The 139,401-nt window shown below is 30.0% G+C and overlaps 2 protein-coding genes, 1 long non-coding RNA gene and 2 other non-coding genes across 5 annotated transcripts; 1 reads left to right on the top strand and 4 right to left on the bottom strand.

The window, feature by feature from the left end:
• Positions 1–36,189: 36,189 nt before the first annotated feature.
• LOC129959311 (uncharacterized protein K02A2.6-like) lies at positions 36,190–40,243 on the top strand. The gene is made up of 3 exons (XM_056072128.1): positions 36,190–36,561; positions 36,646–37,348; positions 37,472–40,243. Exons 1-3 carry the CDS (start codon positions 36,248–36,250, stop codon positions 40,241–40,243), a joined length of 3,789 nt encoding a protein of 1,262 aa, XP_055928103.1. The 5' UTR covers positions 36,190–36,247.
• Positions 40,244–53,100: 12,857 nt separating this feature from the next.
• Positions 53,101–125,218, bottom strand: LOC129958351 (uncharacterized). Its single transcript, XR_008783213.1, has 3 exons — positions 124,958–125,218; positions 75,578–75,870; positions 53,101–53,183 (listed from the first exon to the last, which is right to left on the bottom strand). It is a non-coding gene; the product is annotated as an uncharacterized LOC129958351 (long non-coding RNA).
• LOC129958350 (cholinesterase-like) lies at positions 90,245–95,489 on the bottom strand. Its single transcript, XM_056070778.1, has 2 exons — positions 93,428–95,489; positions 90,245–91,897 (listed from the first exon to the last, which is right to left on the bottom strand). The coding sequence occupies exons 1-2, from the start codon at positions 94,891–94,893 to the stop codon at positions 91,543–91,545; spliced, it is 1,821 nt and encodes a 606-aa protein (XP_055926753.1). The 5' UTR covers positions 94,894–95,489; the 3' UTR covers positions 90,245–91,542.
• Positions 125,219–133,521: 8,303 nt separating the features above from the next.
• Positions 133,522–133,595, bottom strand: Trnan-guu (transfer RNA asparagine (anticodon GUU)). The gene has a single exon. It is a non-coding gene; the product is annotated as a tRNA-Asn (tRNA).
• A 3,431-nt stretch (positions 133,596–137,026) lies between these two features.
• Trnan-guu (transfer RNA asparagine (anticodon GUU)) lies at positions 137,027–137,100 on the bottom strand. The gene has a single exon. It is a non-coding gene; the product is annotated as a tRNA-Asn (tRNA).
• Between the last annotated feature and the right edge of the window lie 2,301 nt (positions 137,101–139,401).

The raw sequence follows: 139,401 nt of genomic DNA, 5'->3' as shown, positions 1-139,401 counted from the left end.
AATCAGCTCCTATTAACAACTCTTTAGGTATCGAGCTTTTCCTAACATCAGTGAATTGGATACCTTTATTCTGTAACTCCTTGACCCATGGACCCTTTTGTATGGTAGGAACCACAAATAATATCCTGATCCAAAACTTGTATCTTACAAGAATATTTTTTTTTTTTTTTTCAAATTGCTCACTGACAGCTCATAACAATTATGTTTCTTCTTGGAACTAGCACCGCCAAATACTACATGCGTTAAATTTTGGCTTCGTTCTGTGGTTATTTTCATTTGATTTACCGTAGACTTCAAAATAAATGATCTTTGCGATCCTGTATCGAATAATGCTCTTACTACTTTGCTTCTTCCACCCGTCTCAATTAATACTGCAAGTGTCTACAAAAGATTTTCCGGTTCACTTTTATTTGATAACACTATATTTCCATCAGTGATGGGACATTCTGCGGCGTTAGGTTTGGCGTCATTGAACTTTTCAGGGCACATAATTGTCCAGTGTCTTCGCTGACAAAGCATACATTGAACATTAGCTCTGCATTTTCTAGAAACGTGTCCCACCTTTAAGCAGGCAAAGAAAGCCTTATTCTTCTTTAAAATATCTTGTTTTTCTTCCATTTTTTGTGCTTTGAAGCAGTCTTGAGAATTATGGACTTTTCCACAAAATAGACAAGATTTCAAAGATTTTGCTTCATAAACCAAATCCTTAGCCGTGGGAACAGGAGTTTCGAATTCTCGATATTTTTTACTCTACCTCCGAGTTTCTGTGGAATGAAGCCTGATTTTGCCATCAAAATCCTCTCTTCCCCTTCAACTTCCGTTCGGAGAAATAATAGCAATTGCGACAATTTATCGCCATAAGAATTTGTATCATCTACTTTATTTACCTCTGGATTTCGTAGCCATACTCTCAATAAATTTTCAGGAATGGAAGATTCCACTAGCGGGAAAAGCGTATTTTTTGGTAGTTGCACCAATAGATTCTAGTGACCTTAAATATTACTTTAATTTAGCGTGGAGTTGCATTATGTTCAATTTTGAATTCATATTAACAGCATTTTTTATTAACAATGAAAGTAGTTCTCTTACAGAGTATTCAACAAGAAATTCTTCACGGCCAAATCTAGCCTTCAGGCTGTCAACAACTTTAGCATAATATTTTGCAGTTGGTGGATAACTATCAACTATTTCCCGCTCTCTACTACCTATTATTGTACTCTGTATGAGATATTGAAATTTTACTTCATCGCCGATGGTAACGTCCTCGTGAATTCTGCCAAATTGGCTCCAAAAGCTAAGCCAATCTTTAACTTCACCACCAAACTTAATTCATTCTATTTCGGGAAGTTTTAATGTAGCTTTCTCTACATTAACTGATTCCGGCGCTTCGGATATAGAAGACAGTTTTTCTAAACATGTTTTTACACGAATCCATGCAGCATCTAATTTTTCACGATATTCTTCTATTTTTTCATACTCTTCTTCATATTCTTCTGATTTAGCAGCTACTAATGCTTTACATACGATGTCCTTCAATTCTGCCAAATTAGTAGCAACTCTTTCTAAATAACTAAGTTTTATTTCAATATCATCACGATTTAGATTCTCTTCATTCAACGCCGTTATTACTGTATTATAACGTTTCGTAAAATTCGTCCTGACTGGACTACGTCTTTTCATCAGATCTTCCATAATCGAAACCGAAAGCAACGGAAAACGAAAGTTTAATTTACTGACCTTTTTCTTCAAACATGTCCGGGTCACCAAAATCTTGCATGCTTTCTAGAAAACTACACGTTTTCTTAAGCTTCAAACTATAGCTTGCAGAGCATCTTAAATTCTCAAAACTAAAATAATACTCCAAGCATATTAGAATCCATCGGCTTGTTTATTCTTTCAACTTAACAGCATATCTTCCAAACATTGCCAGATTCCAGAAGGTTTACAATTGATCATCAGCTATTATACAAAAAGTAAACGAAATAATATTAACAAAATATGTTTATCAAAGAAAAAATCGTTTGCTTTTACTTTTTAATAATATTTTAACAAAATAAAAACAGTAGCAGTTATAAAATGTCTGAAAAGGAATCGTTTGCTAAATGTCTATTAACAGATTTAGATTATGATATTTACCGAACAATCGGGGATAAATTAGTGGAGCTTTTGGATGGATTGGAAGTTATACAGCAGTGGAGGAGCCCGTTTTAGGGATTTATACAGTTGAAAAAACAAAAAAAAGATTCTTTTATTTATTTTCTCAAATTTTCATTTCCTTTATCATGTTTTCTCCATAGTAATCATGAGCGTCAACTTTATGATTGGCGGTTGAAGGCCTCGGCCGGTGGCTAGTGTATAGCAGTAATCTTCATCACTCTGCTGTACGTAAATAGATCTTCAAAAATCTCAAACACTTATCCAGAGTATTTTGGCTTGCAAAAGAAATGATAAAACAATAATGCTTTAGTAGTAGTAACGGTCGGGTCGGACACTGTCGTCTTGCGCTTACAGAACCTTCGAAGTATTTAGTAGTCATCTGAATAAAATACTGTAAAGAAACTAGCCGTGCCATCTGGGTTGTCACAAACGAGCCTTAAAATTAAATTAAAGTTTAGAGGAGGATAAGAAAATAAATTTTAAGTAGCATTTAAATAACATTTTTGAAATGACAATGAAAGGAATAACGGCAATAAATGATAACAAAATAAATAGTAATAAAATTTTATTAGTTATTGAAAGACGATAAAATACTAAAATATCATTCTTTTACTTTTAATTTTCAAGAACTTGCATGTTTGCATCTCCCCCCCCTCCTTTATATGTATATAAATTCTCTACTACCTTTTCCAATAATTAGAACTACAGTTAATTGGGTACAGTTGACTCCTTTTAATCCGCAAAAAATTCTTGATGCGTTTTAGAACAGAAACCAAACTCTTTCCTCTCGTATTTCAATTACTAACGTAAGAAATTATGCCCAGACATGAAAATCTTACTCGCTAACCTTCTACAATTTACTAACATATAACAATGGGATCTTTTTTCGTATATACAATGAAATGTCCTGAAATAATATCCTTTTTGTAAATGAATTATTTTCTGTATGAGATTATAAATAATAATTTTCTGAATTAAAAAAATACTTATAAATGTATACATAAATGCTTAAATAAGTGAAAATATCTGCGCTGCAATGTAATATGTATGTATGCATAAATATATATACGTACATACATAGATAGATAGATAGATCTGATAATTTAGTTTTGAAATTAGAATGATTTTTACTGAAAATAATCGGAAAAATCGTAATCGTTTTGTATAATTATCTGGCAACACCAATGTATTTATGTTTCTTTCCTTGACGAATCGGTAAATCGGTAATTGTCAGACCAAAATTTTGTTCTCATTTTAGAAAACAAATCTATTTTGTTATTGAGAAAAATGTACGGCCCAGCCATTCGTCAATTTCTTTTAATTCATTTGTTATCATATAGTGTGTGATTCTTGTAATATGATCCATCTTTAAGTATTAATCTCAATCGGGCTTCCCATTAGGGCCTGTGAGAGATATTTGATTTGATATATGAGCCATTTATTTTGAAAGTGGGACAAGTCCATTTTTTGAAAAAAATGGAGATAATAGATAAAACTTGTTATGATCGTTTTATGAGTAAAAAATTTATAGTAAAAAAATATTTAAATTCTAGTATTTTGGAGGTGGAAGTTTTAGCTCTTAACAGTATTGAAAATCTGTTTATTTTGAAAGTGATGCAAGTCCATCTTAGATTGAAATTCATTTGACCGAATATATTACGGCAAAATTTAGCTCCGGTTGCTCTATGGTGAAGGAAATGTGGTCGTTTGACATCATGTCTGAAATCTAGGGTGTTTCTATTTATCTATTTTTGATATTGAAAATCGGTGGTTGTACAGTATTTTATAAATAATAAAAAGTATATCTTAATTTTGTGTGTTGATAATAATGTTTACTTCCATCACCGATTATTCAGTCCAGTGACAACGAAATAAATATCATTGATCACAAATTTTTATTGTCAGGACATCCATTTCTAACGAATGATCGTGATTTTGGAGTGGAACTATCCAGTAACTATTCAATCCAGAAACCAGTTCTTTGTATATTCACCAGGATTACTATAAAATAATACAAAATTGTCAATAATAAATTTTTAGTACATGAAATTAAACATGGAAATTTATTTTCAACCCAACCTCTGGGAAAAGCGGTTTTAAAAAGAAAGAAAAATACCGATGGAGAAACCGTGAATTGATTAACTATATCCTGGATTAGATTTACAAGGGATGCACCATACAAAATGTTCAACAAAACTGCGATAGAACGAGATTTTGAAGTTATCAATTTGTCAACACAACTAGGAAAGTAAATAATTCCGAGTAATATCAAAAATATAAAATTATCTTTTATGTAAGAAGAAAAGGAGATTTATTACATCTGAAAAATACAAGGATATGATGGATTTATTACCATATATACCTCAAGTTCATCATGAATTTTTTAAAATGTTAAATCGTGAATAAAATTCAAATTGATTATACGTACGTATAAACTGAAATATATAATTTCAGTGAAATTCTTAATAAAACTGAATTGTTTGTTGTTATGTTATATTTTCTACTAGAATATTCTTGGTTTTGTTTCCCTTTTTATCAAATGAAAAAATATTTATAAAAAATTGAATAGTATTTTGTTTTTATTCTTAAAAAAAGACTGATGAATTATTATTTCGCAAATATTATTTCGCAATTAAATGAATGATTGCAATAATTCTTTAATTTTGAAAGTGAGGCAAGTTCATTTAGTTATAATGGAATTCTTAATTTTTTAGTCAGCACTGTAAACACTATCGGATTATAAACCTACATTATCTGGTACCACAAAATACAAAAAATATGTCTATCAATACTTATCAATATTTTTAAATTTATTGAAACGCAAATCTTTAAATATCTCGCAATAACAAAAAATGGACTTGCCCCATTTTCAAAATAAACGACTCATATAATATAGTAAGTAGAGGCCTGTTTTCGAGCATATATATATATATATATATATATATATATATAAAGGAGACCGGGGCAGGTTGACACCAATTTTGTTTACGAATTTTTCTAATTTTTTTGGTAATGATTAAATAGCTGACATGTGTACCAAAACATTCTTACGTCCTTTGGCTAGTATAAAACGGAATTAATAACAGTTTGGTTTAAAAATAAACGAGCAATATCGAGTTGAATGAGCTAACTCCATTGGTGTCAACGTGTCCCGGGGCCGAGGTACGTTGGCACCATACGCGGGGCAGATTGGCATTATATAATTGTATTTTTCCTTATCATGCTGTAGGTATTTATCTAAAAATAAAATAAATAAATTACATTTTAACTAGGAACTTTTATTGAATTAAAGTTTAAATAATTAAATTTAAATAAAAATTGCACATTTTTTTTTTTTTTTTTTTTTTTTTTTTTTGGATTTAAGAACATTTAACCAAGGTACAACTAACTCAGATGGACTTGACATTGCAAAAATGTTTTTGTCTTTTTGTCGCTCCAATGTTTTCTTTAGTTTTCTTTTTCTGCATTTAATCTGACCACCATCCCCTTTTTTGGTCTTTCTTTCTTCATTTTTATTGTGTAGGACATTAGTCTTAATTTTCATAATTGGTTTTAACGTTTTTTTTTTTTTTATCTTAACGGTTTGTTTTTCTGCCTGAACTGTGTCCTTCACCGGGGTATCTGTCAAAATAGCAGTTTGCCTCTTCCTTCGCCCTTTTCTTGTTCCTTGTCTTGTGTCAGCCTTTGGTAATGGCTACCACAACGGTGAAACAGTATGTGGGATGAAAACTTTGGGATCTGTGGATAATAAAACCTTCAGTGGTTGAGTGCCATTTCTTTCATGCTCTGCTTCGGAAATTTCATCAGGATCAGTAGGCATCAGATTAGAACAAATGCAATCTAAAGAAGAAGAATCACTCAGATATATTAGATGTGGCTTAAGGTCGGGCTGTAACATAACTGGGAAGAAATTCTGAATCGGGAAATTTGTCTGGATTCAGTGGACTTATTCCAGCAGCTGCAAAGCCGGCTGTTATATTGTCCTCGGTGGTAGCCAGTGGGAGAGCAGTCGCTATGATACCTGGAATATTGTAAATTTTCATTGTTTTTTCAGGATTGTTTCTATGCCGTGAATCACATGCACTGTTCACGTATTTCTTTAGCGGGCCATACACACTGCGATCCAGAGGTTGCAGTTTATGGCTTCAAAGAGGTCCGAAAAGCACCACAACTCCGTTAACTTTCAAATAATTGAGTGCTGAAATCGAAATATGAGAGTCATGATTATCCAGTAGCAGTAGTGTAGGTCTTTCTTTTGTCGACTTCGTGTACAGGACGAAATGTTCAGCAAACCGCATAAAATGTTCTTCCTTCATCCATCCTGATGGATTGCAACATCCATTGCTGCCTGTAGGTGCCCCATTGAGGAAGTGATCTCTGAAATTCACACGTGGAAAAATGAAGAGAGGATGAATCTTGTTTAATATAGCAGATGCAGCAACAGCCAACGTGACAAGAGTTCCTATTTCTGCAGATGTCATTTTGCCAACCTGTTTAAATCCCCTCTGAACTACCACCCAGTCGGGATTTCAACAGTTGAGATCCCTGTCTCATTCATATTCTATATATCCACAGGTTCGAAAATGTACTTGTCGTAACACTGAGTCAAAAGTTTTAAAAATGCGGCAACGTTTGTTTTATTAAAGGAGGTTGCCGGCTGAGACTCGTTGATAAAGCAGAGTCCCTTTTTAAAAATAAGCTGAACCAGTCCTCGCCTGCTTGTTGATTTTCTAACCATGAAATAGGCACTTTCCGTTTTAATGAATTAGCAAACTGGTACGCAAATTTCCGTACTTCTTTAGGACTAAAACCAAAGTAAAAATCTGGCACTTGTTTTACATATTCTGTGAGATCTGCTTCCTCCTGAAAGCTGAAAATTTTTCTCCCCGTTTCTGAAGCTTTTTGGCAGTAGCGTTTTAGGGATCGCAAAAGTATCCCATACTTTTCAGCAGCCTTTGAATAAGACAATTCTTTATGCAATATCGCTTTTACTACTTCCACAATAACGACCCGCGGGGTCAAAGCTCGGTTTTCTGTTTCTAACCATGGCTCTGAGAAAAAAATATTAGACAAATAAATCATCGGCATCATTAAAAGCGCAAGGCCAACGTGCCCCGCCTGGCTTGGTGCCAACATGCCCCGTCACGCCATTTTGATTTTGATTCCATTTTTGATTCAGAAATATTAAATTAATTAAAAGATGCTTTCTCACAAATACGTTCATGAATATCAAAATACTAAATGTAACATGAGAGAATCTTCATTGCTAATATTGAATATTTTAGAAGAAAATCCAGTGAGTAGTAATACTTACTTTTCAAAGAAAAAAAAAAACAATTTGACCTCTAGTATTTGTAGATTCAAAGTAAACTGACTGAAAACTTCTGAGCGTATGAAGTCATACTTCCTGTTTACTTTGGTCTTTTTTCTATTGCCATCTAGTGTTTTCTAAATGCGCTATTAGCAAAGTGCCATCTTGCCCCGGGTGCCAACTAGAATCGGTCTCCCTTATATATATAATGTAAGTATAATAATTTTTAAAGCAGATGGCAGGTTCGACGATAGAGAAGACACTTAGCATTTCTAAATTCTAAGTTATCTTAATCCATCCCGGGAAGGCATAACTGATTTACAAGAGGAGATGCCGACAAGGCACGTCCTTTCACATCAACAGATTAGGCAAGAAGAGAGGTAAAAGAGGGGCAGCTCAACATTTTATTCCTGGTCTTATATAACATGAGGTTTCTGACACGTGTCGATTATGAGTGGAATTTCTCACACGTGGAGACATTGATAAGGGAAACAGAGGGATCCATTAGAAGAATCTGTTTACATCAACGTTTCTCTATGCCTTCACTCGGCACGTGGAAACCGCTGACGCAATAATTTTTACAAAACTTCAGTTGAATTAATTAGAATTGAATATATATATATATATATATATATATATATATATATACTTCCTTCCCCCCCAAAAAGCACAAAACTTTGAACAATATACAGGATGAACAAGAAATAACAGGAAGTGTTCGGAGCCCTGTAGCGTGTTATGTACTGGACGAAATATAACAAAATTTGGCTGCCATGCACATTAAAGTACGCAGTTTCAATTTATCAAGAAAAAAAATTTGGTACCAAAACACGCCAATAGTGGAAATCCTGGCGCTGCGACCGAAAACTTTATTATGTAATTTGCTTTTACAGGTACTTTGTGACATGAACATCGAAGAAAAAAGGAAGGGTTGCGGGAATTTAACTCATTCTGCAAGAATTTGGCCGTCGATTGCGTTGTCACTAGGTAAACGCGTCTTATTAGTCAAGCTGTTTTATCAGCGAGATGAAAATGGCAGTGCTGCTCTTCGTGAATACCGGCTGTCAAAACAGTTACGTAGTGGACCGATGACCATAGTTAACTTTCGAAGAATGGTTGAAAAATTTGGAACAACAGAAATTCTTGGCGGGCACCAGGCCGAAGACTTAAAGCTATCAAGCAGGGACAAGTTGAAGTTTACAATTGCAGTTATGGATGAGGCGAGAGCTTATAAGTAGCAGTGCACGTTCAATATCACGACAAACAGATATCCCGTTCTCGGCGGTGCAGAAGATATTGCGTAAGATCCTGAAATTTTATCCATATAAGATAACACCCATTAACTGATGACACTGATCTGAATCTTGTCAATTTCTGGTTGTGGGCCGGTTCTGGTTCACTTGAAAGGCGTTGTGTATCAAGGACATGTTCCTGGCATTCCTACTTTAAAAGATCAAATAACGTTACATGTCAGACGAATAAATGCCGATGTGGTGACAGCCACCGTCGGAAAACCTCGTGTACCGCATGCAATTATTGGAACATCAAATTGGTGATCACCTTGAGCTAAATTTGTAAGTTGCTATAATAAACTTTTTTTCATTGGTAATTGGTGTGTTACTATTTACTGTTTCCATTGGCAGTTACGTATTCTTATTCCACACATTATGCGCTTGCAGCGCCAGCATTTCTCCTATCGGCGTTTTTTGGTACTTTGTTGTTGTTGTTGTTGATAAATCGAAACCGCATACTTTAATATGTATGGTGGCCAAACTTTGTTATATTTTCTCCAGTACATAACACGCTACAGGGTTCCGAACATATATTATTTCTTGATCATCCTGTATAATACGATACTTTACAAAATCAATATAATTTATACCATAAAAATATACCAAATAATTTTCTTGTAGTATTTCTTTCTCAATTTTTAAAGAATTTCTTTTCTTTTTCTTTTTTTTTTTGTCTCTTCTATTTGAAAAAGATGAAGTTTACCGATAACCATAATATTGGGGGTATACACACATACATCTTTGCCTCTATGTTTATGATTCACGTGCCATATCTTTCCTACTCTCAATCAAACTTGCCACTGAGCTATAATGAAAAGACTAATCAAATACTAAGAAAATATTTGAGTTCATGTAGGTCACGCAGTTCTTATTTGAAATTCGATTGACCATCATCCTATTCCCTTCCTCTTTTCTACTTTTGAAATCATAATCTGCATGATCCAACTCCCTAAAAGCTAACCAAACATCATTTAAAATATTTACAGACCTCCGCATGGTAATATTTCTATCCAAGAATTAAGCAATAGTTTAAATTCAAATAGCAAATAAATAGCAATTAACGACTTAATGCGAAACTCAGCGAATGGAATTCAGGCAAACAAATCCGAAAGGAACGATCATCTGCGATTTCTTTTACAAAGATCTAAACTTATTGCTTATGTTCCTATCAACATTCTTTCCCAATAATGTTCACAGTCCCACACTTGACTTTAAAATCCTGAAGATTTTTTTTTTTTTTTTTTTTTTTTTTTTTTTTTTTTGGAATGGCCGATTCAATTAACAATTTTTTGAAACTTGCAAAATAGATAGCCAGCTTAATATGGCGTGTAATACATATTTGCACGTTCTGAAACGATATATTTTTCCCATTAATACATAAGTAAATTAATAAATCCTTATGAAATGAATGATGTAGAGTTTTTCAAATTGTAATTGTTTTTCATACTGTGGCAATAGAAATAAATTCCTTTTTATTAAATGCTTGTAGATAATTTTGTATTCCTAATAAATGAACTCGGAAAAAAAATTATTTAAGGTTAAATTTTCTTAAATTATATTATAAAGAAAATTGTGACTTGTGCATGGTTAAAATATATAAATAATGGGGTCTCAACAAATTGATGTATTGCAAGCAAATTGAAAAATTGCAAGCAAAAATTGCAAGTACTTATGACGCATCGCCATTTTTGTGAAAAAATTGCAAGCAGCTATTTAAAATAAATATCAATTAAAGCAAAATATAATGCTTAGACAAATAATGATATAGCAAGAGATTTAAAAAAAAGATACATAGACAGTAATTTATTTAATGCATCATAAAAAATGTAAATAACAACAGCAAAAAAAAATTTACAGATGCCTTTAAAAATTGAAATTCATTGAAATGATAAAAAAGATCTATAAAAAAATCAAAGCTAATTTATTCACAAGAAATAATAGCTACTTTGATAACTATGAAAAAAAAAAGCTGCTTTTGCATTGGGTAGGGAAACCCCTCGCTTTCATGCGAAGAATTCTAAATTACATTAGAAGCATTCTAGTTCTGTTGTGAAGAGAAGCGAAACGTAATCACCGGTAGGTGGTGCTGCTGTAACGTCAGCATACGAGCTGACAAATGAAAACAGAACTTGTGAACTCGGTGTGTGTACGAACATTTTATGTATTCTTTGTGTTTGAGTCTTCCATTGTCAATGAATGTTCTTGCTGGAAGTCTTTTTATTCTTATTTGGCCGAAGTAACCAGCATCGAGTAGATGCGAGTCCCATTAGAATTCTGAACTTGATTCTGTTTATTAGTTTCTGGAACAAGTTCTATTAGAGTACATTTAGTTACTTATCTTCAATAATTTTCAGCATTCTGACTGAAAAAAAAATACTGTATTAGAGTTTAAATGTAAAAATGAAAAATTATTCGCAAGTGACGAAAAGAATTGAATATATTTTACTACAAAGAAAAAGAATTAAATGCTTCAATCAGGAATTTGATCAACGATTGCAGCGCCCCTTCCACAGCTACAAATTACAAACTGAAATCATTGCCTTTCCCTGTCTCTCTCTGTGTGACAATTTTGTAATCTTAAAACTTCGTTTTATTTCATCCCGGGACCCAAAATTTTTGTAGCCAGAAGCGTCGAGGTACGTCAATCTACAGCACGACACAAGAGCGAACCAAGTATTTATTCGCATGATTATATACTGGGATATTCTGATAGGGATTTCTTTACACGTGTCGATGTAGGTAAAGGAATTGTAGGGGTCTTTTAAAAGTATCTGCTTAGATCGACAAATTTTTATCCTTTCACTCGGAGCTTGAGAAACTTTGATTTAAGCAGTTTTACAGAGCTTCTGAAGCATTAATTAAACAACAACAAAAAAGCTAGAAGTGGATCTTAAAAAGTTTCCTGCTCGAAAAATTAACTAAACGATACATTATTGTGACTTAGAAAGAGAATGTGAGAAATAATGTTGAGTACGAATAAAGAAAGTCACTATATTTGCTTAAATACTTTTATTTTGTCTTCACTTTTGTTTTTCAAAATTGATATAAAACCTTGCACATTAGCTCTTAAAGCATATATTGATAGTTTATTTTTTAATCGATTCTCTTGATTTTTCAGTTTTGTATATTTAGAGACAAATCTTCCAGATATACGTTATATTAATACATAAATATTAATCACTTCATACTCAATAAAAATTTTAATAAAATGTTGATTAATTTTTCAAAACACGTAGCATGTTAAAAGTAAGCAAATGGGTTAATTTTTCTTTTGTTAATACAAAATTTAAACTTGGAAGACAAATTTCTTATGAATTTCTCTTATTAGTACTGGAATGCCAATAGTTAATCACAGATGACTGATCATCAGGAAACACATCTTCCAAAGGTTTATGATTCCACTGTAGTTTATCGAGTTTGCGAACTTCCTACAGTTCAACACGTAAACTGTAGAGCTTCGAATGCATAGATAGCATTGAAGAATGAAAATTAAAATTGTGTTTTTTTTTCTTCTCAGAAAACATATATTTTTTTACAAATTCGATAAATTTAACTAGATCTATGATATTTTCATCGTTTCTCCCCTTAATATGAAGAAATGATAAAATTAAATGAAGCATTAATTAATTAAATTTAAAAATAGGTTTGAGATTTTTTATGTTTATGATTTGAAATCATGCTAAAAATTTAATTTAAAAATAATTAGATTATCGTCAATATTTCTCCATTAATCCCAACATCAAAGCTAATTGAAAATATATATAAAAGCAAAATATTAGTTAGTTTTGTAGTGCAGTGTAAATTACATAGTAGCGTTTATTTTGTTGTTGTTCTTTTACTTTATGGAACTATTAATGCAAAGGAACAAGTCAATATTTTATGGTTTGTAAAGTAACATCAGAACCTGTAAGACATCCAACAGGCACAGGCGTTATATGAGCTCCAAATATCTATTGAGGACCAGGACATAGCTCCTTATGAACAAGTACTGAAACAGAGAAACACAAGTTTAATTTCGATTATCACTGGTGGAAACACATTAAAATTTATCTTCCACATAAAATGTAGTTCTGTCCTCCTTGGAAAACGGAAATTATAGCAAATTGTTCACTCAGAAGAAGTACATTGCATGCCCCTGTTGCCGCAACAACGATGAAAACAATAATTGAATAAATACTGTATTTTTGATTTTATTTGTATTACATTTAAGAAAGGTTGATTAGTTGCTGTGTTAATTAAACAATCAAAACCCTATAATTTTGAAATAAAATTTTAAAATTCAAATTATCTGTTTTCTTAAAGTAGAAATAAAAATTAGGGCATTGTCAAAATGTTAAAAAACTAATTGAAGTGCCGCAAGGATATGCTTCAAAAAATTTAAGAAAGATAAAGTATTTTCCAGATTGTTAAATTGCATGCATACGTTTTCTAGCAACTTTCTTTCATGTCATAATTTTTTTTCAATTCAACAGAAAATCATTTTAATTGACTGAGTTAATTTTATTTTGTATCTTTCATTATATTTTTATACTTCAGCAATAAACGAATTAATGCTAAATTTATATATTCAAGATACGAAAAATAATTGAAAGAATGTAAATTCTATAGACCAAAATCATTTATAAAAACAATTTTTCTAAATTTTTTTACCTTTGCAGAAAATTAATGTTCTATATTTGATCTTATGGTAAAAAGTTAAAATAAACGTACTCAAAACAATGGCGCATAATTTTATTGAACAAGAATATTTATTTACAAAGAATTATTATTACATAGGTTTTAATGTCTTGACAAATTTATCTATGATAAATTAAAACATATATCATGTAAAACTGATTCTATAATTATATTTTCTTCTAGATGATTAGATTCTTTCAAGCTTGATGACTAAAATCTGGACATATCAGACAAATTAAAAATATGACGGTACTTTGTAATAAAAAAAAGCGTGAAATTTAAGGAATGCATCTTGTAAAAACACATTAAGAATATCAATCCGAAATACTTAACGAGCTTAAGGCAAATTATTTAGTAAAATTGTAAATTCATTAAAAAAATTACTATGTAATAAAAGAATCAATGAATTAAAAAATGGAACAGAATCATACGAGATAAATATAGCAGCACACTGAGTACAAAGATTAAAGTATAGACACATTTTTACAAAGTTATTTAAATTGGAATTTGGGAAGTTATTATTATTATTATTTCTTAGGTTAATTTGCAAAATATGAAAATTACATTATTTTATATACAAATATGAAATGAAAATTTTTCTGCGCAAAAAAAAAAAAAAAAAAAAAAAATACTGATGAAGCTTCTAAATAGCATTTTAAAAGAAATCAATAACATCTTTTATTGACAATCAATCGCATGAAAAGATTATAAAATGAATTAGAATATAAAACGAATGGAATATGTAATTACAAATTACAACGAAAATATGAAATCAGGGATGTATTTTATAAAGCCATGGAATTTAATGTACGCACAACGAATTTTCAGTATGGCATCTTTTACATTAGAGACATGCGATTTAGTTCCAATGTCCAAAAATAGTGGTGCTGTTGTCTTTATCTATATTTCAGAATCTGAACTTTTTCACAAACTCTGAATTATATTAACTTTTCCTACATAAACTAACTTTTAGTTAAAACTGCCAACTATTAAGTAGCCTTTTCAAAAAAGAGTTGGTTTGGAAGTTATATTTAGGAATTTCTCACGAAAATTTATCGGATTTACACCAGTAATGCTTTTTTTTTTTTTTTTAATAAGCACACGATCTTAACGGATCACAATCTCCAACGCCTGCACTTTAATTAATTAAAATCTTGTTGCTATTGATTTAACCTTATGATTTTGAATATTAACAATTAATTACTTCCTAGAGATGTGCTAGAAAGGAATATGTTTTTTAACATTTATCATGATATACACACAAACATTCCTTCATCGCTTGATATGCATCTACATTCATACTCACTTTCGTACAACAGAAAAAAAAGTTATTCGTTTACTTGTGTGTAACATTTGGTGTGTTCGGTTCAGCTGGTCAATTTCAGATGGCTGTCATCTTGATCTATCTTGCTACGGCTCATTTCAGCCTCATCCCTTTCGGTTTTCCTCACAAGTTCTGAAAAGATCTGGTCTGCAATTAGGAGGGCGGACGAGTTCCATTGTGAAAGGGTAGCTCATGATGGACCGAAGCATTGCCTTGTAGAGCAGAATCGTGTTTCTCAGAGAGAGTTTTGCTTTTCTGCCTATGGGTGGGTAGAATTTTGCTTTCATGGTCAAAAATTTGTTTCTAATGTGCGTGATGCTTTCTTTATAAGTTAGGGTTTTTTTTTTTTTTTTGTCGAGTATTACTTCTAAGTACTTTGTATTATTGTTACTTTTAATTGGTTTTAATTTAATTTTGGGCAGGGGTTGCGAAACTATTTTTCTTCTGGTGAATTACAGTGCTTGGACATTTGCCTGCCTTAACTTTTGTTTTCCACATTCATGATTAACCACCGTCCCAATTGGTCCAGGTATCCATTTAGTTGCTCCATTACCATTCTGTATTCACCGGTGCTCGTGACGGCAGGGTCTCCGGATGACAGATACCTAAATATGACAGATATCTATCTATATGACCTAAATATCAGACCTAAATATGAAAGTCATATTTAGGTTTGGCAGTTCCTGGGGCTGGGAAAGTCATTAGCGTAAATGTTGAACAGAAGCGGTCCAACCTTGGATCCTTGCGCTACTCCGGTATCTATTACGCCTTCCGAGGAGAGATTATTCCTCCCTCGTAGTGAAAATTTAAATATAGAATATACTTCATTTTAAGCCCTCAAGAATTTGCCCAAATAGCCTCAAGAATAAGCCCAAAAGAAATCGGGTGACCACACAAATTATTCGATTTAAATCACCAGGAAGGAGAAACAAACAATACCTAGACCATTTTCAATAAGTCCAGGCTTTACATGTATTGTTTTCAAATAGCAGTCGAACAAATCTAGGTATATTTTTAAGTAGATTCGAATAGCTTTGTGTAAAAATCAAACTGGCGGAAAATTTTGACAGTTTAATCAACATACCTTAATAATTTACAGTGATTATTGATCATTCTGAGAAACAATACTACTTTAAAAATCTTGACACTGATCCGGTATGTTCATAAAAAATCCAGGATTTCAATAAGATAGACTTTCTAGAAAATTTAGAATAAATTTTTCTGTTTGTATTAAGATGAAGGACATTGTGGTTATAGAAATGTCTCAAATCAGATTCCAGGAAATCACTAGTTTTTTTTAAATCTTATGTTCTTATATTGTAAAAAGCATTAGAATTTATTATATGATGTATGTAATGCCTATATTATTAGTTATTTTATTACATAAAATTATATATGTAGTATTAGATGAAATAATAAGAGAGATCAAATCGCAACCAACTAAATTTGAAAGTATAAAAAGAGGACATTCAGGGTGGTGATAGAACCAGGAATCAGAGATATCAGTGAAAAGTCGGGGAATTTTATCGATCTGGAAAGAATCAGAAATTTAAAATCAGAGAAATTAAACTAGACAATGATAAATTTTAAAAAATACGCACATCCAGAAAACTTGATCTCGAGAACATTTCTCTGCAATCATGTGTTCGATCGGTTCATTCGCACTATTACTTCGCTACATCTTAGGCAACATAAGCGATTTGGGAGCTAAATATTAAGAACAGAAACGAACGAAAGAAAAGAGATTAAACAAAAGCTTCAAATGTAATGGGGGAAGCAAGTTATCAGATTAAAGAATTAAAAGAAAAAAATTCTCAGGACTGCTAAAAATGTATTGAAATAATTACCACCACCAAACTTTTGCAAAAGAAGCTTCAAAACGTTTTAGTTCAGTTTCGCAGGACTGGTTGTTTATAAAGAGTTTTTTATTATTATTTAAGAGATGATTATTTGTATATTTTTGCTTTTTAAGGTAATAAACAAACAATTGTAATTTTACTTTATTTATTAACTATAAATAAGTATGTTCGATCTTGCATTATTTGCAATAGTAAATTGAATTAAAGGAGACTTTTATAAATGTATAAATAATTTTCAGAATTTTTTACGTTTGAGAAATGTAATATACCGTTTTAAAAGATTCTTTAGGATGTTAGTTCCATTTTCTTTTAAAAATTAAATTTAAGTAGAAATATATTACTTTTTATAAGAAAAAGCTGGGAGAGGTATTTTCAATAATGCATGTGCACATTATTTCCTGAAATATCATGTTCCTGAAAGACCCGCCTTTGAAGTCATGGATTAGTGTCATGAATCTGAGACCATACAACATGTCTGCAACGTTATGGTCTAATTGTTATATTTGAATCCTTTAAATTGTAAATTATGTTCATTTTTTTTTTTGCACAATATGCGGTTATCGTTTATAATGGCTTATTTAATTGGCTAGAGTTGTCACGTCGAAACTTTCTGGCCTATTCTCTAATAAATGTACTTATGCATCAGCAATATGCTAATAGTGAACATTAGTTATGAAAGAGCTTGTTATCGTATAAGCTTAGGCAATTAATCGATGTGATGCGGTGAATACACAAGTACCACAATGCGGAATTTGTATTTTAGACACATTTTTCAGCATAACTGAAATCAACTTGACTTAGAACTACAACTGTTGTCAAAAGATCACTTTAATATTTGTCGTCTTGTTTAATATTTTGATATTCTAATACGCTAATTTTGAATCGTTTATCTCATAAACAGAAGAGATCAAATTTTCTGAATTTCAATCTATTATCCTCTAAACCCTTGCAGACAGCCAAGATCTCAGGGGGAAATGAAGGGAGTTTTGAATACAATTCAGAATATATAAAAAGTGCCCTCTCGCTGTTTAGGGATCTTTAACTATTTAAAAAAGTAAGAAGATATAAAGAAGCTTTTTCTTTTCAGGCTGATTCCTTTTTTAATCATTTTTACAGAAATTTATCACAATAAAGATACCTTGAAGTAGAAGACATTCGAAATTTCTGTGTTTCAGTGAAATTCGAAATATCGAAATTTTTAAAGCTATTGAAATATTTGAACATATTATTGTCTTAGATTTTAACATTTTGAATGCTTAGTTTTTAATCATCAGTCTACTAATAAAATTTATTGATTTCATCATTCTAATTAATATATTTAATCGTCCACCACTGACTGTAACGCTCGGCGTCATAAAAATATCCTCAAATTCTTTTTTGTCCTCTTCATTATCGGATGCTAAATCCAAACATCTATTTTGTCATCAGAAACAGTTCATGATGTTTAAGATGACTGATTTATTGGTGAATAAATGGAATTGAGCATGAATAACGAGCCAAAATAAATGAACTGTGGTCTGCAATTTTTGTTTCATATTTTTTCATATTCCCTTCCTGTACCAAATTGAAGATTATTTCTAGTATTTTCTTATCAGCATATTTTTTTAATAAAATTTTGTGTTCGGTATAGCATTATTTCTCTTAGTAGATTACTATTTATTTGGATCCGAGTTTAGTGATTAGTTTGAATTTGAGTATTCAGGAACATTATGGTTAGAGAAAACCTATGTTTTCTATGTATAAAATTCTTTCTAATTTTATTGTAGAAATATATTTAAAGTGCATTACAAAAAACTTATTTCTTCTGCATTCTGACAATATACATTATATTTTCCTCTTATAACTTTCCTTAGTAAGTCTGTGCTATTCGGATCTGAGATAGCGTAAACAGAATAACAGTCTGTCTAGACAGCACATCATATATTTAGTTAAACACATAAACTAAAATGATTTTTATTAACACTTGATTACTTGTTTTATAAAAAATAAAGCTTGTGCAACTGCTTCTATTGTATTATAGCTATTATTTTCCCTGCAAGGAAAAGAATGATGCTTCCATGTTGAAATCTGCAAGATGCTTGATCTCAATTTATTCCCTTTATACATTTGATGATGAAAAAGATAAACAAAACAAACAAACAAAATCGTAGATTTTATGTATATCTTAATATGGAAAATATTGTATTAGTCTAGACGAATTTAAAAATCAGAGAAAAAAACAAGGCCAGCTAAGATAATGTTATAAGTTTAAATAATTTTTTTAAAAACGAAGCTTCTATGTTATATGTATCATAATCATCTTCCTCTTAGGTTCCGCAGTTTCCCTTACACTTTCATATACAAACGAATAGACAAATGCAACGGTGCCAAATTTTCTTTTATTGATTTCTTAATGTACCTGAATTTGTAGCCTCTAGACGGCATCCTGCTTTTTCCAAACCTATCTTGAATTGAAATTAAAATGCTGTATTGCCATCTACAAAGGATATATTAATTATCTTTTAAATACTAAAAAAAAAAAGTCTAAAAACATGAATCACTTGTACCCCCTTTTTTTTCATGAACGTTATCATGATTTTAACATACATATTTAGCAATGGCCAGAACTGATTTTAACACGTCAATCGATACACAGTTTTGATTGCCGAGTTAAAATTAGTTCCATCCTTTCTGCAACTGGAAGAAAGACAATTATGCTTCCCATCTCTTTGTTCTCAATCTCTTTCACCACCCACTAGTATCTTTACCTCTAATTAGTTTTCATGTTAAAGATTCATTACCTATCTTTAAAGGAATACACAAAATAAAATCTACCCAACCCTGATGTGCATTGATGGAGAAAAAAAATTCACAAGGCAGTTTTGGAAACAACAGAGCAATAATCACTCAATAATTTTTAAAATACTGTGCTCTTTATGAATTGTAGGAAATTTTAATTATTTGGAATTGTTTATCACTTCTTAAAAAATTTTGCCGAGTGCATAGCGTCATGAAAAGTACTTAAATTTGCGAACCAATTTTAAGCACCTAAAAGTACATAATTTTCTAGAGAAATGCAAAGGACTACTTTTTATTTGTTTCCCCACGCAATGTATAAGATAAATCGTAATCATGTTCGTAAACATTTATTTATTGGATGTATCAAGAAAGAAAATTAACAAATGGGAAGGATTCAGAGAAGGAATTCAGGGTGAAATAGATCCAAAGCTATTAAGTATCCAATGGTATTTCCAACACGTATGAAAATAACACATAACAATTTTCCCCCCTTCTCCCTCTTTCTTCAACAATGTGCATTGTTGTTTGCTGAAATACTGGGAAGATTATTCCGAAGATACTTACTATGCCATACTTGAAACATACTCTTAAATTTATGAAAATATATACAATGCCATTTATGAAAATACTATATCATACTTTGGAATTCAAAGAAGCTGAAGAATTTGTTTTAGTTATATGTGATTTAATTTATGTTTATTCTTTTTATGTGTTGTTAAAGAAAAATATGCAGATTAGTTCGAGGATATGAATAAAGAAGGATGAATCTGGTGTTCCAGAGGGATATATCAAACCTGTGAAAAGCTGCTCTAAGCCTCTATAGAGGGTTACACATTCGATCATTGTTCTCGGGAATATGACGTTTAGAAAATATGAATAAAGAAGGATGAATCTGGTGTTCCAGAGGGATATATCAAACATGTGAAAAGCTGCTCTAAGCCTCTATAGAGGGTTACACATTCGATCATTGTTCTGAGGAATATGACGTTTAGAAAATATGAATAAAGAAGGATGAATCTGGTGTTCCAGAGGGATATATCAAACATGTGAAAAGCTGCTCTAAGCCTCTATAGAGGGTTACACATTCGATCATTGTTCTCGGGAATATGACGTTTAGAAAATATGAATAAAGAAGGATGAATCTGGTGTTCCAGAGGGATATATCAAACATGTGAAAAGCTGCTCTAAGCCTCTATAGAGGGTTACACATTCGATCATTGTTCTCGGGAATATGACGTTTAGAAAATATGAATAAAGAAGGATGAATCTGGTGTTCCAGAGGGATATATCAAACATGTGAAAAGCTGCTCTAAGCCTCTATAGAGGGTTACACATTCGATCATTGTTCTCAGGAATATGACGTTTAGAAAATATGAATAAAGAAGGATGAATCTGGTGTTCCAGAGGGATATATCAAACATGTGAAAAGCTGCTCTAAGCCTCTATAGAGGGTTACACATTCGATCATTGTTCTGAGGAATATGACGTTTAGAAAATATGAATAAAGAAGGATGAATCTGGTGTTCCAGAGGGATATATCAAACATGTGAAAAGCTGCTCTAAGCCTCTATAGAGGGTTACACATTCGATCATTGTTCTCGGGAATATGACGTTTAGAAAATATGAATAAAGAAGGATGAATCTGGTGTTCCAGAGGGATATATCAAACATGTGAAAAGCTGCTCTAAGCCTCTATAGAGGGTTACACATTCGATCATTGTTCTCGGGAATATGACGTTTAGAAAATATGAATAAAGAAGGATGAATCTGGTGTTCCAGAGGGATATATCAAACATGTGAAAAGCTGCTCTAAGCCTCTATAGAGGGTTACACATTCGATCATTGTTCTCAGGAATATGACGTTTAGAAAATATGAATAAAGAAGGATGAATCTGGTGTTCCAGAGGGATATATCAAACATGTGAAAAGCTGCTCTAAGCCTCTATAGAGGGTTACACATTCGATCATTGTTCTGAGGAATATGACGTTTAGAAAATATGAATAAAGAAGGATGAATCTGGTGTTCCAGAGGGATATATCAAACATGTGAAAAGCTGCTCTAAGCCTCTATAGAGGGTTACACATTCGATCATTGTTCTCAGGAATATGACGTTTAGAAAATATGAATAAAGAAGGATGAATCTGGTGTTCCAGAGGGATATATCAAACATGTGAAAAGCTGCTCTAAGCCTCTATAGAGGGTTACACATTCGATCATTGTTCTGAGGAATAGGACGTTTAGAAAATATGAATAAAGAAGGATGAATCTGGTGTTCCAGAGGGATATATCAAACATGTGAAAAGCTGCTCTAAGCCTCTATAGAGGGTTACACATTCGATCATTGTTCTCAGGAATATGACGTTTAGAAAATATGAATAAAGAAGGATGAATCTGGTGTTCCAGAGGGATATATCAAACATGTGAAAAGCTGCTCTAAGCCTCTATAGAGGGTTACACATTCGATCATTGTTCTGAGGAATATGACGTTTAGAAAATATGAATAAAGAAGGATGAATCTGGTGTTCCAGAGGGATATATCAAACATGTGAAAAGCTGCTCTAAGCCTCTATAGAGGGTTACACATTCGATCATTGTTCTCAGGAATATGACGTTTAGAAAATATGAATAAAGAAGGATGAATCTGGTGTTCCAGAGGGATATATCAAACATGTGAAAAGCTGCTCTAAGCCTCTATAGAGGGTTACACATTCGATCATTGTTCTCAGGAATATGACGTTTAGAAAATATGAATAAAGAAGGATGAATCTGGTGTTCCAGAGGGATATATCAAACATGTGAAAAGCTGCTCTAAGCCTCTATAGAGGATTACACATTCGATCATTGTTCTGAGGAATATGACGTTTAGAAAATATGAATAAAGAAGGATGAATCTGGTGTTCCAGAGGGATATATCAAACATGTGAAAAGCTGCTCTAAGCCTCTATAGAGGGTTACACATTCGATCATTGTTCTCAGGAATATGACGTTTAGAAAATATGAATAAAGAAGGATGAATCTGGTGTTCCAGAGGGATATATCAAACATGTGAAAAGCTGCTCTAAGCCTCTATAGAGGGTTACACATTCGATCACTGTTCTCAGGAATATGACGTTTAGAAAATATGAATAAAGAAGGATGAATTTGGTGTTCCAGAGGGATATATCAAACATGCGAAAAGCTGCTCTAAGCCTCTATAGAGGGTTACACATTCGATCATTGTTCTCAGGAATATGACGTTTTGGAACAATCTCTTAAACAACCTATTAAAAGTATTTTATTGTACTATACTCAATTGTAATTCATTGCAATGCGTAATTACTTTAGTCGGCTGTGTAAAGTCCAGTACGATGAAATTTTAACCTGTAGCCACATGTTTTCATTGATCACTGTTTCTTTGATGGAATTTTTAATTCCGATATTGGACTCACCATATTTAATTGGACAAAAACCACTTATTAACACTTTTGATTTATTAAAAGATGAGATGTTTTACATGATATTGGATTTTATTTACTTATACTTTTTTAGATTCTACCATTTCTAGTTTTTTTCAGTGTAGATGATTTTTAAATTGACTTCCTAATTTTAATGTATACATATATGAAAATCCTGCTGGAACTGTAGTTAAACTTTTTGAAGATATAAAAAAGATAAGATATTCAAACTCTTATTTTTTAGGGTTCAGATTTTATTATTTTTAATTATCTTTGCTTTCTCTCTCTCTCTCTCTCTCTCTTTTTTGTAACTCTTACATGCTTTTTTTTTCAGTTTCCCATCGAATCTCTTCACATCTAGAGATTTCTACTGATTGACAGAGCAACACGCAGCACAAACCATTGAAATTAGGAACATGAAATTTGACAGAAATTTTTTTCTTGGATATTCGAGTTCCACTAAGAACGGATTTTCAAAATTTTAATTAAAAGAATAATTAAAAAATAAAAATCGAATTTTAATGTTTGAACCATAACATCAAAGCATATTATTGCACAAATTTTTTTGTGCCATTTTATAGCTTTTAAATTGTGACTTTTCAATTATATGAATTTAGTTTGAATAAATATATTTTAGTTTTAGCAGTTCTGTAAAGGAAATTGCTTTTGGATATAATAATTTTTTTTGAAATGAACAATCATTTTTTTTTGGAATAAAATTCAAAACAATGAATCTTCATTTGATGAGTTTTATTAAATTTTCAAGCAATGCATTATATTATCTTGCACTGGCTTTAAAAATGTTTTAAAAAATGTTTCAACCAGCATGATTGATTTTCTGTTTGCGTCTAACTACAGAGCTGGCTTTTTTTCAATTTCATGAATTTATTTGCATTATTTATGAAAACTCGGACTTGTTAAAACATTTTCATTTTTTCGTAAATTATATAATCACGTTTTTTCCGTAATTTGTAATAAGTAAAAACTTTTACTTATACGTTGAAAAGTAGTTTTTTATTAAATTTTCGGAATGTCAAACCTTAAAAAAAAACTTTACTAAATTTTAGAAGTAAGAAGAGTTAATACAGTTTCTCTTTATTATTATTATTGTTTGACCATTTCTGAATGCTGCTACTCTTTTCTTTTAAAAAAAGTCACTAAAAACTCATTTAGAACATGGCATTGTTTGAACAATGAACATTAATTTCGTGGCAGTTTTGCGAGTGTTTTGATGGTAGCCATTCTAAAATGCTTTAGTACTTAGCTTAGTAAGACTCCGAATAAAATTACTAAATATAGTGAGTTAGTGCAGGAGGAAATTTACTATTTCCATCCCAGCCATGTTTCATCTAATTTGTTGTTGTTGTATATATAGAAATTAAATACAAACATTTTGGCCTGCTATTCTTCTATATCACTATTGACATTTTCTGGAATGATGTATCCATTGAAACGAACAGTATTTGATTGTATTTCCATCTCGGGAAACTGAAAAATACTTCTCTCAGGATAAAAATATCATTTCTTTCATTTTAACATTTACCTTAAGGGTTTGTAGGTGTAGGAAACTTATTCTTTTATTTCTGTTCATGAGGCATGAGTGTTATACAATGCCGTGTTTCATGTGTTAAATAAACGACTAATCGGATTTCAGGCGGCTTCCGATTGCACACGGTTTTATGAATCACAGTAGTCGTTTATTTAACACATCAAACACAGTAATGTATAACACTCATGCCTCATGAACAACAACAACAACAAAAAGAATAAGTTTCCTACACCTCCAAACTCTTAAGGTAAATGTTAAAATGAAAGACATGGTATTTTTATATTTATTCAAAGGAATTTTAGAAGAGACAGAGTAGTATGAGACAGGTATTTTGTAGTTTCTTAAGATGGAAACACGGTTGTATGACTTTTCCATACGGGAAACATCCGTACTGTCAATAAAACTGTCAATCAATGATCTTGTTTACAAGCCGGTTGTGTTACTGATAATAATCAGTTCTATAAGAGGTTGCAAAATTTTAAACGTTATCTAAAAGTCTCAGATTTGGCGAAATTTAACATGATGGTTAATGCAGTTTTGAATACTTAATGACATGTTCTTTAATACAATTTCATGCGTTTTAATACAATCTGAATACTTTCACTTGTCTTTTATAAAAGATAAATTGCTTTTCAATAAATGTATTCAAAAATGAATGATAAAAATCAAGGACGAATGATATTTTTTTTCATGTAAATACTGTAATTACTTCGAAACAATAATCATTTCTTCTTTATTTTAGATAGTAAATGCATTACTTAACATAAATATAACGATCTTCATAAAACGAAAGGGTTTTGATTTCATCAAATTTTGCTTTATTTCTTGTTGATTCGTTTAATTCAATAAGTTCGAACTCTGAAATATATGTTATTTAAATTTAGGCACTTGAAAAATTTGTTTCTTAAGTTTGAGGTGCGATTAAATGAGGTAACTGGTATGGGAATGATTTCTAAGGAGAGAAGTGTTGCAAAAGCAATTCTTGAAATGCCATAAGTAATAAAAAATATCCAAGCATGGATGTTATATTTCCATGAGTTATATCTGTTATTATATTATTATATCAGTTTCTAAAAATGAGTTTACAGAGTAGAAGCTCTATTACACATTTAAACCTTTCTGGTTATCATCGTAGATTTTTTTCAATGTTATTACATATTTTAAAATTTGTACTCTGAAAAGGATAAATTATTTGCTCGTTGTATGACATTTCATTTTGTATATGAAATACTGAAAGTACAGAGTGTATAAAAAGACAGAGCCTAATGACACAGAAATATATTAATATTTCGATTGTATATGAAATGATTTTAAATTGTATATCGGTGTATTTTATTTATTACTATGATAAGACCTTTAAAAGTTCGTTTCTAACAGCCGCAGATATATTAGAAACAAACACATTTGAAAAAAAAAAAGATTCTGAACTAATTCTGTTTTCATAGAAACTTCATCGATTTTGACGATCTATTTTACAAGATAGGCCATTGTACGTAGAGTTACTAAATTTAGCACAAATATATTTGGAAAGAAGAAATGTGCAATTCAGTGCAACCCAAAAATATTAACTCACAAAAATAATGCTATATTTAACGTAAATTAAGAAAAAAAAAAACATTAATTTTATTGATTCATCAGTCTTTAAATTGCGTATCTTTATGATGTTAAAAAATATATATATAAATCTTAGATATTATATAAGTTTCATAGTCAAGATCTTTCATTTATATTCATGTATGAAAAGATGACATTTTCATATCTAAATGTAAACATGAATACTGGATTTTTTAAAATTAGATTTGGTGTATTTTTATGACTATATAAGGCTTGTTAAGTGATTTATTTTATATGTATAAGAATTATTTATTTGATTACCAAAAATTCTAAAGCTTTGAATATATTTTAATTCAAATAATAAGAAATTTATCAGCAGTTAAATTCTGTTATAAATCAATGTATTCTTAACTAGCTGAAATGGCCCAGTTACCTCAATGCAATTAGAATCGTCTATGTCTGTAATTGTTAAATCCAGGTGGATTTTTTTAGAATGAAATTTCACTATTTTAGATTTCTTTTTACAGTTTATTGATTTTCATTTCAGAACTATATTTGGTATGCTTTGATTCTGAATGAATGTTTCAGAGAATTAATATGATTTCCAAACGTATGTTTCAAACTTGCCACCTTTTGCGACCATTTGCTTCACTGTGATTAATGGTTGATGAAAATTTTGATATCTATCTCTCTATATATATCTCTCTATTTAACTTATATTAACCTTGCGCTGTTTTTTTCCTTTGTGCTTTGCACTTGCGCAGCTTTTTGCACTTTATACACATAATATTTATTTTTACAATTATACCGCAGGAAAAAATAGCAATCCTTTAAAATGGAAGCACTTAAAAAATGTTTTCCAACATTGTTTGATTTTGAAGTTAACCCTTATTTGTAAATACCAAAAAAATTACTTCAAACATACCTAATATTGAAACCTAGTCGACATAGAAAAATAAACCTAATTTTCATATCCTAATCACAACGATAGAAAAAAAGCCAATATGACATATCAGTAACAACATTGCGAAAGGTTGCGAATTTCTTTTTAACATTGAAATATACTGTTGCAAAATATGTTCAAAATATTCCAAAAAATTATTAAATATAGAAAGAAAAATTATAGGGTGAAAAATTTGGTATCAATAAAAAGATAATTTAAAAAAATTATGATGACCAAAAATTATTTTTTTAGCTTAAAATTTGAGAAAGTTATCACGAATAAATGCCAAAATTTCTCTTATTTTTTTATTAATTAAAAATCTGATGTATATTTGATATGAAAAATAATGCTACTGTCATACCTTACAAATAAGAGATGGTGAACATTGATTAACATTATATTTGCTTTCAGTCTGTTAAGTACTCCTAAAATCAATTTAAAATTCTCCAACTACAATTTATGTTATAGCCTGTGTAATAAGATCAATAATGTTCAATATAAAATATCGTTCAGCAGGGTTATCTTTCGCAGCTGTTTTCGGATTGTAGCCTCTGAATTCTAAGGTTTTCTTTCTTTCTTTCTTTTTTTAAAAGAAAAATTGAGTACTACCTACCTAATTAAGTTTCAAAAACTTTCTTGTATGATTATAAAACATTTTAATAAATCTAATAACGAAGATAAGCTTTTGAATGATAACTGCTTTAGCATAAATCCAAGTACCTTTGAAAATTTTTCGAATTCTTAAAATTTGTAGACCAATATACCAATAATTACCAATATTTTAGTAATATTCACGGAAAGAAAATATATATGATATCCGATCAGTAATAAGATTTTAATCAGTAATATGGCGCAATCGAAAAATGTAGGGAAAATAAATGCTGGTAGATGGCACTACAGTTCATATTCACAGATTTTTCGGCTATTTTATGCAAAATAGCCCCCCCCCCCAAGAAACGCTTTCGTGGAGTTAAACTATTTTAAAGAAAAGTGCCGATGATTTTGAGAAGTTACTTTATAAAAAATTATTATTTCATTCACAATACATTTTTATCACTTTTTTCGCTTTAAAAAAATCTTATTTCTTAAGGGTATTACCGAATTTTTGTTAGAAAAGTTAAGAGGAAAAACAAATAACAAACATTAATTAAATAATAAAACAAATAAAACAAGATAATAAAATGAACTGAAATGCTAGTAACTTTTATTATTTAATGTATTTTTAAGTGGCGATTTTTTTATGTTAATTAAAACATGCTGTCTTGTGTTTGGGTTTAGACAGATTTGTTCATTATTATAAAGTAGTGATGGTGATATTTTATAATATTAATTTCATTTAAAAGTTTGTCAGCTGCAAGAAAACAAGGCGCCAATGAGGCGTTCGGCCGAAGATACAGTACCAATAGATGACGCTGTCCAGATATTAACATTAAACTTGATTTGTAAGTTCGATGAGATAGTGATGTGGGGATTTTCGATTGACCAAATTTACAAACGAGAAGGCTTCTTTTTCTCGACAACCTTCTTCCTAATCGTCACATCTCTAGGTTATCTCTAGGTTTCTACTTATTAAATACCTTTTTGTGCTAATAAGGCTGCAGAATATTATTAAAAGATATAACAATCTAGATCAACAAAGAGAACATGATCTAACAGCTGTACGGTATCTTAAACCAGCAATTTCATTTTCAATTTTTTCAGACACTCTCTCGCTCGGTATAAGCTGCCTGATTCTCACTATGTTTGTCGTTGCTCGAACAATTTTATACTCTAATAAAACTGCGGAATTATTTGAAAAAACTATAAAAACTTAATAAAAAGAAATTAAAAATAATTAAAATATATAAATTGATAATAATTAAGTAAGAAGAAAAATGCTTCATCACTATGATATCATCCACTACGATATGGAAGCTTCATTTTAAACCTTGTCCTTATATGCGCAAGACACACATTGTTTTTTTTTTCTTGTAGTCATAAATGTTCATTAATTATGAAACACCCTAACATGCTTTTAGCCGATTCATTATTCTTCACACGTATATTTTCCCTGATGAATGAAATTTTGTTTTCATCTGTTGATGATCTAGGAAAAATCGAGAAAGAATAGTCAGAATGAACTGAACTAGTATACTTGACTTCTTGAGCTTTGCGAACCCAGTTGCATAAAAATGTGAAGGTTAACTCAGTTCAGTGGGACACTTTACTTTTGCAAGGAGAGTAACTCAAAATAAAGGTCGACAGAATATCCTCTTTCGTGGAATTAATTCATTTAGAATCATGGGGAATGGCAAGAATTACTTCGGAGCGTTCCTTCTGATATTGCAACAGTGAAAAAGAAGCTGTCTCTCATCAAATATTTACCATGAAAGAAATATGAATAACAAATTCTAGTGAAAATTCGGTTACAAAATCAGCGCGATTACTTCATCATTATTTTTATGGATGACTACGGTGAAAGCGTCTTCCAATTTGTTTTGGGAGCAAATGCACCATTTTAAAGAAAAAGTATTGTTAAAGTATTGTTACGATGATATTCGAGCAACGGAGTGCATTCATTTTGAAGTATACTAATGCACTTTTTCTATTGAATATTATTTCATAAAAAAAGTATTAAAAAATAAACGATGTATTTAACACATAAGAATTTTTTCACTGATCATTTGTACCATAATTTTGCAATAATTCATTATCCAATGATTAGTTTACGACACTTTAAAATTAATAACTAAGTAATGGAGTTACAAACACATGGAACAAAAGATAATTTATTTTAACATATTTAATTCAGCAATTGAAAGACTTTTTATGAAATAATTTTTAATATGAAAGATTTCAACATATTTCAGCATGAATATGACCGTAACATCAATTTTTGACTGGGCAGTATCACTCTTTAAAGCTGCCACGCACAGTGTAAAAATTTCTTGAATATTTATCAATGTAACTTATGTATATCTTTTAAAAATGCTATCTTATGCATTTTTTTTAAAAAATCCAGTGACTAATCTATGAAATTCTTGTATTATATAAATGTATTTATGAGATGCAATGTGTAAGAATGAATGTATAAGAAACAGTCGAAATTTACATGTCCTCGTAATTGGTATTTCAAATTTAAAATCAAATGTTGCACATGGAGTGTTGTGAAATTCTGCTTCTTGTATTCATTCTAGAATATGAACATGATTTTTTTCGCCTGTAAGAGTCTTCAGTAACCTAATCAGAGTAAATGGAGGTCAGCGCAAGGCATCTTCTTAACGTCTCGTCACATATTTCTTTAACTAACAGGAGTATTCTCCCTTCGACTTTCTCGTGTACTTACATAATATATCTTCCAACTGGTATTTCAAATTAAAATCAAATGGTGTATTTGAGTGTTGTGAAATGTCGCTTTAGTACGTTTGTTTTAAAATTGGAATACGAACATCATTTTTCCCCATGTAATAGTCATCAGTAACTTGGTAAAGGTAAATGGTGCAAAGTATTTTTTCCCGTCTTATCGTATTTTTTTTAGCCGAGAGGAGTGTTCTCCCTTCGTTTTTTTCATGAAATTATACAATATAGTTCTTCTTTGTTTCATTTCTGCTTATAAGAAGCAGCATTCCTGGAATGTATCGGGTGTAGAGAAGGGCCAAAGCCTGCAAATGTGTTATGAGAGAAAGTACCCCCTCTTCCCCGACTTCGTACATAGTGAAACAATATGAAGCCTTTAGTGCTATGCCAGTTTAATGAAGAAAACCAGTTATATATCTTGGAGGCCTTGCTTTTTAGCGACTGGGTCAAAAATTTGATACAAAAATCCAATTTTGGTCACAAGATCACATATAAAATTATATTTATTTAAATTATTGTGTATTTGCGACACTATATTCATATACACATGATTATATAAACTGAATGACGGTCAATTCTTGGGATTGGATGTAAAATTATATATATATGTTACAGTGAAAACCTGAATTAACGAGGTAAAAGGCATTCTAACTGACAGCGCTAGGGAAAACTCGTTTTATTCGTGTTTTGACTGATTTGTTAGACAATATAATTTGCATCTATCTAAAATTATTTTATTAAACTATACTTTCTAAACAGTGTTTAAAGAAAGAAACTATTATTGATGAAAAAAATACTTTACTTGAATATTGTTTAATACAGTATTGTTATTACAAATTAGAATTGCAAAGGGCGCCATTTTTGCTACAGAAATACCTTTTTGAAGAACAATTTTTTTTACAAGAACAGAGGGCGAAACTTTATCTGGTTCCTACAGCTCTTTTTCTTGCTGCTGTTCTCAGCGAAGTTTTCTGTTTAAATACTCGTTCTTGAGTCAAGTAAATTTGCGGCGATAAATCGAATTCAGATATGAAAATCAGTGAATATATTACATTTTTGTATCAAACTTGTACTCTGATTAGCTGTAGTCTACTGTATAAATAAAGTTAATATAAATAATAACCATATATCTCTTGAACAAATACTGAACTAATTAAGTTTAAATATAATTTCTTACCTCGAATGCAGTTTGCTCAGAACTCCATCTTTCGTGTCAATTTTGCACAGGCATTCTTTATTTATTTCGAGCACTACACCGATGAGATTTCGTAAATCCGCTTTTGCTCTATCAACATCTGGAATGGGAACAACAACATTACCTCCAATATCAAACTCAGGATGTGTTGCATCGGGGATCTTTTTCATTCGTTTGGCTTGCTGTATTAAATTTTCTTTGGCCTTTTCTCTAATTAGAAAAATGTTGGTCGACTTACTACCAAGCATATGCTCCCTTGATTGTGCTTGTTCAGTTTCTTGCTCTTATGCATTCATGTCCTCGAAAATCTTTTAAAGTTCATCTTCGTCTTCGCTATTTTTTGTAATATCCGATGGTAAGATTGATGTTCTAATTCCAAACTCTTGGTTCAATCCCAAACATAGATATGTATGATGATTGTTTAATTCCTGAATGTAAAGCTCTGGTTTTCATGAATTGGACAAAATGAAGACCATTGGACCACTTTGTAGTTTGATTATACTTCATCCATGAAGCCAAAATATTTCCTAAGTCTTGGTTGGCCCTCTCAACCGACCCCTGCGACTGACTGTGATGAGGTTTCCCATGATCAATCTTAAATTCTGGCCAATACATACATAACTGCTCTATAACAGAATTTACAAACTCTCTACCATTATCAGATTGCAGTATACAAGAAACCCGAAATATCAAAAAGGTATCAAGTACTTGCAAAGCAACCTCTTCCGTTCCCTTGCTCTGAAGTGGCCGTAGTAACACAAATTTTGTTAAATGTTCCTGGTAAACCATAATAAAACTAAATTTATTATCTGCCTGAGATAGCATATAATCAAATCCACATATCAGCGACTATTTATTTCTAAGTGAATAATAGGTTTAGATACCAAAGCTTTCCTTTATTATTTTTTTAATTTTTTTCTGTTGACATATTTTACACATCGATAAAAAAAATTATATCATCTCAGTAATTATGTTACCAAGTTTTCTTGAAGTTTCAATTTTCATTTTGTCTCGACCCCCGTGCCCTATAACCACATGTGCAATTTCGATAACATCAAAAATATCTTCAACTGGTAAATAATATTTTATAAGCCCATTCGAAGAAACCATCTTTTTTACACCATTGATTTCAAGAATATCAAACTTTCTAACCTACGGCACTGAACATAAGTCTTGCTCACGGTAGATTTTCTTTCTTCAACCTCAGATAGGAGAGTGTTGTATTTATGAAGTGTTATAACTTTAAAAATTACTCTAGTTACTTATTTTTTTAATTTTTATTTATTTATTTATTTTTTGTAAAAACTGTAATTGTTCAAGAAATTTATTTTTCAAATTTTTGGAGCAAAAAAAAAAAAAAAAAAAAAAAAAAAAAAAACATTTTCTTCGCTCATCGTAAGTAAATCAACAGCACAAACACGTTCCAGTATGAATAAAACTAGATGACTGACTGCACTTGCTTTGAAAATTTTGCAAGCAAGAAATCTAGATTTACATGGTTTTAATTGGAAAACATCGGAAATAACTAGAGAAAACGAGTCCTCTCTAGTTAAAATGCGTTTTACCTAGTTAATTCGCGTTTTGACTGATTTCGGGTTTTCACTGTAACATATATATTCCACAGTTTTGATCATAAAACTATGAGCCAAATTGCATCTATTTAGTTTCTTTGTTTTTTAATCATAGTGTTTACATATGCACAGACAGACAGACTGATTTTCCAAAGCAAGATTTCAACCAAAATTTGTCGAAAATCTACAAATTCGATGTTTGGACAAGTACCAAATTTCACCTGTCTAGTTCAATGTGTTTGTGCACGTATTTTGACTAAATCCTAGCACGATCTTTTCTTCTTTTGTTACCTGGAATCCGACGCATTTTATTTCTAGGATCTACGGCAGAAAGTGTCTAGCAGGTAGCATGGTATCGATGTTTAATTCTGGAGAGAACCGGAGAGTATCTTCATCTTTTTCTTGTCTGTCTTATTTAATTAGTCTTCCGACATGCTGGTACTTCTGCAAACGTATTTTTCAGATGCGAAAATTCACTGCGAAACATCAATATTTCACTGTAGGCAGTTTGGAAATGCATCTTCGTTCTTTTCCAATCTTTTAATGCGCTTTTATTTGAAGTGGTTTTTTTTTATTTCCTTTTTTATGTTATTTCTTTTCAATAACGGATATTTTCTTAAAGGCTCTCGTATAGTTCCAAAACGGAACGTTAATCTAACAAACCTAACAAGTGTCATATTTTGACTAAATCCTAGCACGATCTTTTCTTCTTTTGTTACCTGGAATCCGACGCATTTTATTTCTAGGATCTACGGCAGAAAGTGTCTAGCAGGTAGCATGATATCGATGTTTAATTCTGGAGAGAACCGGAGAGTATCTTCATCTTTTTCTTGTCTGTCTTATTTAATTAGTCTTCCGACATGCTGGTACTTCTGCAAACGTATTTTTCAGATGCGAAAATTCACTGCGAAACATCAATATTTCACTGTAGGCAGTTTGGAAATGCATCTTCGTTCTTTTCCAATCTTTTAATGCTTTTTTATTTGAAGTGGTTTTTTTATTTCCTTTTTTATGTTATTTTTTTTTCAATAACGGATATTTCCTTAAAGGCTCTCGTATAGTTCCAAAACGGAACGTTAATCTAACAAACCTAACAAGTGTCATACAATCAAGTAGCAAAGACACTGAGTTGGTTTATTTTCCAAAGCAAAGTAATATTAAGTAACCTGCGACCCGAATACATAACAAGAAAAAGTTCAGTGTCAAATGCATATAAAGCAAAGCCCTTGGACGCCTTTCACTCTGACCACGATGTCAGCAAAAGGCTAATGTAAATTGCGTGTTGTTTACCTACTGAAACTCAGGTCATGTAGCGCATACATTACTTAACATTTCCTTGAACTGTTATTTATTAATTCTCGAAGTGAATCGCATGTTAACCATTTGATCACACTAGTTTTCTAATGTGTTATGTCAATTCTGGAAAGAAAAAAAGAGTTTATCCAAAAAATATCTAAGAATTATTGTTTTCGGAGTGAATTACAATTTTTTTTATTGATATCAAAATTAGTATGAGAAGGATGATGAGGTATTTACAGCAGAGAATAGAACTTTTCCTCGAGATTTTCAGATTTGATTACACATGAAAATCAATATCACGCATTTACATTTGAAAATGTTGCAAACAATTCAAAAGTTCTTTATTACACGTTTTTAAATGTATCAAGAGTATCATTGATTTCATAAAAAAACTTTACTTAACCATTACTTAACATTTTTACTTAAACATTAAATGGGAAAGGAGATAATTTTTTTTTATTTAATATGGAATTATTATAAAATAATTTTGAAGTTAATTTTACTTCCTATTTCTTTAAATCACGATTTATTTAATATATTAAGCAAATGTATGAGTTTGAAACTATATGAGAACGACGTAGGACACATTTCGTGTTTCTGAACCTTGGTCAGTATATATATATAGTAACCATATCTAAAATTAAAAATATTTTGGAAACGAAACCAAATGATTTCGGAATCGCAACTAAAGACTATTTCTTATTTAAACTAAAACCAAAAATAGAACAGAAAAAGCACCATAGTATTTAGAGAGAGCAAATGCAGCTACTACTAAAACACAGATGAATAGAGACAATAGTAATAAAAACCAAGTTAATAAGAAAAAATCAAAATTAAACCAAATAAAAAAAAAGAGAGAATCCGGCCTGAAGACTTTCTCAAGGGTCACCCTCAGGCAGGGATTCAAAAAAAAAAAGGGATTTTTTTCTGTGAAGGAATGCAGACTACAGTCCAATATCGATTCCTCATGACCCGAAAATCCCCTGAAATTAGGCCTAAGAGATATACCATTTTAACAGAAAAGAAAAACACAAAACAATAAATTAGAAGAATATGTCCACTAATAAGCAAAAATACAATAACAAAAAATAACAAACTTTTTTCTACAATATAATGGATGTATGTTTGGAGGACGCCTGCACAAGCGTATGATTGTGATTGTCTCCTTCCAAATATTAAGCATGGAGGTGGAACTGTCATGATATGGGCAGCCATGTCGTGGTTTTCTGCTGGACCAATCGTAACCCGGAAAAGAAGGATCACTGGAGAGAAGTATAGAGAAATGTTAGCTGACCAGGTCCATCCTATGATGCAAACTTTGTTTCATGCAGCGAGATTTGTTCATTCATGGTTTGATGAATACGAGGATGAAGTTAAACATCTGCCTTATCCCGCACAGTCACCCGACTTCATTATAATTTAACCACTTTTATTTATTTTAGAGCGTTAAATACGAAATCGATATCTTCCACCGGCATCTCTCCCAGAACTTTCAAAATATTTCTAGAAAGAATGGTACTGTGGTGAATAGCATATAAGCCAGTTAACAACTACGCTACACGAGCATATGCTTTTGTATCCTGGTTATGTTACTGCGCCGCGAACCACAAGGTCCCAGGTTCTATCACCGCGCATCACATATCAATCCACCAAAGTACAATATTCCTTTGAACACTATTCAACACTTATATGAATCGATTCCTAGGCGAATCTGTTATGTATCTGGCAACGGCCAGATTAGAGAAAGGAACTGTTATGTATCTGGCAACAACCAGATTAGAAAACCTTCCAGGCTATGTGACGTGCGCGTGTTGTTTGTACCTTTTTGAGTTCCGTAGTTCTTAGTTTTGTACTTGCTCGGTGTAGTTGTTGTTATGCTCGTTCGTGCCTGTGCATCTTAATACTAATAAATGTTCTTTGCGTGTATGTAAAACGAATCGTATCGTCTCTCGGTCTACCTGGCATACATGACAAAAGAGTTGGCGACGAGGATGGGATCTTCGAACATTAGTTTTGAATCTTATGATGCGTCTGTGGAAGACTGGTCCAGTTATGTGGAACGTTTAGAATCTTACTTCGTTGTTAATGGGATCGAAGATAAAATTAAAGTCCCTGCTATTTTAAGCCTTATGGGAGCAACAACGTATAAATTGTTAAAGAATCTGGCCACTCCCAACATTCCTTCTGAATTGACTTATCAAGATATCGTAAAATTACTTTCGGAACATTTGAATCCTAAACCACTGGAGATGACAGAACGGTTTCGTTTCTACAAGAGGAAGCAATTTGAAGGTGAGTCCATTGCAAATTATTGTGCCGAATGACAAAAACTGTCGATACACTGTAACTTTGGAAACAATTTAAGTACGATGCTTCGTGATAAATTGGTGATGGGTCTCAAAAACGAAAATATACAGAAAAAGCTGTTAGCAGAGGATAAGTTAACATACGAAAAAGCTAAGAGCATTGCATTCGCAATGGAATCTGCTCAGAGAGATGTGTGTGAAATTCAGAATCAAATGGTATCGATAAAAAAATTACATAGTTCGCAAGATAAAACTATCAAAAAAGATTTTTCTAAATTTAAGAAATCCGAACCTACAAAGAAGTTTGATAAATCTCGGAAATGTTACAGATGTGATAGTACTCAACATTTAGCTCACGAATGTAAGCACAAGAACACTCAGTATAGGAATTGCTTAAAGAACGGGCATTTGGCAAAAGTCTGCCGCTCAAAACGTAACGAAACAGTTAAACAAATAGAATCTTGTTCTGAAACTGTACCAGTTAATAGCGTTAAATCACCACGACATGCAAGGGATAAGATTTTATTAGAAATTTTTGTTGAAGGGAATAAGTGTTTATTTGAATTAGATACTGGAGCTGCTATTAGTTGTATGAATGTGAATGAATTTAAGAAACTTTGTCCGGATGTAGCCATTAAGCCTACCAAATTATTGCTTAGGAATTTCGATAATTCTATGATAACAGCAGCTGGCCAAGCAGTGGTGCAAATTCAATACAAAGATCAAATTAATACAGAAACTATTTATTTGGTACATGCAAAAGTAAATGCAGTTTTTGGTCGTGAATGGTTGAGAAATTTCCAATTAGACTGGAGCTCAATTAAAGCAGTTCGGGTTGAAAATTGTAATTCTCGAACCAATAAATTAAATATCTTGCTTCAAAAGTATGAGAAAATTTTTTCTCCGGGTATCGGGAAACTGGAAAAGTTTTGTTGCCGTCTTCAAATGAAACCTAATTACAAACCGGTATTTTTTAAACCTCGACCAGTACCATTTGCTTTAAAAGAAAGAATAGAAACTGAACTTAAGAGGTTAGTTGCAGAAGACATCATTGAGCCGGTGACATATAGTGAGTGGGCTACACCAATTGTTCCTGTTATCAAACAGAATGGGAACCTACGAATTTGTGGTGATTATAAGGTGACTATCAACCCGGGACTAAAAATTGAGCAATATCCTATACCCCGTATCAAGGACATTTTTGCTGAACTGTTAGGAGGGGAGTTCTTTACTAAAATCGACTTATCTGAGGCATACCTTCAAATGTTAGTTGATGAGCGGGACCGACATCTATTGACGATCAATACTCACAAGGGTTTGTTCCGTTACCAGAGAATGAATTATGGTATAGCCTTAGCTCCGGCAGTGTGGCAGAGAGCCATTGAACAAGTTTTATCACGCATCGCGGGGGTACACGTATTTTTAGACGATATTACCGTAACGGGGAGAAATGATCAAGAGCATTTTGAAAGGTTAGAATTAGTACTACAGAGACTAGAAGAATATGGTCTCAGAGTAAATAAGCGGAAAAGTGAATTTTTTAAGAAATCTGTGAATTATTGTGGTCATACAATTGATAAATTTGGCCTCCACAAAACACAAGAAAAAATCGATGCAATTACGAAGGTACCAGTTCCAAAAACTGTATCTGATTTGAAGAGTTTTTTGGGTTTAATCAACTACTACGCAAAATTTATTCCCAACTTATCTACTCGTGTCGCTCCTTTCAATAATTTACTGCAGAAAGGTACTAAATTTTTGTGGACTGCAGAATGTGAAAAAGCTTTCAAGGCATTGAAACAAGAAATTGCTTCAGACCGAATTTTATGCCATTATGATCCTAAGTTACCTCTTGTATTACAAACTGATGCATCACCAGTTGGAATAGGAGCAGTTTTAAGTCACATTATGCCAGATGGTTCGGAAAAACCAGCCATGTTTGCATCAAGGTCATTGACTAAAACGGAACGTAATTATTCGCAGATAGGCAAGGAAGCATTGAGTATCGTATGGGGAGTAAAGAGATTTTATCAATATTTATTTGGTCGACATTTTGATCTCGTAACCGATCATAAACCCCTAGTATCAATTTTCGCACCTAATCGTAGTTTACCATGTCTATCTGCAACACGAATGGTTCATTATGCACTTTTTCTCCAAGCATTCAGTTATACAATCAAGTATCGAAACACAAAGAATTATGGCAATGCCGATGCACTTTCACGGTTACCACTAACAGTTGACAAGGACTGTGAGTACTTGACTGAAGCAGACGTGAAAAATATTTCGCAAGTTGAATTAATGCCTGTTACAGCAACCGACATAGCTAGAGCTACTAAAACTGATAGGAAATTGTTCGAACTGTATGAAAGTTTAAAATCTGGAACTGAATTACCTGTGCCTTGGAAAGGTAGAGAATCTGAATTTTCATTGCAAAATGGTTGCATAATGTATGGTCATAGAGTATGCATTCCTGAAAAGTACCAGAATCAAGTTTTGGAAGAACTTCATGTTGGACATCCTGGAATTGTCAAAATGAAGGCCTTAGCTAGAAGCTACTGCTATTGGCAAGGTATGGATGCCAGTATAGCCAATTTTGTTCAGAACTGTTCAGCTTGTATCGCAACGAGGAACGAACCAGCAAGGATAAATCGACATCCGTGGGAATGGCCAAATGGACCTTGGCAAAGGATACACGTTGACTACGCTGGTCCTTTTATGGGGAAAGTGTTTTTTGTAGTCTCTGATGCATATTCGAAGTGGATAGAAGTCATTCCGATGAAAAATATTACAGCTAGTTTTACAATTCATCATCTTCGTATTCTTTTTGCTCATTATGGAATTCCCTTAACTTTGGTTAGTGATAACGGCGCAAGTTTTACTAGTTACGAATTTCGACATTTTTTGAAACTGAATAATATTAAACATACAACTTCAGCACCTTACCATTCTGCTACGAACGGACAGGCAGAAAGAATAGTGCAGTTGTTTAAAGCTTCGTTGAAATCGAGTAGAGGTGATTCTGGAGATCTAAATGTGAAATTACAAAGATTTTTATTACAGTATAGAATAACTCCACATTCCCTCACGGGAGAAACTCCGAGTGCCTTGTTTTTGAAGAGATGTATTCGCACTAGGCTTGATCTTTTTAAACCAAATTTGAGAGACAAAGTTGTTCAGAAACAGAGTTCGAGACTTGACACAGAATCTATCTTGCGTGAGTTTCAGGAAGGGGAGAAAGTAGCCGTAAGAAATTATTCCGGACCTAACAAATGGAAAATTGGAACAATTATAAACCGAGATGGAACTTTGAGTTATAGCATACAAGTTGGAAATGAAATTTGGAAGAGACACGTAGATCAAATAAGGAAATGTGGGAAGTCGATTGAATTATCCCAAGCTGCTACTGAAATTCCAATTTACGATAAAGAATTGAATTATCCAGATGAGCCAGTATCCGATGATGTTGCTGAATCGGAACCGCCTGCACCTGTACCTGAAGTTGTCCCTGAACCTAAGGATGTACCTGTATCTGCCACTCCAAGTGATGATATGCCACCTAGCCCTGTACCAGACGCTTCCGGAAAGCCGAAAACTGATGTGCCACTCCGACGCTCAAACCGAATCAGGAGACCTCCAAAGAGACTGGTCCTGTGACTCTATATTTTGTCGGGGAGGAACTGTTATGTATCTGGCAACGGCCAGATTAGAGAAAGGAACTGTTATGCATCTGGCAACAGCCAGATTAGAAAACCTTCCAGGCTATGTGACGTGCGCGTGTTGTTTGTACCTTTTTGAGTTCCGTAGTTCTTAGTTTTGTACTTGCTCGGTGTAGTTGTTGTTATGCTCGTTCGTGCCTGTGCATCTTAATACTAATAAATGTTCTTTGCGTGTATGTAAAACGAATCGTATCGTCTCTCGGTCTACCTGGCATACATGACAGAATCCAAGCTGTATTACATGCCAAAGACGATCCTACACCATGCTAATAAAGGATTCTTTATAAATCTAAGGTGTTTCCATTATTTTGATAACTACCTGTATATAATATGTTTGGATTCAGAGAAGTCTAAAACATGGTGATTCATCAAAATCTCGTGTTCGATTTTTTTGACGATTCGACAGTGTCATGAATTGCTAGTTCTCCGATTTTTTCACGGCATAATGCTTTCTTAATCAATTATGAACAATTTATTTGATCTCGATTGTTTACATTCCGAGTAGTAGAATGAGTAATAACTGACGGTAATATAACACACAAGCCGTGCGCGCCATCTACTGGACAAAAATATTTTTTTAACTTCTCACCAGCGATTAAAATACATTCGCTTTGTATATTTCTTATTGGAGAATTTAATTAATGACTGTTTTATTTTATTTTGATTTTTTAAATATTTTATTCAACAAGATTTGCTAACTTGGTTTTGAAGTAAATTGATTAAACAATATTTATTGAAACATATATGTCTATCCTGGGTCCTTGTGGTTATCTATCAGAATTTCGGCTTCGAAGTCGGAGATCGTAGTTTCAACACCCATTACCATTCTAGGTCCATCGAATATCTTGGATTTAAATTTAAATTTGTTGTAAGACAAATGTCTTCCCATTGGGCTGATGCGGAAGATTGCTGAGGAATTGTTGACTCAAGAATCATTCTCATCATCTGTCTATAATTCGAAATCTGGTTACAAAATCTTTGCTATTTCACTGAAACTAAAAATCACTGCTGTAACCTATTGTAGATGATATGATGTTTCTGGAAATAAACTGCAAACGAGGAAATGCTTTATAAACTGATAAACTACACAGGCGTCCAAAAATTAAGACACCAACGAGTGTCTACAAAAAATTACTTACCATTAGGATTTTTTTCCCACGTTTTCAGAGAAAAAATTGAATTCAGGTGAAGGGCAAGTCTTTTTAAATCTGTAATGTAATCCCCCCCGGGGGCACTTCGAAATGAGGATGGGAGGCTTCCGGCATGGTGGTTGGATCTCGCACCCTGGAGAGTACACGAAAAGCTGGGGGGTCTGGCTCCTCCCATCGATGACGGGACGTACTTCCTTAGGGAAGTGTTGTACCGTGGCCGGTGATGGCCTTTAGGACTCAACCACAGTTCCCGCTAGTGTTGCTGTTGCGGCGGTCCGTTCATTCAGAATTTATTATCCGTGTGCCTTCGGGCGATTTGGAGAATCAATGAGATTTGGAGAATTTTATCCGTAATATATGAATACCTTCATCTTTTCATGGTGGAAATCAAATGTTTGGATGTGAATAGCCGTGGTAGACCATTTGCGATGAAACATTTGTAACAACGCTTAAAAATTCCTGGAGGAGAATTAATAGATACACTTTTCCTGGATATGTATATGGCAAAATATTATCATCCATTCGAATGAATTCATAACCTAATGTCTTTAACTTAGGATTTCAATTATAGATAATGGATATTGGCCCAATACATTTTATCATTCAGCTCTTATCATTGCAAGCATTTTAGCCAGATTTTCCAGCTCACATTATTAGTCCAATTTCTCCAAAACTGTATCTTTTGACAACTTTGTATGTCAATATTTCACATCCATTTTCTCCATATAAGAACAATTCAATTTAATTATTTTTTGGAGTGAATTTAAATAAATCTGCAAAGACTACATACTGTATGTTTTGTTTTGTCAAATCTTTGATATTTAGCTCAATTAAATGGGACTCTTTTTCTGAATTTTGTTTAAAAAGGGATAAGCATACAATTTATGATGGTGACGGCATATTCAAACCATAGTAGTAGAAGTTTTTTTCTTTTTCTACATAATAATGGTCCACAATGTATTGAGGCGCAGTAAAATTTTTATTTTTCTCTCTCTCTCTCTCTCTCTCTCACACACACACACACAAAGAGCAAGAAAGTGACTTTTGGAAGGTATACAATAACACTTGAAAATCTTACGTGGAAAAACTATTTTGATTCCCAAGTCGTGAAATAAAATTGTGAAAGAATAAATTCTGTCTTCCGATAACAGTTTATAATAAGCGTATTTATACTAGATTATCATCTTAACAAATTAGTTAGAAATTTCTGTTTGAATAGCTGTTAAAATTTAAAATTGCTTGGATAGTGTTTTCGAAAAATTACAAATTGTAAAACAGATTTTCTTAAGGATTATTATTTTGAAATGTTATCCTTTATATAAACTCCTTCTGCTAATTTTTTGGAGGATTTTATAAAAGTATAATTTTTCCGTAATAAGTCTATGGTGCATAATAATTTTGAAAGTCTTGTGTATGAATCATAGAACTAGCAAGTTTTGAAAAATAAGAAATATTGAATTCTGAATAAGGAATAATTATATTTTATTTTTGCTTTGATCTGAAAATAAAGCAACTAAAGATCGAGATTTTTACTAGCCATGAAAGTGAAAAAAAGTTATATTTCTCAGATGAAAGTTAATTTAAAAAGGATTAGATTTTCCACTGATTAAACGGAGCATTTCACAGATCAATGTATGAAATGAATAGGATTATCAAGAAAGTGAAGAGGCATTCTTTTCTATTGAACAGTTTAACTCCTGGTTAAGAAAAATTTTCAACTGTTAAATTATTCTTGTATTAAAATAGCCTGAAGCAACTTTTCTTGTTAGAATACTTTAAATATGTTGGATTTATTTTATGCTTAGAGGTCATTCTATTCGAAGGAACTTTTTGTTGAAAAGTATTTTAACCAATCGAATCAGAAAAGTCCATGAAAATGATATAATCCACAACAGTTTCAAAATAAGACACGACAAAGAATTTGACTATATCATCCCTGAATTACTAAATTGTTAGTTAAATCTTTCTGATGATGTATAAGAAGTTCAGTCACTAAAAAAAGAAAGCAATTCAAACTACAGCTACATTGTATCGTCCAAATTAAATACTTACTACACAAAAACAGAATTTTTCCAGGTGCCATGCTTTTTCCAAATACTAGCATGCTTAAATGGAAGAGTATAAGCCGGATACTCTCTCATCGAGGCATTTTTCACGTCATATTTATGAAAAGAACAATACTTTATTCCTTTCATCTGTATCTAAAATCCTGTAGCACCTATGTTTCACCGACACCTTTGCTGTTAAAAAGTACGAGCAATAGACACATTTTGTGAGAAAGTAAACATTCACCATGGAATTAATGTCGTGTATTTTCATTTGAAAGGCTGCCTCTAAAAACCCCAAAAAGTGCTATTTTAGAGAGTCAAGTTCGCGCTGCTGTTTTTACTGGCTAATTTTAAATGCTATTATTAATTCTGTAATTTGTTGAATAGCTAGATGGCTTTAGACTAATTTTCGGCTAAAGTTGGCAATTTAAAAAAAAATCTATTTCGTTGTATGGAAATTCCACTTTGGAGGGTATTCAACAGCAACAGATAGTGTTTGGTCTTCTTCCAAACATCGATATCCCTCTAGGCTACTAAATCAGTTAAGAAACGATGCTGTAATGTCTTCATCCTGACCTATCAAATAAGAGAGTAGGATAACAAACAATTCTTTGATTTACAGCCTTATATGCACACAAGAACAACTTTTTCTCATCTAGGTTAATATTATTTTCAAGATTCACACAAAAGTTGAAAGTTAATCATGAAGTAGTTCCTCGATTAATTCGGAAAATAAATACAAAAAAAAAAAACACTTACAGGTTGTTAGCTCAAACGACTACTCCAGGGGTAGCTCCAGAAATCCACCAATCTTTATCGGTTGGATCTTAACACAGAAGCTCGAACCGCAGGGAGTTTCTCAAAAAATCAGGAACACTTTAAACACTCACGTCTCTCCGACTCCTCCTTAAAACGGTTTTCACTGCTCTTTTCTCCCTCTTCAAAAAATACCTCATTTTATTTCCGTTAAATCTCCGCCCCTCATTTTCTCATTGGTGCACTTGAGCTCTTTATCACCCAACAGCTGCTCAGAAATGCTTCCTCAATGGTCTCCAGTCCATCATGGGAATGTCCGTTAACGATTCATCTTTATAGCTGACCTTTCCCAAACACATAATTAACATGCCTCTCTTTGAAATTAATTATGAGGGCTCTCTTTGAAATCAAGAAACGCACATCTGAGGTTCATTATCCGGATACAACTAATGATCAGATACAATGATTCTACTGGCGAAGAGGTCTTCTATCTGGCAGTCCAGAGATACTTAAAAATTTCGGGGGTCACAGGTGACGTTACATCTGGCCGGAAGGCCATTTATCAGGAGAGGGAACGTTACAATGCTAACTCTTTCAGATATGATAGTTTATTTCCTGAACTACTTATATCAAAGTATTTAATACATAGTGATTCAATTGTTTAACAAAAAAAGTGCATTTTTAAGCTTTAATTAAATGTTTTAATTCCTTTTAAAGCGCTTAGGCTTTTTAATTTTTAAACTTTTGATTCATGTTGCAATCAAACTATTCCTTGAATTATTTTAGTGGCCTATGCACATTGATTATTGTAATTTATAACAGAAAAATAACAATTTGTTCAAAAACAAATCAATCAATAAGAAAAATATACATGCTATTTAACTAAATGTGCTGAAAAAAATCGATTACAATATTTCCAATAGTGTCTTCACTACCAGAAATGTATCATTTACAAGTAATATAAAATGCGTGTGAATTAAGAAGAAAATAAGCCTTACTGTGATGTAAAGATGAGAAATCTAAAATAGCCACTTTAATCACAATGATTTCGAAGCATATTTACTGGAAGCATTGCATTGCAGGGTCATTGGAAGATTAGAGTTAAATCAAAATCGGACAAAATTGCTCCCATAATTAAACGTGAGTCTTTCTATAATTATTAAGATTTAGTGCAAACTACAATTCGTCATTCATAAGGTTCATCCAAGGACGGCCAAAAAGCATGCCAAGAGTCCATGAACAATATTTGCCGCTTTACAGTTGTGTATGAAGAACTGAAGAACTGTTACCTCATTATCCCAATTCGATCTAAATATTATTGTTCTGCAAACACTGGGTTTTTATGAAAACTGAGAAGTCAATCATCTGATTCCAATTCCAACGAGAATTCTTATCGAGAAGTGTTACTGTGCTCAATCCTCTCCCAGAGGAGACATTTGCATTGCTTATGGGAGCTCCGCTAGATTGTCAATTTTCTTTCAACTGATTTCATATACCGCGTTATCGATAATATAACAAACAGTTGTATATTGTGTATTATTCTTTAATATTTTGATATATATACATATAAAGAGATAGATCGATAGAGATTTCAGTTATGTGCCGATAATTTTTAAAACAAACGAAATGTGTAGGTATATATTTTTATTTTGATCTACATGTTATTATGTATTGCATATTATCTGAGTTTCATATGAATTAATATTTCGCCTTTTGAAAAAAAATTTTTTTTTTTGATTTTTTCCTAATTTGTGGAAATTGAATACAGACTGTATTACATTTACCTTTAGTTTTCATTATTATTCGAATCTTATTCAAAATTATCAATTCATTGATAATTGCTTCAGCAAAGAAAAAAGTCTGAATGAATAAAAACAATTACAGACTTATACGAAGTTACCGAAATTAAATTTCCTTGTCATAAAGAACTTGTAGGGCATAATATAAGTCACAATAACGCGTCATATCGAAAAAAATTTTATTTGAATTTTTTTTCGTGATTTTTTCGCATGATCAGAAATGTCTTATGTCCAAATCTCTTGTCATTATGTCTCCACGCTCTCATGATCCTGAATTCATTAATAATAAGTCCTCCGCTTCCAAATAGAGGAATGATTTTTACATTAAAAACATATTATGAAGAAATGGAAATATGTCACGAGATGCGATATATCGAAATCTAGTTTTTGATAGTAATAGGAAGTTGCACAAACTTTCATACTGAGATTGGGGAAGGATATTATTTCAGTGTTAGTACTTAATATTTAATACCAATATTCACTATATTTCAATTTTCTTCTAAAATTTTAAATCTTATTGCTTACATGCCTTAGATCTGGGACCTAAAATATTTCTGGAACCCACATGCTTTTCGAATTATTAAAATTGTAAGTAATTTAAATAACAAAACTGTTAATGCATTTAATGACATACTATTCAATATGATTGTTTACCGTCGCACAAAGGGTAGTGTTAGACATACATGAGAGACACTCTGTTCCATGTGTTAAAGATCGAATGACTTCAAATAGGTTTTTGTTTCAAGATCCAATTTTATAGATCTGTCGTATATCTGAGTCTAGTGAACCGTAAATCTATAGCAATGAATCAAATGTCTCTTCGTTTGTCTGGCATTGAAATTGGATGAATGGAATGCAGGCACAAATATTGTTATCCTCATCTGACTATTGTTCAAGATCACGTGACCAATTCCGAAATGCTCTTGGTACTTTCTTTACAGGGCGTTAAACTAACAAAATCAAACTAATCATTGCTTGTGCTTGAACACTTGAAAAATTGTTCTTGTACTTTAATCATGAAGCGTTGATCAAACTAAATCAAATCAATCATTGTTTGTGCTTGAACACTTGATACTGACATCTTGAATTTTTAGCGTTTTTTTTCAAAATTTAAAACTATTGATAAAATAAAATCTGGTCAATTTAAGAAACGTAGTCGAGAAGCTAAATGCTGTAATTGCCTTATACAAATATTTTCAACTTTTTTTGTATGATTTGTTATGACAAATTTTTAAAAATTACATGGAGTTTGTTCATTGGAAGCCAGAAAAAATGTTTGCTTTTCTAATGCTTGAGCATGTCAAGCATCTTGAATTTTTAGCGTTTTTTTTTCAAAATTTAAAACTATTGATAAAATAAAATCTGGTCAATTTAAGAAACGTAGTCGAGAAGCTAAATGCTATAATTGCCTTATACAAATATTTTCAACTTTTTTTGTATGATTTGTTATGACAAATTTTTAAAAATTACATGGAGTTTGTTCATTGGAAGCCAGAAAAAATGTTTGCTTTTCTAATGCTTGAGCATGTCAAGCATCTTGAATTTTTAGCGTTTTTTTCAAAATTTAAAACTATTGATAAAATAAAATCTGGTCAATTTAAGAAACGTAGTCGAGAAGCTAAATGCTATAATTGCCTTATGCAAATATTTTCAACTTTTTTTGTATGATTTGTTATGACAAATTTTTAAAAATTACATGGAGTTTGTTCATGGGAAGCCAGAAAAAATGTTTGCTTTTCTAATGCTTGAGCATGTCAATTAAAATTTTGCTTCAAATTATTTAAATCTGAAAATTGCACCCCTTTATTTATTTATTTTTTATTTTATTAATCTGGAATTCTATAGGAAAGGCTACAAAGGTAATGCTTACTTTTCCTTTGTTAGAAAATGATAGCTATTTTGTAGAAATTTGGTATTATATGCTGCGGAATAAACATTTTAGACACGTTAGGGTCAAACAAAAAATACTTCATTTTTCAAAGTTTTTAATCCTGAAACTTTCCTCTAAATTATTTTTGTAGCTACCCTTCAGGAAATAAATTATCAGTGTTTCATATATTAGTTCCCACACGCAATAATTATTTATCGTTGATAAATAATTTAAAGCCTTCCCTCTAATTTTATGGGTTACTGTGTTGTTACAAAATAAAACAATAAATATTAAAATGTAGCTGTTGAGCAAATATTAACATGATGTCGGCTCTATTCTAAAATTCTGAAGAATTTCTGTTATTTTTGAACAACAGAGGTGGTTGAATGCTATAGACAAGGATAGGGATTATTTCTAAAAAAAATTTGCCTTCTTTTTGTATCCTTTTTCCTAAACAATAAATTTCTGACCAGAACTTAAATCTCCACCTTATATACAGGGGAATTAAAATGTCTAAAGTATTTTTTTTTTTTTAAAAATCAGCAATTTGATAGAAGCGACTTAAAAGAAAGTGAACTTTTTTTGTTTTTAGTTAGCTTTATTTATTTATTGTTAACATAATTTGTAGTTTAAAACATCAGAAATTTCTGAAGTAATGCATTACATAGGATGAGATACCGAATGAAATAACAATTTGTAAGTATTCAGAAGGTGTCACGCAGTTCAGGAACACAACTGTCACAAGGAATGACACTTTTTCAGAACTAAGCACCATTTCTGGTGGCATAACAGAGCGTGTGAAACATAAATGTTTCTTATTGTTGTAAAAAACTGAGACTCCTCATTTAACTGTTAAACTTATGAATTTAGGATGATTCACAAAGAGTTTACTAACCATATTTCTACCCATTGTCTTATCGTACATTTGTCGATGCACACGTTCATGTTTGGTTGCATGTTCTATCTTATCATATGTAACGAATAGCTTCAATAGCTTCAGAACCATTTGGTTGTTTATAGTATTAATTTGGGTTTCATTTCAATCCATTATATGCAAGCAACATCAACTGTCTTTCATTCGTTTACAAACTATTGATTTTTAAAGTTGCCTCGGTTTTGTATATCACTCTGCATATAAAGATTAGAAAGACCACGAGACTAGTATTCTTTAAGTGTGAGAGGTTTCATGATTCCGACATAGTTAACTGATATTCTTTCCTTTCTGAATTACCTTTGATTTTCCTTTTTTCTATCTGATCTTTTTACTTTAGGCCTAATTCCATCGATGATCCTCCGTCTGTGAAGCGAGTTAAATGGGTCGCTATGGGTCACACTTCCGACTTTTTTGCCTTGAAATTTGGTAGGTGATGTTCCCATTTCATCTTCCATTCACATCATTTAATTATGGTTCCAAAATATGAGATCCATCAGAAGATAATCTTCACGTAGCTCCAAAATAGAATGCTAACTTGACTAAACTACATACATCATACCTGTTCTTCCCATTTTATTCTAAAACAATCATTGGCTGAAAATGGAAATTTTGAATTTGATTTTGAATTCTTAATTAAAAAAAGTCTTCACTTAAAAATATTAATTCTGTAAAATTAATACAGAGACTCTATTTCAGTGACTTTCTTTTTGATGACAATCTCTTCAATTAAGCTCAAAACTGTTCAAACTGAAGTCTCTTTCAACGATTCATATTACCGTTCAGACCTAAGAAACATTCCTTAGAACCACTAAGAAGAAATTCTTTAGGTACCATTTCTTACTGAATGTGCAAAAATATTCCCATTGAAGAAATTGCCGCGATTCAGTATCTTCTTCAGGTTACAAGTGAATAGAAGATTACCAAGCAGTGAAGTAGTCTACTTTAATCCAAAAAATCCCTTATGTCTATTTTAAGCACATTCCAGTTATCAAAACATATAAAGATAGTATATATTTCTTATTCAGTATTTGGAATCTTTTGATGTCTCTCTAGTGCTAATGTTTTCGATGTTTCAAATACAATATCACGGATTACTTTTTCAATTTAGAGTGTAGAGAGATTACATTTGATCACATTTCAGAATTACAAGATTGTAACCATCTTGTAGCTTTAAAACGAGACGTTAATTCAGTAATGAGCCACGTTGATGTCAATATGTTCTGTATGACATGGCAGGAGGCCGCAGAGTCTGCTGGAATCATTCAATGTTCCAAAAAATATTTCAGGATTGCGTTGTGTTAAACTTTTATCTGTAAATTATTGCGTACAAATGTGGCGATTGTATAAGTTAAATTGTTACACTATTGTAACCCTTAGGGAAAATTCATTAGGGGAACATTTATTTAGAGTTTGAAGTAAGTTGAATCAATAATGCTAATGCATTTTGAATGTTTTTATGTGTAGAAATAATTCACAGTTCCAATTATGCCATGCTTTTATAACAGATTTGAAGATAACAAGAGATAATACGTATTTTAATGAAGGTATGTATATTTTCATTCGAGCCCTGGTGAATTTTGAACTCGCGAACTTGAAATATTTATTTGAAGATGTGAGTGCTTAATGCTAATGAATATGTATGTTGTGTAAAAATTTAATAAGTAGTTTTTTTTTGCAGTTTAATAAATAAAAATAATGATTTAATGACAGCAGTTTTAAAAAGATAATCATATTAGACTATTTCTATACATTATTATTACCCCTCTGACAGCGTAATTTTTTTTAAATATCTGTTTAGATGCGACGTTTGCAAATAAGTTCAAATATTTTTCAAACAAAGCGAACTGTTACTGTATGCTACCCGATAATAGTATAATATAATAAAAATATGCAGTTATAAAGGACAAACACACTAAATCGCGAAAAACGCAACAGAAAATAGACCGATTACCAACCTATGGAAATCGCGGGATAAGCAGTTGGAGGGTTAATTGAAATATTTAATTCAGCAGCTTTATTATAAATTTAGATTTTAAGTATAAGGCCTTATTGCATAGAAACATTATATGTTTTGTATTCGCATATGTGGTCCAATAACCCCCTATAGAAATTGCGCTTCTGTTCCAGTCAGTTGATTCGCAACAGATTAACGTTTGCGTGACAAGCACTCGTGACAGAAATAAACAAAAAACATCGATGATAAATAACATCCTCCGAAATGAAATGTGTGCTATCCCACGGTTTGACTCTATTATAACTCAAAAGTCGAATTAGTGAGGCAGCAAGCGAAACAGCAATTTTCTCAGTGCTCGAAGGGAATAACAAACAGGCAACAAGACTTTAATCTGTCATTTCAGGCAATTAAAACCACTCTTTTAACAGCACCGCCTACCTTTGCTGAATTTCATAGGCTATCAATGTAAAACTTCATGAAGCGTAGAGTGCATTAAACTTGAGGTTTGGCAACCCTGGAGTCACTAAAACGTCTATGAGAAGAAACATTTAACCGTTATTCCTTCTATTATAGTTCTGGTTCTCACTGGTAGACTCAAGGACAAACTTGGTTTGGAACTTGTTCACGTGTGGCAGTTCAGAAGGGAGTTCAAGGTATTCGGTCACTCTTTCTCATTGAAATTGATTATTCAGTTCGTGCATCGCGAATGTAATAAACAACACTGCTGCCCCCCATTTTCGCTTTTAGATGCAATCGCTTTTTATGTTACGCCTCAAAGCATTTGTCACTTTTCTTGTTTTCTTTTTTCTTTTGGTTGGCAGCCGAGCGAAATCGAGGCACGCCTTCCAAACAGGATTTAGATAAAGGGATTTCCACAAAATTAAAAAGTGATATAATATAGGTACTTCACTGGAGAAACTTCTTTATTTGTTTTACAATTTATAAATTCTGAAAAGGGAAACACAATGTCATCTACAAATTATTAAAAATCCAAATCTAGTAAGTGTGTAAAAAAAAAAAAAAAAAAAAAAACATCTGTTACTTTTCTTATAATGTAACAGATCTATATAATATATTGCCCAATATGAATGTTTGGTAATAATCTAAAAGAGCTAAGGATGTTGCAAGTTCATTTTATCCTTTATAATAGTTTCATTTTTCTTGAAACGTACCAGGCTCCTTATATATACCTATATATAGTTTAAATACGGTTTTATTTTGATTAATTCTTTACTTTTCACGTGCTTTCTGTAAGAAATCAAACCAATCTTAGAAAAAAAAAACCCTAAAACTAATTACATAAAAATGCGAATCTACCTTGCTTTACCAACCATACGATTGCCATTTTGTGTCAAAAATGCCCTCAATTATATAAATTTAAGAAAAGATATATTTGCAGTGTGAAAGTTATCATTGAAAAAATTTCACACGCTTGAGGCTAAAGTAGATAATTTTCGCAAAATCTGGAGATTATAAAAAGGACTCTCTATTCAGCATGTTTGGTGAAAAATAACACAAAATCCTGAAGGATTTGCGCTTAGACAGGAGAATAGAGAAGGCTTGCAAATTAAAGAGGACGTGAGCAATTACTTTGACTGCATATGGGTTAGTTAGTTTAGTTACATTAACGTGCCCTATTATAGCAACACTAGAGCTATTTTGAGACGGTCCTCGCAATTTTGAACCACGGTCATATGACGAGGACGACACCTGAGCTGAGACCCCCCTCCTTTCCCCACCATACCAGCAGGAAGACGCTTGGCCCTGGTGAATTTAACGTGCAACAGACCTCCTTACACGATGGTTTTTTGATGGAATCGGGTCTCGAACCTGAAATCTAGGGTTCAAGTAGCCGAGACCTTACCACCAGACCACCGTGGCCCGCCTGCGTATAGGATTTACATTTGAAAAAAAAAAAAAATACAGTTTGAATGAAAAAAATTAAAGCAGTCAATGACTAATTTACGGTTGGGGAAATAATTTATCTCATGAATATGACTGTATAATAATAGTCTATGAAAACACACCAATTTAGATTTTGTTATATTTTCTGTACGAGGATGATGCAATCATTTAAAAAATGGCGCGATAGTAAAAAACTACAATATAGGCCTGTGTTCCTATAGCAAATCGATTAAAATAATTATTTTTTTCAAAAATAACATTTACTCAATATAAAACTTTCATGTCATATACATAAAAAATGAAAATCGTGTATCTTCATTTGCCATTACTATAACTCATAGGTAGTATTTTGTTTAATGCTAGTGAATAAATCCTGCCCTTTATTGCAGTTCTTTCCAAGTGCTCAGTACAAATCTTTCATTTTATCCGAAAAAGTTTGTTGCCCCAGAATTGAAAACGGGCTGAAAAATAAAAAAGACATTACTAAATTACGATACGCTCTCAACAGTTTTGAAAATAATGGAATATTTCAAAAGATTTTGTACTTTTGAAATAGAGACAAATAGGAAGCATTATTCATACACATTTTACATATTATATTCACTCACATACAATCCAGATTAGGCCCATCAAAAATGCGCACAAGTATCCTAAGAATTTTTAGACATAAAAAGAAAGTAAAATTTGCATTAAACAATATACAGTAGTTCCCATAAAAATACAACATTGGTTCACTCAGGCCTTTTTTCTATAAATACTAAACTTGCTCTGTTTAAAATTTTGCCTATTTATCTCCATTTCTGAAGTACAAAATCTTTTGAAATATTCACATACTGATGTACAACGGCAAATCTAAAAAATTTTAGATTTTAAATTATTTAATTTGAGTAATATTATTTAATTTCAAAATGTTACATGCTACTTATTCTTAATGATGTAAAACACATAAGGAAACACTGCGCTTTTGCATAAAAATATAGTTGCTGAAGACGGTAAATTTGGAAACATTTATATCTAGGGAAGTCATAGTACTGATCGAATTTCCCCAAGTTACGCTCTTGATTCAGATGATATATTTATTACACAAGGTTAACATAACTAAATGACCGGATATCAAACATTTATATTTTCAAAATTATTACACATAATATGATCAGTGATCATGGAAATAAAGAAAAGCATTCATTTTTTTTTCAGTTACAAATGTTCGATATGTGAACTTTGTGTAACACGACAAACATCGAATATGTAGTCAAATTCTTTCCATACATTTTAAATTTTTACAGCCGCCGTCATGGCATAGGGGTAGCGCTTTTTCCCCTTCATCTGGGCGTCCTGAGTTCGAGTCCCCGTTCGGGCGTGGTTGTTCTTCATTTGTTCTCTCTGTGAGATGTGTGTGTGTGCAAGTGAATGTGATGCGTGAGTAGCTAAGTCGTACTCTTGGCCCTAGTTGGCGCTACTAAAAAACACGAGACGCTCCCCATCGGCTTAAATCGCTGTCTTCGTAACAGCGGGCTTGTCCATGGCAAGTGCCATAAAAAGCAATAACATATTTTTACAAACTCAACGGGATGGGACCCTTTTTTGTTCAAAGAAAAAATTCCTGCTATCCTCATATATTTGTGAAAATAACCATATTTCCAATATATTCAGATTATTGTCATTTGTTGAACGATATTAAAAACAAAATTTTGGACGTTTTTCTTTAATTTTATGAATCACTTATTATGTGTGATAGTTTTGGAAATATAAATTTTAAATCCTGTTTTTTATTTAAGCTAGCCTGTAATTATTCGCTACGTACATGGTGATTTATTGTAGTCATCCATATTGCCATGTCTGACTTCCATTATTCCAATCATCCTCTTTAAAAGTTATTGGAAATGCAACATGCAAGCTGAGCAATTCTCTTAATATTAATAATTTTACTAATGTGCTTTTATGGAGGTTGACAAAAATATATAAATCCATAAAATCTAAAAAAGATTTAGTGAAGGCAGCTTTCTATCTTCGTTGTTTCTTGTTTTATGTTTTTTAAATATTTTTAGGGTATTTTATGCTAAGCTTTTTTTTAAGAGTGTTGTTTTTGTTCCGTTTATATAACATATTTTATCATTTACAAGGCCAAAATATTAAAATCCAAGGCTTGAAATATTTTTCAAAAATTTTCGTTTGATATAAATATTTCCTTCGTTTAGGTTTAGTAGTTTTTATACTTGGAATATTTTAAATGGCATTTTTAATTTTAGTTAACTACTGTACCTATATTTTATATTAAGAGACAAAGTGAGTCAATTAAAAGTAACTCTGCTTGCAGTTTTGTTATTTTTATTCTCAATTTTATCTACTTTAAAAATAAAATGAAGAATTTTAATAAAAATTACCTATTGTAATCAATCGACAGCCTGAGGCAGGTACTTAAATGGGACCATTTTCACGCTGATACTGTTCAATGATTGTGACTGTTTCAAACAGCAATGTAAAATTTATGGCTCAAATTCCAATCAATGAGTAATCTTCACCAAAAGTCTTCAAAAGTTGCCCAGGAACCACCATATTTGCAGAGCATCATTTTATGACATTAAAGGTGAGACTCCGCAAAAAGATAAAAAGTTCTCGAACTTTTTTCAGGACAAAAATTTCTAACCTCAGTATATACAGACACACAGAGCCGGCCCTTTCCTATGAAGGGGCCCGGGTGCAAGAAGCCATTTGGGGCCCTAATTTTTTGTGAAGTAAAAAAAAACACGAACACATGTTATTAATGCATGTTTATTTAATGCGTGATTTTGTTTTTGCTAATACATCAGTTGCTTCAGAAAAATTATATTTTTTTGCAATTTCTTTTTCAATGATTAATATAGCAAGTGCATTTAAGCGTTCTGAACACATGCTTGACCGAAGATAATTCTTTATTAATTTTAATTTGCTGAAAGAGCGCTCAGCACTTGCTATAATAACTGGCAACGTAAGGAAAAGTTTTAACAGAGTTAATACATTTAGAAATAACTCATTATAATTATTATTCAGTATGTATTGCAAAATGTCTTGTGCGTTATTTACATCGCTTTCATTAAAAAATCAAATCCTATCTCAAACAAATTTTCTGGATTAGGTTTTCATCTACATCTTTGTTATAAAACTTTTCAAAGTTTTTGGAGTATTTCTCTAATTCTTGTTTTTCTAAAGTTTTTATATCAGTGATTAATTTGAAAGCAGAAATAATAATTGGTATACTTTTAAATCTATCTTCTATTTGAACAATAACAGTATCACCTACTATGTTAAAAAAATAACACCTAAATTCCTCTACCGATTTTTTTAAAATTTCGTCTTCTGCTAATTCGGAATATAATCTTTTCCTTTTTCGAATTCGTTTTACAGGAAAATGTTCTGAAATGTTCAAATTACGTGCTAGCACTTTTGCTTCGTCTAAAAATGTGTAAAATTTTGTTCCTAAATTTTGGATTTCAGTTTTAATTTTATTGACAAAATTGAAAGCCGAGTCAAGAACAATTGCTTTTGCTTGAAATAGTTTATTGTTAGTGTTAATTTTGGACGATATTGCAAACCATACTATTGAACATCAAATAAATGGCATTTTTTGTATTGCATCTAATAAGCTTTTAGCTTCGGATACCGCTGTATTATCGTTACTTACATCAATAAATTCTTCTAGGGCATTACAAGTTTGTTCAAACTGTGTATACACTACTTTAACCGAATCTATTTTGGCTTCCCAACGAATGCCACTTAATGGTTTAAGAGTAATGTTTAAATGCTTTTGAAGAATTCGTAGATGCAGAAAATAAGCAATATAGGCGTTACAATATCCCAATTTTTTTTTTATTTTTTTTTATTTTATTTTTTTTTACAATGCATATTGCTGGAAGCGGTATCACAAATTAATAAATTAAAGGAGTGTGATAGGCAAGGCACATAAATTGCATGCGGGTTTAGAGAAAGTATTCTAGACTGTACACCTTTATATTTCCCTTTCATGTTGCTACCATTGTCGTATGCTTGCCCTCTACAATTCATAATATTTAAATCAAGCTCTCTTTCCAATAGAGTTTTTACTAGTCCTTCACCAGTCAGATCAGTTACTTCAATAAACTCTATAAATGACAAATTTATAGTTAACCTTTTCTCTTCAAAATTTACATACCTAATAATGATTGAAGTTTGTTCCTTATGGGAAATATCAGGAGTACAATCCATTTGGATACTATAGTACATGACTGCTTTTATATAGTGTTTAATTTTGTTAAGGACTTCATTTCCTAATGCAGAAATAATTTGTCCTTGTGACCTATGTGTTAAATGATACACAAGTCAATTTTTAAAATTTATTATTTTGTTTATATGATCCATTAGCACAGAATCATATTTACTTAATAATTCGATTGAACTTTAAAAAATCCCATTATTAGACGTACATATTATTTCGTGAGTTCCTTGAAGTGGAAGATTATTAAGGCTAAAAATAGAATCACATCTACAATTCTTTGAAATAGTAATTTGAGTCGTGCCGTTTCCTTACTTATATTAACCTAATTTGTTTTATCAATAGTCGAACATAAATTGAGTCGTTTTAGTAATTCTTTCCAAGCAATACACGAATTAAAATGACAACTAGAACGCTCATAATCTTGGATTACAGTTGACAGCTTTCCCTAGTTATTATAGCCACCTATAAATCGTGTAGTTTGATCATTTTCCCTTCTTTTGGAAAACAGTATACAACAAAAACAAAATACGGAGTCTTGCGTCTTTGAATAAATTAATTAGCCGCGAAGTTGAGTTTCACCATTTGACATTTTTTTAAAGTAGTATGTAGAGGAAAATAATCTACCTTCAGCATTTTTAGCAAAAACTCATTTGTGCTGTACAGATCCAATTTTAACACAAAACATTCTAAATTTATCAGTTGTAATATTTGGCCATAAACCAGGATCATTTATACTCTCTTGATCAAATGTGTTATTGCCATTTTCGTCATTATTTTCTGATTCGGTCACATTTGTGTAAACATACGATTCTTCAACAAATTTCACCATTTCAACATTTTTATTGCTAGATTGTGTACTTTCTTCCGCAGTTGAAGTTTGAAGGGTAACTTCTGATGTCGAAGCAACTTTTTGCAAGAATTACTTCGCAGCCAAGAAAACATATTTACTTGTGACTTCTTGAAATTTAGCTTTTCTTCTTTTTTCTTTTCTGATAATTTTTTTTTTTTTGACACCCAGAGGAATATTTTCTTGGCGTAGACATGGTCATATCTAACAGTATTAAGCAGTTTATAGAATGAATTATCAAATTATTATATGCTATACTATAAGCTATTACCTAGTAGGGGAGGTAAGGGATTGTAAATCTACTTACCTTATACTAACAATATTTTGCAGACTTGCACAAGACAGAAATATATACTATGAAATTCGCATATTTCCGAATCCGTCGACTGCTCCATTTAAACTTCTTCCTTTGTTCTTTTCATTCCGGTCTTGGCCGGTGAAGCAGTAATGCAATGTACATTACTAGGAGTTGATCGTTTAATTTGTCTTCGTTTTACTTTTTGTTTGAGTAAATATAAACAAACATACATAGTTGCACGCATAAAAAAATATTACATTAGATGTAGAAAAAAGTAAATAGCTGATGATTTACAAATCCATTTGAACCCAACCTCAGCCTCGACTTCTGGCCGCCGCTTGTGCCCAGAAGTCGCGCCGCTCTGTCATAACATGTCTGAAGGAGATTTCTTTATTCATAAATGAACTCCCCCCCCCCTTTTTATAGGTATCACTGCGATCGTTGCCTAACATTGTGTCAGTCGACGTTCAGCCAGCCACGTGGAAACAAACTTGTGTACTTTCAGTACGTGTAAACGCTATTATTGTTCAGAACACTATTTTAATTCTTAATCACGGTGGGGCCCCTGCAGAAACAGAGTAACGAGCTCCATGTGTGCCTGCCAAACATTACTCAAATGTCTCCCTCAACGGATTACTGAAGAGAGCTCTTCTTTCATGCAACCAGGCACACTATTCTAGTAAATAGGTAAATAGAGATACTGTGTCCATGTCTTTAGTAACTAAGTTTAAATTAAGTGTTCAAAGTGCTTCACATGTTACGTGACAACTAGCTTAAGGGAAATCGATCAGTTTGGTAGAAATGGTATCTTTGTATGGTGAAGCATAAAATTAAATGGTAATGCAACGATTCCTATCTCCTGTAGTGGAGTTTTGACAGCATATTTCTTTAAAAATGATATCCTTCAACCTTATCTGAGAATTCTCTGGGGAGTTGCTGGTGAAGACTTTCTCTTTACGGACGATTAAGAGAGGCAAAACAGAATTAAATGCGTTCTAGTGGTGTGGCCTATTAAATCATCAAACCTAAATTCTTCGGGGCCTGTCTAAGATGTTCATGAAAGAGTTAATGAATAGTGTCATCCTCCTCTTAATTTCTTTAAGCTTTAAAATCCTACTTTCAGAGAAAGAGTTTTACTCCCATAAACTATAATCAGTATCCTCATATATATTACAAACTCTCCATTTGGTAGCTCTTAAATCTGTATTAAGGGGATACATTTCTTATTGACATGGTTATTTTTGAGATATAAAGGGTCTTTTTAGACTATAAAGGGTCTCCTTTGAGTTTCTTGAATAACTCTAGTTTGTAAAAATACCCCCTTTGTTTCTTGAAGTATTAGCAATATTTTATGTTTGGGCAGCGAAAAGCTAGGGAATGGTGGAAATGCACTTCTTTCTCATTAAATTGTATTTCATTTAAATTGTATTCATTAAACGGGGAAAGTGCAGCTCTGTATTTTTAACATTATATTCACTAGAAACATAATAACGCTGTTTGAGTACGGTCCCCTACTTTACATAATTTGAATTCATGCATATGAGCTGCCTGAACGGATGAAGGACCGTTTAAGTTGTCTGGAATACTGTTAACAAAATGACTGGTATTGTAATTCCGGCACAACCTGTTTGGGATAACGGGAGATGGTTTATCTTTTTTGCAATACATTAAATAACTACTTCTGGGTACGCGTGAACTTCGCAAGCGTTTCCACTCCATTTGCATGATAAAAAATGATCATCAGCTGATGTATTCACAGTTTAATGACCATGCAAACAGCTGATGGTTCTGAAGAAAAAAGATCGTAGTTTTTTTGTGGGAATTGTTTTATTTTTCATTTTACTTCAGCGTTTTTGTTCGTATTTAATAGATTGAGTTGATTTTTTTCGGTTTAATATTTTCGTATGTATGAACCAAATTAAGGCCAAATTTTAAAGTAGTGACAAATAAAGAAAGACCATTCATTATTTAATTAAAAATCGAAATTATCTACATTTTAATAAATTTAGGAACTGCTCGATTAAACATTTTATGGTGCTTAAACAACAGATAAATCTATTTTGGCCTCGAAAGCAAGTTACGTCTTTCGATTAGACTGAAAAAATCAAGATTGGGACTGCGCTTACTGATTCTTTTAATTTGTAAACTGCAATTTAGTCGTTATTTGTGAAACGAAAGTGCCCAAAAGCTTCTTTTATGTATAGAATTCTTATTAGCATTCATGAAGTAAAATATAGGCACAGTTATATCAAAATGTCATATGTCAAATTTTCCAAAACATATCGTAGATGCAAAACGCTGCTAGGCTAGCTTTATTTACTCTCAAATTGTTGAATGTACGGAGCTAAAAATACCAAAAGTCGCTAGTGATTCCATTAGTTATATCAAGATGTGGTATGTTTTGTTTTTGTATTGTTTCTGACAAACGACATTTTGACATAACAGAAACGATTTATCATCCACTAATGCAGTACAAGAAATTTGTACGGCTGGAGGCTAACACCAAGATAGACGCGATTCCAGTTCCCACTAGTTTGAGACGGATGTCCCCAAAATCAGATATAACTACCGAAGTGTTAATATCAAAAAGTTTGCTTTCTGTGAAAAAAAAAGCCTGATCCTGCAATAGTATTTGTAAATTATATTTGTTACTTAGTTAAATACTTACCAGAATATCGATATCGTATTTTTCTCACTTCTTTTCATTATTTAACGTTACACACTGTAACCATTATTATATTTTCCCTCAAAAAGAAATATTTTAGTCAGCATGTCTGTAAAAGGGCACGTAACTTGTAATGGCAGTATCTGGAAAGGAAAGGGGGGGCATATCCGTTCTGTGCTGTAATTGGCTGTTACTCCCTAAAAGAAAGCAAACCTTCAAAGAGGTTGATGCTCCGAAAGTCGTTGTCCTTCAGTCGAAGCCATTTAAACCTGAAGATGAAACAAACAGATACTATCGGAGGGGAGGGAATAAAATGTGAGATTATCATTGGTGGATGAGAAAAGACCCCCTTCATCCCCCGTTCTTTATGGTTGAAAAACTGACGTGCTTTCATGGAGTGGCGGGTAGAGACCGCCTAACTATACATCTAACACCTGACATGAATAATAGGCATGGCAGAATGTTTTATACATGAAGGGCTTTAAGATTATCTAGAAGAAACTCTAGAAAATAAATGTTGTTTTATTGTGTTTTTGTTTATCGTTGACGCAAATCACACCCATCCCTCCCTTCATAGCGAGTCCATTGCCTGCGGATCCATTAATTTTATCTCTGAAGTGTTTTTTCTCAGTGACTGTAGTTCCATCCCCCGGTCATTATCTTTCTCTCTACAAGAATTTAGAAGCAGTGGGGAGGGATTCAAGGGCATTTACTTTCGTTTCAGGGTCATAGAATTACTTAAAAGTGCATTATACACCAGTTTGCTGCTTTAATTATACTAAAAAAAATTCGAAGTAAATTAGAAAATTTGGGGAATTCTTCTTACTAGATGCTTTTTTCTTATCAGTTACGTTGTTTTGTGACATTTATTGATAACTTGATACACAGTTGCCTTCATGGGGAGTAACGTGCTGAATTCCAAAGTGAGATACATCTCGAAGGTTACACTGAAGTTCAAGGACTTGATTTGAAAGGAGCTTTGTCCTCCGAGCTATGCTTCGTGATGGATAATTTAAAATCACCCATAATTATATAAGTACCTGTTATCAGAGAAATATTCGGTATCAATGCAATTATCATTTATTATATTCGATTTCATTGTATTTTTCATTTTTATAAGGGTCATCTATAGACCGGTTAAAAAATTCTGTGCCTTCTTTTCCATTCTATTTTATTCCCCTTCTGAATTTTCACCCTCCAAGCATACTTCTATCTCTCTACAACGGTTTGTAGCGCAGCGCCATCTATTTCTTGAATAGCATGATGTAGTGAATTGAGTGGGCAAATTGATTAGTTGACGCATCTAGATAATATATATATATATATTCAGCACTTTCTTTACTGCTCCTTCAAGTAAATATCCAGCTTTGCTTTTGGAAATCTAAGATTTTCTTCCAGCGGGGCTTTTTAAACTAAGGGCTGTGATCCAATACGGGGTTTGTAAATCGATGTTAGGGTCACAGATTTTTCATAGAACCGTCTTCTTTGTTTGAATTGCTGCCTAAAATTCTAAAGAAAATAAACCTTTATAAAACGACCATATTGCCTTTTTACTAATTTGTCGTATTTCAGTTTTATTAAAAACTGGCTTTTGAACCAACACAAAGGTATTTGAGGACTGATTGCCTACGCAATTTAGAATCATGGTGCGATGATAAGGATGCATAACAGGTCAAGTTCCTGACTATAAACTTTTACATAACTTACTTTCCAAACTTTTACATAATACCAGCGATGTATGATGTAAAAATGGAATAACGTACACGATGAGTATCTGGTGAAATCAAAGGTTTCAAACCCTTGACTCTCCGATCCCAAGGGCAAGACTCGGTCACCGAGTTATTGCGGTCCTTTAATCTGCCAAAATGCAGTCTAAAATTTAATTCTTTAAAATTTCTATTTTTTAAGGCTTTATTTTCTTCAATTATTTTTCATTCCTAGGTTTTTTTTAATAAACATCAGACGTTAAAGGGTTCGAGTGTGAAAACAGCCAGTGGCAATGTCACTGCCCTTATCCATTCAATAATGTATTGTAGCAAGTAGAATGGCGACGACAAACAAGTCGTTGTTGCTAATTACAAAATAACAATTTACTTATTTACTATTATCTGAAATTTCTAAGCAAAATATTTGTTTATAAAGAGATATAGAGGTTTTTCCTGCAACTGACCACAGATTTGTTCAAATCATTCTAACTGTAGGTCAGGATTATTGCTAGACATCATATTCTAACACATGCAAAGTGCTTTGAATCGAATTCTCTTTTCCTTGAAAATCTCTTGCCCTCATTTTACATTCATTTGAGCAATAATCTTGAAATCTGTTAAGAATTCAACATCATAAGTAAGCACAAACAAGTTTTAATCAATAAATGGTGTCTTTGAAGAAGATATCCCTCATTCCATTGCAATATGCAAATCATTTATTCAAAAATTTATTTAGTTTCTTTCATAAAAGTAAGAGTCATATAAGTGATAAATTCTCTATGACTTTAGTTGTTGGAATATAAAAGCTTATAAATGTTCTAAAATAATATTAGCTATTTGCATTACAGCTTCACATTATTCAGTGATTATCTCAAAGTTAAAGGCACATACGCAAAATACATTTTGCACTACATGTATTTACCTTTTTTACGTGGATTACATCTTGCTTTTGTTATAAAAAAATATTTTTTATGCATTTATTACAATCATTGTTTTCTTCAACTTTTTTTCATTGCATTTCAGGTTTTCACTTTCTTTTGTCTTTCAAAAGGAAACGAATATCACTAAATTATTGATATTCGGCGAGAATCCCATTATAACTAAAGAAAATATGAATATTAAGAAGAAATTCATTATTCAGAACATTCATGTTAAAAAAAGTCTCTGGAATATATCTAATCCTGAAAGAATTGTTTGTGTTACATTGTCCAAGCCACGACTTCCAGGAGTTCAAAATTAGGAGTTAGGAGTTTTAGTATGCATTTAATATTAAAAGAATCTATATTCTACGTTGTCCAAGACTTCATAGTCTCGACTATAAGTTAGGAGGTTGAGTGAATGGAAGCCTGAAATATTGAAGCTTTAGCATAATTTAGTTCACTTAAAATCTTTTATGAGGTGTCAAAATACCCACTTTCGAGTGAAAACATGTTATGTATACAGGTCAACTGCAAATTAAATTTGTCGAAGAGAATTAATATTCTCTTATTGATGATAACTGGAAGCTTAGAGCAGAATCTCAGATCAAATGTTATCCTTATTATCTAATCACAGTTTAAACGTATGATATCAATACTGTGTAATACTGTATATACAAAATAAATCATTATTCTAACTTGCTGCGAAACAAATCCTCATTTCTGAAAAAAAAAAAAAAAAATTGGAATCCGAATTCGCAATGAAATGCAAAAATGAAACCATGCGTTCACTTATATTAGTTAAGTTTTACTTTTGATTATTTCATTCTTGTTGGACTTAAGTGGTTATGATTTTGATATAATATGTAGGGCTGGGCGATGATAGAACTTCATCATCGCTATATATCCCCCAACACATATCGATATTTTTCGATATATCGTGATATCATCATTTATTTACAGCTATTATAAGTTATAAATAGCATCGCTTAACCTATTGACTGATCAGAATGACTCCAAATAAAAGGGAGTTTCAATTTATATAATAAAAATATTTATTTTCTTTTGAATAAAAATAGCTAGAAAATAATTCTGTTAAAATTCCTTTAATAAAGTTTGTCAATGCCAAAGCAGGTATAACGGAACTTCTTTTTTTCTTTTGGAGAGTACGTTTGAGTGTGAAAATGCGAGCTGCGAATAAAATTGTGTATTTAATCTGAATTAATCCTTTTTGCTTTTAGATGAATATTTAGTGATTAAACAAAGGGCAGTAACTGCATTTATTTTTTCATAATTGAAACATTCAGTTAGGGAACAAAAAGCAGCTTATTCCAAAAGGACTTGCTTTTAACAAATATTTTTATATACTAGAATATGACAATATTTACAGAAATATTAACAAAAATTATATATGAAGGTGAAAAAGAATGCAAAGCAACAAAAATAAGCACTAACTGATAACAAAAACGGAATCGAAAACACAAATTAATTGTGATTATCGATTTATTGTATCGCGATTCATCGTGAACTATTATTCAAGTTCATGATTTCGTTATATTGATATTTTTTGGAAGCCGGCATCAAAAAATCGATTTTTTATGTTGTACCTTAGGTTCGGGGGGGGGGGGGGAAGAGAAGAAACATAAGCACTTATTATTTTTTTTTAAAAAGGAAGAAAATATTTATTTTACAACTCTATTAATTATTAAATACAATAATTATTATTGGCAGCTTTGAATTTTTTTTGAAACTTTAAAGAATATATTAGCTTTTCCTAAGCAAATTATTTAAAAAATTATACAAAAAAATGTCTACATATTGTTACAAACCTGTAATATTGCTTTCCAGCACGGTTAGTTCAATCACTGGAAAGACCGTTTTATGATCAACTCTGTTGTATGCTGATCGGGTGTCAAGTCAGTAATCTCAGGGATTGGCGACAAACTTGGCTACCATTTGGCGACTTTGACGACAAAATAGATATTACTGGAAACTTCGAGAATTTTAGCACTTGAAGCCAATAGGAATTGAGATAAGACTGATTGGTACAGACTCTTCTCGGCCCGCCTCCCGGAAACTATAAAAGGCTAGCTGTCTCAAACTGAAGTGGTGAATCGTAGACAAATATCGAGTCATTGAGAAAATAACGAAGCAACAAAGAACAGTTGAGTGGAGCTCAAGCGATTTCTGAACTGAACTGCGTTCCTAATCCTGGTGTTTATTGGGGAAGTAGAATAGTGTCGTGTGAGGAGTAGCCAGTCGTGTAATAGTGTGTCGATAGGTGGATACAGCTAAAGCGAGGTGACAGTGGAGAATTGCAGCCGTTTATAGAGATCGTAGAGTGAAGCTACGGATATTCCCTCTCCTGCTGAATTCTGTCTGGCCGCTTTGTGTGCTGTGGTTGTTATTGCTGCCGATTACTACTTGTGGACTACTGTGTGTTTTCTGTGTTCGTGTCGGCTGTATATAGTTGTTGTCTTTGTATTCGCCGTCTTTGTATTAGTGTCTTCGTGTCTAATAAAAGTCGTCGTTCGTCATTGAGGCCTGCTGATTGTTTTCACACCATACACCCACTACAAGCGAAACCAGTGACTTTAGGGACTTAGTAGTGGAATTGTGAATTTGCCTAACAATATAATAATTTGAATCAGCTGGTGAATTTTAAAATCAAATACGACATTTCATAAAACCCTGCGGTACATTGGGATAGCCTTGGGATACAATATGTTATTTTTCATAAAGTACAATAGTATATTTTGGTGGGAAAGAAGCGTGAAACATTGTTTGAGGTTAGCTGTACAGAGGAAATAATTCTAGTTTTGCTTAAGACATATTTTAAATTTATAATTCACGTCATTAGATAAAACAAGCTATAGTAGAAATATAAAAATCACGACATTGAAGACAAAGTATTGATTTATTATAAAGTAATATTTTATTTTTTCAATAGCAAAAGTAAAATATGTGATAACAGCACCAGACTTCTTGAATTGCTCTTTGTTGGTTAGACGAACAGCTACATTATGCCAATTAACTTAAATTGACAAGTCTCTCTCACTAAATGACAAAGGAATACAGTTTATCTCTATGTTCATTACTTTCTCCTTCATTTTAAAAAGACCAAGCTAAATAAATGCCAAAAAGAATAGTTTAAAAAAATAAAATTATAAAAAATTCTGGGATTTGTATTTCGTTGACATATTTTACTCGAAATTTCACAACTCCTTTTACAAAGACTCTTAATTTTTTAAAACATCAACGAACCAATATACTTATTTTCACTTATTGGTTTCTTAAATGAAATCCGGCGTACAGTTAAAAATATAGCGTTCGTGTCTCCGTGGTATAAAACGTTGAATGTCGCAGACAAACATTCATACAATATATATATATATATATATATATATATATATATATATAATGAGTTTAGACATACTTCTTTTAAATCATGCCCAGTCAGTAAATAAATTAGAATCTCATGAAGGATTGGAAGCTCGACATCAGTAGTTTGAATATATATACTAATCTTTCGTCCAGTTTCCAAATCCTATCAACGAAGTTTCCAGTTTCTGAGAAGGTCTTGTTTAAGATTTTTCTTAAAGATGAAAGTGGGTCTAGAAAACATAAAGATTCCCTTATATTATTTAACAGTTTGGCATATTGAAATCCCACTTAATTACTTGGATTACTAGCAAAAGTATTCACCCAAGATGAACTGTCATAATCAAGAGCCATAGGCATTTTTTCGTTTTATTTAAAATAAAATAAATTTTTGTTTTAAAAACTTGTAATGTCTAGATGGAAGGTAAACTGTTCGTAGAAATATTAATCCTAAAACCATTCTGTAAGGCACAGCAAATAGCAAGTTAGAATAAGAATAATAAAAAATTAAATCAAAATATGGATTAAAAATATATCCAACTTGTTAAGTCTAAATCTTGAATTTTTTTTTATGTAGTTAATGCAGCTGAATGATTTGGGAGTACCAACATACCAGTCAATATATCTAGTATGTTGTGAACAGAAATGCAATTAGTCTTAGATAATTTTAGGAAAGAAATGCTTTATATTATGGGTTTTTTTATTTATTTTTTATTAAAAGTTCACTGCTCCAAACAACTGTGTCATACAAAAGTGAATTCTTATTTTCGAAGAAATACCATTTATTTATACGGATGGGATGTTCGTACCATTCATAATTCACAGCCCTTCCATTGTCTAATGTTAGGAGTATACATTTTTTATTCTAAACTGATTATATTATTAAATTTATATCAAACTTAAATAACTCCATTTATTTATCTCTGAATTTATAAGTTCTTAACTTTGAAAGTAAGGGATTTGGTAAATGTTGATTTTGGAAAAATAATTGGTATAATCTTGAAAATTAATGTTTGATTCTTATTGAAGGGAATTTAAAGATTCTATCCATTTAAAATTCGAATAAATTCCTTTTTTTAATATTTTATTTGAGTATATGTTTTTTTTTCCGAATTCTGCGAGAATGTCCTGAAAAATGATAAAAGGCAGTTATCAACAAAAACTTGTGCCGCCATTCCTCTTTACTTACTTTTAAAACGAAGTTGAAAATAAGCATTTTACAATAATAGTGGGATTACCTACCTGTGGGAATAAGCCTTATAAACTAATTGAGGTATCTTAAAATTATTATTAATGTAAGAAATTAATAATAAAATAATAAATCTTAGTATATTAAATAATAAATCAAATTAACAAAGGCTTTAGAAGTATACAAAGTATCAAATTTGTTTAAAAGTTTAGACCCTATTTATGCCATCAAATGTAGATTCGATATCATTAGAAAGATAAGAGGTTAGTTGCTTCTGAAATGTTTAATTTTGTCCACAATTTTATAGATAGCAATTTTCTATTTTTAATTGCATAAAAACAAAGGAATTATTATGAAAAGCATTACTTGTACAAAACCAATCATTAAATTTATTAATAACTAATATTTCAAGAATTTCTCATAAATAAATTATATAACATTTTATACAAGTATTGGTTTCTTATTATGAGATCCAAACAGCAATGAGTAAGCAGTATATGTTTGATGTCATCGGCGTATGGTTTTATAAAACTTTTGGAAAATTCCCAGAATGATTTGGATGGCTTCAGATTCTGCGGAAATGTGTGAGTCAAGATTTTCAGCTTTGTACCTTAAAGTATCATTAATCAAAACTTCCAGGTGATCTCAGGAAATCAGACTCTCTTGTTAGTCAAGACAAGGCGATAGTTAAAACTAATTATCGTTTGTATGGTCTATCAAACCAGATTCACAGTTGTTCAAATATCACGTTAAATTGCCGAAGAGCGTCATGGTTGATATGAGCGTTGACTTTACGTGTTGGAATCACATATCACGGCAAAGCAGCTGTTGGATTTGCTGTTCATCAAAGTTTGGGTAAGGTTTCGTGCGGAAATGCTAGATAATTCCATCTGTTGAGATGTGAAGTATTGTTACATTAAATGGTAACCGATTATACCGAACAAGATGTACACTGCAGGTGTTCATGCAGTATAGTGCGGTTCTTTAACACCTTTTATAATGTGAAAATGACTTCCAATTGTTGCATGACAATATGATTCTGATTCATGTTTGAGTAATATATTTTCTCCAGAGATTATACTATATAGAAACATATTGCATATAATTTGCTTATACTGAAATCCCATGTTCCATTTTGTTTATCTGAGGCACGATGTGGAACAAGTACATATAAGTAATCTATCCAGAGAAAAAAATTATTATTTAGTCAGGCAAAATTTTCAAAATATTCCCCAGAAATTAGCAATATATTCTCTTTTATAGAATTAAAATTTCTTACCTGAAATTAATTAAAATTAATTAAAATTTCTTAACTTTTCTTACCTTCATAGATTTTACTGTAGTGAAACTAGTTTTGAAAGTAAATGCTTTTTTTAGAAAAGTTCAAAACTATTTCAAATATGTTTTTGTATTTATACCACGTGTGCTAAAAATTCCTAAGTGGTAAGAAGTTTTAAATTGGATCCAATATGTTCAGATCGGTTTTGAAGAAGGCTTGATAAAAAATAAACAACTCTATAAGAATTCAGTTTAGTTAGAAATAAAAATCCCCGCAGTTTGAACAGTAATATTAGCATAGACGGTTGCCATTCAATGAGCTTGTGACATGATCAAAAAATATTTGCTTTTTTTTATTTCACTTTCAGAACTTGAACAAACAAATTGAATAATTTTTTTTAAACGTGAGATTTCTTAATTACATTGTTAAGGCAAATATTAAGAGATATTACCAAAATTAAAACGAATGGGTAAGTTTGGGTATGATAACATTAAGTTATCCTTGAGTGATTATGGCATATAAAAAAGACTTATTTATATGTGCTGACTATTTTGTAAGGGTTATAGTGCATACTTATATCAACAGAGTGCATCTTTTTTTCCTATAGTTTCAGTAATTAGTTTAGCTGGATATTTTTTGGAAATGCTTACCTTTGTCTTCTTGTCTTCTTACCTATTTTATTGTTTTATTCTTCAATAATGTATGTTCCACGGAATGAACATGTTTTAAGAGCTTATGCACAATATCTAGAAAGAATTTGTATTCAAAGTTTCTAATAATTCATTTAAATTATAAGTCTACTGATTTGGGATAAAGATAATAAGATATCCTAGTTCTTATTGTAGTCCTGAATATCATCTGTCTCTGTACCTATAAAAGTTTTTCAACTCCACTGGTCTCTCTATGGCGATATTTAATTGATTACACACTTTAAGCTCACAGCTGTTATAATACAGCTTTATTTTATGCTAGCTGTTTAGACAGTCTTATGCTAAGATCGCAACAAACTATTTCGGTTACTAATCAAAATAATTGCGTTGTCTTTTAACCCTCAAATGCATGGTTATTTGTTTTGAATTTCAAAAAAAATCGTTTATCATAGAAAAATAGTCATAAATTAAGTAAATAATAAATAAAAAATCCAGGTAATAATATGGTATATTTATTTTGAAAAAAGTTTTATGTAGACATTTGGCAATATACAATATTTCCCAAAAATCTAGCCTGTATCTAATATCATTTTCAAATACAACATCAAACACTGATAGCTTACCTGACAATAGCTGAGAAGTAATTTTTTAACAATTAGATTAGATAAATCACTCCTTTATAGGGAACTCAACAACAGAACTATCTCTTCAAGTAACACAATGAACTTCATCACCCACAACATTCAAATGTAAAAAAAAAAAAAAAAAAAAAAAACACGATATAACTTACCGGCAAAAAGTGAAGTCAATTGTTTTCTTTCATACGTGATTTATTGTCTATGGTTATCAACAGGGTTTCGAATAAATTTATGTGGAACTGGGTGTAGACAGTTGCCAACAATATGCATTTAAGGGTTAAGGAATTCAAAAGGTAAATGAGATCTGAGATACATAATAAACATCTATGTAATGCAAAGAGCTAAAAACATTAGCCTATGCATTACATTAAGTTAAAAATATTAACCTTTGCATTACATTAACCTATGCATTACATTAAGTTAAAAATATTAACCTTTGCATTACATTAACCTACACAATACATTAAAAATATTAGTATTACATTCGCCTATGTAATGCAAAGAGTTAAATAAATTTAAAGTATGACTGCTTATTTTGGACTCAACAATGAATTTTCAAAAACTTTTGTCTTTATTTACATGTGTTGGTGCCTCATTTTTCAATTGATTTTCGTCATCTTAAAGAAGCCTATCTCACATGCCGAACATCACAATTGTTCCCAAAAGGTTACTTATTATACCTGCAAGCGTGCATGAATTCTGTTCCAAAAAGTATCAGGTATTTTGAAACAAAAGAATTAAGTAAACGATTCTAGATTAAAAAGTTATCCTTATATAATATACACTTTATAGGCCAAGTTCGGGGCAATGCAGTTTATCCTGGAATTCGAGCAATAGAACGAGAAAGAGGAATAACTTGTTTTTTCAACCACGATGCACGAGACTTCGATTGTTGACTAAAAATGCTCTTTCGACCTCTTAACCGATAAAGAAACTGGATTTCAGAAGTGAAATTCACCTTGAGTCTATATTAAGATGTTGTTGCGAGTATCAAAGATGTTAATATTATTTTAAAGGCACTTAAAGACATCGATGTAAACATTTATTTAATTTTTGACAAAAAGGTGGAATCACTGAACCGTTCGAGAAGATGAAAATTCTCTCAAAAGAGCTCACTTTCAGTTTGAAGAAAATAGATTTAAGAGCAGTCTTAAAAGAAGCACAACACAAAAATGTTAAAAGCTTGTCCAATCAAGCTTTTAAAATTTAAATTTCAAAGATTGTTGGCGTAAATTTAAAAAAAAAAGACATAGTTGTTTTTCAAAATGTTGTAAACAAAAATAATTAAGCAATAAGTAACTGGAATTATAAATTAATATTTGTTTTTGTTTGATTTTTCAAGAAATTGGTTTTATATTTTACTTTTCTGAGAAATTTGGCAGTAAATAAAAATAACGCCTTTTTATAAATAATGCATTAAACTAAATTCTATGTCTTTTATTTAAATGTGATGGAAGATAACTTCTAATATGATAGAAAAAAAAAAGATATAAAAATATTTTTGATTTAAAGAATAAACAAATAATCTACATTTCGATTTATCTATAAATCCTTAAAATTTTTAATTATCTAATAATTCGTAATTATGATTCTTATGTTTAAAATAAAAAACTATTATAATTATTTATAATTTTTTTCATTTATCAGTATTCTAACTTGTGATTTAGAAGAATTTACCGATTATATAAGGGAAATTCAGTGAAATAGTTTAACAACTCGTTGTTAAAATAGTTAAATCACGTTGAGTATTTTATTATAAATGCTTTATAATTCTACTTGTAAAAACTGTTCAGATGCATTCTTAACTATTATGTATGTATTACTGCACGTAAATAAGAAAATAATACTCATTAACTTGTCATAAAAAACAAAAGATTTCACATAATTGCACTTACGTAATGGCTGGCTATATTACATGCATTTCGACAATTCTGTTGAAAGTTGTTATTGATTTGTTTACCTGTTAGATTAATGTCAAGTTTTTAAGCTACTTTATTTATCTGAATGAGTATTTGAACAATATTCTTTATTTTGTTGTTGTTTCTTATGGCACTTACCATGGACAAGCCCGCTGTTACGAAGACAGTGATTTTAAGCCGGTGTGGGGAGTGTCTCTTGTTTTTATAGTAGCTCCAACTAGGGCCAAGAGTACGACTTTGCTACTCACGCATCACTCATTCGCTTGTACAACACCTTTTTACAGGAGGGCACATTCACACATCTCACAGATAGAACAACAACCAGGCCCAAACCGGGACTCGAACCCAGGATGCCCTGATCACGGGGAAGACGCGCTAACCCTGTGCTAGGACGCCGGCATTCTTTATTTCGATATGTTTTGTGTTAGAACAGATTTGCTGCAAAAGTTTACTTGTTTAGCTAAATTCTCATTCCGATTTTTTTATTACTTCTATAAGTTTTGCATAATTTATAATTGAAATGGAAATACGGGATGTTACTTATTAGATTTGGTGTTATTGTTGAAAGTATGTGAAATTGCAATATTCGTTCATAATTATTCTGAATGGAGTTGCTGGCAAAAATTTCAGAATCTTCAAAATTTTGATAATTTTAATTAAGGGAATCAAAACCAAAAACGAATTATACTTGATTTGTCAAATTATGCAACGCAAATTTGTAATAAGAAATATGAAAACCATTTTTATAAAGCAATTTATATGATTTTATACTTATTTAATGGATGCTTAACATTGATTACAGGGTTTTTACTTGCAATTTCTGGATTTTATTTATTAGAAAGTCAAGTTTAATCAAAACTATAGCCCTTTAAGTAGCAAAAAACGTCTTGCTTCCTACACTGTTATTTATTAAAAGTAAATGAAACCCTTTAAAGAGAAATAAACTGACATTTAGCTCACATTTTTTTAAAAAATTTTCCATCCCTAAATTGTATGAATAATATTTATAATATAATTGTGTCATTTCGCACAACTATAGGGAAAGAACTTTTAAATTTGACTCCTTGATTGTGAATCAACTACAAACAGAAAAGTAAAATTCACAATCAAAGAATCAACTCTTTGATCGTGAATTTTACTTTTTTGTTTGTAGATATGCTGAAAATCAAGGATAAATTTATCCTTAATAAATAGGGACAGACTCACAAACTTACTGTATTTATTCAGAAATTTTCCTGGACAGAGAGACAGAGAGTTTATTTTGAAAAACTTTTGTCTTAAACATGTATATTATAAGGATTAGTTCTGCAGAAAAATAGAATGGAATCATTGTAAAGTTTAAAGAAATTCAAAGCAAAACAAAAAAAAAAAATCTAAATAATTTATATGACCATACGCAAACTAATTTTATTTTAAATGAGCGCTTAATTTCATGATGGATTTATAAAATTTATTAACTTTTTTACGTAATTAATATAAGAACATTTAGATATATTTTAATTTTAGATATATTTTTAGATATAATTAGATATATTTTTAGATATAATTTTAGATATATTTTTATTTTTTAGATATATTTTAGATATATATTTTGATTAATATTATAAAAAGAAGTTATTAATTTTTTGCATAGTTAATATGAAAACATATCGTTTTAAATAAATTTTTTGAGAACATTATCTATATATACCATTCTACAACTATTTTCGAGTTTTTACTTTACATTTATAAGATAAATGCTAATATTCTTTTATTGAGGTAAATATTTGGATCTTTTTAATAAGTTCTATTATCCTCTTTAGATCTAAGATTTTATCGAGCTAGGAAAAAAATATAATTAATCTCCAATCCTTATTTCGGAGAAGGCCAAAATTTAAAGATAAGGGAGCCAGCACAGCTTACATTCTCATCATCTGTACAGCATTCAAAATTACGAGTACATCCAGATGAATACTTCGAAATTTATTATTAGACTTTAATTTAACAAGTAAGCATGTTAGTCAATTAACTTAAAAATTTTAAAAACGCTATTCTGTATATGGGCTTGGCTTATGCCAAACTGACATCGCAGTCAGACTCTCTAGTGTCAGTTTATGCAGGAGGCAAAAGGGATTGCGTGTTATATGTAATTCTCTTTTTCTGTCTAAGTTCAAAATAATGAGATGAATAAGTAATGGCCTTCGTGTAGAGAGATGTTACTCTGACATGAATCAATAAAAACGAACAATGTGGGAAAAAAGTCCTGCTTCGGTACTAATTTCCATAAAGTGTCTTTCAACTGGATAACCAATAAAATCGACTCAGTCATGACCAGTGAATTAGGAAGACATGATTTTATCGAAGAAATGGTTTCTAGTTTTGAAAAGAACCTAAGCTCATAACAATTTGAATAACTATTTTTCGAAGGAATAAGATCGAATAACAATTTTTTGCAGGACATATTCTTTGTTCTCCAAAGGTAACTCGAGAGCCAAATTATTAAATAGGAAAATAAACAACTGCCTTGCAGCCCTGCAACTTTAAGGATACATTGAAACTGCTTGTTATATTTTCGTAGTAATTTAATTTTGTACTTTCATTAAATTTACAATGGCCGTACACTCGAACGTATTCAATTTAAAGTCAAGTACTGCTTAAATTTTGGAACATTTGTCTAACATTCCCAATTAATTTGCTTTTTAAACTTTTATATTACGTTTCTTTATATTTTTTAAAAAAACATGGTGTTAGATTTTATAAAAAGATTCCTCACCCTATAATAAAATAATATAAAGATTGTGTTAAAATCTATCGTTTTCCTCTTGCTATTCTGTAGCAAATTATTTTAAAATTTTGATTCTGCATTCATGAAATACGGTATACTGAAACTGTATTGAAAGTGATCTGCAGTTTAATATTTTATAATTAAGTTTATCAAAATTTTGTATTTGATACAGATTATATAGATATTAAATTGAAGGAAATAAATAAAAATATACAGTTTAGAAATCGGAGTGGGGAAAACAAGGGCCCTTAGAGGGCTTAATTCTCCCCTGAGAAAACCAATTCAACAAAATGTGAGCTCCTAGTACTTAAACAAAAAAATAACAATGTTTCCTTTACAAAAAAAAAAAAAAAAAAAAAAAAAACACTTACCGTTTGTTAAGAAGCAACATCATTGTGTTAGGAAGCAGTTCTTTCATAGTTGGAAGGAAATGGGAGAGGGGTCACGGAAGAAAAGTGTTGCATAATTTAAGAATACCCACTTTTTTCTTTATGAATGTAGTTCATTTGGGTTACTCATTGGTTATTAAAAATAAAGGTTTAATTATTGTAAATAAGCGTTACCTCTCTTATATTTCATTTTTTGCAGACAATTTTCCCAAACACTACATCTGTTATTTTCTGGTATCTTCCGACGTCTTCTGCGTAGCTTTGAAGGCTTTTTTCTGAAATCATATAAAATATATTTTGTCACTGAATTGCATCATGATTCATTTTAATAAAATTTGTTTGTAATGCTACTAGTTATCACAGCTGGATGGAAAAAATAATATAAAATAATGGATCATTTCTACTTTTAATCTTTTCTAATTGTACTTTTTCCTTTCACGTATTTATTGCTTACATTGTAGGTTCAACGCATGACATATACACGGAAGACAAATATATATTTATCATTATTTTAGGAGTATATATGAAAAAATTTCAAATTTCTCCCCAAATCCGGAGAATAGCTTAATTGTTTAATAGAACTGAATTTGGGAATAAAACTGTAATAGTGCTTATTTCCAGCTCATTATTAAACCCTTTCTTGTAGTTACAATTTTATACAAAATTTCGTATATCTGCAATGCTAATTATCGATTAAAATGGAAAATATTATGTTCATTGTCTTTTAACTATTATGTTGATAGCCTTCTAAATGTAATTGGGGGTGGGGTGTAACGTTGGGGTATAAAATCAATTATCCTTCGACTAACTGAAATCCTTCGGAATATTTTTAAATATGAATTTCGTTATTGTGAAGAAAAGGACTAGATACAAATTATGCTAGTTACCATTTGATCAGTTTTAATCCACAAAATAAGTATGATCATAGTTACCATTTTGCATCAGCCAGGGATATATTTCAATAATTGGTCATGCAAAATTCTTGTAAATATAATTGTATGAAAGGGAATATATTTGGATCTTTCGCAGTCGTCTTTCTGAAAGCCACACTTAAAAAATATTGTCTGTATCTTTTATGAATATTATATTTTATTCTCCAGTAGTCCGTTTAGATGTACGTTTTGCGAATGAGGTTTCTTGAAGTTTAATTGAAGTATTCTTTTTTAGATAATATTCTCACTTGTAATAGGATTTTAATCATTCAATCAGGATAATTTAAGCATCCATTCTAAAAATATTAATTAAAAGCAATTTAGTTCCTGGCAGTAAAATAGTTATTTATCTAAAAAATGCATAAGCTACCGAAAAACTATTTCCAGTGCTTCATGACACAGAGCAAAAATAAATCAAACAACAAATTTAAAAGTTATTGAAATTTAATTGCAAAAATATTAAAAACGAAAGAATTTAAACGGTAATAAATTCGGAATCTTTAAAACATTATAGGATAAATTAAAAATATTTATGCCTTGCAAAATCTGTATAAAGGGAAATTGCTAAATAATTGAATTTAACAGATACATTCTTAAAAAAGTGGTTGTTTCTAAAAGTTTTGATAGATACAGCAAAATGAATGAAGGTCATTATGTTCACACAGTCATTGAAATTTGTGAATGTACTAAATAAATCACTATAATATGATTAATATTTATCAGCATTCATCCTTTATGTAAAGTAGGTAATTTTTTGATTTTCCCAGAAAACATTAGAAAAAAAAAAGGAATTTCTCTTCAATTCTAATAATGATTTGCTTTGAGAATTAAATGGTAAGTATCAGTTTCATGATGAAATATAAAATCTTTGTTTAATATAGATATTTTCGAAATATTTTCAACACTCATTTATTTCACTCCAATTCTTAAGGAAAAATAAGTTACGTATAAAGGTAAATTATGAAGGGAAAACGGAAAAACTAATAAAAAGATTTGGATTTTTAAACTTTTTTTTAAAGTTCTTTATATCCTGTAATATTTTTTTTAATTTTTCGTCAAATATGTAATATATATATATATATATATATATATATATATATATATATATATATATATATATATATATATGTGTGTGTGTGTGTGTGTGTGTGTGTGTGTGTGTGTGTGTGTGTGTGTGTGTGTGTGTGTGTGATGATATTTTAATTTAATCGATTCCCAAGATTTTATCTTAATTTAGCCCATAGTAACTTCATTCTAAAATATTCTCTTATTTCGTGATCCAATTCCACTGTCTCTACTTAATTAATTCAAGAGAAGCTATGTAAAATTGTTGAATCGGCTAAAAGCCTAACTTTCCCACACTCCGCGTGAAGAGACAAAATACCGCTGATGAGACAAATTCTTTTTTAAAATCTCCCTGTGTTTCCCCTACCTCGCCGACGCGTGTAACAAAAATCTATATCGAAATCTCATAATATATTAGTACTATGAAGAAATATTTTCCCTATTAAAATCTCAGGTTATATAAGACCAGGGATAAAATGTTCAAGAGCTTCTTCCTCATTTCTTTTCTGTGTCGTGCTGTAAACGACGTCACAAAATCAAAAGTATCTTCGCTGTCAACTGCATTCTGCTTCACGTAAAATAATGCTTACACACACACACACATACATACATACATATATATATATATATATATATATATATATATATATATATATATATATATATATATATATATATATATATATATAATCAAAATTTTTGAAGCAGAATCGTGGTAGAATACAGGGAAGACACTTTGAATTTTTAACTTCGTTTTATTTCATCACATGAGGCATGATTTATGTACAAGCAGCAGCGGTGAGCACACCAACACAGAAAGACAAAGAGCGAAATAAGGAAAAGCTAAAAGAGAAGGAAAATATTTTTCTCAGTGCTTATATACTGTCAGATTTTGATAGGGATTTCCTACACGTGTCAAATTTGGTAAGAGAATCATAGAAATCTTTTGGAAGAATTTGTTTGGATCAGCAATTTTTTATCCTTTCACTCGGAGCGTGGAAACCTGCTGAAGAAAGCATTTTTACAGAGCTTTCTGTTGCATTAATTAAATAGAAAAAGTGGAATGGGATCAGGAAATAAGAGAATATTTTAGAATGGAGTTAATATGTGCTGAATTGAGCTAAAAATTAAGAATTAATTAAGTTTAAATTAGATTTTAGAATATCATTACATATATATACATATATAATGAAAAGTGTAGCAAATAACAGATTCTAGCTATACCTTATATCCAAGGGATTTTGCGTATAGATACTGCTGAGCTGCACCCTCCAACTGCAGTTTTTCTATATATATATATATATATATAATCACTAATTCATCTTATTTTACTCGTGATATCTTAATCCATCAGCAATCTTTTGATGCGAAATGTAAGAGCTCTCAGGATTCATGGGAAACATAACAAAGAAACTGTGCATTTCCCTTAACAGAAAAAAGCCTTTTTAACCTCTTCGTCGTCCGTAACTCGTCTAGCCCGTTTCAAGTTAAACTTCTGCAGGGTGGCCGTAACAAGCTTCAAGTGTTCTTCTACAATTTCAAACTTTTATCTGTTTAAAATGCTTTGTACAAGTTTACTTGTTTTTGTTTGTTCTAATACTGTGAAAAACAGAGGAAAAATAGAAATTTTCGCGGACAGGAGAGAACGGCGAAACGGTTAAGAAAACATTAATTTCTACAGCAGTACACCCGTAACTGCTTGATCAATAGAATAATATTGAAAAGAAATTAGGATTAGAGACTTCACTTCGCACAAAAGACATAAACTCTGGTAAGAAATACAAAAAAAAAAAAAAAAGCCATAAAATATGCAGACTGTGGTGTTTGGTTTCTAATAGTGTATAAGTACTTCATTTTAGTTGCCTGATGTTAAAAAAATCATATTTAAAATCATTGCATCACAATTTGAGTTTGCAGATTAGTACGAATTTTCATGAAACGTCGTGATTTTGTAAATATGCAAATATACACCGTATTTTAATAAATGACTTGTAAGATAAGATATAAAACGGCGCATGGTAAAAAAGGAATATATTTTGGTGGTAGAATTGTTAATACTATCATTCGAAAAAAAGGAACTAAAGTAAAGGGAACGCGAGACCGATGGGCTAAATTTTGGTCACGTAACACCAATACATGGAATCAATAGCAAAAGAGCCAAGTGCAATAATGATAATGAGATAATGATATTGCTTGTAGTATTCTTCATTATTACGTTAATGATAAAGATAGGTATATGATTGAGGATACAATATCAATTATAGGATTGGAAGATATTCACGAAGAGAAAAATTCTATGTAGATATTTTGTTTCAAATGCAGGCACGATTTCCTGGCTACATCTACAATATAAAAATATTCTGATCGTCATGATATTAGCGACATATAATTGTAAAATATGCTGCTTTCTTATTTGAAACAAGTATTGCAAAAAAAAAAAAAAAAAAAAAAAAAAAGGTTTTCTTCGCATTATTTTTATTTACTTGAAATATATTTCTGATTTATTAGAAATAAGTTAAAAGCATAATAAAATTTGTTGATAAACGTAATAACGTTACTAATTTTCCAATAATGTTTATATTTTTTGCGTCTGCACTGCATCCGCTAACGAAAATTGACCGTGCCTTTATTTTCCCACCAAATGTGTAAGCTCTAATATATTCAAAACACTACTTTTGTTATGGCGGCGACGGTGAATTAACCGCGTCATCTCAAAAATCAGCTGTGTGTGTAACCAGCTTAACACACATCGATAAAGAATTATAAAGAGATTTTGTGATTTTTACTTGATGGTCTAAGGCAATTTCATTAATGTAATTTTTAATGCGTTGTCTAACCATATATGGAAGTAACGAAGTGGCACTTTCATTTCAGCGAATAGGCAAATGAAGTTTACCATGTGTTCCTGTTTTCATCTGCCTATCATATTCAAATGAAGTGTATAGGCGTGTGTCATGAATATTAATTCACTGAAGTGCATTGATCTTCCTCATTTGCATTCACTGTTACGTTGCAAGGTCACTCGTGATTCTTCTGCTGTATAAACATACTTGAACTCACTGCACGTGATTTCCAGCTGCTGTTTAGCAGACACGTGCAAGGTCTTTATCATTCTTTTTTCGTTATCATTCTTTGTTATTTCACTATTATTTTTCAGTCTTAAATTTGTATTTCTAAGTCAGGTCCTAGAAATGAATGGGTATTATATTTATAATTTTATTTACTGACTAGATTTTAATTACTTGGTTTAACTATCATAACTTTCATTAGAGGAAGCTTATTTTTGTAACAATTTCGCCATGCAAGTATAGATATTGTTTTTAGGACTTCAGATCTTCTGGTCCCAGTAAGATTTATAGTCGCATCGGTGAAAATGGCATGAAGTTAAACGGTTATTAGAAATCTTTAGCCTAGCTTACAAGTGTGGTTGACTTCTTCGGAAATCTGAAAGGGTCCTGATAATTTCGATGAAGAAGCCAGACAAAGTTGTTAGTTCAACAAAATACTGTTGATTTATTGCATTTACTTATGTTTCAGACAAAGTAATAGAGAGAATGATCATGATTAGCCCTCCTTCCAACGCACATACTTTTCACTTTGGAATTCGATAATAAATTTACTTGAATTCGAATAACTTGCACCTTGTATAGCAATATGGTATACAGAAATCAAAATATCATCGATTATATTTTATATTTCTGACTGCGGATTAGAGATGCTCAAAATTTAGCAGAAATCAATCACAAAAATACTGCTTTCTTAAATTTGACCAGGGATTTTTGACTCGCCATGAAGACAAAAAAAAAAAAAAAAAAAAAAAAAAAACTGAAATACAAAATCTTTTGATCTATTCATTATTTAATGAATGAACTTTTGTTTGGATTTTTGGTACTTTAATGGACAGAAAAATAAACAAATTTTTTATCTGAAATTTGTATTTTGAAGTAAGGTGTTTCTCAAAGGTTATTTCTAAACGCTGTATTTTTCTTGTTGCTTGTGGCTGGTAAAATTTTTTCTAAAAGATGAAGGGTTGTTATTTCTGCCATTGGCGTCTTTCTCTTTCATATAAAATAAGATATCAAAACAATATGGTTAAACATTGATCTTACTCTAGCTGTTTCTTTGAAAGAAAATCGATTCCCACTTCAGAGTCACGCGACAAGCTCAAATGCGCATGCAATCTATTATGTAACTGCATATCTTATGCTCTCTTCTTGCACGCGTCACTTTAGATCAGCGCATTTTATGTGTATCCTCTGTGAATTAGCTTTATTCGCTGAGAAATATATTACAGTATTAAATGCCTCAAAATCATTGGGACTTTATCCCTTCAACTTTCTCATAAACTCCACGTTTTACAGTTCGAATCTAGTATATATTTTTTAGAAGTACTTGTAATAAAGTAACTAAATCAATCATCTTTCGTTTGATTGATTTAGTTACTTTATTACAAGTCAGCAATTTCATGTAAAAACCACATACTCAGTTTCGTTCATAAATACGCAAGGATATACCGACAGTGTACACTTTAATTGATTTTAATCAGAATTTATTACAAATCTAGAATTGTAATATTAAAATCGTCCGTTCAATTTTTATTCATCTGTCTTCATGGCTTTATTCAATTAACGAGCTTATGAACACTGTCGGGCAGTTTTTTCTTTTAATGGATTGGCCCAAAATTTGATTCGGATCTAGAAATTTAATATTATGATTAATTAACAAATTACCTTCATCTGTCTTTCCATGTTTTTAGCAACTGTGTTCACAAACATATGGAAAGACAGACAGATATAATTTAAAGCACTTTTTCTAACTCAAGAAGATTCATCAAAATCAAAGAGGTCTTTCGGCAATAAAAATACGTTTTTTTGTGTATTTTATATTAAATAAAGTAAAAAACAAATAAAAATTAAAAATATTTATAGTTTAAAATGGGTCAAGTTTTTTTTTTTTTTTTTTTTTTTTTTTTGTAATGAGCAAATTGTTAATTTGTTGGTCAAATGAATGAATAAAGCACAACATTCTCAAAAGAATTTGGAAGGGAATTAGGTATTAGGGGCTATTAAATTGCGAATAAGTCATTGAAACAAGTCATGAAATATGGATTACCTATTCATTTTATTATTTTGGACATTGATTAGAATAGACTGAGATGATGTAATTGAGACCCGCAAGAAGAACTTCTCGATTCCAGAAGAAATTCAAATCTTGTTAAACATTACTTCAAATTTTATCTTTCAGCTTAGCTTGAAGAGATACTACGTATAATAACAAAACTAATCTCAACAAAGATTAATAAAGTTCATTTTCGTATTCTATAATGAAAAATCGGTCATTTTACTGTCAATTTCTTTTTCTTTTAATTTGACACAAGACAGAACGATTTCACTCGGCCAAGCAAAGTTTGTGAATGTAATTACTTTCCACCGAGAGAAATAAATAGATTTCATTTGAGGAGAAGAAAAATGAAAGGAGTGTTCGTCGGAAATGTTCGAGTGACCTAGACGATGAATTCTTTTTCGGTCACTGCATCATTTTTATCTTCTTGAAAGAAATTGAGACGGGAGGCCATAAGGTGCTTCGAGCTATGAGTACGCAAGTGTTTTAATTTATTATTTCAAAACAAATATTATTTCTTTTTACTTATTTCACAAAGTGACTCAGTTTATTAATGAATTATATCCATATTAATTAACAAATTTAACTTCATCTAATAAATTGAATCAATTTGTTTTATCAAATAATTCTCAATTTCAAAGATATTTTAATACATCGTTAAGCATCAAGAAAGAAAAAAAACACATTTAATAGGTTGTCCACCTCAGTGATTCTTAAAAGGATTCGTATATTGTAAAAGGAGACTGAAGAAAAATAAGAAAAGATCTCGATACAAAAATAAAGCCTTTTCCTTTCTTATCCGTAAATTTATTAACATCCAACAAACGTAAACTTGCATGAACAAACTATTAAATCATTGAAATTTTCTGATTATATGCGGCCATAGACAATGTATGTAATAGTTATGACACTAACTGAAGAAAAAAAGAAAAACTTATTTTGGAAATTAATTTTCCCTCAATATTCAAAAATTTGATCAAAATAACATTCGGATTCATGAAGGGCGACTTTAAAACAAACTCGTTTCTCCTTCCCTTGATTAATATTTAATAATTCTAAATTCATTACAACAAAAGAATGATCATTAGAAATATGCCGCTTCTGAAAATCTTAATATAACCAGAGTGAAAAAAAAAAGAAATTTTCTGAATTCATTTAATTTTAAGAGATTACGAAAATTTGCAAGGTAAAAACGTAACACAGCTATTGTATACATCTGTAGCAATATTACTAATTCATGAGATTTGAAATAAACACATTTTCAACAAAATTAAAATGAATATTCTGTTCGAAGAGTATGAGTTTCTGTTCTAAGATCATTAGAAATATGCAGCTTTTGAAAATCTAAATATAACAATAATTTTAAAAAAATAGGAAATTTTCTTAATTCATTTAATCCTAAAAGATTACAAAATTATGCAAGATAAAAACGTAATACAACTATTGTATATATCAATAGTAATATTGCTTACGAAATTAGGCAAGATAAAAACGTAACACAGCTATTGTATACATCAATAGCAATATTGCTAATACATGAGATTTGAAATAAAAGCATTTTCAACAATATTAAAATGATTATTCTGTTATAAGAAGTTATGAGTTTCTGTTCTAAGATCATTAGAAATATGCTGCTTTTGAAAATCTAAATATAACAATAATTTTTAAAAAATATGAAATTTTCTTAATTCATTTAATCCTAAAAGATTACAAAATTATGCAAGATAAAAACGTAATACAACTATTGTATATATCAATAGTAATATTGCTTACGAAATTAGGCAAGATAAAAACGTAACACAGCTATTGTATACATCAATAGCAATATTGCTAATACACGAGATTTGAAATAAAAGCATTTTCAACAATATTAAAATGATTATTCTGTTATAAGAAGTTATGAGTTTCTGTTCTAAGATCATTAGAAATATGCTGCTTTTGAAAATCTAAATATAACTACAATGAAAAAAAATGGCAAATTTTCTTAATTTATTGAATTAAAAAAATTATGAAATTATGCAAAATAAAAAAGTAACGCAGCTATTACATACATTAATAGCAATATTGCTAATTCATGATATTTAAAATAAACACGTTTTCAACAAAATTAAAACGAATATTCTATTCTACGAGTTTAGAAGGATTGCTATTCATTTTTCAAAATGAATCAAATCACAGTTTAATATTATTTAAAAAAAGACAAGAAATCCCACAGGAAGTATCTCAATCCACTCCGAAACTAAAATTGTACATTAATAATTTATAGACCTTTGATTATCATGCTAAAGTTGAGTAAGCACAATGAATCCTCTGACTCTTATCAGAGCCCCCACCCCCCAGAAAAAAAAAACTGTGAATAACCGACCGACATGCATCACCAATTCGGGCTTCGTGCCACCTGCAAAATAGATCTTATTATGTCGCATTTCACGCAATTTCCCCATTTACAGGTGTTGTTACATCATTATATAAAAAAAAAGAACAACGTTAAAGAACAACCCCCTCCCGCCCTTCTTATTTTCCATTAGGAACTAACTTTTTAGTTTTGTTTAATTTAATTACATTAATGTGCCGTTTTAAAGTAACACTAGGACTATTTTGGGACGAACTTTGTGATTCGGAACCGAGGTCGGATGAGATGACGACATAAGAACTAGCACCTCTTTCTACAAGCTTCTGAGCCGCACCAGCGGGAGAGCGTTTGGACTTACACGGCGGTTTTTCGGTGGAATCTGGTCTCGAGCCTAGAAACTCCAGCCCCAAAGCCGAAACCTTACCACAAGGACACCGGGGCCACCAAAAGCTTAAGCTAGATTACTAATTTTCAATCCTTGATACATAAGATGAAGTAATAAAACTGAATTTTTTTTTACAAGCATATTAGTTTCAAATTTTAAAATTATAAGCAAAATTCTATCATTACAAATGGTTATATAACCAAAAACATTTGGAAAAAAAATTACTGATATGGATTATTTTCCGCAACAAATCATCTGGATTATTTCATACCATATAATATTCAAAGTTACTTAAATTTCCTTAAAAATCTTCTCCGCATTTTTCTTCATCAAATGAAAAATAAAGCAAATTGGTTCTCTTTTTTTTATGACACATTGTTCATATTCTTTAAGTTACATTGAAAATAATGGTTTGGAAATGAAAGAAGAGTTTTCTTTAAAATCAATGTCACATTCCGGAAAAATTAGCGACAAATTTACTGGTACTATCTTCTTGCATTATTTATATTCTTTTTCAATTCTTAAAGGCTGCTTGTCCATCACTTGACAAGGCAAAAGTTGACCGAGATTTCCAAATCATAAAATATGAAAAATGACAAAGTTTGCTTTAAAAGCTTTTCTATTAAAAATTAATTAATTAAATTAATTATTCAGAAAAATTGTAAATAATACTAATGGATATTGAAATAATTAGATATATTCAATTGGGTCTTTTGGCGTAGCATAGCCAAATATGGTTCTCGCTCCAACAATAGTGACATTATATTAAAATCAACATTTGGAAATAGTTACAGAGAATTAATAATCGTTATTATTTTTTTATTGTTTAAGTAAGCATTAAATTATCTAGATAACAAAATATGTATACATAATACTTGATTCAGTCTCCTTTTGTTTTCTTATAAATTTAAATACGATTCAAATCTATATGATATAATAACGGAATAAGAAAAATAGGCACATTTTATTGAAGCGATTCAGATTGAAAAGCATATTTCCAAATATGTTTAGAGAAAGGAATTTAAAAGAATTTAAGGACAACAATATTGCTAGAGATTTTGTTTATTATATCAGTTTTATTTCACATACAATGTGTGATATGGATGATATGAAATATTTAACAGTTCAGAGCAGAATTTAAAACTTAGTTACTAATACCTAAGAAAGAAGATCAGAAAATTTATAATTAACTGTCGTAAACAGTAACAACAGAATTTTATAAACTCAGAACAGCGAGAAAAATACTCCTGAAAATCACAATATGGTTTTGACAATATTCAGCTTTTGAACGGTTTTAACAATATACAAAAATGACAAAACTCTGACGTAAATTACTCCTAAAAGTAACAATTCATTATTTGAGTCACTAACAATATCTGTCTAGTAAGTTTATACACAATTAAATTGATTTTTAATGAAGTTACCAAAATGCACTAAAGGTACCATTTCATACATATTTTCTAACGAAATGCCGTATGAATTATTTTTGTAGTTGCTTTACTGGCTCAAATTGGGTCGAAAAAAGATACACACCAGAAAGAACATTACTCCATTAAAACAATTTTTAGAATATTTAAGGAAATTCTTATGACATAGAAAAATACCTTCATTAAAATCTACTTTAAACTGTTTTCTGAATAAAATCTCTTTTTTGGAAAATGCGCCGGCAATTTTGCTAATGGCTATTTAAAATCGTTAATTGTATAAAGAAAAAGTATACTAATCAAATAACAAGTTTGAGATTTTTTATTTTAATTTCAAATCAAATGAGATTAATTATTTTATATCTTGATGGTAATTTTTAAAATTTTTATTTTTTTATTTTTTTCAGAATCCTGAAAACCAATAAAGGGAAAATATACTTTCCTTTCACCTCATTCCATTCTGTTTAAGTATATATAAGTAACTTCTTATATATGCTTATTGTAATTATATAATACGTAATTATATTCCAGCATTATTACTTATAAGTATATATAAGTAATTAAAAGTATATATAAGTGATGAATTAAAAGTTACAAATAATCTCTTGAAAAGTTTGTTTTTTTAAAATTTAACTTTATTTTCTTTCGTTTCTTTGGAAATAAATTCATCTCTCATTCTGTCAGAGCAGGAATAATTTTCTATGCTAAGCATAAAGAAGTTTTGTCTTGTCACTTTATACTCATCTAAGTATAAATATAAAGACTTTTTTTTTGTATTTGCAGCCAATATTATTTGTTTGCACTTTTTGGAGAATAGACCTCACCTGGAAGATGGCAACCTTACACAATTGAAATTTTATTCGGCGATTTCTTAGTCGTGCAAAAAGTCATTAGATCTCTTTTTTGCTTTCTCCAGTCAAACTGACTAATTTATTTCCTTTGACAAGCTTTAGTAGTTGCACCAAACAACAATCTAACTAGGTCAGAAGTTAGCGAACGCTGCCTTGACTTTCATCTCAGCAACCTTGACTTCACTTTTTTGCCTCAGTAAATGAGCAAACTGGTTTGAAATTGTAATCGTTTTTTGTTTTTTTTCTTTCTTTGGGTTATGTTAAACATACCCAATTTCTCCTCACTTAAATAATACCTCCTTTGAAGAGGGAATAAATTAATATGATTATACGTTTGAGTAAACTGTATTTCACTGGATGATGAAAGGATGCAATGTTGATGTCGTGTTATTTATTTATTACGCTATTATCATATAATTCTCATCAAATTAGATGCTGACTTTGATAATGATGAAAGCTATTTCATCATTATTTTTTTATTATTTCCTCCACGCGCTGTTTAATTTATATGTACAGTTTCGTAAGACTTGTATCGATTTTAGAAAGCATTTTTTAGAATGAAAGAAATGAAATTTTCATATTAAGCCCTCTCCTTTTTTCCCCTTATAAAGAGACATAAAATGATCAAAAATTATTTCCCAAAGACTTTTTACTCCTTCTCCTGACTTTAAATTAAATAAAGGTGGATACAGTATCAGATCATTTAATAATCTTTAAAAAAAGGAAATTGGTGCATTTTACTATTAATTTCTAAAAACAGACTAAAAATTTTTATTCCTTTCAGTTAAAGTATTAAACAACTAAACTGAAATCGTTATTCTGTATAATTTGTGTTTAGAAATATCACGATTGTCCCTTTTTTCTAGTTGTGATTGGGAATTTTCGTCGTGTACTATTCCGATGAAACACCATGAGTATGTGAATGAAATGTTGCCGTAAGTAACTGGGTTATGTTCTGAGAGTTTAGGAATAGTTTAGGGTAGAATTTTTCCATGCTGCTGATGTAACGTACCTTCACCTTTAATGTTCGTAAACCGTGGGAAAAATGATCATTCAACTAATCCTGGGGAGTTTCATTGTAATGCTTTCATTCATTCACTACTTCATTGTTCTCATTTGTGGTACTTTTATCATACCTAAAAGTACTATATAGATAAGGAACTTAAAAGTGAATATAGATAAGGAAATCCAATTATATTTATCTGTTCCATTATAAGAAACCTGTTAGAAATAATGTATATTGCCAGATGCACTCAAGTTGTATATTTACTAATTGTAAGTTTAGAATATTTAATAATATTTAAAACTATAAATAGCATTAAAAATAGTGCTTTTTATTAAAAGTTGAGAATTGGCTCTTTTAATTTTATAGCTATGTGAAATGTTTGCATGATGTCGAAAGCAACTTTGAAAGCTTAGCTACTAATTCCAAATTCTTTAATTGATAAACTTTTCATTAAGATATTTTCCCATATAAATCACTAATTCTATAATAATTCCAAGATTAACTTTTTAGTTTCATCTGCAAAAATTTGGAAAAAAAGTAACTTTTTTTTTTTTTGCAGAAATTTGATGCGACTGGCATCTAATTTTACTCCAAGTACATTTAATTTATAATATAAAAATTATTTGCTGTTCCTGGAACAGAATTATTTATGATATGTAACCAAAAAGAATAATGTTGTTTCTTTAGTGCCTAAAATAAAATGCTAATGAATTGAGTAAATAAACTCTCAGATTTGTGAAGTACTAATAATTCTAGAATTTATCAGATGCTAATGAATTGAATATGTAAATTTTGAAACCTATCAAATATATTAATGAATTGGGTAAATAAATTATGGAATATTTTAAATTTTCTATTACATTTGAAGATGCATTTCATTTTAAAAACGAGGTGAAATGATAAAAAATTTCATATTACTTACAAATGTTTTATATTGAAACGAAAGTGATTCCAATAAAATGTTAGAACGCATTTTAACTTGTAATCGAAAGATTTCACGCATCGATTACCTCTGATTTCAGATTTTAGTTTAAGGCTTTTAAATTCTCTGATTCCATAATTAAATCAAACGAGAAACTCGATTTTATAATCAAGTATAGAAACTGATGTACTAGTGATTTGAAAATTAGAGAAGTTTTAAAGCGTGAAAATATTTATTTTACTTTCAGTTGCAAAATCTATAAGATCTGATCTGAAGCATCAGTTTAAATCTATAAGAATCTACGTTTTAACTATTGCATATAATAGCTTATAAATTATTATTTGTGTAAAACCTATAGTAAAGCTCTTGAATTACATAGATTGATAACTATCTAAGTTAGGAAAATTTATCTGAATTTTTTTTTAATAATACTTTTATATTTCACAAAATTTTGAACTGGGATAAAGTGCACAAACATTTAACTCAAATTCATGAAAACTCCTTAAAAAAGTTTTGAACAGCTTGCTAGTACCCACAAAAGTACTTTTAAAATTGATAGAGAAACAGTAAGACAAACGAATACACAAAACTAAAAAAAGCCCCTTTTTATTATGCATATTGTAAAAAGAGATTAGACAGTGTAACACAAAATATGAATGAAGTGAAATAACAAAATTAGTTTCAAATGAGGTACAGATTTGATCTTTAAAAAAATGTGTTAGCAAACTGCATTACTAAAATGAGTAATGTGAAACTACATTGACACATACATGCATTGACAAAAATGCTATGAAAATGATTATGGATACATAAATCACTTAGTTTCAGTTAGAATGGTACATTAATAGTAAATAAAAAGATACAAAGACGCCACACAAGGTAGATGCGGCTTACATTCAGAATTGATACGAAAAAACAAAAACAAAAAAAGATTTGCACAACCTCAACCAAACACAATTTACACAAATTTTAGTTAGATAAATCATGTTTAGAAACCAAGCCAACAAATAAAAATAATAAAAAAAATGTTTAAAAAATCATTAATTTGTATTAAAAAAATAGGGAGGAAAAATTTAATCAATTATCAAAATTTTTTCGACAGAAAACTTTAAAACATCAATTGAGAATAAGGATTTTAAACTGTAAGTGATCATGTATATAATTAGTGATGTACAAGTGATATTGATTGTGATTGATATTGATAGTGATTTTAGTATCGATGCTATTTGGCTACTTCAGTGATCGACTAGTGGTTTTTTTCTTTGAGTTTTCACAAGATTGGGCGACAAGAAACGGAAAAATTACACAGTGTTAGTAAAAAAAGATCAATATTTCATGAAAAAAAGACATAATTACCAATATATAAGTGATGAATTGTCAAAAAAAAAAAAGATATATTTTATTTCTTAATTTAAATGGACTATTTTATAAGTATTTTAAAAAGGAAAATATTTTTTTTAATTGATTTCTTTCCAAATGTTAAGTACATTTTAGATTTAAATTAAGCATTAATTCATAGACATTTTTGAAATATAACTTTTCATAACTTTTTACTGGTTATTATTTTTGGAATTATAGCAGCTCAATGAAACAGGAATTTAAAAAAGCAAATTCCGAATAGTAAGATAAAATTTAGTTTGCTTTTTTTCCCAAGAAATATATCTTAAAAACTGCATGAATATTATTGCACTATATTATTATTATAGTGGAAAACATTCAATTTTAAATAAAAAATAATCAATGAATATTGAATTGATATAGAATATGGATGTAAAATGATGGAATCAAACACTATTACAGAGTGACGGCAGTTAATAGTTCCAGTCCATATCTTTGAGTATTATTATGAACACATTCAAGGTTTTCATCAGAAGCGTCTTGTCCTTCTTTAGAGTCTGCGGAAGGGAGCCAGTTTCTTCATTTTGATTAAAATGATCAAGCTTACAGCAAGGATCACTGCAGGAGCCACTACAAGACAAAGAAAAATTACCTCGCTGCTGGGGAGGACGACATTCTTCGTTTCCGAATTCTGATGGGTAGAAAGACCAGCAGTTGTAGGAGGCATTTCACAAACGCCATTGATTACTGGTGGAATGACAGATGTCCAGAACTCTGCAGCTTTTTCGTGTTGAGTTTTGTGAACGATTTGGGATGCTTCACCTTCTACGACGAAGTCGAGAACCAGACGGTCTTCTGCTGTGTATTGAGGCCATACAGGGTATGATTTTAAAGGATTGGGATTTCTGTAAGAAATAAAACATTTCATTGAGGTAACTGATTAGAATAAGGAAATAAACATGTGAATTCGTAATTTGAAGTCACAGTTGAACCAACTAAATTTTTTACTGATGATGTTATGGTATCTTCGGAATGATATTTGCTGTCATCCTATACTACAGATGAATAAGGATGAAAGCAAAGTATGGGGAATCAATGCTTTGTGAACAAGTAATTTTATTATACATATAAAGTAAAAAAATGTTTCTGGGTCAGTAATGCATTTAAAAATTCAAAAAAGTACACTTAAAAGGTTTAAGACAGACAAAGATTCGAATCTTGAACCAAACAAATTATGAATAAGCTTACTGTGGGATAAATAATACAATCCATCATATCTTCAAATTTATTTTCATTTTAATTAATCGACGTCTAAATAATTAAATAATTAAAGGACATTAAAGAATTAAAGGTCATTATTCTTTGCAGTGACTAGCGATAATTATCAACCTTTTTAATTAAAGTGTATTAAATTGGAAAAGGAACTTACGAGGAAAAATATAAAAGCAATAGGATTTTCATTATAGAATAACAGCAAGTACATTCTGACTTAAAATAAGGCTCATAAGTAGCATCTACTCATATTATGAAATCTAAAATCATTTCAAATATTTAGCAACTTCAATTATTTAATTTAACTTATATTTTTTAGGGGACACATGCTTAATAAGATAATTGCTATCAGTAATCTTTAAAAATGTTACATTAATTAAAATTAATATTCCAACGAAGGACAAAAGTCGATTTTATTGATTAAATGTCACTGCCATTACAACTACGGTAAGAGTTAAATACTATATTTGGGATTTGAAGTGGTTACTGGTTTTCATATTGCACATATCTAATTTGTTAAAAATGACAGATTAATACTGAAAATTTCATTAAAATTGTCATATTTAAACGGAACATAAATTTGCCTTATGTATTTACCTGATAAGATATATTTCTATAGGATATATAATTTATTATTTAAAGTAACACATGAGTCAAAGATGGATGTATAGCAGTTTCTTAATTTAAGTATAGAATTGGAATAAATTATGAAGACTATAAAAATTCTTTTAACTTTCATATAAAAGTTATATTATAATAATTTTAAAATAAGAACTTGTCAAATGATTTCCTTAAGTAAAGCACCTTACTTTTAATATTTTTAACAAAAGTGTAAAAAATTGCATCATTTTGTAACTAGCAAGCATCTTATTTCTTATCACTCTACTCAAAGAAGACAAAACATATGGTTCCCATTTTTGGCTAAAAGAAATCGCACCATAAATTTATGTAGATTTTCAAACACTTATTATTCTTTCCTTTAAAGTAGCATTATTGTATTAGAAATATTTCCCGATATTTTAAATATTTACTATTGACTACATTATTTGCGAGTAATAATATTTTATTTTTTAAATATTTGAATATTTTGTTACTTTCTAAATTTCTTCTAGGAAATAGTGAAAAAGAATGTGATAATAATTACAGATAAAATTGTCACTTACCCAGTTTTTGCGAAGTTGACGAGCCCCGAAACTATTCTTTCAGTCAGTTTCACCTCTCCTTCAGGCAAATCATCAACCTTGAAAGTGAGAGCAAGAGCGAACAGCACGTCGTCTCCATGAGCGGATGTAACAAACGATGGCTGGGAACTAAAAGAAGCTTTGTGATTGAAGTTGTACACATATAAAGTCTTTTTATGTTTTGCTAACTCATTGCTGAAAGTTTCAGCCCTGGAATATATGAAGAGGTCTCCACAAAAACGGAGAAGGCTCTGCTGCTGATTTGTTTCATAATTCTTATAAAAGAAATCGACAATTCTGTTTGCTGCACTGCTATGAACTTTGAAAAAATCACTCATATAGAAATCTACCAGACTTGAAAAATCTGATGATGAAAGAGTTCCATTTAGAAATTTATCGTAATATTCGGAGCCCATGGCTTTTAATGCCGTGGTACAGAGAGTACCCTCATTCTCATTTAAACCCACCATTACTGGTAGGGGCGCATATCGGCTGTTTCTCACAGCATGAATTATATTTCCGTAGATTAATTCGTAATCAACAGTAGGCCTAAATCTTGATTTGAGCCCCATTGCAGCTTTTAAAATTACCTCTGCAGATTTCTCTTTCAGACATGATATAATTTCTGTTAGTTCTGGAAAGTAACAGTCAACCGCTCTTGCTACCTCAAAAGTTAAATTTAAAGGTGTGCTGTTATAGGCCCAATCTCCGTCAGGGAAACCGCTTTGGAGAATAACTGTCTGAAATAAATTTTCTTCTAAGCTTAAAGGGGAAAACGTGTGGATAGCCGCACTCATTGAACCGGTAAAACGGCCAAAAAGGGTAACGTTTTGTGGATTGCCTCCGAAGTTAGCGATATTTCTTTTAACCCATTTCAGTGCCATGCGTTGGTCAAAGAGTCCGTTATTTGCTGGAGCATCATCAGAAAGAGTTGTTAGAAACCCAAAGGCAGATAATCTATAGTTAACTGTCACGACAATTGCCTGCCCCTTAACTGCCAAAAAGCTCCCATCGTATTGATGAGGATCAGCAAAATCAAACCCTTCACCTGGTAGCCATACCATTACAGGCAAAGAAGCATTTAAATTAGTACGGTTTGGTACATAAATATTAAGAAATAAACAATCCTCACTAAATTGTGCTGCATTAGGATTGAGCAGAGGACTAATAACAGACGCAACATGTTGGGGTTGCATGCAACTAGGGCCAAAGTCAGTTACATTTCGTTCGATTTCAGGGGAATCCAAAGGCTGAGGTTTCTTGAAACGCAAATTCTCTATTGGTGGTTGCGCATAGGGAATGCCTAAGAAAAGTCTAAGTTTTTTGCCTAAAACTTCAGACTCTCTCCCAACCAAAATTCCTGATGATGTTTTAACCTTAAACGGTTTATCAGGAACTCCATAAACACTGGATGCCACCAAGCTGAGAATTAAAAAGAACGAAATCATGACTTACGCTAGTGGACCAAAGAATCTTAAAGAAAGCTACAGCAGTGCAAGCAAACTTGGGTCGAAAGGAGTCCAGTCTTTGGAGGTCTGGCAATTTGAATCAGCAATCGGCTGAATGAATATCCCGTGTGGGTTCTATCCCTTTTTATCAGCTAACTCACCATGGAGAATACCGCGTGTTGCCACTGACCTGATAACTTGCCAATCCAGTAAAGAAACAACTTTCCCTCCTAACCTTCCTACCCACTCACTTCCAACACATGAAAGTAGTATGATTCCCCCGTTAGCTTTCCTCCCTTTTTCAACTTAGTTACACATCCAATGATAGCTTTGTTACCAGTTTTCGGTTACAACCAATAACAGAACTGGAATCATCGATAAAATGGAAAGAATGTAAACCAATCGCTCACGTCACAAGCATCATGTCTTTTTGAAAATGGGAAGCATGCACCAGTTATTTTGGTTTATCTCTGATTTGGCGAAAATAAAATTTTAGTTTCTCTCTTAGAATTTAAGTCGAAAGCTTCTCCATATCTAAATATCAATTTATTTCAGTGTTTATTGATGCTTTACGTTGTATTGTCTTATAATTTTTGCTATATATAGTAAATATTTTTGCGCACAAGATTTAAAAATATCTAAATGTTTTATTTTTACTAGATCATGAAAAGTTTTTAATTAATAAATGGTACAAAATGTGTTAAGAATCATTCAATGATGTTCAATATATGCATTAAGTAAATTTTTATTTCCTTTTCTAGTCAGATTGAAAACATAGAAATAAGCATAAAACAGAATGTTACTTTATAATAACCGATTGAATATAAAAATAAGCATAATTTTACAAAATGGTATGACGTTAAAATTCTAAAGCACTCCCAAGTTAGGGTTGCTTAAAAGGAAATACAGACTGCATGTTTGCGCTCTTCTCCAATAAACATTTAATTACAAAATAATGTATACTAGAAATATAATTAACTTATAAAAAATCCTTTATGACAAATTTTACGAAACCATAAAAATGTTTAAAAAAAAGCAGAGAAAAAAATAATTTTTATTTTCAACAAATGCGATAAAAAAAAGCATGTTACCGAAGAATACTAATTATTTCTTACTAAACAAAATTTACTAAGCAGGTGCGTTACTTTAAAACGACGACTCAAAAAAAGTGTCGCAACAATTATTTTTTCTAATTTAGAAGTTTATTATTTTTTTTAAACACTTAAAACTGTTATTTCAAATAAATTATTTTATGATTTTTACTTAAAAAAAGTAATGAAAATTCTGATTGAAGCAGTTTGGATTTAATTCACAATTTATTTAAATGATGCACAAATGAATGAAGAAAAGTGGAAACTACAAATGACAAAAGTTCAAGGAAACTCCTAAAGCACAAAGATTTGTGATGCTTGATTGTGTATTATTAAATATAACAAAATTATAAATGAAAATTTCGTTCCTTTTTAGCAATAAAATTAATTTTTCATTATTTTAATATCCCGTTTTTCCAAATTTTGCAAAGAAATATTTAAAACTTTGAAGCCAGAAAACACTTAAAACCATTATTTGCTTTTTGTAGATAAACTTATCATAAAAAAATGTTAAAAAAAAACTTTTGTTAATATGGGATAGATTAATTTCACTCATCTTGTAAGTAAATGTTTTGTTTTTGACATATTTATTTCAGATGGATTTCTTTTCTTATGAAGAACAGTGGTAAAATAAAATTATTGTTTTTTAATCCGCTTACTTGTAATAATTTATAACTAGCATACAGTTGCTACATTCATTATATATTCGGCATTCTTATGCTCTAAACTAATAAATTTTTCACTTAAAAGGCGTATTTTTATTCTGTAATTATCCGAAATTTTATCTAGCCCTAAAAATAGAGAAATTCATAAGCATATAATGAGATTTTATCGGGGTTTTTTATATGCTTTAAAGTCCCTTTATGTAGTAGATTTTTACTATTTTGTTCGTTTTATTATATCACTTCCCCATTTTAAACTACTTCAGACCGCTTTGAAATGGGCAGTATAGTTTTGAATTGTGATTAAACGATGAGAATGAAACATGGGAAAGCAATCTCGCTCTGAACTTCAATGCCACACCACACATTAGACTTCCAAACAAGAATGGATTCATCGCTGAAACTGGCTAAATTTCGAAGTCGAAACTTATAGCTACTCTCTTATTTGAATTACAATTTTTTTTTTATTTAACTCTATCAAAGGATGTATGCCCAATATTCGAAATTGAGAAAATTGATATGCACTCTATTGTATATTGAAGTGTTTATTCAATCATGTTCGATCTCTTATTTGCTTACATTGGTTAATTTTTTAAAAAAATTCATTGGAATGAAAACCAATATTGAAAATTTATGAATAATTTTTTTAGTGCTCCTTTAAAATATTAGGTAAGAAGATTTCATTCCAGTACTATTTATATGTCCCAATTTTCAGCTCAAATTTTACAGATAACATTTTTTTTTTGCATGCCTTGTTTCTATAAATTAAATGAGGTTAATCGCTTTGTTTCTGAAAAACAAATCCTTAGATTTACAGTATCATCGTATATTAAATTCGTATTATAAGAATTTCAGAAATCAAAATGTAGCAAGTTAGATTATAAGTTTTGGGGTAATTTTTTTAGAAGAAGCAAATTCTGACAAGAAATCTACGACAAAAAAAATCCTTGGCGCCTAAAAAAACCCAAAATTTTCCTCGCCATCACGAAAATTGGACTGGTAACCTATAACAGAACTTGTTTGTGTTTACTGTTTTATTTTTTACTTCTCACTCCGCCTCCTTCGTAAATCGATCTATTATTTTTTTATGCTACTACTACAGCGCCACCTGAACGACGAACCTAGAACTATTCATTTACGGAGGAATATTCGCAGGATGATCTTGAATGTTCCATGAATAACGAAGCGACTTTTCGAATACTTAAGACGAAATGAATTGAGGTGATTGTTTGAAAGTTTATTTCAGAAATTTTTATAATAAAATATACACAAGTTTTTCGATTGATCCAGCTGTAAACGAGAAAAAAACGAAAAAAAAAACTTTAATTCGTAGTCAAAATTAAATTTTTAATTCCAAAAAAAAATCGTAAATAAATACACAAAATTAAACAAAGAAACAACTTTTTTGACAGATTGAAGAAAAATATTTAATTCACTAAAAATATTTGACACGCAATTTACGAGATCGTCAAATTTAATTTAATACAGCTGAACAAATTCGAAAAATATTCATTAACAAGGGACCTGAATTTCAGTTTAAGCCACATCAAAACAAAAACAAACATGGAAGTGCAAACTATATGCAGATATAATAAAACTTCTAATAAGTAAGATGGGGGCCTTTAATCCTTTATTTTAACGTAGAAGTACCGTTTAAATACGGGTAATATCTTCATAATATGACTATTTTTTCTGACGATATTCAAAAGAACACGTGGAACGTAACTTAAATAGCAAGTAATTAATTTAAGCTAAAGGTAGGAATTAAAATATTTAATTATTAATTAAATTAGTTAAAATATTTCAATTAATTAAAAAAATTCTTTTTTGTCCCTCGGATTATTCTGCAAATAAAAACTTAACGATAGATGCAAAAATAAAGTTTAAAAATTTATGGTAAAGTAATTCGTTAATAAAGGGTTGAATTGCAGCTTCATTCTTCTTCTTAGTGATTAAACAGAAAATTACATTCTTTAGAAGTTTTTGAATTTTTTTTTTTTTTGCTACTTATGTAACTAGGGAAGCTACATCCCTAGTCGTGTAAGGAAGAAAACAGGAAAAGAAGGGCATATGAGAGCATTTAGAGCTTAAAAAAGATTTTCGATTTGAGGAAACAAAAAAACAAAAAAAAAAAATCCAAAATTTAGTTGATCCAGAATTTATTTTATTTACATCAGACTGCAGTTTAACGCTCGAAAGTTGAAATTACAGAAATCAAACTCTAAGGAAATTTAGTTTCTTTTTCTACCCACGGAAGAAAAATAATATTGCACAATTTCTATTAAAAAGCTTTTTACTGCAGAAATTTCTTTAGTTTTGGTCGACCTATTTTATCCCAGTTAAAAGATTTTGTGATAGGAAATATGATAGTATATGAATTCCATCTTTATATGACTAAAAGACATACCACAAAATTATTTTACATAACATTATTTACAACAAACACGAATTTTTAATATCATCACAAAAAATCGATTAATAGTTGTCTAACAAACATTATCTTTCAGTTAATGACTCCTAGTTTAATAAATACAAATAATTATTTTTCTTCTGTTTTAGGAATATACTTCCCAAAATATGTCGTGTGGTGAAAGGCACAACTGGGTAAATAAAATTTCGAGACAAACACGGAAGATATTTTTTGGATTAATAACAATTAATGTGATTATTTGAGTGCCTTTCCTTTTAAGAACCATAGCTTAGTTATTAATGATTAAAAGCAATGCTTCTAAAGAAACTTAAAGATGTGGTGAACATCTATATAACAGAGCTCAATCAGAGAATTCGAGACAAAGGCGGAAGACATTTTTTGGATTAATAACAGATAATGTGATTATTTGAGTGCCTTTCCTTTTTAGAACTATAGCTTGGTTATTAATGATTAAAAGCAATGCTGCTAAAGAAACTAAATGATGTGGTGACAACTATATAACAGAGCTCAATCAGAGAAGTGTATTGTCTTTTGATGAAAAAATTTATCGTCTACGGATTGTCTACGGAAGTTCGATACCAATAGGATGTTCTGGATATTTTTAGATTTTTAGTCGTAATTATCAAACCAAGATATTTATAATTTAGATGAAATTAATTATAAAATTTCAAAATGCTTTAGCTGTTTAAACCAGCTGGTGTGGTCTCTCCGAAACTTTCTTCCGCACTCTTTAATAACGGTGTTTTATCTCTCATCCGCCATCATTCAGATTGTGGACCTTGGGCAAAGCCTGAATGCCCACAATCCTCAAATTTAGATTTTCAGAATTTCACACATAAGAGTTGTATGCATCGTAGTATAGTAAATTAAACCGGTTCTTATGTATTAATTTCATGGCATTGGCAACTTTTTGGCATGAAGCTAGTGTTTTTACTGAATCTAGCATGTGATTTTTTGGTGAATTTTTTTGGGCGATTAATCGCTGATATGCGAAATGTTATGTTAACTAGAAAATCGATTATGTATTTTCGACATTTTTTTTCAAATCTATTGAAATCAAAATTTTACATCAAGCTACATTTACAATTCACATATCCCATTTCAACAATATGAATCATTTCGCTTTTATTGCTACTGTGTTTACATGAATGCGAAAGAACAAACCGACAGACGGTCAATCCCTTCATGGAATTGATTCCAAATTCAATACAGTTTTACAGTTTCAATGCTTAACCTGTATACAAAATCGTATTTATCTAGCTCTTTAATTTTTCTAGTTATTGTGTTCATTGTTTTTAGTTCTGTCGGCCTGTCTGATAGAATTATTTTCAATTGATTTCATACAAAATTTGAAAGATGTCTATAAATTTGGTGTTAAGTCTAAATACCAACTTTCATCCGTTTAGCTCAAAGTGGTATTTAGTTATTGTGTTCACAGACGGACAGACAAGAATAGGGAGACGTACTTCTGAAAATGTTTTTCAGATTGAGAGAGCTCTGGAACATAGAGATTATTCAAAATCTTAAATTCGAATTATTTTTACCATTACTATACTTTCTCTTTGTAGACTTCATATACGAGAAAGTGAAAAGGAAGAAAAATGCTGAATTCGATTTTTTTTATGCGGAATCCGACTACATATTTATTAGTTTATGTCGCAATATTTGTTTTCGTTTAGTTTGTTGTTGTATGTGTTTGTGTCCCTTCATTCCATCAGGTATCAACAATTCTTTTGATTACGATAAATTTTCTTTATCTTTTAAAGAATTAACAACGATTATTAAAAAGTAGCGGATTTTATCAGGTTCTTTCTTTCTTTTTTCTTCTTTAAATCGTTTTTTAAGTTTTGAGGATGATCTGCAGTTCATGTATTTTCTAAATAATGCATATAAAAGTGGTTAAATGTTTAAAATCACATTTCAAGAAAAAACAAAAATCTTGGGTTAAAGTTATACTTTATACTGCGAGTAGAAAAAAATTCCATGAATGATAGCAAGTTTTCCACATAACGCAGTGAAATACATTGTACAAACTGACTTCAATAGTTTAATAATCATTCATCTTATTTTTATAAGTTGAATAATTGTAGAATGCCTTATGATTTTTAGAAAGCCAAAATGAAGATATCCAACAATTATTTTCTTAGAATTTCTTGACAAGAACCTACACTTTCCTTATTAATAGCTATTTTAGCATTTAACATAAATTGAAATTTGTTCGTGGATTTACGAGTTCTCGTTTATTAAGTATTCATGAACTTTTTAGATTTAATATTAAACGAAACCGTGAAAAACATTTTTTTCAACCTTATCACATGAAGAGTATGAGGCATTTATATTGCCTCGACATCTTCAGAGGGATTTGTTCGCTTTTTGATATTGCTTATTTATATTTATTGAATATACTAATAAAATATTCATTTTCGAAACATTTACTTATATTTTTATATGAAAAAGGAGGAAAATTATGTCTATTTTACTCGTCAGATTGTTCTTTAAAAATGCTTTAGAATACTGAAGACTTAATCAATGATAGTTTATTCTGTTAAACAAAGAAATTGAAGGCACTTTTAAACTGTTATGACTTTTATATTCATTGAATTAAATAATTTTTCTTTTGTTTCTATATTTGATGGAAATTCTAGTTTCATAGCCTCTTTAGAGCTACTAAGAAAACCAAAAAACTAAACTAAACTGCTAAAGAAACTATACTTAAACATGTATAGAAGTGCTTTTTATCTTAAATTTGAAATATGTCTAGAATTCTTCTTCACGATTTTCTAAGTTATTTAACCTTAACTTTTACTGATACAAACAAATCATCCGGGAATCTAAAATGAGACATGAAACACAATTATATAAACAAGAGACAAAAAAAAACAAAACAAAAAACAATTTAAATTTTAAGATTTATTTCCATTATCTACTTTTGCTTATTCTCAAAAATTCTTTAGAATTCAGAAAATATAATAAAAATTTCACCGTGTCTCTTCTTTAGACTTAATTTTCTTAAATTTAAGGTTTACTTTTTATATTGCAATAATCAATTCATTAAAATTCAATTATTCCTTTGAAATTGTTTTGTGACACGAGACAGTAAATCGTTATTTTCGTATTACTTAAAGTTTTAATTGTATTTCTCTTTTGAGAAGAGGAAAACCAGCTGAATCCAAACAACTCTTAAAAACACAATTCGTCACTTCTGAAGTTCGTGTTCCTTCCAAATCAACTGTTTCACTAAGATGCTTCATGATTATGGAAATCATTTTCTGGAAATGTTGCTTTCCAGCGAACGTTATTTGTAGGCAGAGAATCTGCATAAATATTACGATGCGCTAATCAAACCTAAGGAATATTCAGCGATACTTCAATTGCATTGAAGTAGCATTACTAATGGTTTTTCTTACTATATATGCTTTACGAATGAACGGTAGCAACTATTAAGAGTATTTTGATATCTCTTTTAATTATTTAAATATAAACTGAGAAAAACAATGATTATCTTAAGGTTGAAGAAAGATGCCTCATACATATGGAAATCATTTTCTGGAAATGTTGCTTTCCAGTCAGCGTTGTTGGTAGGCAGAGAATCTGCATAATCTGCATATGTGCACGATTCCGACTAAATTCATAACGTTAGTTTGTTGTTGAATAACAACTTTGAGAAGTATTGTCTTTGCTGTCTTTTTATAAAATAAAGACACCTTAAGAGTATTCAAATAAATGTTTTAAATATATAAACCATGAAAAAAAAAGGAGAGCTCTTTTGTCTGAGAATGTAGGATATAAGCGTTTAGAAGTAGTATTTTAAAACTAAATTATGAAAAAAATATTTTATTTCAAATACCCGAGTTCACGCATATTGAAAGTATCAGAGTTTGTTTATAATATATTGATCAAATTTAGTATGGAGAACTAAATAATAGTACAAATAGCAAGAGAAGAATTTTTACATAAGCTATTATTATTAGATACATTAAATTGAATCAAAACACATGATTTCAGAGATCGTAAAATGAATGCCATATAACATTTATCTTCATGTTGTATTAAGCGGAAGGATATGTCATGTTATTTTTAGCAAATGTTAGGTGCTTGTTGAATTCCAAACTTAAAATAACATAGCTCACATGCACTGAAACCACCGCAAATTTTTATACAATTGTTACGTAATTTACAGTTTATATTAAAAAAAGTTATTATTTAATCATAATTTCAAATGAATATATTTTATTAATTCACGATTTCTTTTTTGTTGCACCCAAGATGAATAAAAGGTTTCATGGACATAGTTATCGTTGCCTAAGTTATGCATACAATGTATTCAGTACTTTTCGTTTTTTAAAAGTAATAAGTATATTTTATCTAAATTATCTTTATAAAGTACATTATTTATATAAAATTTAAGCGTGGATATTTTCCTATTAAGATTGAGAACAAATGATTTATAACAAGGTGTTCTAATTAACAAATCAATAATATATATTACAGTATGAAACGGACACAACGTAGTATATTAGCTGCTAGAATAGAAGGGTCATATTGGAAACTTGGATATTTCATTGTTTTCTAAAGCTTCATTTTCGTATATTTCTATTTTTTTTATAACTAATTTTTATTCGAATTTTTTTTCGTGTTTCTTGGTAATATTTTACTTTTGATCTGATGCTTATGTGGAAGATTAGTACCACAATGCACGTTCAATCTACATTTACGTTGCTCCATTTAACCTTTCAATGATTGATTGTTTTCATCCATTACTTAGCCAGGCCCCTTGTAAATCCCAAATTACTTTTTATTTATAAAGTTATAATTATATAAAATAATTTAATCTTGTAAAAGAATAAGTTGAACCCGTGAATAGAAATTGCAGAAAACTTGGGTAATATATAAATTCCCAATATGTGCAAATCACGGGATAAGCAACTAGAGAGTTTGACAATCAAGAGTAGTTTAAAAAGTTTTACGAAATATAACTAGATATTACATAACAAATTCAAAGAAAAATACAAAGTAAATCATTTCATATATAATCCATAGCATTTAAAAAATAAATATAACATGAAATCGGATATATGAAAATGCTTAGAACTATACAATTTAAACATATAAAATACAATAAAATGAAGAACAACAAAATATAAAAAATACCATAGTAAAAAAAGTGTCACATATCATGATATGTACAAAGAAATAAATCAATAAATATATAAAAATAATTAAAAACTGAAAAGCATTGTACAAAGTTATAATAATGTACTGAGAAATAACCGATATAGTAAAACATGTGCAATCAATAATGAAATACATGTTATCAACAATACAATTAACAATGAATGATAAGCATAACAAACATGCGCGAACATCTAAAAATAATGGACACCAAATTTTTTATTAAAACGTAATCAGATAACTTTTTCCTGGAAAAAGCATCTTACAGTATTTTAAAAATATATTGCTCAAATTTTTGTTGATTATGCAACGAAGAAGCTTCTTCTTTTCATTTCTCTTGAAAAAATTACCATCACATCAGAATTTTTTTACAGTATATTTGAATTTCCGAATTGTTTTTCTATGATTTCAACATTTTATTTACATGAGATGTCGAAATCAGAAATGAAAAATATTTGATACAGAATTTAATTCAGTTAAATAATTATTTAATAAATCTTTAAATTGTTGGTTAATGATTTTGAAATATTAGAAATTTCATGAGTTGTTTAAGGTATTGTAAATAAGTTTGTGATATTAGTAGAAAATAATTTTAATTTTTAGCAGAATCCATTAATTTTAACCGTTAATAACAACTAAAAATATACAGTTTTTTCAAAATAATGAATCATGACACTAAATGCATTTTGAAATGAGAATATACCATGGGTTTTTAGTAGATTCAGCAAAAAACAAAAAAAAAAGCAGAAGTAATTGAAATGAAATGGGAAAAATTAGGCATTTTTCTTATTTCTTTCCCACATATGGGACATATGAAAATTATAGAGATGAGACATAAGCTAGTTAAAATCATTTAGCACATCGTTAAAATATTTATCAAAAATAAATTTAATGAATTCTAAACCTTCTAGTTCTAATTCTCTATTTGACTGGTCGTGTTAAATGTATTTTTAATTATAAATTTTATTACACTAGTAAATTCATAAGTTAAAATAAATACTATGAAGATAATTTTTAAAAAACAGTTTTAATGGTCTTGAAATAACAATATTTGAATCATAACTTATAGTACGAAAATTCACTTTCCTCGGAATATTACTTTTTCACGTCGATAACTTTTTCTCAGAAACTTTTGTGGAAAAGTTAAATGAAATGAAATGAAAAAAATGAATGAAATGTACAATATAGCACATAATGTAGTATGATTGAATAAACCAATAATAGATTAGTGCTATGGATTTAATGTGAAAAAGTAAATACCGAGAACAATATAGGGATATAATTCGTTTTCTAAAAAAGAAACTATTTGATAAAATGAAAGTCACCGAAAGTTTTGATAAGTCATCGATAAAGAAACTAGATTTTATTTTCAGTAGAGGAATTGCTTTCTCAATTAGATGAGAATGAAATCTCTGATAACGTGATTTGTAATAATAAAGATGAGTGTATGTGTGTGGGTACTCTGCAAACCTGACCATTTGACTTAGAAATACCAAACTTGACACATATATACTTTGGAGGATGGAAAGTGCATCTTGGAGTATTTTTTTGAAATTATAATTAGAATTTTAATTAATTAAAAAGTAATTGAAATTTAGATGAATTTTAGCGATAACTTCCGAAAATATAACTGCACAAAAATAATAAATAAAATTAATAAAACCATTTCAAAATTTTTAAAAATTACCTTTTTAATGGTACCAATTTAGTAATCGTCCAAATTTTTCCTGAATTTTGCCAATTTAAAAAATATAATATATTTTCTCCCTAATTTTTAACAAAACATTACACTGTTGCCCTGAAATCTAAGCTGTTTGCATTGTTTCATCAAATATTTAATCACGTGATTTTTTTTCCATTGGTAAAAGCTAAAGAAGAAGGATTCTCTTTAATATCTGTGTAACTTACAAGACAAATAAAAAAATATCGCGAAATTAGAAGATAGATGAATCAGATATTTATGTTTTTAATAGCGCTATGATGTTATGAGACTGTTTCTGTCAGAAACCTTCATGTACAATAAGTAAAACTTATTGTGTACAGGAAAATTAAAATACCATGACATCAATGTAAGACAATATGGTAGAATCATGAACCTGAAGATATATCTAAACGATTTATTTTAAATCAAATATAACCAATATTCAGGGCGAAACCATTTCGTCGTTTGAGGAGCTCAGTTTTTAATACTTTGACTTGAAGAGAAGATTTTTTTTCAAGAATTCATTGCTCTGAAGATATAAATTTTGCTGTACATTGGAAAGCTGTAATGTTAAATAACGGATAAAATGTCCCTGAAATTAAATTGAAACCAAATGCAAATCACCAGGTAGTAGTTCAGTAAGAGCTAAATATAAAACTAGTTCAATAGGAGGAGTTTGAAACTAAATGTAGTCATTATTAGGAGTTCAGTAGGAGTTAAACTGCTAACATGAAAGAAATGTTCATACACAATGAGAGTTGACTGGAAAATAATTTTTTAGAGAAATTCATTAAGATATGGACAGATAAAAGTTAAATTTTTCTATAGAAGTTTGTTTAGTACCAGACCAGCATGTATATCTGAACAGAGTTTCATAAATAATTCATCAATAGTGTCACGTTAGAATTTTGTAGTTAGTTAGAATTTTGAAATCCTGAAAAGTTTGATATATCGTACTTTAGTGAAACTGTTATCAGCAAATGTAATTACAAATAAAAAAACTATTAGCAAATGTTATCACAAATATAAAAAATGCAAGGTTATTTTTAACCTAAAATGGGATTTCTCCCATCATATTGATGGCACTAATGAAATTTCACTCTCTAACGTAAAACTAATGACTTTTTCTAACGAGGAAAACATTTAAAAAGTTATATTTCAGTACTGTCCTCTCAAATTCTAAATATTGCAGTCCTCTTTGCAATATCCTCATGTGCGATAAAAAAGTTTCAAAGTTTTAAAAATACACTTTTATTAATGTATTCAGATTCATTTGATTCAGATTTTTAAATTTGATTATTTTCAATTTTTATTCTTGAGATCTATTATTTCTCATCTTTGTTACCAGCTGCGCAGTGGGAATGGAAGCAAAATTCAATTATATTAAATGATAAAATGAAAATTAAATACTGAAAATATTAAGATAATATATTGTCATCAAGAATACTAAAAGTGAAACATTTCCAAGCACTAGCAAAACAGAAAGTAAACGAAAATTTTGATTTCAAAATTCTGTATTTACAAACAGGAAACATAATAAATTCAATAAAAGTGTTTAATAAAATCAATCTTCAAGAGCAAGCATAAACTAAATTTGGCTTTTTTTATACTACAAAACCAATTTTTTTTTTTTGAAAGAATATATTTTCTTCTTACCCCTCTATTTTCCTGGTTTAATATTCTTAAAATATAATTATTGCATGCTATTTAATTATAAAGTTATGAATCATATGATCAATTATGCTGAAAAACTAAACTGTATTCATATTGCTACACTGAGTTTTCATGTATAGAAACCTGTTTCAAAATATCTTTATTAAATGCAGTTACATTACTTTTTTTTATTTCTATAAATTTCATAGTTTTTAAAAAAATTCTCAATATTAATATTCTAATATACATTTAATTATACACTGATACAAAATCTTTAACATACAATATTTTTAAGAGTAAATATTTTTAACTTCTAATTACACCATTTGATGGATATTTATTTTGTATGATAGATCACTGTAAATGATGTTTCTATAAAAAAGATGCATCCACAAGAAATAATAAAGAATATAATCTAAATTTTGAATATTACAGCTAAATTTATTAAATAACAATATAAACTAAATTTTTTATTTCCTTTATCAAATGCTTCGTTTATATATTTTATTTTCATATAAATATCTAATTCCTAAACTGAATGAAATAAAAAATGTTTATAGCTGATATAACTATACGGCTGATATAAAACATTTATGCCTTATAAAATTTTTTTTAGAGGTATAGAGTATAAAAAAAATTCAAGTACCCCAGTTTTAAGACGATTAGCTATAGTTCTTAATAAGGGTTGGTATCGAAGGAAAATCATAATGCAATAAAGAAAAAATATCCTTTAAAAAAAAGAAAAACAAAACAACTTTTCGGGGGGTGGGGACTAGTGAATAAAAAAAATTCAAGCACTCCAATTTTACGACTATGAATATTAACCATAGTTCTTAATAAGGGTTGGTATCGAAAGAAAATCAAAATCATCATGCAATAAAGAGCAAATATCCTTTAAAAAAAAGGAAAAATAAAACAGATTTTTTTGGAGGTAAGGACTAGTGAATGAGCTCAAAAACATCCAGAAAAATTATAACATGATTATTTATGTATTGTGAAAGAATCGAGGGAAAAACATAAGAATGTGTATAGATAAAAAAATAAAGAATAAAAAACACAAGGATATGTATAGATAAAAAGATAAAGAATAAAAAACACAAGGATATGTATAGATAAAAATATAAGCAACATGAAGATATTTATGTATAAAATGATAAACAATAAATAAATGTTATTTCTGATACATGCGTATTTATCAGTATCTAAGCTTTCGTGAACATTGCTTATTCAGTCTCAGAGACAGAAGTTTTTCCACTCTGAACTGATCCAAAAGTAGAATCCAAAATCATATCAAATTTACTGATTCAAATGTTTAGATTATCATGAAAACATGCTGCTCTTAGCCTAAATGTAAAATTGATTCAATTTAAGTGATATATAAGTAGTTATGGTATGGATTTCGAGAGGTTATTGGAATACAGTCTAGATATATTATTGACACTTTAGAAGCATAATTTAATTAGCTAATAATAAAATGTTTTAAAAATACACTTAATACTATATAAATACGTTTTAATAGTAAATTTGCATGTTATGAGTACTATTTATTCATTTATGATGAGCAAATTTATTATATTTTATTACATTTATTTAAATAAATAAAATAATTTAATAATAAATAAAAAGATAATTTCCACATACAGAGATGCCCAGATTCATTTTACATGATACGTCAGTGAAAAGAATCGTGTTCTATCATATTTAAACATTATCCTTTAAATGAATTTATATTTTACTTTTTCGATTTATTGCTAGAGACAGGATATCACGAGCTCGGTTGCTTTAAATCTATTTTTTTTTTACAATGTTTAATTATTTCATTGTTTACGATTTTTTAAAAATATTTTCTGATTGTTTATTTGGTTTTTAGATTTTGAGTAATACCTTTCGTCTCTCAATCCATTTAGCTTCCACGGCTTCAGTTCAGAAGGTATTAGTTATCAAAGGATATGGTGTATCTAAACAAACTAGCCGCCTTACAACAGTTGAAGGACAACACTTCGGGTGAAATCAGACCTATCGTTGGAATACACTACCTTCAGTCACGGCGAAAGTGAACCAGTAGGAAAATAATAAACAGCCCTAAGGAAAACTGGTAACAATTTCGACATTTGCCCCGATTCCAATCATTGGCGGAGCATAATCAACAATGTTTTTGTGCCATAAAACCTCAAACATACACTCCGATTCATTTAATGCAAAACAGTCCAGAGTTTACTGTTTTGTAAATTACATTATTATCATTATGTTTTTCGCTATAACTTTTAATGGGTCGGCTTTACATTATGAAAACTCTGTTTTAACAATCAATTTCCATTACAGGGAGAATTTTCATTGTCCTACAATTTTAAACTGAATAACTTTTCAATCGATGCAGATAAGATTGCAAAATTTTCTTGACTCAAAAAGGAATTTAACCGATAGTGTTATCGAAGTCAGAATCTTCAGGTAGGTCCGTAGTTGAGGTTTTTGGGCGCAAAATCCAAATTTGACCATACTGCGCCAAGTCAGAACCTTCAGATGTAACATAATAGTGCAAGCAAGGCAAGAAGTTGTCAGATACAGTTTCGTATGTTTCTTTTTTTATGCTTGTAAACAAATCAGTTAAGGTATTTTTGAAATTAATAAGGCATTTTGATATTTTCTTGTGAATCAAATCATTTATATGACTCAAAAGACAGAAATCCTACGGATTAATACTTTGTGAAAATTGTAATCTATGTAATGCATTATGATAATGATTTGGGTGCTTATAGCTAATAACTCGCCTTTAAAATTTATTGTTGATGGTTTAAGTAGATTTTGAATATTAAAGACCTTTTCCATAGAAATTGCAGTTCATTTTTATCTCATGAATACTAATTTTAAGGAATAAAAATACGAGTTTCTTTCAAATAGGATAGTTTCGAGGACTCTTTGAAAAATAGTGGACGTGACGTTAGATTTCCTTTTATGCCCTCGCTCATTTCACGTATTCTTCACGACATCTAGTGAGAGTATAAGAAACTATTTTCATTGCTGTACATAGGTTAATGCTCTTCTTATATAAAACTGAAAACAGTTTAAAAGAGTATTTGGGATTTATTTGATTCTCGTATAATCAAAACTGTTTCCAATTTAATTCGGTACAGAGCAATTATCTAAAGACAATTTAGCAGATGTCCCGGATTAACTGACATAACCCTGGATTTTCACTCTTTTTTTCCTCATGACATTTTCTTTTAATTTATAACTAGTAGTTCATCATAAAAGATAAGAAAAAAATCTTAATTAAATTTCATTTTTCAAAAAAAAATTACATTTGAAAAAAATCTGCTTCAAAAATTTCAGCACTCATAGAATATGATTACCTTGCTCTGATACCAGAAATAAAAAATTCTTTGTTCCTTTAATCGTAGTTATTAATATTAAAAAATATTTTATGGTTTGGAAAATATCATTTGAAGCACACGTGTGCTGGTTAAAAATGAAAAGCGGTTAAAAAAATTTCAAATTAGTCAGCCCTTGCGTTTCAAAGAATCGTTTGCATTAGGAAATGATTTTTCCCTAAGATAAATCACATGAAACAACGTTCTAGTCAGTTCCAATTTTTAACATTTTGTCCGAATTTGTAAAATAACCTTAGTTGCCCTTGTTTAAATTTATAAAAAGAGAGTTCACATTGGTAAAATTAAAAAAATAATTAGTAACCAATGAAAATCCAACAATTATTACGAATATGGCGTTATACATTTAAATTGGGCAAAATGTATTACCGCAAAGAAGATAAATGTGATCAGTTTGCAATAGTGACGTATGATGGCTTTGATAATATATCAGCATATGATAAAATGCAAGGATTATACATGTCCATCGGCTACTCTGTTTGTTATATCTACTTGAAAATTAACTCTTAGGAATTCTTCTCAACGATTTTTCTTGAAAATAGAAATTTTCAACTAATTTTAATAAATGATCCAAGTTCCATATCATAATTTCTTTGAATTTATTAATCTCTGATATACGAAGTTTCACACTGCATTAGAGTCAATTAGACATACCTAATTAACTTGGACAGCCCAATTTTTCAACTATTGTCCAGAAATGATTCTTTTCTCACATATGAAGCATACAGGATTGAAATTCGCAAAATCTAGTTATTTTACTAATAGTTGGGGATAGAATTTTCTGCAACATTAACAAGATTCTATCGATTCTATCTAGTGCATCAATGTCATTCCTCAATTGCTTTATCCAAAGATCTTTAAATCATGATCCAAAATAGAATAGGAAGAATAGATAATAGCAACGCATGCACTTGTTATATTTTCTCTGATTTTGAACTAAACCATCAAAACTCACTAACGTTAGTCTCATTTAATTCCAAAAAGTAACCAACTTTTAGGGCAACAAAACATTTTTTCATATTTAAAAGGGCTCCGAATTGGGAAAATTTAAGTAATATAAAATTAGCTTATCAAGAATATTCAGCATTCATTCGAAAAAAAGTGTAAAATATCCTAAACGAATTTTTTTTTTTTAAATTTCTAATCAAGGAATATTTTTTTTACCGTTTTCAGATATTTTAGTAACGCTACGCTAAGTATATATGTTACGTCGCTCACATTAAACTTTGAAACAGGGACTTTACTATAATTTTCACCTAAATCAAATATTTTAGTACAGTTGAACTTATCATATACTGAATATACATAATTCAATCCCTATTTTGGAACAGAGACCTTATATGCATATATTTTACTTAGAATTTTTAGCTCTTCTAAGTCTCACACACATGTAGGCCCATCCATGATTATCTTGAAACATTGACCTTATATTTATTGACTAGATGCGCTCCCCGAACAAAATTCTTTCACAACATGGACTGTGTGAAAGTCTCTTGAAAAAAGTAGAAACAACAACTAGAAAAAAAAGAACAATTTACGTCAAAGCACGCAACTCTTCTAAGTAACCTTGGGCAACGACCCTTGGTTCCTTGGGATCGTTGCACCGAGGGGCCCTTTTAGGGAGCTAGCTCTCCAATCAAGGCAAAGTTTTTCACTAAGACCTGCCTACTCTGTGGGATGTTCACGAACCTATTTATCTTTGTCTTGCATCCTGTCAAAAAAGGCTCTTAAAATTCCACAGGTGAAAGTATTTAATTGCAGACTTCTATGACAGATTTATGGTTAGTTTCATTTCATAAACTGAAAGTGTTTTTCAAATTTTTGCAGAATTCCAGTTTAATTAGATAAAAACTGGAATTTTATACGCTATTTTTCTACGAAAATGGTTATTTATTAAATCTCCAAAGAGTAATCTGATATGCCAATACTTTAATATCACTCTTAAGTATTCTCATTATAAATGTAGATGAGATTTCAAGATGGTTATCTCTTTTAAATAAACTGGTTAAAGATTTTTGAATGAATGATGAAATTAGCATATACATAAATAATTTATGTATTAATTATGTAAAATACATAGAAAACTGTGAAAAATGAAATTGTTTAAAGTATACCTAGTGTGTATCAATGTATTTGCTATACGCTTTATATTATTATAATCCTTTTTTTAATAAAAGAAGATAATAAAGCTAGTAAAAAGGTTGACTCACTTCACACAATAGGTAGATAATCTGCAATCTTTAGAAAGTGTCACATGCAGAGCATTTCATGCTATCAGACTTTGGTCCGCGAACGAGGTAAGGCAGTATATAATACATATTCACATATTCATGGAACGCATTTATATATACATGACACTAAAAGATTTGAATAAATATCTGTTTTAGTAACTGGAATTGAAATCATATTTAATTAGAATTAAGGTCAAGAAAATTGCTGAACGGTGAGAATGAATGATCAATCCTTGAATTTGACTTTTAGTTTCATGGTAGTGCCTCCTTGGTTAATTTAGTTGCAACCAAGGTTTTAGTGTTTTGGGAGAAATTATGTTCCTGATATTTTTACTGAGTTTTATTGCCTCGTCTTACTGCAATATGTTTCTAGGGAGAACTGATTTTCTCTCTCATTTGCTCTACTAGAGTCAGCTTTGTAGCCAATTGAGAAAATTCAACTTACTGATATCATTGATACAGCTTTCTTTAAATTCCGACATTAAAAAAATACTTCTATAACCTAAATAAAACGATTTTTTCATATGAAGTATTTTCAAATATTGAACATTTAATGCTGACTTTGTGTGAGACAGCCAAATACAGCAACAATAATATTATAAGTATAGAAACGTAAATAAGTAATAATTGTGCAGAAAATATATGTAGAAAAGGGATGTTTTTGTTCTGATTCTTTAAATGTATAGAAAGGAAATATCTTTAAGATTTAGTTTAAAGCGCCATCATGCTGTATAGATCTAAAAAAGATATTTGAAAAGAAACTGCTAATATTTTAACCGGTAAAGCAAAATAACAAGATTTATATTTCTTTTCAAAGTCCAATAATTCAGAAACCCTAGAAGTACGAAAAATTTCAAACAGTAATTTAAATCTTTTCTGAATAGAATATTATATTAAACTGAAGAAAAGAGGCTTATGTAATAGTATGCGTGATTGAAAAAAAAAACTTTAAACATGCTATTTTTTTAGTTCGTGCATGATAATTGTCGTATATTCTCTATATCATTTGCTTATTAATAAAAAATGACATTCATTAAGACATTTTATCTAAACAGAAAACATTTTCACTGAAATTGCGAATTATCTTTATATTTAAAAACCAAAACATATTTGCAAAAAAAAGACTGTGAAGCAACATCACTAAAATATTTATTATTAAAAACTAATTACCAATTAAATGCAATGTAATGAATTTAAAATTATCATTCTGTTTATTAAATGACATATTATTAAATGTTTTAATATAAGGAAATTAATTATTGTATATCTGTCCATTAAATATTTAAAGTACAGGAAAATTATTTAATGTAAAGAGAGTGGCAAAGTAATTTGAGTGACAGTTAATTTTTAAAACAGATATTCTTTTTATTATCATTTTTTTATCTTACAAACATATTTTAGCATTCTCAGACAGATTCTCAGACATATTTTAGCATTCTCAGAAATTCTAGAGGAGAAATTAATACACTTTTAAAGAGGTTTAAATCATCAATAGAAACGCCTAAAACAGTGTTTCTATTATCAAGAGCTTCTCATTTGGCTGACAAGATAAATCAAGGGAAAAAAATCTTTGAGTAATGAAGCATGAGAATTCACTAGAAAAAATGTAATTACATTACTTAATTATGTATCTAGAATCACATAAGTTTTCATTCAGAGTCATAAGTTGATGCTATACGCATTGTCATTTCTATTGCTGAAATTTTTTGCATAAAATGGTTGGATGATCCAATGAATTAAGAAATTTGAGAAATCTGATCATAATCCAGTGTCACGGAAATTTGAAAGAGCTAAATTCTTGAAAAGAAGAAATGAATTAAATCTTTCGTTAATTAACAAAAGTTTATTATTTGGTTTTTATATTTGATTATCATACATCTAATTGAATTTTGTTATATTTATTTCATAACAATGTTTTTATGACATTCATTACTCTCCGAAAGGAACTAATTTAAAAACATTTCCAATTTAACTTAACAAAGCGTGTTATAAAAGCATCCAAATATTTTAACTGTTATTTGTATTTTTATAAAAAAAAGAAATTAATAATTTTACTACAAGAATCTTCACAGTAATTTTGTAAATTTTATTGCACTTTTGTAAATGTTTGCTTTGCACTAAATTTTGCACTTTTTGTAAATTTTAACAGAATTAGATTTCAAGAACACATTGCGTCATGTGCTGAATACAATCTTACATAAATATTGCTCTCTCTATATATAGCGTTACTTTAGAAGAAATAATAACAAAAGGGAGGAGCAAATAATAATAATATGGCAATGTAAAAATCTAATATCACTTTTAAAAAATGGCAATCTCGTAAGTTCCCTAAAAAAAAGTTATTATTTTGATTTTTAATCATTTATACCTTCAAAATCCTTGAAGGAGCTAGTATAATCAATCGAATTTTATTTTAATGGGAAATTATATTTGAATACGAACAATATGATAATTTTTTAAGTACAACTACGGAAATAAATGCCAAGATGGATGAAGATATTCCAGCGAAAAAGAGGTGTCTTTCTGTTTGGTTCTCTTCGGTGGAAACTTCGAGAAAACGCTAAGGATCAGTGTTTCGACTCAGGTTATGGTGCTGCGCTTGGACTTGGTAAAAATCAGCACTTGCTACCTTCCACTGCAATAAACTTAGAAAATAACCGGATCTTTAGGTCTTTGAGAAAAGCGCTTGTACTTAGTAAAAATGTGAGCGGGTTGCTTTTCTCTGTTACGGATGGACTTAGACAAAAAAGCTAGGTCTTCGAATTTCATCGAAACTGGTTGCTTTTCTCTGTTACAGATGGACTTAGAAAAAAAACGGGCTCTTTGAATTTCATCGAAACTGGTTGTTTTTCTTATGTTACAGATGGACTTAGACAAAAAAAACTAGCTCTTTCGACTTTCATCGAGACTGGTTGCATTGAATGTTCTCAAATTATTATCTTTTTCTGGACGGGATTTAGGAGAATTTATAAGTCTGAGCTAATAAAACGAGAAATCTGCTTGTTGAATGTGAAAGCGATGATGTTTTGAATTTACAGGAATGGGCAGATTTAGATTAATATGAGCATCATAGACTATTTTTTGTCTAATTGTTTCTCAACTTTGTACATCGAATTTTGTCTTCAATACTGTTAACATAGAATATGTACTCAGTTAGTTGTATTAGTATTAATTATGTATATTTCAATCAGTAAACTGAATGTTGGTAGTGACAAAATATTTTTTTTTCGTAGTAAAAAAAAAAGAAGAGGTAAGTGTTTGTAATGCACTAACATGGAGAATTAAAGAGAATTTTTAAATAACTGACAATAGAATGACAAGTAGTTTTGTTGACATATTATTTTCTTTCTGAAATCAGCGATTGATGAGATTATCACAATTTATAAGTATTGCATTTGATAAGATTGTGAACACATGCGGTGTTAACAAATATTATGTTAAATTGCATGTTCATCTTCTTTTAACTAAAGTGGCACTCTTTATTTGGTTGCAAAAAAAAAAAAGTCGATATCAATAAAGGATACATTTTAAAAAATACGAAACCCTTATTATTGAAAGCGAAATAAAAGCGAGCATTTTGTTTTAACACAAACATAAAATATTCCATCCTTAAAAATAAAAAAAGCATATACCATAAACAGAAAAAGATAGTTGATTTTAGTATAATCAAATAAGACAAAAATAATCGAAACTATTTAAAAAAGACGGCTGTTGTGAAAGCAAAATTGGCTTCCTCTGAACTTAAATTTCTCTTTTCGTTTAAAAACATAGTTCAGAAATTTTCGGATACAATCCCAATAAAGCAGTAAAGAAATTTAAAAGGAACTAGGTATTAAAAAAAAAACGTTAATAACTGATTTTCGTCAATGTCTTGAAAAGAACACTTCGTTATTATAGATATAACCAAGTTCACAAGAAAATGAGATTGCTTTTTTTTTGTTTTAAATTAAGAAAATTTAGCATGCTCATTCAAATTTTTAAGCTGTTCATTAAAATATCGCATAGCCATCTGATTATCTGAATGCATTTTTTTTTCTTTCCTTGATGTCCTTTGAAGGCAAAAATGAACTTTCATGAATGTTGTGTCTTGTCATTACCAATAAAATCCTTTCTTTTTAGAATTCATTAAAATATCCACATTCATTATAAATCCGCTATTCATTAAAATACCCGCATAGCCATCTGATTACCTGAATGCATTTCTTTTTCTTTCCTTGATGTCTTTTGAAGTCGAAAAAGAACTTTCATGAATGTTGTGTTTTGTCATTACCAATAAAATCTTTTCTTTTTGGAAAAATGTCTGCTTATCAAATTAAGGCTTGTATCTGAAATTTGAAAATAAGAATATCGGATCGTGATGCGAGAGTTATTTTCTGAAATATTTATTTTAAAATTTGTAAGTTCACGTAAAAATGAAAAGTGTTCTATTAAGTGGAGAATTTGCTGGCTGGAGCGATGACGGGAACTCTCGGCAAGTAAATTAGTTGAGTTGCGAAGAATATCGATTTTCTACCTTTTAATGTTTGTAGCTCCGTTTTCAACACGCAACTTCGATGATGATTAAAATAAACTTTCAAAATTTGAAATAATATCAAATTGCATGTAATATTATTTTAGTGTATATTTAATGACAAAAGAAGTACTCAGTTATTTCCCCAGATTTTTTTCTTTGTTTAGTCATCTTTTAACAAGAATTTTATCATTTTTATAATCAGTCAATCCTATTAATCATATGCAATCAAGTTCTGGCTTTTTTATATATAATTTTAAAATATGGTATTATGATTATTATTAGTTCCGTGGTTAAGACAAGAATGTATTTCCACTAAGTGATAAAATGAATTGCAGACTCAAAACTGACTACACAAAATCTCTGAAACGGTACTTTTAGAAAAGTATTTCTTTTAATTCTCCTCTAAACTAATGTCAAATGAATAAAAAATGTTATCATTTTTTCATTTGTAAGATGTTTTAACTGCAGATAGAATTCACACCATTAGAAATATTTTAAGGAAATATATTACAGGATTTACAAATACTTCTATAGTTCTCAGTAATCTCGCTGAGCCATGTACTTGTATTCATTTTTCTTAAATTTTTATTTTAATATTCTTAATTCAAAGTATTAAATAAAAGAAAAGGAAACGATATATTTTCTCTATAAGGTATCTGGATATTTAAACCATAATAATAGGTAGATACTACACAGTTATATAATAGCATTTTTTATATTATTTGTAGATCCGTTTTCAATCGGCTCTTATCAATTTAAGGTCATTAATAATTAAATTCCTAAAATGTCCAACTACAATTTTAAAATTCTGTACTTTATATTGCAATGGTCCAGAACAGATTATTTTTTCTTTTGAGTGATAAAAAAATTTGCATTTCAAAAAAAAATTACAACAATATGATCAGAATTTTATGAAATTTAGTTTTGTATTATCTCTTGCAATTAAAAGTTTTTCAAGACATTACTTCTCTTAGTTGCGCTGTTATAAAACATTAAAGAAATGTGAAATAAAATTGTCCTTAAAAGAGAGTTTCAAAATAAATAAGTAAACATTTTGTGTAGAGAAAGATATTATAATAAAAATCCGGCTATTCTTTTGATTTTTTTTAAAAATTCCTCATAAACAACATGAATTTCAAGAACTCAAGAATCTTAAATACGACGTTATAACATTTTATTGAAATTCTGAGCAAATTGCTTCTCAAAACATAAAGCAAAATAAAAAAAAATCAACAAATAATTGAATAATCGAAAATTATTTTGGAAAACATTATGAAACTGCATAAATATCGTTTAAATAAAAATATCTGTAAATGGATAGAATTTTAAAATTCTTGCTTCATTTTTCTTCTACTTTTTATACAAGTATTCCCATTTCAGAGTATTAACTAAAAGAAAAGAAAGCGAGAGATTTTCTCTATAATATATATAGATATTTTAACGATATTAATATGTAGATGCTATACAGTTATTTAATTGTGCGAGTTCTTTTTTAATTATTTCTAAACTCATTTCATTTCTGTTCTATATATTGGAAGACGTAATGAAACTGCATAAATCTCATTTAAATAACAATATCTGTAAATGGATAGAACTTTCAAAATCTTGGTGCTTACATACTAAATCTAGTCTCTATCTTATGATAAAGCAACTGGGCGAATTTCAAGAACAATTTACTTTTTTGGTGAATAATCAAATCCGAAATCTCAAAAAAATTTTAAGTAATTTTTATGAAAATTTAACAGAGTATATTGCGTGTTGACCTCAATAAATAAGGAAAAAGTTATATTAGTTCCAACATTATTAATATCTTCCTTCTAAATTCGCAAAATCATATAATGTGCGCCGTTTCATTAAAGAGTCTAAAGCAGAAACAGAAAGAATAAGCAGTATTGTTTATAATGTCACTGTGGCTAGGAGCACGAGTTGTAGTGATTTATGAGTTCGAAATGAGAAGTAGTGCAATTTATCAGGAAGCAACTGCATTTCGAATCATGTCGTCTCTGATATACCAAACAGTCCACTTTTTTTAAATATTTTATTGGTGGAAGAAAATGTAAAGGCTAGTTGCATCTGCTCAGATTTTGTTGTATGTGATATTTGAGGTGATTGAATGTTGTCACAAAATGCCATACGTCGCTAGTGATTCCAGATACTACATCAAAATTTCTTTTGTTTTGCTTTGAATGGTTTTGACATACGACATTTTGATTTAACAGGATGATGTGTCAAATGTTTTTATCAATTAAAATAATTAAAAACATCTGGTACAAATGTATCAAAAATAAAAGATTGAATTAAGTTAGAAATGTTGTTCTCTTAGCTTAGATATAACACATTTAAGGTATTTAATTATTTTTAAAAATATTTCAATAATCAGAATTATCTTTTCTCACAATAATTAGCCTTTTTTCAAATCTGTTTGGGGTTTTTTGTATGTCGAGTAGATTGATAATCCCCCACAAAAATATTTGGCAAGTAAGAATAATGGCTACACAAGCAAGGTCCGATTATTGCATGTACAAAAGACATAATTGCTTGGAACTTGATTTGGAGAGTTTTGGGTGGGTAATTTTCGGGTAATCTAATTTTTCCTTATCATTTATTTCTAAAGAGCCATATAATCGAACGTATTCAAATTAAAATCAAGTATCTTTTAAATTTCAGATAATAATTCATGGGAATTTTCCAATTTAATTGACTTGTAAATAATCAGTGTGACTTTTTTTTTTCTTATTGCGATTGATTGAATTGCTCGCAACTCAACAACTCTGATAAACATTATCTTTGAGTATTTTCGAATCTCCTAAAAGCGTTTCGTAATTCTTTTTTATCATTTTGTTTAAAGCTACTTTTAATTTTTTATACGCAAGATACTGAATACACCTTTCTAAAAAGAGAGAAACTTGAAATATTTCGTTATTTCAATCTATCGAAGTATTTGTTTCTTAATAACCGCTCTTATAAAAGTTAAATTAAAATCAATAAAAAATATCTGGATAATTTAAGTTAAGAATGGAAAATATTTCTCTGTGTTTGTTTACATATATTTTCATATATACTTTTATGCTTTTTGTATTTGTATTTTAGATATTTTATTTTTATTTGATAACGTTTCTCCAATTGTAATATATCATTTACTGTATGTTTCCGTTAGTATGTGAGCAATTTTATTTTATTTTTTTGTTTGTATTTCTATATTTTCTTGTTTCCCCCACTTTTATTTGCATTTGTACCTGCGTCCTTTATATTTTCAAGTCTGCTATGAAATGACCGCTATCAATGTTGAAGATGGGCCGCTCATGAGCCGATAGCCGAATCCAGGCGAACACAACAGCTCTGTGAACCGGTTGGGAAACTAAGTTTTGCCGTTAATAAGTACAGTAACTAGTAAAATGGATGGATGAATTTTAAACGAATGAAATCCGATCAAATATTTAGGCTATTTTTCTTTTGTGAAAGGAAACTTTTTCCATAAATAAAAAGAGTTCGTATATCCAAATGGAAAATAGGTGAGTTCTATAAAAATAAAATACAAGGCATTTCCAAACCCCGTTGAAAAAAAAAAGATTAATCGTTTCCCTTTAAATTAGCGTTGGAATTTTTTTAGTATATAGAGTCTTGATTTTGACCAACGACTTTGTATTCCCAGAAAATAGTTTTATATTTAGTATATTAAACATTATAATATTCCTTTGTTAATACAGAATTTTATATGGTTTAAAAAAAATAATTTCTGTTTTGATATAGCAAAATAACAGTCGACTAAAATAAGCAGAAAAATTAATGCGACGTATCAAGTGGTGTATTTATAAGTAATGTGAGTAAAATTCTCCCTTCTAACAAAATATTGTTGCAATATCTGTCATTATTAATAAAAAATGAACTTAATAATAACAAAATTATTAATTTTACTCTGAAAAGGGATACATATGCATATCACTATAATTTTTTTTCTTTTTTCAATTAATTTTGAATAATTAAATCGTTGTTTAATAAAATAAGTCACAACATTTTTTTTATTTGAAGAAGGAACGGATTTTGTACAGAAAATTTAATTTGATAAATACTGTTTTCCATGGATTAATGTCAATTAAATTGTAATGCCCAAAATTGAAATTTTTAATTCTTTCTCCTTTATTCTTTAGCAATAATATTTATACAGATTTACGCATCTGTTTTTTAAATATGATAATCGTGATATGAATGAATAATATTTGAATCACTCTTAATGTAAAATTGATTCCAAATTTTTTTTTTTTAGGCATCACCTTAAGACAAGCCCTGGAATAACCCCTGCTCCTTTAATTTATTCGTTCGCCACTAAACAAAAAGTAAATGTAACATTTTTGCAATGCATTTAATGTGCGCTGAGGAAAAAATTTGTCCATAGATCAGATACGGCAGGCTTAGAAGTTCTATCCGACTTGCCACAGGTGTCAAAACAATAGAATAAAATTTTTATAGCTGCTAGAAATGCTACATTTGTAATAAAATATAACTTTTAAAAATGCAGCCATAGCTTCATTCATCGAATTAGTAATTTTAAAACAGTATTTTTTTTCAGTCCTTATTGAATTTTGTAATAAATTACATTGGCTAATCAAAAAAAATTTTCTCTAGCTACTAAACATGTTTGCACATTATTTAAATAAAGAATAAAAGTATTTAAATATACCAAATAGAATAGTTATTCTTTTCTAATCTTTATAAATGTATAAAAATTTTAAAATGTTATTTTAAAAGCTCTGATTCTGATTCTGAAGTATAAGTTTATTATTTTTTATGTTCTATGATAAGGAAGGAGAAAAATCAGAGAAAAATTAACTTTGTTATCTAGAGATTACTGAAAAAAAAAGTTGTCCAGAAATCAAATTTCAACTCTAGAATTAGCTATTTATTTTATACCTGCCACCTTTGGCGACTAGTCTGTGTACCCGGATTGCTAACTTTCCTAGCCTTTAAAATAAAAACTCGTTATGAATAATTAATTAAAATTTCCCTGCTCTTACTTAAGAAAACTGGAAAATATAGGTTTTATAATGAAAATTGAAATTGATGTGAAAATGTTTTATCTATTTTTTTATTTACATCGCATTTTAATATTCATGAAATTAAATATCGAAACATGACCAACATTGAAAGTAAAAAATTCAGAGATGCAAAAAGCTGTGAATTGTCAACGTCGTCGATGAAGGAAAGAATTATGCGATTATTTGAAATACGAAAATAAACTACCGGAGAAATAATTTAAATTCCAAAAGTTTCCCCACATTATCAATGTGAAATAGGCTAAGCAAAATTTATCAAACGAAATAATTTCTTTCTTTCAATATTTTTGAACTGTGAAACAGACTTCAAAAATTAATTTCCCACCCCACCCAACACCCAATTAATTGAATTTAACACCCAACTTCAGAAGAGTGAAAATCTATTTTGGATAAAACGAATGGAAGAAAGCAAATTTTATAAACATATGTGAAAATAAATTTATGAAAGAAAATTATATGTGAAATAAAAATAATGTGATTAATCAATTGTAAAAAACAAAGAAATTAATTTAAATTTTATTAAAATATTGAAATGTATTATTACAAAGAAAGCACAAAAATATTTTTAAAAAATTAAAATAAATATTGCACGACAACTAAGTTAATGCCACTGAAAAGATTTTTTTTTTCTTTTGAATTTTAAGATGGTGAAAATAAAATGTTTGCTTCTTTGATAATATTCTTCGAAGTTTTCACTTAAAAAATCGTATTTAACTTTCAATTAATTTAACTAATAAAAAACGTTTTAAGACGCACATTCAAAGTAAATTTTGTAAACAGATTTAAAAATGGAGAAACTAAAATAATTAATCGATTAAAAACAAAGAAATTAATTTAAATTTTATTAAAATAAAGAAATCTGCTACTGAAAATGAACCACAAAAATATTTAAATAAGATAAATATAGTTCGTTTATTGAGCCAAAGTCATTAAAAAGATTATTTTTGAATTTTAAGGCAGTGAAAATAAAATTTTTGTTAGATAATATTTTCAGAAGGTATAATTGAAATAATAATCTTGGTTTAACATTCAATTAATTTAATTAATAAAAAACGATTCAAGTTGTACATTCCCAGCATCCAAAGTATTATATGATATTTCTAGTCGTAATGATCAGGTTTGTGGGGAGCCAAGACAGACACACACACACTTTAAATAATGTAAATGTTCAATTAAAAGGAAACTAATGGTACATTTCAATCTGATTTGGTCCTCTCCTAAGTACGGAACAAGAAGGATGTAGCTGCCGGTGTGATGAGAAAGGGCGAACCGCAAATGTAAGCATGGTATGACCGGTAACTTATCGGTGTACTCTTAACTTTTATCAAATCGGAGCGAAATAAGTTGTACGGTGCCAAGTTATTTTTATATTTTTTTATAAGAAGCTTGTTTGAGAACTTTTTAAAGTTCAAAAATAGAAAATGGCATTATTAAGCAAAGAAAAAAAACGAATATTTTATATTAAAAATTGATTTCCTATTTATGGCATTATTAAGCAAAGAAAAAAAACGAATATTTTATATTAACAATTGATTTCCTATTTTTTATTTGTCTCGAAAGTAAATGACGTACTATTTATAAGAAAATAATAAACATTACATAATTCTGAATTTTCAAAGGAATGCACTATATATTTTTGTTGAAAATTATGTTTTATTCCTTTTAAAAAATAAACCAAAAGAATATTTTAATATTAAATAAATGAGTAGAATTCAGATAAAATAAAATTGCACGTGCAATCAATTTTTTTCCAACCACAAAATTTCGGAAGTCAACATATAAGGATTATTTTACTAAGTCTAACCATACGCGCTACAATCATCGCACCAATCCAGCACTACATACGCAACAAATACAGAACAGGAACAGTTGTTTTGTCACATCATTAAATGAACCCCTTTTGAGGAAGCAAGTATGAAAAACCCCTCAAGGAAAACTTAAATCATTTAAGAGGAAGGAATTAACCTTCAGCTTTTATCAATGCCAGGGTCATACATTAATTATTTTTGTAAAAACTAATTACGGAATAGATGTCTTTCTAAAACATATGAAATTTGGCTGTTTACATAGCAAACTTCGTATTTCATAATTTTTACATCCTCAAACACTAAAAAACAATATCCTAATTAAAATTTACAGTTTTTACCATAAAAATATGCATTAGACACTTACCATATCTGATTTCACAGGTAAAAGGCAACGATTCATCCTCCTCCGACAGAATCCAGTGTGGTTTTCACAGGTCTTTTCCTCAGATCATCCTTCATTAAAGAAATTAAGCTTATTGCCATTATGTTCTATATTAAAACTATCAATCATATTGCAGCCTTAATAAGTGTGATTTGCACTTCACCACCTAATTATCAAAATTTCCTGGATTTATAGAACCCAGTAAGTTCTTCTTTCCTCAGAGAAAGGTGGATGCTTCTTGGTTGAACGTCCTCTAAAAGATGGTTGAAAATCGCCCAACACATTCATTTTACCTTGCGAAAGAGACAAGGCAGGTGTAGAGTTAGCCCCCTTTTCCCTCATAGAAGAATTTTTCTGTTGCAATACGCAACTGAAACCTGTTGAGGAAGTTCGTTTCCTCACCGATTCATTTATGATACGAATGACTGCAACCTTTAATTTTTTTAGGGTCAAAAAGACAGGGTATGTTCCGGTTGAACTTTTTACCTTTTTTTAGCCCCCAAGTCTGTACCAATGTATCCGTTTCAGATAATAAATCCATCAGAAATGTTGATCATAGATTCATTCTCAATCCTACGGATGATTTTCCTTAAAATCAGCGATTCTAAACCATTTAATATTCGGGACTCACAACTTTTCATTTTTTTTCTCCTCTCCAAAGATTTTTATTATTTTGTCCCTCATCTATGAGTTTTAAAAACTCATTAGAGATTTTGATGGTAGTTTTGTGCGTGGTGCTGCGGTTGGTTGAACTTAAAACAATGACTCTGACCATTTTAATATACGGGACCACCTGTTAATATCCATTTTTTATCATTCGTTTCCGACTTTCCAATGATCTTTATCGTTTTTCACTTCATAAGATGGATTTTTAATTTTATATTACTTATATCAAAAGGCCTTTTTGTCATTTATATGTGCAAAGTTTTTTGAAAGGTAGTTTGTGGCAACAGTGTGCCACGCACTTTGCGCCTACGCTCCACTCATTGAAGGAATATAAAAACCTGTATCATTTGTAGTCAATTGCTAATTCATCATTATTCCTTATTCAGCAAGCCTAGTCCTATGTTGCTTAAATTAACTCTGTTTTAAACCTTATGTATATTAAAGTTCCTAAAATTGTTACCTAAATGCGTTTATTCTTTTGAGTCCTATGCAAATCAAAATGCATGTTTAATTTGTACAGATATTATATCTTTCAGTGGTCTTTCGTATCTTATCTTAGAATTAATTACCGAACTATTAGACCGTACATTTCCACAATTTACAAGATTTAAGGACAGATCAGGTATACAGAAAAAAAGTAATTTTTGCAACAACACATGTAGTTGGAAACCTAAAGAAGGGAGGCTTATACACGGGAGATCTTCGTCAATTAATTAAGTAAACAAAAGATACGTCAGAAAAATATATAATACAGATTTAATAGAATGCAAAATTACAATAAAACAACAAACCAGTTGTAAGTGTACAAGCATTACAAGTCGTGCACATGTCCGATATAATAGTGGCAATTACGAAACTATTAACAACAAACTCTTGAAGTGCTTAGAATAAGTACACAAAAAATTGCAAAACTTCCTCTATTCTTAATATAAAGGAAGTCAAAATAATTAATATATATATTTTTTCCAGACACTTTTTAAAAATACAAAATGCAGATTTTATTTTATATATAAATAATTCAATTTTAATAACAAATATTTATGAAAAACTACAAGAAGTAAAAGGATAAATTAATAACCTTTATCGTAGTTTCTCATACGTTTTTCATATCCCAGAAAGTTAGATATCTTATTAATTTATCCAATCTTACATATACTAGTGAAATGAGATGATTTTAATTCTGTAAGTAATTTCTCATTTTCTTTCGCTTATATATTACAGATTTATTTATGGAAAAACTGTTTTTTGGTACTTAATGGTACTTTGGAACTTTTTAAGTACTTAAAAGCTGATTTTTTCATTGTAACTAAGTAAGCACGGGTAAATATAAGGCTACTTGACAATTATCGCTAGCATAATAATTCCATAGCAATAAAGTCACTAATATTTTTGAAACTCAATTAAGTAACTACAATCACCAGTTTTGATATAACATAAAAGTAATCCCAATATCTGTTCCCTTAATGATAATAATAGAGCTTTCATTGGTACTATTTATTTCCTACACTATTTACTTCTCTGCATTTTATAATTATTATTTTTATTTTTACCTCTTCAAATATGAGTGTTGTTATTTTCGAATTATTGTTTTCCTTTTCCGAAAGAAAGGAAAAAAAAGCTGTCAGCCCTATTTTTCATGAAAAATTCATCAGAAACATTAGATCACTTTACAAATTTTGATACATGAAAAATTTTAGGGGGGGGTGCATCAATACAATAGGAATTTAAGGATAGAGTGTACATACCGAAAACAAAATCACCTAACTTGTTGGGCATTTAAATAAATAGAGCTGCAGCCACCAGCTAAAATGGCCTGATGGCACTTAAATCCGGCATCATAGATAAAAAAAATCTTATCATTTCTAGGATGTGTTTTTTATTTCAAAACTTGGGTTCTCACGTTGTTCTCATTGTCATTGAACCAAGATTCAAGATTACAAGATTCTTTACAGTAACCCTTCACAGCTTTCAAAACACTAGTTAATATAAACACTATAAATATCTTATAAAATTCTTTCATGGTAAAAAGAAAAAAATGTTTTGTAATTAAATAAAAGATATTTTCGAAAGAGACATCAAAACTAAGAAAACTGGTATTCTATTTCAACATTATTTATTCAAACTCAAAATTATCCTCTTCCCAAGATAGTGATTTATTTATTTTTTGATATTGTTTTTAAATTTCTGAAAGAGTCAAGACATTTTCCATTATCAAATACGAAAATTCTCTGTACTTTTATGCATACACTAATAACTATTTCACCAAAACGAGAGTGAAGTCAAAGATGAAGGAAGAGTACATGACTAAGTACATCTAAGTAAATGAGCATTTTCGAATTAAAATAAAATAGTATATTTTAAAAGGAATGAAAGCAACAGAAAAGAACAAACAAATAAATAAAAATACATTTAATAAAGAATTCCTGAAAAGTGCTCTTACTTAACGAGTATCAAAAGTTTGTGAAGTAAAGTAATTCAGAAGAGGTAGGCGCAACTTTCTGAAATGAATCGTATCAGCATTTTTAAAAAGGAGCCACAATCGTCAGCCTATAGAATCTCTTATGAGGTCATATGCACTATTTCAAAAACGTTTAAAAGAAATTATGGCTTTTCGGATTGTACATTTCCAACTCCTTCAGAATGAAATAACGGACTGAAACATGGAAATTTAAAATAATTTGTCATTTAATTTATAAATATTTTAGTGAAAATATATGGAGAGAAATATAGAAGAAAAGAGATAAAATATGGAGAGAAAGCTCAAAAGGAATCGAAAATGAAACGCTGAAGGGAAGTGGAGGCGAAAACAAAAGAGAACGGTGTGAAACATTTATTATAAAGCTGTACACGGTTAATTTGAAGCGATGGAACTACAAAAAATTACGACATATCCGAAAATTCTAATTGAAAAACGCTGGGCCAAAGAAATAAATACAATAAAAGAAAACAGTAATTTTAAACTAAAACAGGCAATAAAGGTTATTTTTGATATTTAAAAAGTTTTAATAAATAATGAATGAATAAGGAATATTATTCATAATTTACGCAAAATTAATTATATTAAATACAATTTTAATAAATAAATATATCATCATAATGAATGAATACCATGCAGCACTTGGAATTCAGCAATATATATATATATATATATATATATATATATATATATATATATATATATATATATATATATATATTCGTTTGTTTATTCATTTTTATGTGAACAGAAAATTCAAACCCTGAGAGGAATTGGAATTACCAAGCTCCGCTATGACTGCGTGAGCGGAAGAGGAGGGTTAATATGGGTAATTGTATATTGTTATTAGATACGCATTAATGTGGCAAGCAAATGTTCCCGTGGTGCTGAAACAATACGTTATCTAAAGTACGACCACCCCATATGGGCTCGAACCATCAACCATTTGGTTAACAGGCGAACAAGCCACGAAGGACTGTTACCCGTACAGATTGCTTTGATCTTGGAGATCACGCAATTATTAACAAAGGTTAAGCTAAATAAGCAAAAATGAGTAAAAACAAGCTTTGAAATAGGTTTTTAAGCTTTGAATAAATATTGAGATTTAGATTAACATTGAAGTTAGAAGGGGAAAAATGAAATTATTCAATGTCTACTATAGAATTATAGAAGAAAGTGTGTGTGTGTGTGTGTGTGTGTGTGTGTGTGTGTGTGTGTGTGTGTGTGTGTGTGTGTGTGTGTGTGTGTGTGTGTGTGTGTGTGTGTGTGTGTGTGTGTGTGTGTGTGTGTGTGTGTGTGTGTTTTAATTTTCATTTGAACTTATATTCACGTGGATTATATTTTGACACAAGTAGATGGGCGAATGAGGCCATTATATTTATTTAAAGCTAGAAGAAGCTAAAGGACATTTTCGCAAAGTTAATTTCACTTTACTAAAGGAAGCTATTAACAGTAAATTCTTTTCTGGGTGAAGCATATAAAAGAAAAGACTTTTATTGATTTATTTCAAACAGCAAAATTTTAAGTTATCCATAAAATGCTCGAATAGAATAATTCCAAACAGCATCATGGAAAAACTGAATGTAAATTTCGAAACAAAAGCTGTAATATTTCTTTGCTAAAATTAATATTTTTCAGTAATATTAGACCGCTAATATAGTGAATTTGCATTTCATATAATAAACAGAAAATGAGTTTTTTGTTGTATTAAAGAGTATGAAACTTATATAGGAAGAAAAACATAGTGTCACTAATCCTAACATTGTTTCTCTGCACAATTAGTCTCATGGTAAGGAAAATAATTTTACAGTTATTTTAATTGATGCTGAATGGATACCAGGTCAATAACCCTCGACTTCAGTGTCGAACTTGGCGACCATTTCGTGACTTGCTAACGAATTTGACGTCAAAAATGAGTGCTCTCGGAAATACAAAAGTTGTGGCGATATATCTAATAACATCTGTAATTCGCAGATTATTCTAGAAACTTCTATACCCAATCACGGAAACAATAAAAACGCAAGACAGCAAGAGCGAGTCATTCAGTGGAATTCTGGCTTTGCAGTGTGATCTAGGAACGAGGTCTTTAATTATAATCTGGTGGAATATTGTGTTATGCTGTTATTTAGTTATCGATTTTCTGCTTGCGTGTACACTTTGGATTGCTGCTAATGTTGTCTTTGTGTACTATACTGCCATGTTTTACAACCTTTATTTATCGTTTCCTTGCAGAATAAAACGTCATTATTGAGCTTATTGGATTCTTATCGAACACCAGCTGGACAATTTTCCATAACAATGCATAATTTCCTATTAGGAAAAAAAAAGAAATTGAAAATTTTTCATATGATTAAATTTGACTTTCGGTTATCACTTAGTTACTATCTTATAAGATACATAAATCATAACAGATAAAATTATCATCACTTTGGTTGAAAGATGTTTACCAAATCTGACTGTAAGAACACTGCAGTTTTGCATAAATTAAAAGAAAATAACGATTTAAAATAAATTATGTTTAGTGCCCTAAATTTAGGAAAATTAGCATTATTATTCAAAGAAATTTGATGTTTTATTTCTGGCTAATACTTCCAAATATCTTGAGAATATACTCTTCAATATACATATAATTTGGAGAATTTTTAAATATTTAAAGCCCGTTGATGTCAGAGATCCTCGGATAGGATCCCCTATGAAATTACACAGCATCAATGCATATTTAAAAAATCCTTTAGTGTGTTTTTGATTATGGCATGTTTGAGAAGCAACAGAAACTCTATCTTGAGATGTACTGACGGTAGTTAGTGATAGTTCAGCCGATATTCCATTTTCTAATTATTCACATTTTATAAAGGTGAGATCGTTTGATTTCAAACAGATTTTACGTACACAAAGTCCATGTGCAAGATAGATTCTCGGTAAAATCCAGTATTCAATCTGTAAACTCCAAGGCTTACTTGAGACTCTGTTTTTATGTAGCTCGGCCTAGCTGGTTATCGATGAATTAGGATTACATAATATAATTTTCAGTAATCGAAAATTTTGTCAATGCTTATTTCAGTCATATTATTTAACATAATGGATGAAAAATGTATAAATAATACTTTGTCCCAGGCATTTCATAAAAAATTTACAATGATTAATTATAATGTTATTTCAATTATTGATTCAGACGTTTTACTTTTTAACCCATCGATATTTCCAATTTTTTCTCCCTTCCTATGAATTTCGCATTTATATTATATTAAATTGTCTTCCATAATCTGAATTTCATGATTGTTTTCTTTAGTTAAATGCGACCTAATCTCATGGTTGTCAGCAAATGCATTCTTTAATCAAATAATAATCTAAAAATGCCAGTAAGGATTGTTTTTGATACTATCCGCTTTTATAAATAATGCAACATGAATAAATAAAAGGATAATAATTATAATTATGAGAAATTAATAAATTTAAGATTATAATTTTAATAAATATATAAATCAATATAATAAATATTCAAAATATAATATTTCGAATATACGTAGTAATTTGTACAATAATATTTCTATATAAAATAAAGAAGAGTGCGAAAACTTTTCACGTCTCTACTTTTTAAATAATTATAGATTTTTTTTTACTTAATTTAAATTGATAAAAAATTTTAGAATTTAAAAAGATATTTCGTTAATATACTTCGAGATTACTTGGGATTGAAACTCTTTGATGTATAACATATGTAATTTAAAAAATTCTTTTGTAAAAAATATTAAAATATACCAAATTCGTTTATCGTCTAAAATGTTTTTTACTAAAATTAGAGTATCATTTTAACCAAAAGATTTTGATAAGCCATTGATAGCTGATATTTTTTTATAATTTATTAATATTTATTATAAGGGTACTCCAAATTTTGTTCACATATGCTAAAATATAGGAAAGGATTTAAAGAACATTAGACTTTAAGAAACAGGTCTGGTTTTTAAAAAACAATTAATTAAACAGATAATTTTTCATTCATAAAATATACGAAAATAAACCAAATGAATAGTTGTTCCTTATACAAATTATTAATTGTCTCTGTTTAATATATTATTTTATAATTATGCTAATGCGTTTTGGCAACAGTTCTTCGGATATATATATTCTTGTTCTTGAACAATAAAAAATATTTCATTTGCTCATGAGAGCTTTTCTCTTCAGTTTTTGTTTGAATTTGAGAAATGGGCTTGCGCTTTTTTTAGGCAATCTTTAAAGTTGTACAATAAAGCCAAGAAAAGCATTATCTAAAGATATATATTGGAATAAAAGAGAAGCCTTAAAAAATGATGGAATAGTTCAAATTTTTAACATCACCTAAAAAAGAAGTGTCTATAAATTTCCTTATTGCAAATTATAAAAATCTACTTTAAATTATTAAAAAAAAAACTCTCAAGGAAAAAAATTCCACAGAAATGAAACTGGCAGTGAAAAAATGAAATCTTGAATTATGAAGATGATGATGTAAAAATGTTTTTTCAAGGATAATTTCCATCGAAGTTACTACGGATAGAAAAATTGAAGAAGATTTTTTTTTTCAGAATTAACATTAAACATACAGGAATTTCACAGATACATTTAAATTACTGTTAGAAAAAAGTTATGGTAGGTATAAGGTTAATTTCTCATTACCTTAAGCCGCTGTTGTGAAATGTGTTTCGTTTGCTCTTAAAAGTATTACTTTTCGGCTTGACCTGAGCGATTAGCTTGTGCTTACTTTTAAATATTTTTAAATCATCACTTTAATACAGATAAAGAAGTTTTCAAAAAGATATTATAAAATAAAAATAATTAAAAGTAGTGGCAGAATAATCCAAACCCTTGCCAATTGCCTAGCAAACGAGTAACTCAAAATCGTCTGCGTTAAGCTCGATTAGCTAAAAATCGTTTGCGTTAAGTTTCTAAAAAATGTTATAACAATTGAATACAAAATTGAGCAGGAAGGAAATTAGTATAGTTGAAAAGATAACATTTTGAATTCTAAGATAATATAAAAATATTTTTCCGGTGTATTTTCCACTAAATTTACTGTGGAAAGAAAGGAACAATGTTGGATAATTTCTAATTAATTACAATTTGTACTTTGAAATGTTGACAGTATTCTTCTTCTTGCCTGAAATAATAAGTGTGCAAAATTTGATTGAATTCGTAACTGTTGAATATATGTATATATATATAAACACTACGATTTTTATTTAATAAGGTAAAATTCAGAGTACTCACGCAAATTAGCTAAGTTCTACTGTTCTTGCATCGGCAAGGTGAATAAGATAGAATGGTAAACACTTGCGAAACTGTTTTGCTTTTAGCTATTGCAGATCATTGTCGCAAGAAGGTGCCCCTCCCCCCTCGCGTTAGCGCAACAATGCTTTTTATAAAATAGTATCGCCCCCGGGTGGGCTCGAACCACCAACCTTTCGGTTAACAGCCGAACGCGCTAGCCGATTGCGCCACGGAGGCTCGGTTGCCGCTGGAACTTGCTTTTCTGCCTTATCTCTCTTCAGTCAGCATGATAAAAACAGGCGTTTTAATGTAAGAGAATACAACATTCACGCTTTTCCCTCACTTATAAAATTTTTACAAGCAGGAATAAAAAAAAACAATTTATTTATTTAATTTCAATATTTTTGAATATTTATTTTAATTTCATGAAATAATTGGACTGACTTTATAATAATAACAACATTTATAAAGTGAGAATAATTTTTATTCCATTTAAATTTTCTCTTGTGATGAAGGGAGATTTTGAAAATTTTATAGAAATCTTTTACTAACTTATAGCTTACCTGCTTTGTTATTTCCACATTAGACCATATAATATTTGCACGTTACAAAACGAGACATTATCACATAGTTCAGAGTAGCAGGCAATGAAAGCAGATATTGCATCGGGCTTGAAGTTCACCTGCATTAAAGATAAAAGATAAAGGTTAAAGTAAATGTCATTTTACAGAATATGTCATATGTCAGAAGAAAATGTCATTTTACAGAATATGTCATGTGTCAGAAGAAAATGTCCTTTTACAGAATATGTCATGTGTCAGAAGAAAATGTCATTTTACTGCAAAATGTATATGGCGAATGGATCACATGTCATTTATACAATAAAATAAGTGAACAAAACATATAAATGTAGAATTTAAAGGACGCTCTCTCAACGTTTATTTCCCATTTCTAAAGGAATCTATTAAAAGAAAAAAAATTTAATGGAAGGAACATATTAAAGAGACAGTAGCAAATTTAGGACTTTAAATAGTAAAAATATTAATTTATCCTTAAAATGCTTAAATGAAACCATTACAAGAGGTATCATGGAAAACCGTGTTTAAATTTCGAGTCATAACCAGAAATGTCTTAAGTTAAAACCAATTATTTTTGCGAATAATAGCTATTTGTAGAAGTTAAATTACAGGGTTATCAAGAAATAACAGAAGGTGTTCGAGCCCTGTAGCGTGTTAAGTACTGGATGAAATATAACAAAATTTGGCCGCCATGCACATTAAAGTATGCAGTTTCAATTTATCAAGAAAAAATTTTTTACCAAAACACGCCAATAGTGGAAATCCTGGCGCTGCGATCGAAAACTTTATTATGTAATTTGCTTATACAGGTACTTTGTGACATGACATCGAAGAAAAAAGGACGGGTTGAGGGAATTTAACTCATTCTGCAAGAATTTGGCCGTCGATTGCGTTGTCACTAGGTAAACGCGTCTTATTAGTCAAGCTGTTTTATCAGCGGGATGAAAATGCCAGTGCTGCTCTTCGTGAATACCGACGGTTAAAACAGTTACGTAGATGACCGATGACCATAACTAACTTACGAATAATGGTTTAAAGATCTGAAACAAGCCGAGTGTGCAACCAAGCCGAGTACGTAAAGTTATCAAGCAGGAACATGTTGAAGAAGCTGCAACTGCTGATGTGGATCAGGCGATAGTTAATAAGCAGGTCATCAGCAGCACACGATCAATATCACAACAAACAGATACCCTATTCTCGACGATGCAAAAGATATTGAGTAATATCCTGCAATTTTATCCGTATAAGATATCGCCCATTAATTGATGACACTGATCTGAATCTTGGCAATTTCTGATTGTGAGGCGGTTCTGGTTCACTTGAAAAGCGTTGTGTATCAAGGACATATTCCTCACATTCCCGCTTTAAAAGATCAAATAATGTGTCAATTACATGTCAGACGAATAATAACAAGGATTATGTTTAATATTTAAAAGTTTTTATAAATAATAATAATAATAATGAATGAATAAAGTGATAGTAATTATAATCATGAAAAAATTAGTAATTTTAAAATATAATTTTAATAAATAAAAATCATTATAATAAGTACCATGCAATCTTTTCAACATAGTAATTGTACAATAACAACGCTATGAAGGAAAAAAAATTCGGAGGTCAAAAGGTACATGCATATTAAAATTCAAATATATATATATATATATATATATATATATATATATATATATATATTATTATTATTATTATTATTATTATTATTATTATTTTTGTTTTGAACTTATTAAACATGAAGTTGAACTGTATAGAAAATTTAGAGTACCCCATTGTAATTGGGTAGGTAAGAAAAGAGTAAGGGTGACTGTTTGGTGCGCGTGATTGTACATTGCTATTGGTTATTACACATCAATGTTGCAACAGGATATTTTCCTGCATATTGCTGTATTAATACATCATCATAAATGCAACCGTCTTCAAGAGACCAATTCATGCAACCTTCCGGCTAAAAATCGATGAATCGAATGATCTACGAAGGCTCCTAGGATCACCGAATTGAGCTTCTGCCTCACTTTGATCCTGTAAAAGTAATTGTTTTATTTAGGGGGAGAAAAAAGGAATTTAACGAGTTTACAAATTTCTTTCGCTTACAAAATTTTCATAAGCGTAGATTAAAAGAAAATACTTTTTTAAAAATTTATTATCAATATTAGTAGATATCTATCCACGGTTTGTAGAATAATCATTCTAACTTTATATATTAACAATACTTACCAAAAAAGCAACTTTTGATAGTATTTAAACCTTTTCTTGTAATGAAGAGATTTAATAAGTATATAAGAAGGTAAAAGAAATGTTCACATTGTTCAGAGAAACAGAATTATTCTAAATTGCAGGCAGCATATGCAAATATTGCAATGATGCCTGCATTGCAATATTTGAAAATCAGGTAATTGATTGAAATCAGGTAATGGATGATAAAAGATGAGGTAAATACATGAAAGCGTATAAACACAGGATTTAAAATATTTTTTAAGTTTGAAATAAACATTGAAATTTAGAGTAACATTAAAGTCAAAAGAGAAAAGGTGAAGCTACACAATGTAAGCAATACAGAAGAAAATGCTATTTTATGGAAAAGTGTATATAGTACATGGATCTTGTGACTTTGACACAACAAAATAAATGAATAAAACATTTACAATATTTAAAAATTAAAAGAAACTAAAAGATTCCTCACAACGTTAATGTCACATTACTGAAAGAAGAAAGCTATTAAAGCAATTTTTTTATGGTAAGATCATATGAATAAGAAGCTGTTGTTTTTAATATCCATGGTGGACATAATGTACATTCATATTTAATTTTAAAAATTAGAAATTTAAAAAAGGACAATTTTGCCTTTTTATTTAGTTTGAATTTAAAAAAATAAATTCAAATCATCAACTACGTTAAAGGGAAATTCAAATTATTAGAGGTAAATTCGAATTAACGTCCAAATTAGCCAACTTTCACTCGTGCTTGAATGGGAGTGAAATTATGGTAGTTGAAGCGTGGTTATTGTTGTTACTGACATTGACATATTAATGCGTTAAAACAAAGTCATCCAATTGGTGAAATAATCTAAAACATAGACGCCCCCGGGTGGGCTCGAACCACCAACCTTTCGGTTAACAGCCGAACGCGCTAGCCGATTGCGCCACGGAGGCTCATCAGCGCGAGTTTCTTGAATTTGTGTCTTATCTTGATTCAACCAGCATGATAAAAGCAATTGTTTTAGTTAAAGAAACATTTCCGGGAAACATAACATTGAATAGTATTGCTCAAATTAAAAAATAATAATAAAGAAAACGATTTAAAATGAATTCTGCTTAGTGATCCAAATCTATAAAAATTAGAGCTATTATTTGAACGAGTTTGGCATTTCATGTCTGTCTAAAACTCTTAAGTTTCTTGAGAGCGTGCAGCATTTCAATGAGGGCATGCATTCATTCAATATATGCGTATATATACATATAGTATAATATTTTGTTGATTTAAAACTGAATTGATCAAAAATAAATTCGAATGATCGACTCCAATAATTTCTCACTTTCTTAAACAACTTTAAATGCTCTTGATATGAATTGCACAGATTATTTGGAAATTTTATTGTAAAATTATTGTATCCAAAAAAATATTTGTTGTTTCTTTATTAAAATTATTTACTTATTTATTGAAATCAGTAATTTTAAAATTACTCAGTGCTTATTTATTTTTTCATGCATAATTTATTAATACTTACAATTATATTTAAAATGCAGCAGCCCCAGAACTGGCTTAAACCATCAACTTTTCAGTTAACAGCTGAACGCGCTAACCTATTGCACCTCGGAGTTGACTTCCTGCCGTACTTTTTTATTCAGTCAATATGATAAAAGCAATCAAAGAAGTAATTAGTAAGTAGTCAATAAGTAAGAAGCATTCACGTGAAACATAACATTAACGAGTTTCCCCCTTTTTGCTTTGGACTCGAGGTCAATCATATTAAAAAAAAAGAAAAAAGATTGTTGTATTCTTTAATAGGAATATTTTAATAGGAGTATTTAGTTAAAACCGTAATAAAAATTTCTCCCTTTCTTTAGATGTGATGCACTTAATGCACTTGATGTGAATTTCACAGTTTATTTTGAAATTTTTTTGTATAATTATTGCATCCAAAAAGTTGTATGCAGTTTCTATGTCCTTTTTTTTACTTGTTTATTGAAACTATTAGTTTTAAAATTATTCACTGTATATTTTTCATTCATACATTATTTATTAATACTGTTTACCGTTAAAAATAAATCTCTACTACCATTTACTTCCATTACCAAATTACCGTTAAAAATTAATCATTACAAAAACAATTTTCAACTAAAAAAACTTTTAAGAATGTACTTTTACTTTTAAAAAAATTCACAGTTGAAACATCATCTGTTATTTTTTTATTAATTTTTTACAGTTTCCGGCAATTCTCAGACTCCTTATATTTTTGCGATTTTCACCCACTAAACGTCGTTTGGGACCCTAAGTTGTATGGTGATATTTTATCCTCTTGATGCCTGCTATCACCACTGTGAATTTGTCGGTTGAATTCGGCAACACCCTGTATATACATGTAGTATAATTTTTTTATTTATTTATTTTGTTTAAACTGAACTGATCAGAAATAAATTCGAATTATTGACTTTATTATGTTAATATAAAATTCAACATATTTGTATTAAAAATGCAGGAAAACGAGTCAAGATGCTCTGTGGTTGCGTCGGCAAAAAAACTGATGAAGACAGGATAGTTAACGCGTGTGAATATGTGCTCTATTATTCACTCCCATAAATGTAATAAGAGGATATCTCCAATAATTTCTCATTTTCTTAAACAACTTTAAATGCACTTGATATGAATTTTACAGTTCATTTTGAAATTTTATTGCATAAATATTGCATCCAAACAGTTGTATGCTGTTTCTTTATTAAAATTATGTACTTTTTTATTGAAACTATTAATTTTAAAAATACTCACTACTTATTTATTCATGCATTATTTATTAATAGTTACTGTTATTTAAAATGCAACCTCCACAGGATTGGCTTAAACCATCAACTTTTCGGTTAACAGCCGAAAACGCTAACCGATTGTACCTTCGAAGCCTGGCAGGGCCTCAGAACTTGACTTCCTGACGCACCTTTTGGTTCCGTCAATATGATAAAAGCAATCAAAGAAGCAATCAGTAAGTAGTCAGTAAGTAAGAAGCATTCACGTGAAACAACATTAATGAATTTCCCACGTTTTGCTTTGGACTTGTGGGTCAATCACACACACACACACACACACACACACACACACATATATATATATATATATATATATATATATATATATATATATATATATATATATATATATATATATATATATATATATATATATATATATATAAGATAGTTGTATTCCTCAGTAGTAGGAATAAAAAATGAATAAAGACATAG

This window comes from Argiope bruennichi, chromosome X1 (genome assembly GCF_947563725.1).
Source record: "Argiope bruennichi chromosome X1, qqArgBrue1.1, whole genome shotgun sequence".
Classification (NCBI taxonomy): domain Eukaryota; kingdom Metazoa; phylum Arthropoda; class Arachnida; order Araneae; family Araneidae; genus Argiope; species Argiope bruennichi.
This window is presented reverse-complemented; position numbering and strand designations above follow the sequence as displayed.

Coding starts and splice junctions, on each gene's coding strand:
- LOC129959311 (XM_056072128.1), top strand. CDS start 36,248: ATGACAAAAGAGTTGGCGACGAGGATGGGATCTTCGAACATTAGTTTT. Junction 36,562..36,645: donor TTTCGTTTCTACAAGAGGAA/GCAATTTGAAGG, acceptor AAACAATTTAAG/TACGATGCTTCGTGATAAAT. Junction 37,349..37,471: donor TTTATTTGGTACATGCAAAA/GTAAATGCAGTT, acceptor TTGCTTCAAAAG/TATGAGAAAATTTTTTCTCC.
- LOC129958350 (XM_056070778.1), bottom strand. CDS start 94,893: ATGATTTCGTTCTTTTTAATTCTCAGCTTGGTGGCATCCAGTGTTTAT. Junction 91,898..93,427: donor GTCAACTTCGCAAAAACTGG/GTAAGTGACAAT, acceptor TATTTCTTACAG/AAATCCCAATCCTTTAAAAT.